A 133,299-nucleotide genomic window follows, 5' to 3' on the forward strand; every position below is an offset into this window, starting at 1 on the left:
CCGAGGAGTGGGAGCAGTGTTATCACAAGAGAAGGACGAGGTAGAATTTCCAGTAATGTATTTAAGTAAGAAACTTACCCCTAGAGAGCAGAAGTATTCAACTATTGAGAAGGAGGCTTTTGCGGTTAAATGGGCTATACAGGCTTTAAGGTATTACTTGTTAGGAGCACCCTTTACACTCATCACAGACCATGCCCCATTACAATGGTTAAACAGGATGAAGGATGTGAATCCCAGGTTGACCAGGTGGTACCTAAGTTTACAACCATTTACCTTCACAGTGAAATATCGTAAGGGAAGTGCCCATGCTAATGCGGATTACTTTTCCCGACAGGGAGAGATGCTACAGCAAACCGAAGAGAGGACGGCCCACTCCTCAGGGGGGGCGTGTGAGCGAAGGAAGGAAAGTGAGCCGTCCTCACGAGTGTCAACAGAAGAAGGAGGCGGAGGATGCGCTGTGGGAGAATTGATAAAACTAGATGAGGAAGAAGGGGGCGTCAATAAAGCCATAGAGGTGTTCCTAGCGGAGAGGACGAGAGACTGGGGGGAGGAGTCGAGCGAGTGGAGATGGGATGAGGTTATAAAGGAGGGGAAGGAAGAAAGGGGGACAGACAGAGAAAAGGAGGAAAAGGGCACCCAAACGAGAGAGACAGGAGCAGAGAGGGAAAGAATCGCGACTCTGGTTAAGAACTTTCCTAACCTGATGAAAGAAGACGGCTTGCTGCCTCTGCCTAAAGAGTTGAGTCAGGCGGGAGTCCGTGAGTCCAAAGAGGGATGGAAACCGGGAGGGGGTATGGCTTTTCGCCCTACGATGGACAAGGCAACCCCTGGTGGTGTCAGCCCTTACCTACCCAGGTTGGAGGGGTCGACCGTGGTCCATCCCTGTTGCAGGACTACCTGCTCAGTTCTGACTGCGTCGGTCGCGAACCCGAACGCAACCGTTCGTTTTGGGGTGAGGAAACAATGAAACATAAAGATGTGGCGCCTGGGACTAAACCCAAGAAGTATAACTTGTTAACAGACGAAGAGTTGCCGGACCCATTCGGTCCAGAGTTATCTGATGTTAAAGTTAATAAAACCAATCCGTTTTTGACTGTTACATCGACTCCGGCTATTATTCCCGCCGATTCCCTTGGTCCGCCCTCTTCAGGAAAAGAACCCAATCACACCTACATATCTTGCAGTTAGTATGTTTTATCTTTGAGTAACAATCGCAAAGCAAAATCCACTAACTGCAAGATATGTAGGTGATGAAAATCACATACTACATCAGATGTCTTTTACTATGTGGGGGAGCACCTCTGCAATCAACATAATAAATGCATCATCTCCTTTGATCTTCAGTTTGCCCAACAGTAGGGCCAGCACTACTCTGCCACCTCCTTGGCCTTGTCTACTAATTTTAAGAAAGCATTGGCTGTAACACTCGCATCTGACAAAGCGTACCTCTCCCTGATTTCATTTTCTCTTTGAAATCCCCCGCGTGGTGCTTTGATGGAATGCCGTTTGCTCCCAAGCCTGCCACCCGGGAGCAAAGCCACTCATGATTTCTGTACCTTGAGCTGCAGCCATCACCGGGATTCATCCTTTGAAAAGGCTTCACAGCGGTACCGATCCCTCTGTCTTGTCTGAGTTCAAAGAGTGGGCAGCATTACAACATTTAAATGCTGTCTCGTTGCAGCTATCCATCCACCATGGGGAGAGAAAGGTTTGGAGTTCCCAGCTCACGCCGGGGGCAGTTTGCCGAGGGAAGGAACCATATGCTTCCTGTGTGTGCTTTTTGGATAAGAGAGCTAAAAATACCATTGCATATGAGATGCCATTTTTAAAAAATAGGGTTATGCAACCAAATTTAGCAGATGCATCTGTGACACATCTGGGTTCTTCTGAGGAATGGAAAACAAGATTCACTCTCCCTTCAAAGGCACAGCTGCTCTGTCTCGTCCTGCTCGAATAGGACTGGATGCTTAATCTCTGTTACTACCTATTGTTTCCTCTAAGTTGGCTATCAGCATTCCCCCATTGCATATAAGCCCGCATCAGGGAGTTTAGCCAAGGTTAGATCTCACTCCAAACACTGTGAGTTGGATAGGCAGTACTGGGATGGCCCAGTGCATCCCTGTATAATTAATAATTACACACCATTAAAAGCAAAGTGTGCTTTAAAGCACTCTCTGGGCGGTTAACAATTTAATCATGCAGGCTACACATTGTCCCACCAATTAGCTGGGTACCCAATTTACCAACCTAACAAAGATGGAAGTCAGCCTCGAGCCGGCTACCTGAGCTCATTGGAATCAAACTCAGGTTGTGAGCACAGCCTTAACTGCAGTACTGCAATTTAACCCCAGGACTACAAAACTCCTATCATAAGTTGCCTTTCCATTTTTTAATTAATTATGTTTCCATAATAGTTTTTTAATAGCCACACATTTATTTATTAACTTAAAATATTTCAATAGTTCCTGTATCAACATTCATGATTACAAAACTCATTGAATGAATCACTAGGGGGTGTCATTTTCCCCCCCTACTCCAAATCCCAGAATTCTCAGAGAATTCCCCAAGTAGAATTCTGGGATTTCCAGCCCACAAACATACATCTACAGATGACTTTCGCTCACCTGAAGAAAGGCTGAGGCCTTTTCTAGGTCTTCTTTTGACCCTGTTTCCTGCTGCAAAGCTTCCTGGGAAGGGTATTCTCATTGCCCTTTTTGAACTATAGAGGGCCCTTCCTGAAGAACTGCAATCCCCAGGAAGCATTGCAGCAGGAAATAAGGCCTAGAAAGAGGCGACATCCTTTTTCTAGTTGAGTGAAATGCCTGGGAATTCTTGGAGAATTCTGAAATATGGACTCCAGCAAAAACAACAGATGGCACATCCCTATTAACAACTGAAAGACAGCACGGAATTCCACCTCAAAATGGCTTGCTTAAGGAGAGGTTCAAGCAGTGGTTCTCTGCCTTGGGTCACCCAGGTGTTCTTGGACTGCAACTCCGAGAAGCCTTCACCACCAGCTTTGCTGGCCAGGGTTTCTGGGAGTTGCAGTCCAAGAACACCTAGGTGACCCGAGGTTAAGAACCACTGTGTGAAAGCTACCAAACGCTGGTACTACTAACACCAAGCAGGAGTCACTTCCATAAATCGAGCTATTGAGTTTGACCGATGAAGCATGCAGCCTCCAGCAGATTCCAACTAGAGCAGTCCAGACCTTCACAAGAAGACGGTTTCTCCACACCTGCACTGCCCCCCCTCCAAAAATGCTCGGCGAGTCTTTTTTCCTTAGAGGAACAAATTGCAGTGTGATCAAAACAACCCAGATAGACTGAAGTAAACCTGAAGGGTTTGTGTGCGAGTAGACCACCTGAAGGGAACTTATGAAGCATCACCGTTCTGGTGAAAGCCACTATACGAATTCTGGACCTGGGACATCTGGCTAGCATTGAATTATCAAGAGAGGCTGCAGGAAGGCAGCTCTCTCCACTAAAGAGGTGGGCGGATGGTCGAAACCTTTCCTTGGTTCACTGGGCGAGGTGGCTGTTATCCTCTGCGGCTCAAAGGGCTTTCTTTGTTTTCGCTCTCAGCCATTCATCCGGCGTGATGACTCTTCTGTTTGCTCCGTTTTGGCCCCGGGACCAGCCAGATCATCGGGAAGATAATCAAAACCGGGTTGCTTTGTTTGGGAAGCCTCGTCGCCTCAAATCAACATCAAGCCAGCCAGGAACAGCTCAGCAATGCGCAGACCGGATCATCCGCTAGCAGCTCGTGAACATCAGCTCTCTGAAGGTGCTTGGATGAAACTGTGGTGGAGTGACACCGGTTCTTATTTATCACTCGGAGGCTGCTGGAGTTGTCTTCAACTTCGTTTTCTTGAACATTCTGTGAACACAGAGGAGCGCATCAGCTTGGTGCCCCTTTAACAGTCAGAGGTCTGTCCGAAGCGATCCTGGGAAGGTAATGTGCTTAGGATTTTCTGCTACAGAGCTCTACTGCATTGCTCTGAATTATAATGCTAAATTACTTTGTAACACTTTATAGCTCCACGGGACTATTTGTTTCTTTAGATATCTACGGATGGACCCTGCGAACACAATTTCACAAATTCTCGTCTTATTCACAGTTATAGAGCAGACAACGCAGGCAATTATCATAGCAATTTGGGCGCCCAAGTCCTCAGCAACACCACAACTACGGAAGTTGATTGTAAAACTGCAAAGTCCAAATGTCGCTTTTGAACTCACAAAAATTTTGAAATCACAGAAAATTTCAGATAAAAATCCATGACATCTTCGTCAACTTGGTTGGGTACCCATAACATAGAAGAATCTGCTCCACGTGTACAATCTTCAAAACCCTAGGATAAAATATTGATTCAATTGTGTATACATGAAATTTAGCACTAGAGAGGGGTATAACCTTCGGTTCAGAGGTTCGTGCCAGCTTGTTGGTGCGGCACGTTCCCTTCTCCCAACCCACCCCCAGCCAGCTCCCTCACTCACCAGCCGGCACGCACCGCTCTTCTCCTCCCATTTGCACAATTGTCCAGTCATGGCAGGAGCACAGACTTCCCTTCTCTGCCTCCCCCAGCAGCTGTCCAGTCAAAAGGCAGCACTGCAGAAATCCCTGCCCCGCCTCCTTGTCTCAGTGGGCAGCTGCTGGAGGAGGTGGAGAAGGGAAGTCCCTGCTCCTGCTGAGACTGGATGATTGCACAAAGAGAAGAGCAGCACATGGCAGCTGGTGAGTGTGGGAGCCGGCCAGGGTGAGTGAAGGAAGGGAAACCGCAGCACCGTATGCGCCACACCAGCAAGCCAGCACAAACCTTTGAACCAAGGTTCATGCCCATTTCTATTCACTATGTGGATTCACTCCTCCAACATCAGCATATAAGAATTAGACCAAGTTGGCAAGGCCTTTAGCACTCCAGTTGGCAACAGCAGCTCCCTCTTCTTCAGATCTCCAGCTCTTTCCGGTTCAAATCTCTTACAGCCCTGCTCTCTTTTTTTGGTCTCATCCCTTTCAACTGAATCAATACTTCTTAAGGGTTATAGCTTATCAATGTTAAAACCCCAACGTTCCTTGGGATGGCATCAAGAGTAAGAGATACTGTATATATTATACTATCCCTCCAATAATACTGTTTTTTTTTAAGTAATACTGTTGACCTTGTTGGTCAGGAGAATCCAAGAGGCGGAGTCCAAAAAAAAAGAAACTTTTCCTGACTTTTCCTCCAACCTCTGGTGCCCAGAAAACGAGCGAGTCCAATGAATTACTGAGCAATCACGTCGATTTTTATGAAACAGGCCGTTTTCAATCCGATATAACCTTTCCGCCTCCCTTGGATGTATTTTAGTCTGAGGATGTGATTTCTCCTGGGGCTGGGAATCTCCTTATATGATAAAATGAACATCTGGTGAGAATCAGATCAAATGGAAACTAAGCCCTAAATAAGCTAGGAGCTGAAATCACATCCATCTGCTGACAGGAGGACAATGGTTGTAGCAGTGAAGTGATAGTCTCCATAGGTCAGGAAGGGGTATGAAACTCCCCTCCCTCTTAAGTGGGACCAGTAAAAAGGAAAAATAATCCTGCATCTTCTTTTTCTGGGGTGTGTGTGTGTGCCTCACTCCCATTTTCAAAGAGACAGCATCTGAATGCTATCTCTCCCCACCCTCTCTCTCTACAATATATTTTTCTAAGCCTCTGTATCTTAGATGGATGCTCAGTGTGGTGTAGCAAATAGAGTGAGGGGCCAGGACTCACAAGACCTGGGTTCAAATTCCCGCTCAGCTGCAGAAACCCTCGGAGGCTGGGGGGGAATGAAACAGGTAAAACCACTCCTTAAATACCTCACCTGCCTTAAAATCAATGTTAGGCAAGTTGTTTCCAACCTGATATATGTGACACATACATTTATTTATTTTATTTATTTAAAATGCTTTTACCCCTCTCCTGTGTCCCCACCAAATGCACCGGTGAAGGTGATGGGAACCAAGAGAAAGGCCTCTCCTGATTATCTGAATACACATATCTTAGATGACTGCATATTATTAATATAATCATATATGATGCATATCTTTGGCCCTAAAAAGCACCTCTCAGAATGGCTAACATGATATATGGAAATATATATATATAACTTAATTAAATGAGCCACATATCTCAGGAAATGAGTATAGAAAATTAGTTTTTCTGTGTTTATTAGGAAGCAGTTACTTGTTTGGACAGCAATTTCCAGAATTCTCCAGCCAACATGTTCAGTGAATTATCTTGGTTGAGGAAGCCTTGATTTAACTGTCTGAAATGTTTAATATGGTGTCTGTCTGTCTGTCTGTCTGTGTCTGCGTGTCTCTGTGTGAAATTTTCCAACAACAAATTATTGCAGCCTCTACACGTTGGCACCTTTGGTCAAAGTTTGTGTCAGCCCCATCCTATTCACAGCTCTGTTAAATAATGTCTGAAGGATGCAAATAAACCTCAAGGGAAATGTGAATTATCTCAAATTCATTCACTGTGAAGTTGCACTGGGGAATTCACACATCTTGGGGTCTCTCCGCAGTAACTGGCAATGCAGGGGGAGAGAGGAAAACCTTGTTTGCAGCTCTACTTACAGCCCAGCAGGTGGTGAAGTTAAAAGAGAACTGCTAAGAAGCTTTAAACAATGTCTCTCCTTAGCTTTGCAGTCCAGTGGTTCCCAACCTTGGGTCCCCTGGTATTCCTGGTCTACAGTTCCCAGAAATCCCGGCTAGTAGAGGTTGTGGTGAAGAATTCTGGGAGCTTTCGTCCAAGAGCATCTGGGGACACATGGCTGCGAACCACTCCTGTAAACTGATTTCTTTGTTATAAAGAGAGGCTTTCCTTGCCCTTGACTAAAGAAAGAAAGAAAGAAAGAAAGAAAGAAAGAAAGAAAGAAAGAAAGAAAGAAAGAAAGAAAGACAGACAGATAGATAGATAGATAGATAGATAGATAGATAGATAGATAGATAGATAGATAGATAGATAGATAGATAGATAGATAGATAGATAGATAGATAGATAGATAGATAGATAGATAGATAAAGGAAGGAAGGAAGGAAGGAAGGAAGGAAGGAAGGAAGGAAGGAAGGAAGGAAGGAAGGAAGGAAGGAAGGAAGGAAGGAAGGAAGGGAGGGAGGGAGGGAGGGAGGGAGGGAGGAAGGAGCTGATGATGGATAGAAGGAAGGAAGGAAGGAGGGAAGGAAGGGAGGGAGGGAGGGAAGGAAGGAAGGAAGGAAGGAGGGAGGGAGGGAGGGAGGGAAGGAAGGAAGGAAGGAAGGAAGGAAGGAGGGAGGGAGGGAGGGAGGGAGGGAGAGAGAGAGAGAGAGAAAGAAAGAAAGAAAGAAAGAAAGAAAGAAAGAAAGAAAGAAAGAAAGAAAGAGGGAAAGGGAAAGGGAAAGGGAAAGGGAAAGGGAAAGGGAAAGGGAAAGGGAAACGAAATGAAGAGCTTGCCAGTGGCCTTTGCTCTCTGTTCTCTGAGTGTGTGCTGATATGATGGCATTTCTTGATCAGTTCAAGCCATTGCATGCCTGACATGATGTGAATGGATCTCGTTTTTAGATGCCTCTGTGGACAGAGGAGAAAAACTACAGATGGGTGAGGGAGGGCTGATTCGCATTTCCCTTTGTGTCATGAGGCCAATGGAAAAATGAGGATCAGCCTACCTCAACCCCGCTGTATTTCCCACATTTCTTTCAGTGTAGTCACACCCTGAGACTTAAATAAATAATGATGTCAGTAGATCAGGTGCCTCGGGATGTCCAACCCACCGTAAGGCGGATGGGGTGCTCTTTGCAAGCATGTCTTTGGCTTTGTAGATGGCTTTTTTTTTTCCATATTAGAACTTCCCATCTGGCATCCGTATGCAGTCAGACAAGCATGACGAGTGACTCATGTGCGCTTCACTGTTGTTGTTGCTGCTGCTGCTCCTGCTAAACTGTTTTCTTTCTAAATGAAGCCCAGCTTGTGTTTTGAAATTTTGCTGGACTTTTGCAAAATGATGGCAATACGATGCAGGCATTTTATGATGGTAGGATGTGTGGGTGTCTCTCCTGGCATGGTCTCTGCATCCCAACCTCCCAAAATTGACTACAGAATTGCAGACATCTGGGGGATAAGATAGGTTCCAATATTAATTACAACTGAACTGAAAGCAAAATATGAAGGAGTATGAAGTGAGAGCTGGACCATAAAGAAGGCTGACCGCCGAAGCATTGATGCCTTTGAATTGTGGTGCTGGAGGAGGCTCTTCAGAGTCCCCTGGACTGCAAGGAGAACAAATCTATCGATTTTTGAAGGAAATCAACCCTGAGTGCTCACTACAGTAGAAGGACAGATCCTGAAGCAGAGGCTCCAATACTTTGGCCATCTGATGAGAAGAGAAGACTCCCTGGAAAAGACCCTGATGTTGGGAAAGTGTGAAGGCAGGAGAAGGGGACAACAGAGGACAAGATGGTTGAATTGTGCTATGCCTCATCTCACCAAGCCGTGTGGGGTCGGGCTGCAGTTAACCTACAGCTTGTGAGCCCATGATTTGAGGATTGTTTCTTTTCTTGGGACCCCTTTTCCGCAAGGCACCAGTCAGGAGAGAGAAAAGAAGGAAGATGCAGTCAAGAGAGCAGGAGCAAATAAATACTGACGTTTAATTCCCATCCCTCTGCTTCGTTTGGTACACTGAACCCTCACTCCTGTAAACTTCCCAAGAGGTTTCAGGCTTCCCTTTGACAACCCTCAGTTGAAAGCCCCCCCCCCGGGGGGGCTTCGTTCCCACCCGCTCACCACCAATTAATGCTTGTTTGTACAAATATAATTGGTTACCAGATCTCAGCTCTCTGCGTTGGATGTAACATGGTTTCGCTTGTGATTTATCCCCGGAAGGTAAATACAGGTATCCTTTGCACCTCGGATTGGTGAGAAATATCTCTGCAGCAGTGAAAGCAATAAGAAGCTAATTCCAAGGAATATGCATTCTGTGTATGTGTCTCCGAGATAGACCAAATTATCTGTTTGCCTAAGTACATCTCCCCACCCCTGCTAATTGTTCTTAAGGGAACTCTGGTGCTTCTTCTCTCTATCCCCGGCTTCTGGGATCCCAACCAGAAGAGAAATGACTTTACAACTTTACAAACTATCCTGAGATGAAGCCTAGTTTTTCTAAGACGACAGTGTATGGAGAAAAAGTTTTGCAGAGAGTCCGAAAGAAGGCAAGAAAGTGCAGTAGGACCCCCTGATATGATCCACTGATTCACTTATCCTAAAAAGGCTGAAACTATGAAAATATTCAAAGAAAAATCCTAGAAATCTATATTTGTAATGATGAAGTTACCAGAACTGTCCACTAGAAGGGGCCAGAGACCCTGCTATGTATAGTGTTCACTATAATCCACGTTTTCCAGCATCCGTAAGGGGGGGATATAACAAAAATAAAATGATTGGCTACGACATTTACCACCAAAACACTGAACGCAATGAGCATGAAATGGGCTGCTTTCTTCCTCTTTCTGTTAAGTAAAAGAATTCAGGGTTGAAGCTATAGAGACGGAGTAATAAAAGATCATTCTTGTAATACTAACAGTGAACTTGCAGGGAGCTGAAACAGCTTCCCAGAATTAGAAGCTGTCAGTGATTCTAACCTGTTTCAATGTTGGTGCTATTTAAAGATAATATCTTAAAAGCACTTTTGCTAGAAATTACTTGACGCTGCTGTTGGCACTGGTAGAAGCTTGTCCCACGGACCAACCACGAGATCCACTTTGGTGGCAACGTGGAAGTTATTTTTAGAAAATGCTGTTATTGTTGGAATTTAGAAACCTTCATATGATGCTTAAGGGGTTTTGGCTGGGGGAGGGGGGACATTTCTGGACTGAGGTGACGTGTCAATCAATTCATCAGCAACCAATCGTTCTCTTCAGATTTTGGAGACCTGTCTCTCTCTACTTAAGAGTTCTTTCCCTGCTCTTTGTCAATCAGACAGAATCAGTATGTATTCAGTCATGTAGTTAAGTCAGTAAGCAGACTATGAGTCAGTATGAGCTCTGTTCCTGTAACTAGGCATTTTCTACAATATGCTGGGGGAGGTGTTGTTGTTAGTCTGTTAAACTGTGAGTAAAATCAACCTTTTTATTCTTTCTCTTACCAGTGTCTCTGAATGAGTTATTGAGACAGTAAGTGCCAGCTGAGGAGGACAAACCAATAAGAGATGGTCTGCTAAGCGGAGACTTGAAGTTAATACTGCTCTGTAGGTCCCTGAACTTTTTCTGCTGCATAGCTAGAGGTTTTTAAACCACAAAATTTAATGCTTTGCAAGGAATGATTCCATTTGCGTCACAGTTTCCAATCTAGATGATAGTGAAACATCCTATTAAAAATTTTGCAATGTGCTTCCACTTTGAGATGACTAGTACGGAAGCAGAAGAGAACTTGGAAATTTTATTTTATTTTTCTGGACAACCCCAGCCAGCATGGCTTGTGGCTAGGAGATGTTGTCTGAAAAGGAAATTTCCATGGATTCCGTCACGTTGAGTCTGTAACCTGCAACCCCACCAAACACACCTGTGAAGGTGGGACAAAGTAAAAGGCCTCTCCTGAATATCTCAAAAGGCTCAACAAGGGAAATAAGGTAGCTTGGACCTGAAGCCATTTTGGGTTTTATAGGTTATTGCAAACAGTTTTCTCTCCTGCTTTAAATATTACCCTTTGGATCATAGAACGAAGCAAAATCAAGACAGAGCTTCTGCCTTTTTGCCTGTGTCTCGCATACTCACAACTATAGGCACGCAACCTGTGCATTTTCCATCTCCATGCAAAGAAAGAAAGAAAGAAAGAAAGAAAAATTTCAAAGTTTGTGAAGCTCAGATCTGACTGTGTGAGCAGTGATGGATGCTGGAGGAGGCTGAAAGGATAATTTTGGCATGAGAAGCGGGCGTAGGAAACAATGTTTTTTCCCCAAGACTAAGTAGGTAAGAGCAGAGAGATGGATGGCCGCATGCTGAGCTGGTAAGAGTTGTGGAGCAGCTGGAGGCAAGGAGAGGGGAAGAAAACCCGTGGGCTCAGGTGTGAACTGGGGAAGAGCAGACAGCAAGAGCCACGGATTAGTGCAAGACTGACTTCACATCACACGTGGCTGATTATCCTCCGTAAACTGGACTTGGACGAATGCATTTTGATACAGGGATGTGCAGATCTCTGTGTGTGTTGATTACGATTCCCAGAATTCCCTGTGCTGCTAGGGAATTCTGGGAGACGTAGTCCAAAATCACAAGGTGCAATAGGGGACAAGCTCAAGTCCTAGCATTTTCAGCTATGAATTCTGAAGAACCTGACCTTTAAAACTTCACGATGATGACGAATCCACTCTGGATTTTATTTGGAACTCTACAGGGGCTGTCCTAAGGCTTTCGCTGTTCAAACTGCCATTTTAGGATGTTAAAGCATCCTAAAATCCTGGCCAGCACAGCTAGCGGTGAAGGCTTCTGGGAGTTGTAGTCCAAGAACATCTGGGGACCCAAGGTAGGGAGCCACTGCCTTACTGGACACCAATAGGATTCCAAGCTAACAACTAGAGGAAGATACACGACATGCCGGTGTGGTGGAGTGGCTAAGGTGACAGACTGGGCCTCAGGACAGCGGAGTTCAAATCTCTACTGTGCCACGAAGACACGTCAGAGGACTGGAATAAATATCATCACTCGTTAAATACCTCACTTACTTTGAAAGACCTATTAAAGTGGATATAAGTCCATTCTTGATGGCACCTCATAGATGAAGATGGGGTTGTCCTCCTTATCAGGTAGAAAGAAAATTAACAAAAATTGTTAATTTAAAAAAAAATTAACAAAAATTAAAGAAGACAAAAACGTTAGGGCATCTTAAAAACTAACTCCTCTATTTGGACGTGAGCTTTTGTGAACAAGTCCACTTTTTCCTCGTCCGCAACAGCTCACACTAAAACACAGCAAGCGAAGCAGTGACTCCTATGGGAGAATTTCGCTGGATGATGTTTGGTCCCTGCTTCGCAAACGATTTTCGCTAGTTGACAATTTTGACAGCTCCTTCCACGCTTGCAAAACAGGTGTTTTCGGGCCTAAGCTGCGCAAGACAGCGATTTAAACAGCTGATCGGCGGTTTGCAAAGCGGCTTTCCTAGGGCTGATCTTCACTAGACAACAATGATTCTCCCCATTGGAACACATTAAACAGGTTTCAATGCGTTCCAATGGGGAAATGCTTTTCGCTAGACAATGATTTTGCTAAACAGCGATTTCAGTGGAACGGATTATCGTCGTCTAGCGAGGCACCACTGTATGAGGTAGCCAGAATGTCAGAGCAACTTTGAGTTCCCAGATGTCAATGGGAATTGTAAAGCACTTGCCTGTGTGGGAAGATGGAGAGAAAGAGAGAGAATAGCAGTCTGTTCTCCGGGACACCTACAGACCGATGTGCCCCTGAGTGAGGCAGGTGAGTGACACATGTCTCTCTGTGTAGATCCCGAAACATTTTAAAGCTTCAGTCAGACCGATGACAATTCAATAATGCACGCAGTCTAATCCTGTGCCGAGCGTGGGAAAGTTAATTTATGGACCGTAACTACCAGCTGCCGCCCCCCTGGCTGGAGGATAATGAGCATTGTAGTCCAGAAAGTTACCTTTCTTAACTTCGGAGAGGTGCATGGACTCCCAAGGAAACCCCATCTACCTTAGCCAGGTAGGCCTCCCTTTAGCCACGCTGGCTGGAGGATCCCGGGATTTTTGCAGTCCAAAAAGTAGCTTGTTCGGGTTCTGAACTTCAGTTGATTAATCGTCAGCCTTTTCCTGGTTTATCAATCAATTTCATACAAAATCAGGCAAAAACAAAGGGAAATAATAAAATATTATTGTTTTCTAATAATATTTTGCATGCAACCGAGCCTCCAGCCACCATGACTCCGGAGTTCTCGGCCACAGAAGCTGCTATTCGGTGCACGATTTTTGGCTAGCAGGCTCGGATGGAAGCCTTCTCAAGCCATCCTCCCGGTCTCTCTCCTTTCTCCTTGGGTTTCGGTAAGGAACCCGAGTCTATATGCTAAAAGCGAGAGAGATGCGCCCACTCACTCTGAGTAACCGCTGTCAAATTGGATCCTGCCACACTGAGGCAAGAAATAACAGATCTTCCAATCAAGTTGCCCTGGACTTCACTCAGTCTTTGCTTATTTGCCGGATTGTGAACTTTCCTCCTTCATCTCCAAATTCCTGGGGTTGTTAACATTACAGAACCATGGTTTCACGGCGGTCTCTTCCCTTACCGGCTGAAAAATTCAGGCCAAATCAGTGGGATGGTGGAATGGCCAGAGTCACAGGGTCAGAAGGTTAAGGTGTTTTGATCAGCAAGACAGAGGCACCATTGGCCCCTCCCTCGTGTATCAGCTTGCCGATTCTCTTCCATTTTCCCCCCTCCCAATCTTTGCAGTGTCGGGAGGGGGGAAATGGTAGGACAGATTTTCTTAGCAACACTATGTATCTGTGTGTGAGATAATCACTCCTGGAATGCAGAATATTTTGTCCTGAACGGGCAATTAAGATCCATTACGTTTCCAAAAGACCAGCTCCTGGCTGAGATGCAAACTTCAGGGAATGGTCTATTGATGCGGAATAACACAATTGCCTGCATTTTTTAAAATTTTCCTTGGACGGAGAGAATGGTATTCTTCCCGGAGTTGAAAGTTTGATTTCCCCACTTTGCTTCCTGAGAGAAAAGAAAGATGGTTCAGCTTTGGGCAAATCGCACTCTTCCGGAATCACACCAGAAGCAGGGGCTGCTGAACCACTTCTGGGGACCTGGTGCCTAGAAAACTTTAGGAAGGATCGCCATCAGCGGGAAATGACATGACAGCACATAAGCAGTGTTATTGTTTGTTTCTTCGTTCCTTCCTTTGTTCCTTCACTCTCTTGCTCGCTCGTTCGTTCACTCGCTCAACCTTTCTCTTTCTGAAGGACTCAAGGCGGCTTACATCATTAAAAGACAGCATTTGAAGCTAACAAGAGTCTGTATACAAATACCGAAAATAATCCAACGCATACCATGCTAAACAAACCATAAACCAAAGCAACACCAAACCACATGCAAGCAGTAAGATTCAACCATCTGTTTAAAAACCACCTTCAGACAGCCAGTCACAAAGGGAAAGCCTGCCCTGAAGAGAAAGGTCTTTGCCTGCTTGGGGAAGGAGAGTTGAGATGGGGCCGGCCTGGCCTCTAGTGGCAGGGAGTTCCAGAGTCTAAAGAAGCAGCCATAGAGAAGGCCCTCTCCTGTGTCCCCACCGAATGCACCGAAGGCGGTCAGAACGTGAGAAAGGCCTCTCCTGCTGATCTTAACATCTGGGCAGGTTCATCAAGGGAGATACCATCTTTGAGATCGCTTGGACCCAAGCCGTTTTGAGCTTTCTGGGTGATGTGTTTACGAATGTATTGTGAGTGGCAGGTCCTACGGAGGTGAAGGAGAGTATCTAAGAAGAGCAAGTAGCCAGAGAGGAGCAATCTTTGGTCATCAACCCAACGCTCCCAAGCTGTATCGGCATTTCTCTCATCATCCACTCAACCAGAGCGCCTCGACCAATCGGTCTGATTTCCAGCTCTGGCAGCTAAGAGGGAGAAACACTTTTGGAAGAGCTGTTGCGTGTGTATGTTCCCTGCCCAACTGGGTTTCCTACCGGCATTTCATCCGGCGAGGTAAAGAAGCGTAGAGTCCCTCTTCCATTTTTGCATAACCGCACAGAATGGAATGACTCACACAGCACAATGGAGCTTCAGACTTACATAATGTTGTGAGTTTTTTTAAAAGGTTTTTTTAAAAAAAGAACCTGTCGCCAAAATAAGTCTTACAACGCCACCAACTCAATTCCAGGCAGGAAAGGTTTGCTTGAGCAAGACAAGCTGAAGGGATAGTGCAGCAGAAAAAAAAACCAGTCCTTAATGTATGGGACAAATTTTGGTAGGGAGGAAAAAGCGGGAAAGCTCTGTGGTTGGACACAGCTCTCGGGTGTGCAACCACAACCCACCCTCATACCTGAGGTATGTGACACTAACCCTTCAGGAAAAAATGTTGCTTACATCATCTTGGCCCCTTCCACCCTTTTCCTTAGTAGCTTTGATTGGAATGTTTTTATTCCCTTGTTTTTTATTTATATTATGTGCGTTTAAATCTAGCCTTTTCCTTCGCCAAGCTCAAGGCGTAAGCCCTCCTGATTTTCTTTTTCCCTGTTTTTATCCTGGCCTAGGATGTGCTATGTATGGTTGGAGAAGATCCTTTTCAGATCTTAAGAATACCACCACCATCGTGGCCACATTGTGGGGGTCGTGGTTGCGCGTTTGTGGTGTGTTGCCAGTTTGTCCTGAAATCACGGAGACCCCATGAACCAGTGATCTCCAAAATGTCTTGTCTCCCTTTTTTCCCATGGCGACTTCCAACTTTGCACTTCATAAGGTAGAGTTGTACCAAGACAAGACTGATGTGGGACATTCACTATCTGCATATCCTGGTTCGCCGACTTCTTCCGAGCAATGTCTTCGCCTGAGATGGATCAAAAATCCGAAAGAAATCTACCCTCCGAGACTTTCTCAGTCTGGCTGCAAAGAAAGATGCCTCTCTGAGCCAGCCCATCGTCTCCAGAGCGTCCAAAAACTCCACAACGCCTACAAGTAGCTTTGCGCTTGGTGGAAACAGAGCCAATGCAAAAGTCACATTTGGCAAAACAGCATCAACAAGCAGATTCCCAGCCAGGGCATTGTTCCAAGGGGGAGATGTTTATAAAGAACCACCGGGCCATGTGTTAAAACTGGCGCCTTTCTCACTCAGATCTGATGGCGCTGGGGGGGGGGAAGGATGCTGGCCTCCCAGTCCTAGGGGCACAAAGCCCCTATCTTTCCACCTCTCTGGTTTCAGAAGGCATGCAGGATTGATTAATTGATCTCCTAGGAAGATCTTCTGCCAAAGGAGGTGTTCGGCAAAGTATAGGAATCTTAGAATAATGGAATCGGAAGGGGTCTACGAGGCCATCAAGGCCAACTCGCTGCTCAAGGCAGGGAGCTAAATAAAAAAAAATCTTAAATTCCTCCAGCGTTGGAGTGCTCGCTACTTCCTAAGGTCATGGATTGCATGATCGTACTACTCTAAGAGTTAAGAAGTTTTTCCTGATCTTCTGCCTAAATCTGACTTCCTGTAGCTTGAGCCCATTATGATGTGTCTTGCACTCTGGGCTGATTGAGAGCAGATCCTGCCTTTCCTCTGTAAGACTACCTTTCAGGTATTTGAAAAGTGCTCTCCTATCTCCTCTTAGTCTTCTTTTCTCCAGGTTAAATATGCCCAGTTCTTTGAGGGGTTTTTCCTCCTCGGGCTTGGTTTCCCATCCCTGATCATCCGTACTGGCCTCCTCTGAACTAGCACCAGTTTGTCAGCATCCTTTATTTTATTTGTTTGTTTGTTTGTTTGTTTATATCCCGCTCATTGAGACCGAAGTCTACTCTGGGCGGCTAAGAACAATATTAACACAATATTAATACAGTAGAAGATGGCGAAATAAGTTAGGTATCAACAGGAGAGAAGGTTGGCTCTTAAAAACACCCAGCGAGGGAACCAGACAAATTTCTGGGGGGGGGGGGTGCTACTTCACTAGCGTTCTCCTGGACATTTGCTCGATCTCCTTTTGCACGCATGGTGGGGCGTAAATTGCATGCACAAACTTGCTGCGTTGATTGAATTTCTCCACAGTCACAGAAAATTTGTCCTGTATCCAATGAGCGGCATATTATTTGATGGTTTTAAAAATTTTCCTACTTTTTTTCAAAGACTATGAAGTGACTTCCAGATGGTCCAGCTAGGGAGTCTTGTCCTGTCTGGAGACACTCTTAAGGGTAATGATGTATTGTGTGAAACGCTTTTCTTTGGCCTAGATTGAATCAGCTGCTGGTCAAACGTGCACATGGTCTGCATAATTACAATGGCAAAATTCAACAGAGTAGAACTCAGTGTCTGGAATGGATAACTTTTTGCAGAGCTGTGATTTTTTTAAATATAATGTGTACACGGTCACTTTAGAACAATGCATTGTGCTTATGCATGTATAGTGGCCAGTAATTATTACTGCATCTGCATCTTGTATGTCCCTTAAAGATTATGCTGTAATAAGGTTGCTGAAAAGCAAATTTTTAAACTCAAGAGAATTGCAATTTTTTTCGAATGTGGTCTGGCTTAGAGTTGTTATTTCAGTAAAATAACCTACCAGGGCTAATGAGCTTTTCTGTTTTCGCGAACACGTAAAAGGCACCCCCACCGTCTCTTCTAGTATATTTCAAGAAAAATAATAAAATACATTGGACTTTGGTGCATAAGCAGAGTGCAACAGTAGCTTTGCTTCCCCCACACCCTCGAGGACCCAGGAGGCTAAAATGTTCATAACAAGTTTGCAATCACGTTTGAGCTCCGCTCTTCTTGATTTAGAAATTAAGCAGTGTCATCTTTAGCCCCAAATGGCATCTCACATAAACTCAAGGAGTCTCCCATCAGTAGTGACTTCTGTCCAGGAATATATGTGACATCCACAGCTTATGGACTAGAAGTTTGAAAAGAAATAAAAATCTCCAAGCTTATGCATATTTAGAGAGAAGGGGGTAATTATTCTCCCGCTGAAACTATTAACTATTTTATTTTTCCCCATCTTGAACCATATTACTATTGTTGCTTTTTATTTTATTATACTGTTTTCATTCCATTTTTATTGTTAGCCGCTCAGAGTAGACTTGTGTCTAGATGGGCGGGGTATAAATTCAATAGATAGATAGATAGATAGATAGATAGATAGATAGATAGATAGATAGATAGATAGATAGATAAATAAATAAATAAATAAATAAATAAATAAATAAATAAATAAATAAATACTAGCCTTAGGGTTCTTCCACTGACAGATTGATCATAATAGAATATTGTCTGTTGAATATTGCTTTCATGCTGTCCATAAGTAAGACATGAACGCATTAGCCTGAGGCATGACTTTTTAAAAGAGCACAATATGCATAAAATACAGTATAGGGGTCATCACACCCAGCAAAAGGTATCTCTAAGACCTAGTTACAGAGAGTTACAGACAACCAGCCTTGGAAACTCAGCAAATAAAAGATCCATCTCATACTTAGCATTCAAGGTACACTGCTTTGACTTATGGAGGCTTTATTTAGCTTGTCATGGCTAGTCTCCTTTGACAGCCTAGCAAAACATTCCCTTAGTTCTTGAAAGACAAAACAAACATTTGTTTCCTTTTAAGAAAAACATCGAAGCTAGAAGCTGCCAACCCACTGAGCTTGGAAAAATTAAATTTCTGGCTGAGACTCCCAGAAAAACCCAGCCAATATAGCTAGTAGCTGCGCTGGCTAGGGATTCGGGTAACGTAGTCCACCAATAAAGCTTATCAAGCACTGCTGGATCCAGAGGAACCCAAAAAACCAGCATTTAATTTTTTTTATAGGATTTATTTACGTGAACGTCACAGACAACCCTCATTCCATATAAGGTAGAGCTACAGCATCACTGTGCTTGTGTGGGAAGTTAGAATCATGGTCCTATGGTAACTGCACTCTCTGGATTCACAGTTCTGCTGGCTTGTGGTCAAATGAGTTTAGTGGTGCAAATGTGTCCATTATGCGGATTTTAAATTTATCAGGAATGTTTTTTTAATTATATTTTGGCCCCTGATTCTTTTAGTGTTCTTTTTCCGCGTTGTTCTACTATGAACAGTTCATGATCAGTCCCAAAAATCTTCTCCTGGTCTTGTTTTGGCAGAGAGAATAGAGTTTCTCCATCTCCCGTTTCCAATCATGTCATCTATTTGCTTTCTATATTGACCATCTGTTGATGTCCATATGTTCTGCCATCTGTTTGGTTGCTTGAAGCATGCATTTGCCCTAAACAGATTGTTGGCTTCGCAGAACTCTGCGAGTCTTTCTCTAGACCACATTTTGCATTTGGTTCGGTTTCGTTTCCTACTTTTGTGTTGCAGTCTCCTGCGCTTACAGGCATGTCCTGTTTTCATGTGTGGTCAGTTTCGTCCTGGATGCTTCCATAAAAGCTTTCAAATTGCCTGCTGATAAATTCGAAAACAACAGATTTCACTTGTTGTTTGATTTGTACTAGGAAGGCATTGGGGGGAGTTGATGGGGAAGTTCTCCCCCCCCATAACCTTCACATATCTCTGTGTGCATCCAACAGTCTCCCACATAGACACACACCCACACCCTAGCAACTGGTAGGCGCTGGTACACAGCTACCAAAACTGTCGGTCTCAATATCTGGGCAAACCATGGGTTTGCAGGAAAACTTGGGTGTGTATGTGTGGAAATCCTAAATCTTTTTAAAGGGGAGGACAAACAGGCTTCCACAGACCAATGGGGTGGGAGCATTTTGACGGATGGGGGGGACTAGTGCAAATGCAATATTAGGTGGGTGGATGTGTGTATATTCTGGAATTCTGGTCAGAAACACTTCACACTGCAATAATCTGTTACAGCGTCCTCCCACTCATTAGTGACCGATCTTAGAATTGCCGTCAATGTATACATGCCCTGGCTCACAGTCCCAGTTATCGTGTCCTAGGTATGGGGCTGCTAACCCCCAACCCGAAATGTTCCATCCAGGAAAACTTTGTCATCGTTGTTATGTGCCGTCAAGTCAGAACTGACTCAAAGTGACCCTGACAGGACTTCTAAGGTAAGTGAGATATTTAAGGAGTGATTTTACTGGTTCCGAACACATATAGTGAGCTTCCATGGCTGAGCGGGGATTCGAACGCAGGCCCCTTGAGTCCTAGTCAGTCATTCTATCGACCACACCACACCGGATATCATAGGGGAATTTTAGCCTTTAATATACGGATAAGGTTACCCGGTGTGGTGCAATGGATAGAGTGACAGACGAAGGCCCTGGAGAACAGAGTTCGAATCCCCGCTCAGCCACTTGGAGTGTGGTGCTGGTAAAACCACTCCTTAAATATCTTATTCGCCTTTAAAGCCTGATTAGAGCCACTATAGGCCACTTTTGACTTGACTGCAGGTAACATGAATAAATATATATAAAGATCTAATTCGCATCATTCCATATTGTTGGACTCGAGAACCTCTCCTGGCTTCTTATGTCGTGAAAAGCTGAGCCCAAAAGTCGAGTGGGCCACCTCAACTGACAAGTGGTAATTTTATTTTTTTAAGGCAAACCAGAGCAGCCACTAATCATTTTAAGACCCCGGGGTAAAATGATACCATTTCCCCTTTGAGGAAGGGCCTCTAAAAACAGGTGTCGCTTTGTGTTTTTTGGACTACAACTCCCAGAATTCCCCCAGCAGCGGTCTTTGGACTGCAACTCCCAGAACTCCCCAGGCAGCAGAGGAATTCTGGGAGTTGTAGTAAAACAAATCCCATTAAACGTGCACCTGTTTAAGAGTGGATGCGAGAAAAAAAAGAAGCAGGAAAAAAAATTCGTGGCGTGCGCCCCTCCCTCAAGCAAGAGAAAGTTAATTTCTTTTAATTGGGGGGGAGGGAGGGATGGAGAGATCTAAGAGGTGATGCCTTCCTTCCCCCCCCCCCTTACATCCAGCAGTAGATACATCTTGAGATTTGGGTGCCACCTCCCCATTTTTTTTTTTTTTTGGCATTTCCCAAATATTGTCTCGCGGTCGTCGGAACCCGATCCCGTTTGCTCGGCTAGATTTCTGCTTGCAGGGAAGGCGCCGTGCGGCGGAGGGGAGCCCTCCCCTCAAACACGACCCCCCCGCTCTCCCGAAGTCCTTCGTGTCCTCTTGAACGTGCGAACCCGCCGACCCGACCCTCCGTGTCCGGCCGGCGAGGGCGGGGAGGGAAGAGTTAAAAGAAGCAAAAAAAGGGGGGAGGGGGCGATTCTCCCCCTCCCCTCCCCTCCCCTCCCCTTCCCCCCCCAATTGATCTTGCCGCCTGATAGGCTGGGGCTCCTGACAAGGGGGCGTGGCCCGGAGGCTTGGCTCCCGTTTGCCGCAAGAAAAGGGGGCAAAGACGCGTGTCGGCGAGGGCGCGCGTGGGGATCGGGTGACGCCGGCGGGGATGCGAGGCGCAGCCCGGGCTGCTGGTCCCGGGGGTCGGTCGCCCGGCTGCCCCCTTTCCCCCCCCAAAAAAAACCCATCTCCCCCCCACCTATTCTTCCTCCTCCCTGCCAGGCATGAGGAGCCCGCCCTGGGTTGGCTTGTAGACGCGTGAAAAAAACCCCTCCTGCTCGGCTCCGAATCCCGATTCGCTCCGTTTTGCCTTGCCCCCCCCCCAAAAAAACAAGAGTGGATTAAAAGCACCGCCAACACCCTTGCACCGGACGCCTCTCCGGGGAGGGGGCTGAAGCTGCGCGATCCGGGGATCCGTCGCTGCCTTTCCCGCAAAGAGTAAGGAGGGGGAGGGGATGGGATGGGAGGGGGAGGGGATGGGAGGGGGAGGGTGCCCCCCCTCTGACCCAGGAGGAATCGGGGGTGAGGGTGGGGGGGACCCCGACGCACCTTTGGGGGGGGTCGTGGCGACCGCCTGGCCAGCATTTCTGCCCGGGTTGGGCACCGGGAGGGTCGGGTCGGGTCAGGGGGGGGGGAGCGCGCCCCCATCCATCCCTTTTTGCCATTCACATGTGCTGCACGGGGGGGGAGGGAGCATGGATAACGGGGGAGGGGGCATGAAGGTGGGGGTTGTCGTCTCCGCGGCCCCTTGACGTGCCCGCTGTTTGCATTCGCGCCCGCATCGTCCGCGTCGCCCTCAAACCGCCCCCCCCGCCGCCGCCGCCGCCGCCGCCGCTTCCATCTCCAACACCTCGTACGTGAGAATGCGCCTTCTTTTCTGGGCGATCGGAGGAAGTGCGCTGGGGAGGAGTCAGGGGTCGTGGGCAGGCAGGCATGGTGGAAAAACACACACACACACAACAACCCATGTCTCGCTGGATACCCGGGGGGGGGGGGAGAAAGACTCTATTCCCCGCCTCCCCTCTCTCGTGTAGTGTGGTATATGATGGGCGGGGGGGGGTAGAACCCATCCCCCATAGGTGAAGGAGGGGTGTGGGAATACGTGTGTACGCGCGCGTGTATGTGTGTGTGTGTGTAAGGGAAAGCCGTCCAGTTCCTCTAGGGGATTTTGGGGGGGGGGGGAGTTTAGTGGCAGGGTTGGATGGTTCTCTCCCCTCCTTTTAGGAAGGTGGGGTTTTTTTCGGGTGGGGGGGGAGAGAGAAGATGATGTCATCAGTGGGGCATCATCCAGCGCGGTGAGGTGAGGTGGTGCTTGGTGGTTAAAGGGGGGAGAGAGAGAGAGAGGAGAAGGCTGCAAATTATGTCATCTGGCTTTCAGAGGGAGGATGCTGGGGGGGGCGGCCATTTCTTGGGGAGGGGGGTCCCCATGTCTCTCTCCCTCTCTCTCTCACACACACACATATATAAAATGGGGGTGAGCCCCCAAAAAACAACCGACAGTGGGCTTGGCAGGTACGGAAACAAGCTCCGTACAGTATTTATTTATTTATTTATTTATTTATGTATTTATTTATTTATTTATTTATTTATAGAAACATGTTGGCCTCCGTGTCTGTCACTGTGCAGAAGGAAGGTACACAAACAGCCCCTTTCTGGATGTGACCTCTTATGCCGTGGCTTAGACAAATCGGCGCTTCCCTTCTGGGGCTCTGGAGTTCTTTCCCCCCCCTTTAAAAAAATAGGATGATTTTGGTGGGTTGTGGTGTTTTGGTTTTTTTTGGGGTTTTTTTTGGTTGCCTGTAGCCTGTCAGTGTTTTCTCTCCCCCCCTTTGGCATCACAGGGTGTCTATGTATGTGTGTTTGTTGGGGTGGGGGTCGTGGGGCCCCCGATCCTTCTGCTCTGCCTTGGCCTCCTCTGGGGGGGGGTGCTGTCGATGCCTGGTTTTGAAGGGCTGGATGGAACCACGGATGCTCAGGGCTCGCCCTGGCCTTTCCCTCCATCCCCATTGTTAACTGGTCCATCGTTTCGGATCCAGTTGTTGTGACAGGTTCCACCTATTTTTGGGGGGGTAGGTGGGGGGAAAAGAAAGGGATCCGGCCTGTCATAGTCGATCACCTTTTTCCCCCTCCACCTGTATGTCTGTCTAGCTTTCTTAAAACACAGTAAGAGTGAAGAAGTGTGTAGGTCCTGTATGTGTGTGCATGTCGGAATATTCCCCCCCCTGCCCTACCCTTCTTGGATTGCCAGCTACCACCACCCTCTTTCACTTGGGGGGGGGGGAGAGAGCAGCCGAATAGCACCCAGCGCCTGCCAGCAGGACAAGGCCTAAATGCAGCTGGAAAATCAAGGTGCGAGTGGAAATGGAGGGCGGGGGGGGGGGGAGATTGTGTGTGTGTGAGAGAGAGAGATGCTTGATGTGCAGGAAGAATTTCCCCCAGATCATCTTCGCCGTTGTCCCAGTGGATAACTGGGTCACCGTGCCTAGAATTGCATATCTCTGTATTTCCCGAAGCCTGATGCCTCATCTCAGCTGCTTTAGCAAGGTTAGGAAAAAATTTAAAAAATAAAATAAAATAAATGCCAGCTCCCCAGAAAAAAAAAATTTGAGCTGATAGCTGCAGTGCAGCAAAGAGAGGCAAGCTCTCTCTCTCTTTCTCTCTCTCTCACTCACAGACAGACAGACACACAGACAGACAGACAGATACACACACACACACACACAGAACGCTCTCACATTCCCGCTGCCCCCTTGCTAGTGGGCACTCATGCTGTCATGCTGGCTTGCGCATGATGTAAGCACATTGGCTAAGGCAAGGGCAGGCGTGAACACACACACACACACACACACACACACACTAACACACACACACACACACACACAGCATGCCAGCAAACGCATACACATTTCTCTGTCCCATTTTTTCTTTTTTCTTTTTGCCCAGGAGCAAAAGCAATGCACGAGGTGGAACCGAATGGCCATCTGTAGCAAGAGGCTGCGGTGGCTTTATTCCCACCCACCCCCTCCGAGCCCGATTACTACCAGGAAGACTCTGGGCCTCCCGTTGGCTAAAGCCGCTTCCCATCCGAGCAGCCCGCGCGTGGCTTTGCTGCTCGTGGAGGTGCTCGTAGAAGGAGAGCCCCCCCCCAACCACCCCGCTCAGGCCTCCGAAAAAGGCCGCCTTCTTGTTGCTGAATTTCGTCAGCACGTGCTTGTTTGAGAGCGGGGGGGGGGGGGAGAGACAGCTTCTTCCTTCTCCAGACTGTGATGGAGGCTGCTGGGGAAGAAGGGTGGACCCTGCTCCAAAATCTTGCTGTGCAGGTCCTCCCTCCAAGACAGCCCCCCAGCCTCCCCACATAGTTGATTTTTTATGCATACACCGTTTTATGCAATGATCTTTATGCATACATCGTTTTGGGCAGTTTTCACCTCTACAGACATGTCTTTTGCAAAGCTAACAGCTCTTCATCACTGCTTTAAGGCCAAAAGCCTTTGCTATGACCACAGGGACAGCGGATACTGATGGTGTGCAGGCTTGTCTTTTTGGAAAACCTCGCCCTGCTGCCTGGGGGATTCTGGGAGTGGTAGTCCACAAAGGGACGGATCTGCGTATGTCTGTCCATAAGAATGCGTGGCTGCTGAGAAGATCATCTCGCATACACCCCGATGGGTCCTATGAGGAATGTGGCTAAATGGCATGGGAGCAAGGAAGTCTCTGGGGGGGGTGGCAGATGGTGGCGCGGTCCTTGATAACACAGTGGTCTTGGTGTTGCAACGTGGAACGCTGGCCATGTGCAATAGGACGTGGGTGTCACTGCACTGGATCTCGTGACTCCAGTTGCTTGTTCAGGGAGTTCTACGCTTCCCGGGATCTGATGAAGGCCTCACGACCATCCCTTATGTGGGATGAAAATTCTGGGGTCTCTCCTCTGCCGAGGGAGACAGCCATAATGGCTAGAGGCCACCATTTACAACCCTGTTCCATATATTCAAATTCTTTTGGTCTTCTAATCCGTGGTACAAACGGTTCCCGAAGGGGTTGGCCACCTTCTCTTTCCTGCTTAAAATGTCTACCTGCAAACGCCACTGTGTGGTTCGGTGGTTTTGAGGCTAGCCGCTAGATCGTACGGGAACGATGGTAGCCCACGTGCCACGTGAATCTCTCGATATCCGCGAACCCGGCCCTTTTTGTAATTAGAAAACACAGGTCTCTATTAAAAACGTTTGTTCTGGAGGGGAGTTTGGACAGTATCTTTTCCAAGAGACCTTCAGCTCATCTCTCGACAGTGAGATCGAGAAAGGGAGAAGCCATCATAATACGGAGGGGCTTAGTATAATTTCATCTATTGGAGTGTCACAGGTCGCTTTGCAAAATACATGCCACAGAGGGGGTCCGTGGAAGGTGCAGGCTGTTAGTTAACCTGTTGAGTTTCATAACTTTCCCTTTTTTGCAATTTTTAAAATTGGAGGCCGATATTCAGTAAACGAGCAGAATGAGGTAAGGGAAATGACAAGGTAATTGTATAGAAAACCGTTCTTTAAGCATATCTAATTATCCATACAAGATCAAATCGTATTAGTCTCAAACTGAAGAAAGCTAGGAGGGCCAAGCCATTAAGTCTCTCTTCTGACGATCAATCCAAAGAGTGCAGCTTTCTTGAGAAAGATCAAATAGGAAACAAGAAACAAGTTAAGAAATAACTTCATGCATAAGCACAAACTCCAAAACATTTTGGCTCCATTGATCAACTGGACGGATGTGTGTCGATCACAATTCATATGCTAGCAGCCCATGGAGAGCAATCAACACGTAGGAGGAGACTGTTGTGCGTATTTTGGTTTACATGCCTTAGTTACATCCCGGCTGGATTTCTGTAACATGCTGTACGTTGGGCTGCCTTGGGAAGGTGTCAGGGAAACTTCGGCGTGTCCAAAACGCAGCAGCCAGATTGTTAACTGGGAGGCTGGTCACCGGGATGACACAAAGTATTAAGACCCTCAGGGGGAGGCCTTTTTCTTGGTCCCACCACTTTCACAGGTGCACTCGATGGGGGACATGAGAAAGGGCTTTCTCTGTGGCTGCTCCCAGACTTTGGAACTCCCTGCCACTGGAGGCCCACCTGGCCCCCTCTTTGCTGCCCTTCCCCAAGCAGGCAAAGACCTTTCTCTTCGGGCAAACTTTCCCTTAGCTGCCTGGATGGAGTTCTTAAATGGATGGTTGTGCCTTATTGCTTTGAATGTCTTTTTGGGTTTTTAGTGTGGTATATTTGAGCCATTTTATTATTTGTATATTTACTGCTTTTAGCTTTAAAATGGTCTTTTAATGATGTAAGCTGTCTTGGGGTCCTTCTTAAGGAGAAAGTCAGGGTAAAAATATTTTAAATAACTAAATTTTGGGGTATTTGATTTGGAATATTTCCTACACCTTCCCCCTTCTGCTAAGAAAATGAGCTACTGCAGCTTGGGAAAGGCAGGGATACTGAGAACTTCATTTCAGTTAGTTTTTAGTAATTACCGCACCTTGCAAACATCTTTATTCCTGGAGGTGGAATATGTGGCAATTTTTTTTTTTTAAATTCAGGCATTAGAGAATCCACAACAGATTCTGTCTTCCAACCAGTCTTCACTTGAAACCCTGTGGATTTAACCACGTTGGTAACTGAATTTAGATTGTCAAGTCTCTTTGGAGAAGCTCCTGAATTTTAACAGCAGGCAGATCTGCAACCTGGTCCTCTCCATGCTGGGAATAATTGTTGAATTCAGCTGGTTCAAGGGGGGTGGAATTTGATTTCTGTTCCTTGTTAAAAAATGTAGAACATGTCTTGATTTTTCAATCAGAAAAGCTCGATTTTTTTTAAAATGAACTGAATGTGAGACCAAGAAAGATGGAAAATAAGAACATTTGTGGTTCCAGTCTCTGGTGGCTGAAATCCTGTTGCTTAGTGTAGTAAGTTACACTAGAGTAAGCCCATTCAGTCGGGGAGGGGGTGAGTCAACTGATTCAAACAGGCACACTCTAGTTGCAGCTACCTGCGCTAAACTAGAGTAGGCCCATTTGAATCAACAGAACCTAAGGAACAGTTGACTTGTCCAAATCCCACTGATTCAATGAGTCTACTCTAGTGCAACTTATGATACAAAGCAACAGGTTTCTGGCCAGGATCTGGTAGAGGTAGACAGATCTGTGCTAATTGATGTTTCCTCCCAAAAATGCCCCTTCTAGCTTATCCAGTTCAAAGGACTGTGTATCACATGACATTAAGGATCCACTTTTAAGGAACACTTTATGTTTGAAACCCACCTGCCAGCAACAGTAAATTAAGAGGGAGAGAGTTCAATTCATTGTGTGGGAAAGAGGCTTCCATATAGTAAATGGAACGTAGTCTGCCCCTCTCTCTAGACTCGATGAAAACTGGAAAGGTTCAGGATGAGAGGAAAGCGTTGCTGTTTTTATTTTCATTTTTGAATCGAGACCGTTACTGTGGGTATCGAGGCTGGCGTGTCTGTTGAGATAGGGTGGTGCTGGCCAGGAAAAGTGACTTTCCCATAATCTCTCGAGACTGAAGGACGCCATTGCATTGGCTAGGAAAAGTGATGTAAGCCAAGGGCTGGTGACAATGACTTGATGGGTCCAGAAGCCCTGTTCCTGCTAAAAAAATAATAAAACTTAAAAAAAAGAAAAGAAAAAGGAGAGTAATATTTCTGATCGTGTTCAGGGAGTGTGATTCTCTCTTGAAAGAAAAAGATCTTGAAATTGCCCTAGATCACAAGCTGAACATGAGCCAACAGTGGGATGTGGCTGCAAAAAAGGCCGATGCTATTTTAGGCTGTATTCATTGAAGTATTGTTTCCAAATCCCGCAAGGTGCTAGTCCCCCTCTATTCAGCACTGGTTAGGCCTCACCTTGAATTTTGTGTCCCCTTCCGGACACCACCCTTCAAGAAGGATGTAACAAATTGGAAGAAGTTCAGAGGAGGGCGACAAGGAGGATCACTGGGCTGGAAACCAAGCCTTATGAAGAAAGGCTGAAAGAATTGGCCATGTTTAAGCCTTGATGCTAGGAAAGTGTGACGGCAAGAGGAGAAGGGGACGACCGAGGATGAGATGGCTGGACAGTGTCTGCGAAGCAACCAACATGAATTTGACCCAACTCCGGGAGGCAGTGGAAGACAGGAGGGCCTGGCATGCTCTGGTCCATGCGGTCATGAAGAGTCAGACACGACTAAACGACGATGAAGCCTTGGGAAAAGAAGAATGAGGGGTGATAGGACAGCACTTTTCAAATATTTGAAAGGCTGACATAGAGGAGAGGGGCAAGATCTGTTCTCAATCATTCCAGAGTTCAGGACATGCAACAATGGGCTCAAGTTACCGGACACCAGATTTTGGTTGAATATCAGGAAAAACTTCCTAACTGTTAGAGTGGTACAACAACGGAAACCAATGCCCTTGGGAGGTGGTGAGTGCTCCAGCACTGGAGGCTTTTGAGAGAAACCATGTCTCTGACCTGCTTTGACTTGCATTCCTGCCTTGAGCAGGGGGTTGGACTAGATGGCCTTTTAGGCCCCTTCTAACTTCACTATTCTGTGATCCTCTGCAAAAGGGATTTAATAGACCAGAAATATGTCCCCTTTTGCTTCTGGCTTCTATATCGCTGCTGTGTTACTCTTCGTTTAATCAAAACTGTGGCTACGAAAAATTCTAAACCCTCTAAAGGCTAAAATGCTTATGAGTCAAAACAGAAGTTTGCCCAGTGTAATTGCACTTCGTTCTCCTTGCTGGCTTGTTCTCCGTTTACACGAGAGTAGCGCTGTGATTCCCCCATGTCGCACTCCATGCAACGAGCTGCGTCGAACTAAGTGAGGGTTACTTTTGGAAGACTGTTGTGTTGCTTTCTTTAAACTATCTTCTGTAATCCATCCTCCGGTAGCTGAGTGAGATTACTGCGATACATGGTAGGTGGGGATGTCTTTGAAGGAATTACTTTTAAATAAACAAAGGGTCTTGTGTCTTTAAAGACTAACAGGTTTGATTTGACATAAACTCTTGTGGTCTGTAGGCTACTGCTTCAGATGGCTACAACCTATGAAAGCTTACATTAAATGTAACTTGTCTCCCCTTATGATGCTCTGGTCCTTTTGCTACAGTAACCTGAAAAAGTAACTATGTGAAGCAGGCTGTGGTGGATGATACAGAGTAGATCCTCTTCAGAAATACAATTTATTGATCTGTAAGGACTGTTAATCTGTTTGGATTCTTCCTATGGTCAGGAAGGGGTTGGACTGGATGGCCTCACTGGGTCCCTTCTAACTCCACGATTCTAAGGCGCTACAAGATATTTTGTTGGTTTTGTTTGTCGGTTCTGTGACAGCCGACCAAAACAGCCACAATAGTAGAATATACCAGATGGGTGGGATATAAATCGAATGAATGAATGAATGAATGAATGAATGAATGAATAAATAAATAAATAAATAAATAAATAAATAAATAAATAAATAAATAAATATTTTACATTTTAAAAAGGAAACTGAGCTACATAGGCTAGTGGTCTGAGTGATTTACAAAGCCCCTTCTTATGCAGGAAGCTAGAGCTTTCCAGTTCAAGCCAAAGCTAAAAAGTTGACAAATGGTGACCCTTTTCCAGGGTTTTCCAGATAGAGAATACAGTGTATTACAGTGGACCCTTGACTTACAGACGGCTTGACTTACAGACTTTTTGAGTTACAGACTTCTCTGGCCGCAAAATTTAGGTTTGACTTGCAGCCTGAGAATTGACTTACAGACCAGAAAAAAAACCAAAATGGAACAAAAACGGCCTGTTACGGGATTAATCGGTTTTCAATGCACTGTAGGTCAATGGAGACTTGACCTACAGACTTTTTGACTTGAGAACCGCCTTCGAATACGGATTAAGTTCTCAAGTCAAGACCCCACTGTACTCAAAAGGGATTTACCATTCCCTTCCACTAGGGGCGCTGTGGGACGGTGCAGCTTGGCCCAGCGGGGAATCAAACTCCCAACCTCTGGCTTTGCACCCCAAGACCAACACTACTGAGCTATACATATACATTAGAGGTGCACTAGGTTGTGTTTTTGGATTACAATTCCCAGAATTCTGCCAAGGAAATTCTGAGAGTTGTAGTCCAAAAAAAAAAAAAAACACAAAAAAAACAAAAGCCCACAGAGCTGCACACACCTGTATATTCACACCTGCTAAGCAAAGTATAGTGCCTTGGTTTATCGAAGGGACACCTTTTCTTGTTTGGTTTTCAGTAAAATTGAACTTCTAGCAGAAAGAAAGTAAGAGAGAAAGAGAAAGAAAGAAAGAGAGAGAGAAAGAAAGAGAGAGAGAGAGAGAAAGAGAGAAAGAAAGAAAGAAAGAAAGAAAGAGGGAGAGAGAAAGAAAGAAAGGGAGAGAGAAAAAGGAAGGAAGGAATAGGGAAAGGGAGAGAGAGGAAGGAAGGAAGGAAGGAAGGAAGGAAGGAAGGAAGGAAGGAAGGAAGGAAGGAAGGAAGGAAGGAAGGAAGGAAGGAAGGAAGGAAGGAAGGAAGGAAGGAAGGAAGGAAGGAAGGAAGGAAAAAGAAAGAAAGGGGGAGAAAGAGAGAAAGAAAGAAAGAAAGAAAGAAAGAAAGAAAGAAAGAAAGAAAGAAAGAAAGAAAGAAAGAAAAGGATGGATGGATGGATGGATGGATGGATGGATGGATGGATGGATGGATGGATGGATGGATGGATGGATGGATGGATTTCCAGTAGATGTGAGACCTCCAGTGAATCACCACTGCCACCACAAATTGAGTTTCCGTAACTGAGTGAGAATTTGAACCCAAGTCTCCTGAGTCCAGCCTGGTAATTTATCCAATATACCACACTAGTTCTCAATTTCTGTCTTATTGGGATTCCCCCCCCTCCCCCAACCCTCTCTTCAAGACCAGTTCAAAGTTGTTCATGGACGAAACAGCACATTGTGGTGGAGAAAACAGACTCAACAAAGGTGTACAAAAAAGAGAGGTAGATTTGCCTCTGCCATTATGAGTCATGCTGTCGAGTGAATACAGCATTTAATCAGCCCGTCACGGCAACCTGCGATACCTCTGGACTTATTTGTACTGTAAGAGAGGGTTCCCCTCCCAGCCAAAATCTTTCTTTAAAACCCAAAATCTTCTCTTTTCTTTGCGTTTAACCTCTTTTTGAAGTTCTGCATCCACATTTGCAGAAAATAATAGGTTAAGCCAGATCTTGGTTTTAGATTAAATTTTATTTTCCTGCTTGCAATCTTTTACGGACGCAACTCACCCCATGGGGAAGGAAGAGCTGCCAGCCAAACCGATGTGCTTTCTGGTGGGGCTCTCCTCCAAAAGTTAAGCCCAGTGATTCCTTGATAGCGAATTAACTCAGTTAATTTGATTTAATTAATTAAATTGGGGGGTCTGGAAGAAGGAATGCGGCTGGTCCCAGAAAGGGGTCCTTCTCTCTCTCCCCCCCCCCCCCCCAATCTTCTTTCTTGCCTTGCTTGATTGGAGTTTGCTATAGGCAGGGAATACGGAGGACTTAAAGAAGCTTTCAGTGTGGAATTTTAGCAGCAGATTAAAAGATTATTAAGAAGCCAGCCTGGATTTTGTGCCATACTTCCAGTCAAGGCTATTTAGAGAAGGATTTTTTTGGTCATCTTGCGATGTCCAGGCTGACCTTAATGGCCGCTTGAAAGCGAACGTGACAACGAGAATCCGGAAGGAGGGACGAAATCCTGTGCTTTTGGGAAACAGGCGGGAGTTAGACTCTCTGATGCCCGTTTGCCCAGGGGCCTGACAGGCAGCCATTCAAGAGGTGCAGCTCTTCCAAAGTCAACGTGCGCTGGTCAAGAGAGGGTGGAGCTTCAGCTTGGGGGGTAAAAAGGAAGGGGACGGATGCATGAGAGTCATAGGTCTCTGCCTGGGTTGCTCAGTGGGTTATGTCTCTGGCTGCAGAGCCAGAGGTTGGGAGTTTGATTCCCCCACGGGGCCTCCTGCGAGGAGACCCAGCCCGGGTGGGCTTGGGCGAAAGTTGCACAATAGTGCAGAAAGTAGCACCCCCAGAAGAAGGTAAAGGGGAAACCGCTTCTGAATATTCTTTACCTGGAAAACTTTGAAGACGGTCAGCGTAAGTTAGAATCAACTTGACGACATGCAATTATTATTATTATTACTAAACTTTAGGGATCTGGAAATTGGACAGCTTTGAAATCTAGCCAGGCATGTGTGTATTTTTGCACCATATCCCAATCAAGCTTCCCTCTTCTCGTTTTTTCCCCCTGCATGTGAGACCCTGTGTGTTAAATCACCTGACACTGTTGCTGATGGCAGGAAACATGGAAGGCTACCCTGACCCGTCGTCTTAAGTGTTTGGATTATTTTGTACGAACCGGCAGAACACTTCAGCTGGGCTGGGCTTTTGGCTGCTGAATGAATGGAATGGAGAGCACTTTTAGGAAAAAAGGATAAACCCTTCCCCCTTGCTTTTTTATTAATATATAAAATGAGTTTTAGTAAATAAATGAGATACTTCTTTCTTCCTGCATGATCTCTGATCTCTAAATTATTATATCATGCAGGAAGAAAGAAGTATCTCATTTATTTACTAAAACTCATTTCACTTTGGTCCTGCTAGTTCGGGCTAAATAGGAGTTGGAATGCCTTCTACTCCTGGTTCAGTACATTTACACTCAGTATTCATTGTTTCTGTAAAAGTTAAGTTAGTGCCCTCCTTGAAGAATTCCCAAAATGACTTGTCTCTGATATGGAAGAGTAAAGCAGTTCAGCTCACCACTAACAAGGATGCTCAGAGGGAAAGGGCTTCAGTGGGACCCTAGTTTCTGGCAAACAAACAGGGCAAAAGCACAAAGCTAAATCATGTGCACCTCTATCTAAATCTGTGGGTCAAGCTTGACATTAATGGCAATCATTCATGTAAATCAAGCTGATGTTCACCTTCCAGTGTCCAATCACAAAGCAAAGCGAGTTAAATATGAAATGTGTAGTTGCACAGAAAATCATGTAGTGTGATAAATGGATGCTTTTTGCCATTTGAAAGAGCATCTCTTCTAAAAACATGCTATGTATTCTATCTAGCTGATCCCACAATTCCTCTCTTGCAATACTGAAGCTTCTGTTAGTGGAATCATGGCTAAACATTTCCAAACCAGAATACACCTTAGTTCTAAGAATATGTTGAAGGGCATGCCAAGTCTTGAGGCCACTGCTTACAGAAAATATATATTGGATATGAAAAATTAAACTTGTCATGTGATCTCTTAGTAGGAATAAAATACTGTCTTGTGCAATACTTTTATTATGTTCTCTAATTTCATAAACATAGCAAGCCTTTGAGTTCTGTCGAATTCTTCAGCAATGAGGTTAAATGTACGAGACTGTAGAAGCAAAAACTCCTAAGATTGGCTGGATATGGCTCCACATGTTCGGTTAGACTGGGCGCTTCTTGTTTCTTCCCTAGGCTCCTATGGCTTTTACTATCAAGTCTGATGAGGAGTTCTGCAGAACTCAGAAGCTTGCTACATTGGCATCGTTTTGATGAACCCATTAAAGGCACGACACAGCTCTGCTCACCGGCCTCTCGCTTCAACCATCCATTTCTGGCTGACACACGCGGCGGCGACTTACACGTCTTCTGCAGTTCGGTGATGATTAAAAGGGAGGATATGCATCACCCAAAGGGATGATAAAATAAGATGCTGGCTTGCATAAAATAACATTTGCTATTTTTGATGCAAAAATGCAAAATTAGAACTAGTTTGCAGTGCATCTCACTCAAATGGGGAATACCAGCTAATCTGTTTGCCCACTTGGTCTGTTTCCAATGCTGGCGGGCAACTTAAAAGTCCCCAGTCTACCTTTCTTTCTGGATCTTTATCTTTGAATCAGACTCGGACCGGGCCAAGAGAGGACTGTCCGCCCTAAAAATGTTGGAGAGTTTCAAATTTCTAGTAAAATTCCCTTCTGCTACATAGTAGACACGCAGAGATCCACAGATGTGGTGACTTTGCTGGGTTTTGGGGTTTACTTTTCTCTCCCCCCCCCCTTTCAGGCTGCCTCATCCCTGCTCTGGGAAGCTCACGCTGCCCGAAAAGATGGGAACAGAGGAGACGCTGGCGAAGGGTGTGAACGCGGGTGCTCGTGTGTGGCTATCCTGGCGCCTGTGCCGTGGCAAGCAAGGCTTTGTGAAGGAAAGAAAGCAAGGGAAGAAAAATAGAGATGTCGTCGGGCAGATGGCCAGTGAGGCTGTGGATGACAACCCGGGGCAGTTTCGCTGCTTACGATTAGATTTTGGGGACTCTGGCCTCTGAACGACAGGGAAAAGCTTCCAGCTTGTCTCTGTCAGGGCTCTGTGGCTTGTGTGTGGTTATACCTAGAACAGGCAGATGGGACAGGGTGTACCTGGGCCAGCTGGCCGGCCTCTGCTGAAGGGAAAGACACTTAGGCTGGGATCCGTGCAGTTGGCGCAGAAGGTAAAGTCAAGCTGGGGAAAGTAAACTGTTTTGGACTACAACCCCCAGAACCCCCCAGGCTTTATAGTCCAATAAACTGATTTTTGTATTCGCGAAGGCTTTCGCCGCCAGGATCTAATGGCTGGAAAAAAACTGATTTTTTTTCACACTCTGGCTCCGTGGACTAGAAAAGAAGGTCCAGTTACCTTTGGGGGTTACAATTCCTGGAATATGCCAGCCGGCATTCTGAGAGTTGCGATTGCGGTGTTTCCAAGTCATGAGCAAAGGTGACCTCGTGGGTTTCATCTCATCCCTCTAGTTTTTGACTCGGAGGTTTTCTGTGGGTCTGACGCTCTTGAGGCTGGACCTTGCCAAGACTTTAACCACGGACAGTCGAGAGAAGATGATGTGTTTCGTGTGAACTGGGGAAGCCCAAGACTCAAAATGAGGTCTCTCTTTCCCCTCTGCTAGACAAGAAAAGAGAGTGGGTCAAGCCCACCTGTATCGCAGGGCGCTAGTCCCTATTGAATGCGGAAAGCGGATGTTGGTAAAGAGCTAGAAAACTAGCTCTATGGAGGATGTTGCACCCATTTCACCTGCAGAAGAGAGGTTTGAGAAGTGATGGGGTAGCCGTGGTCAAGTATCCAAGAGGCCTATCTGTTGTGTGGAAGATGGAGCCTGCTTGTTTTCTTCCGCTCTGGAATGAGAGGGTTCAGTGACACAGGTAGGGAGATTCTGACTCGACATGCGAAATAACCTTTTCATGTAAGAGCTGTTCGACTGTGGAAACCAGTTGCCTCCGAAGGCGGTGGAGTCTCTCCGTTGGAAATTTAGAACGAGGGATTGGACGGCCATCCGTCAGGGGTGCCTTGGCTGGGAGTTCCCTGCTTTGGCGGAGGATCCGCGTCGGCGATTCTTCCACTGTCCGTCTGGGGTTTGCTTTTGCCAGCACTGTGGATTCTGAGAACTGTAGTTCGAAGCGCAACCCTGCATATCTCAAATAATGAGCCGCTGCTTGTATGCGTTGTTGTTGAGCACGTGGCGCGTAGCTGCTGTAGGACAAGTTATATAAGCTGTGGCACACCAATGAGCAGGAGTTTGACACGGCGGTCTACATGCCAGCATAACTAACGAATAGGATTCTGGCCAAGGTAGTTCGAACTGTATCTGTGATGTATCGGGCTTCCCATTCATCCTGATTCCCATGGTATATTTAAAGAAGGCAGTCTTCAAAGGCAGTCATTACCTTGTTCATCTTGGTGGGGACACGGGAGAAGGCCTTCTCTGTGGCTGCTCCTTTAGACTCTGGAACTCCCTCCCACTGGAGGTCACCCTATCTTGGCTGTCCTTCCGCAAGCAGACAAACTTTCCCTGAGTGATTGGCTGCCTGAGTCGGGGTTTTTTAATGGATTTTTGTGCCTTGCTTTGAATGTGTTTTTGATTATGCTTATGTTGACCATTTATAGGGTAATATGAGTTAGATCCTTTTTGTATTTATTTATTTATTTGTTTGTTTGTTTGTTTGTTTGTTTGTTTAATTCAATTTTTACCCCACCCCTCTAGACAACGTCTCATGTTGTTAGCTTTATATATTGTCTTTGAACATTGTAAACTGCCTTGGGACCTTTTTTTAGGGAGGAAGCTGGGGTAAAAAATATTTTAAATAAATAATTAGTAGAGCAATTTTAAAAAGTGGAAATGTCAAAAGGTCTTGTGAGCAGGGACGTAGTAGGAATTTGGAACTTCAGCTGGACAACCTGGCCAGCTGTCCTGCTCTCTGTAAGGAGAGTCTTTAAAAAAAAGGCAAGCAGCAGGATTGATCCATATCAAGAAATGAGCTTCGGTTCCAAAGAGAAACAGGTCTTTTGTAAAGCCAACGGTGCTTAATGGCTGATTCAAGACCAAATGGCTTTCAAACACTGCATGGCAGCGCTGGAAGCTTGCAACATTGTACTGTGCCTTGGAAAAATCCCATTTCCTGCCCAGCAACTGTGACGATGGTAACTACGTAAATTTAGAGGAACAGAGGATCTCACCGTTGGTGCAAATCAGAAAGCCCCTGTGTCCGCCCCACCGCGGCTTGTGGCCTGTTTGCTTTCAGCTTCTTTAGGACTAGCATTTTAAGAGACCAGATCTCCAGGGTTTGGCTGAGATTTGTGTGCACAAAAACCCTCTTGTGGTGTAATAACGCTGAAAGGCACCACGTGGTTCTCCGTTGCTTTTGGTGCAGCCGGCTTAGACGGTGCCCTCTTTCAAAATGGCTTCTCCTCTGTAGAGGAGAGGAATTCCTTCAAGCAGGCCTGGAAACAGGGTAGAAGGATATTTGCTTAATTGCCTTCTACTCAGAATCCTCCTGGGGTGGCCGCATGAGCTGCTAGTCCATTAAATGACCCCCTCAATGCTGTGCACTTTCTTACGGATCACAGACCAGCCTCTTTCCACCACTGCGTTGATTTGCAGCTTCCGCTGAGAATCTGCAGGCTGGGAGTGGTGTTTATGGGATGCCTGTACAACCCTTGGATGATGCCGTGATGCCCAACACCGCCCTTCTGTTCTCCAGGAGCGGATTTTGGAGGGGGCGAAGCCATGCATGCTCACTGCCTACCGATTCATGCGCCCCTTTCTTTTATCTGTGCAAAGCCTGTTCCTTGAGCCAGCTCAAAACGCCTCAAAGTTTTGGTGTGTCCTTTTGCTCCGCTTTCAGGGACAAGGAGCCCACGTGGCTTAATTTGTGGCCAGTTTATGGCTTTGGTGTAGTCTCTCTCTCTCTCTCTCTCTCTCTCTCTCTCTCAGTCTCTGTTATTTGCACCGTCTGTTCTCCAGAGCAAAGAAGGCCACGGGCCGTTCAGGTTTTGCTTAGTCTAGTCAAAGTCCAACTGCCGGGTCTGATGCTGAACATCTTCAGAAAACATGGTGCCCAGAATCGAAAGAGCTTCCTGGACAGATACTGTATGTGGGGAGGTTCTCTCTAGAAGGCTCCAATAAACAAGGTATTTTATTTTATTTGTTCATTCGACTCATACGCCGTCCACACTCTGCAAGAGTCTCCTGCCATGATGTTTATATTGTCATGATGTCAGTTTGAAGATATTTTACTTCTGGAGTCTTAGCTGGTCCTGTGGCATCATTTAAGGAGAATAGTCTTCTGTTTGAAAAGGAAGGAGGATTTTTTTTAGTGCTGCCCACCAGAATGTGTTTGTTGGTCTGTCTGTCTATTTATTTAACTTGTATATTGCACCGATTAGCGATATAAACACTACTCGGGGGGCCGTTTGCATCCCAAGTGAAACAAAGGTAATATAAAGCCAATAATGTAGGAAAAGATAAACACCGCCTATAATCCATAAGGTAAAGGTAAAGGTCCCCTTTGACATTTAGTCCAGTCGTGTCCGACTCTAAGGAGCGGTGCTCATCCCCGTTTCCAAGCCGTAGAGTCAGCGTTTTGTGCAAAGACAGTTTCCATGGTGGTCACGTGGCCAGTGCGACTAGACACGGAGTGCCATTACCTTCCCACCGAGGTGGTCCCTATTTATGGACTCTCATTTACATTCTTTCGAATGGCTAGGCTGGCAGGAGCTGGGACAAGTGGCGGGCGCTCACTCTGTTGCGTGGATTCGATCTTATGACCGCTGGTCTTCTGATCTTGCAGCGCAGAGGCTTCTGCGGTTTAACCCGCAGTGCCACCACGTCCATAAAGCAGCCATCAAATAAATCAATTAAAAAAAGCCAATGGGTGGCCAACAGCCAACCTAAAAATAGTTCCGTTTTCATTCATTACATTAAGAGAGGATGCTCTCTAGGGCTTCAGGAAACAGCCTTGTTTTGAGCATCCGTGTGAAGGAGGAGGCCAGACAGAGCCCGCCCCCCGTTGTGGAATGGGGCCACAACGGAGAAGGCCATATTTCTGGTTGATGCCTTCCTGGCTGCCTCAGTGTGGCAGTAGCATTGCGTGAGAGGACCACCATGCCAACATCTACTCCATGCCAGGTGACGGTGGCATGGGTAGATGTTTTTAGGGATCAGGGTTAAAGACAAAAAATCCTAAGGATGAGGATGGAGGCTCCTAGCGGTTGTTCATCCAGAGTGAACAGTGCAGGGGTGGCAGCTTCAGGGGTCACACAAGTCACTTTGTCACGATCTTCTGGGTAAAGTCTAAGAATCGTTTCCAGTTCTGCATCTCTCCCTATAAATTGGCATATGCCGTTTTGTGCAAATCAGAGCTCTCTCTGGTCCTCCATTGTCTTGATACGTATGCGGTCGCCCTCCTTTCCTTACGGCTCACACCCTCCTCTTCACATTCAACTCTTAAGGTTTAAAATCTGTAGACATGGCTCGGTGAAAATTCCCTTGAGGAAAATGAGGTTGGATTTCTTCTTAATTTGTTCCCCTTTTATCTAGCATAGGGAACGGGGGCTTGTCTAGAACGTCTAAAACAGTATTTCCTAACCTTTTTTCAAGTCATGACTCCCTTTTTATAATATCCAAGTGTCCCCTGCCACATTTGCAGTGACCGCCCACTCTGTGACGGGACTGGCAGATACGTCTTGTCAATCAACGGCCACACCCATCACCTTAAGTGTGTCATTGGTCCTCTCTTCCTTCCAGGAAAATTCCCAGACATAATCCTTTGCAAAGCTGCCCTGTAGCTATATTGAAATAAATTAGTGTTGAAAACTATCATGGTGAAATTTCCTACAGAAGTCGTGGCAACTAAAAATAACCGCGATAACCTCCCAGAGAGCACTTTGTAATCCCCTTGAGGGTCGTGACCCACAGATTGGGACCCTGTGGTCTAAAGCGATGTAGAGAGCTTACAACAGAGGTGAGATTTGAACTCAAATCTTCTCTGTCCTGTCGCTGCCATGTTGCACTCTCTCAAGACTTTGAATACGGCTCGTATTCGGAACTGTGCTATGGCATGCGGCCCCGACTGTTGACAGAATCATTTCATATGAGTTGATCTTGTTTGCTCATTAGCTGATTGTAGCAATTTGGAATAAATTACATGATGATGACAGAAAGTTCAAGCAAATCTCTGGTGGCCGATGACTCATGTGTGAATGAAAAGATGGAAAAGTCTGGCTGCCTTTGGAAACAAAACAAACAAAACAAGCCATAATAGCATCTGTGGAACTCGTACATGCAAAAGGGGTGTATGTGGGGAATCTTGGTCTCCTAGAATTTGAAATTTGACACCAGAAATAGATGCATCAAGGTATTGATGGGGTGTGCACTGCTGTTGTAAAATCGGCCACAGGGCCAGCTGACGTGACCAACACTTGCTCCGGTGCTTCATCCGTCAACTGCCGTTGGCCACGGCAAGGAGGCCAAACTTTATAGGAACACCGATGGGCTAAAATTCCATTTAAGCAGATTAGAGGTTGGAACTCCAAAAGTACAGAGGTTCAGCACCATGGACAGCAGTTTTAAAGTTCAGACTGCAAGCTTTGGTCTCCTGGAGAACATCCACCCTTCTTAGTACCCTTGCCGTTCACTGTGTGCGTACATTGCGTATATTGCCCGGCGAGCTTCTCGAGTGAGGGCCCTGCGCCACTCCCGAATGGGCCCTCTCTCTTGTAACTACTGACCTTATTTCCTTTGGTGTGCACATCCTTTAAAAAAAGCCTTTGACCATTATGTTAGGATCCAGTTAGATCCATACCAGACGTGGGGGGGAGGCTTTGTTTTCCCCACAGTGAAGATACTTAAAATTCCAACCTCTGAGGATATTGTTGATATTTTTAAAGGGGGGAGGAGTTGATCGAAAGGAGTGTTTTTAAACGAAGATTCCAAAAAAAAATAGCCTTCTAAGTTTTTCGTCTCTGAACATGAAATGGGAGCCCGAGAGTCTGGTCTCTGGGTGTCTGTGTGGATTTTGTTGTATGTATATACTAGGTATAGAATTACAATGACAATACAGTGGACCCTTGACTTACAGACGGCTCCACTTACAGACTTTTCGAGTTACAGACTTCTCTGGCTGCAAAATTTAGGTTCGACTTGCAGCCGGAGAATCGACCTACAGAGCAGAAAAAAACAAAATGGAACAAAAATGGAACAAAAATGGCCAGTTACGGGATTAATCAGTTTTCAATGCATTGTAGGTCAATGGAGACTTGACCTACAGACTTTTCGACCTGCAGCCACCGTTCCAATACGGATTAATTCCGTAAACTGAGGGTCCACTGTAAATTATTTAAATTTGAAGAGGTGTACTGAGGGGCTTTTCAGGACAAGCCTTTTTAGCATCGATTTATTGGGGAAGGGGGGGGGAGTGCTGAGCCTTGAAACTTGATGTGTGAGAACCGACACTGGGTTTAAGCTGAAAACAGCATCCAGGAAGTGCAGTTGGGGGGGTGCTATGTTGATGTCTGTGGCCAGCGTGCGTTTTTAATGCTTCCCCAAACCTTTTTCCGTCTTTGTTTTGTCTGCTCTGCTCTCCTCCTGCTGTCACTGACACCGTTCTAGCTTACCAGGATTTCGCAGCGCCCGGTTCCGTTTGCATCCGTCCGTGTTCAAAATTATAAAGAACTATGTGTGAACTAAGTTGCTATCAGTAAAATCTCTCAGGGAGAAGGATACTGAATAATGCCATTCTTATTTAAAGCCCTTCCTTTCTCTAGGGCTCCGATTGTGTTCTTAGCATTTTGCCAAAAAGCAGAGATGAAAGCAGAACAGGGCAAGAAGTCAAAAGACCACCCTTTATAGTGGTAACCAGTTCCTAGTCTTTTCTCTTTCTCTTTGCATAAGTGAGAAAATGGCACTCCTTGTGGGTTGATGGGGGTGAAAAGGTAGGGTGATGAAAATGAAGCAATGCTCTTCTTGAGGACTACACTCAATTTTAAGGGCAGAGATGGGCCTTACAGATAATCTGTCATTAGAACAGGAATTCCTTAATGGCTGGCAGCGTCTGAGTGTGCAGCAGGACCTTTTCTCACCTCTAATGGGCAAATTGGTTTGCTTCATGGGCGTGATTGGTCTTCAGCACCTCAGCAAGGGATTCCTTTAAAGTCACGCACGAAGGTCTGCTGGAATCACATCTCTCCAACAATGAACACGCTTTGAGTTCTAATCACGGGCCATATGTTGCCAACATTTCTCCCCAGAGGGATCCTAAAACAAACTTTTCTCCTTTCCCCCACTGCCAAATTGGGATCCACAGCAGTGGTTGGTCTATTGAAACGTTCTTGATTGTTGTGGGAGTGCAGTTCTGGAAACTTCTACAGCTACGCCCATGAGGAAGGGTTTGGCATTGTGAATTCGTGGGGGTGAAATTCGTCATTGTGAATTCATGGGGGTTAAATTTGTCATTGTGAATTTGTGGGGGTGAAGTTCATTATCGTGAATTCACGGGGTGAAATTCATCATCATGAATTCGTGTGGGTGAAATTCATCATTGTGAATTTGCAGGGGTGAAATTCATCATCGTGAATTCACGGGGAGAAATTCATCATCATGAATTTGTGTGGGTGAAATTCATCATTGTGAATTCGCAGGGGTGAAATTTGTCATTGTGAATTTGCGCGGGTGAAATTCGTCATTGTGAATTTGCGAGGTAAAATTTGTCATCATGAATTCACGGGTGTGAAATTCGTCGTTGTGAATTCGTTTTCCTCAGGAACGTATCAGTCTGTGAGAGGAGGCATCTGCAGTGCAGGAACTGACAGAATTTGGCCCTCCAGATGTGGTTGTGTGGCAACTCCCACCAGTCAGTGGTGAGAAATGCCGGGAGGTGCAACCCCAAGATATCTGTAGGGCCACCATTTTGCTCACTTTTGCTCCAGAGTGGAATATGTGAGGACCAAGAGGTTTTATTGGTGGAAACCTTTATTTTATTTCATATACTTCCATTGAAGTGGATTGCAGTCCATCAGGCATTTACGCCTCATAAATTATGCCCAGTAAAACTTTAAGGTATCCTAAGAAACTGGGAAGAAACCACAGGAAACTAACACAGTTGCCCCTCTGGAAATTATGGAATGGGAGGTGGAGGGAACCACATTTTCAGGGATAATTCGAGGAGAGACTGGAACAACTGAAATGAAACGGAACAATAGCATTGCAGTTAAGCCTTCCGTTTCTCTCCCAATTCCCCCCATCCTTCATTTTAAATTAAAGTAGGACCCTCTTCTCTTCAGGATCAGTATCCACTGATTCATTTTTCCGTGGGTCTGAAAAGATTAAAAATATTAAAAGAAAATTCCTAGAAAAATATAATTCTAAATATGTAGTTACCAGAATGAGCCACGAGAGGGAGACAGAGACCAATCTATGTATAGCATGCACTATTAAAATTTGCTATAATGTGCATTTTGAGTATCCACAGGGAGAGAGGGCATGGAATCAATTGCATGCAGATAGAGAGGTCTTGTTGTAACTTTTAAAATGTCCATGATGCAACCAACCTCACCCTAAAGTTGCTCCCAGAAGGAGAGTTCCTAGCACTGCTGGTCAAGAGGCATTTTATGGCTTTTCCTCTTGTTCTCCATAACAATGTGAACTGCCTGGGATCTGAGCTGATTCATGTCAAGACGTATCCTTGAACAATAATATCTGTACTAATGCATTAGTGGGAAGGCAAAGGCGTTCCGTGTCTAGTCGCGCTGCTTGCAGAAACTGTCTACGGACAAACGCTGGCTCTATAGCTTGGAGATGGGGATGAGCACCGCGCCCTAGAGTTGGACATGACTGGACTAAATGTCAAGGGGAACCTTTACCTTTAATGCATCAAAGCATTAAGAAGGTCTGGTTTCTTGATCTTAAAATATTAAGGCCTAAATCCCCGTCTCAATAGGGTTCGCCTCCATTCTGATTCACCAGCAGTAGATTCAGTAGGTTGACTCTAGCTCAGCCTATCGAGTTGATTAAGGCCTTCGAAATGGCGGTTGCCAGTTGACTCCTCTATTAATTCATCACTTGTTAAACTTTTAAAGCATTCCTTTGAATGGCAGAGAAGGGTTATTTTAAACGATCGCAGCAAGAAGCGGCGAAACAGCACAGTTTGGGGGTTTTAAAGAACTGAAACAGCCAATTTCAGATCTGCTGCAGAAAAAAATGTAATGGTTAGAGAAAGCAATTTAATTTTTACCTGCTTCTTTGCAAACTCCAGCTCAAGGATGGCGGGGGGAGGGGGAGAGGGAGACGAGATGCACTTTGGGACTCCTTCTTTACAGAACTGTTGCATGCATGTCCAGAGTGCTGGGGTCATGCATGTGGATTTTCCAAGAAGCCTCGGTCTAAAGGGGAGAAACGGAGGCTCGTGTCTCATCCACGACGACGGCTATTTTGAATCTGCCTTCCATGGCGAGTTTACCCCTCAACGGCGCCTGTCGGCATCTGACTTCACCTCCCACGCACTTCTGAAATGGCAGCTTAGCTGAAGGTTAAAAAGTGATGCAGGAGCGCGCTGGGAATATGAACTCCATTTCTACCAGACAGCTTGAGTGGAAAAAAATTATTTACAGAGCCGCTTGAAGAGGCCTGGGTTATGAGTCATATCATCATCATCATCATCTTAGAACTGCAGAACTGGAAGGGACTCTACGGACCATTCCAGTCTAGCCCCTGTTGAGGAGGTACTGTGGGGGGAATCGAACTCCCAACCTTCTGGCTCTGCAAACAGATGCCAAAACACTGAGCTATCCAGCCATACTGAGGCTTATAGGTTTGTATTTTATCCCCTCCCGGAAAGGGAAAATAACCTAAAGGACAGACAATGGTTAAAAGAGAGGAAACCAGGAGTCCAGGAATCCTCGTCCCCCATCCGTTCTGCTTAGCAGTTGGGTTTTGTCTGGATCATGGGGTCCAGTCCTGAGTGGCGCATTTTAAGAAAGACACTGTGCCCCTGATGCATGAAGGAGGGTGACCAAAGAGGGCAAGAAGATCAGAGGCAAAATGCTGCGAGGTGCCGCTGCAAGAATTGGGTGTATTGAATTTGGGGGGGGGGGAATGCTGGCTTCTCTGATGCTCCTGGCAGCTCTTCCCATCTGCTCTGAAAGTTGCCTCTATTGGGACTCAAGGATGATGGGAATGGTACTTCCACGGCATCTGGAAACAGTGGGCCACCTCAGAAAGTGCAAGACCTTGAACTGGGCCCTAGGGGTTTCTCCCTCCTCCATTTTTATTTTTTTTTTTACAACAGGAGGGTCCGTGCGCTGCCACCTCAGTTTATACGAAGGTAGGATAGTGGTTCCATTCCCTCTATGGGTGGCCTGTAACCTCCACAATCATCAGAGAGAGAGAGAGAGAGACTGGGAGGGAAGGAGGGATTAGTCGATGGATGGATGGATGGATGGATGGATGGATGGATGGATGGATGGATGGATGGATGGATGGATTAGTCAGTGGATGGATGGATGGATGGATGGATGGATGGATGGATGGATGGATGGATGGATGGATGGATGGATGGATGGATGGATGGATGGATGGATGGATGGATGGATGGATGGATGGATGGATGTTTTAATCAGTGGATGGATGGATGGATTAGTCAGTGGATGGATGGATGGATGGATGGATGGATGGATGGATGGATGGATGGATGGATGGATGGATGGATGGATGGATGGATGGATGGATGGATTAATCAATGGATAGATGGATGGATGGATGGATTAGTCAGTGGATAGATGGATGGATGGATGGATTAGTCAGTGGATGGATGCATGGATGGATGGATGGATGGATGGATGGATGGATGGATGGATGGATGGATTAGTCGATGGATGGATGGATGGATTAGTCAGTGGATAGATGGATAGATAGATGGATAGCTAGATGGATGGATGGATGAATTAGTCAGTGGATAGACAGATGGATGGATGGATGGGGGCATTTCAGGAGCATAAAGGAATTGACCCTTGTTCTGGGTTTGAAGTTCTGGAAAGCTCCATGATATACCCCCCCTATTCCACCTTTTTAGAGGCTTTCTGCCAACTCCTCGCTCGGTTGATGCCAAACGACTTTATTTCTTTTTAGCATACTGCTTCCCTCCAGCAGAAAAGGGGGTTATCTTTGTAAGTGAAAATAAAAATAACTTTGCTATTTTTGTCTCAGCTGGGGGGGGGAGAGAAATAATGAGGATTGTGTCATCCATTTTGGAGAGAACATGATAACCATTCTGTTCCCATGTGTTCCTCAACAGAGAGCAGCTGCAGAAGAGCTGAGGGTGTGCTGTTACGAAAGCGATATGGAATAGGCTGCTGAGTTTTATCTGCTTTTTCAGAGTGGAAGTGTTTCTGTGGATGTGAAGAGTCGAAAGTCAGGGGCTCTTGCTGTTCTGTCTGTTATAGATAACCTGCTGTTGGAAGAGAGAATTTCCTGAAGAGCTGAAAGCATTTGATTGCGCAAGTGGAAGCTGTTCTCACCTCCTGTACTTTGCACATTGCCTTACTTGGTTTTCTGGTTGGTCACCTGGAGATAAGTACGGGCTTTGTTTGTAAGTCGTCCTGTGTCAGAGAGAGAGTTTGAAAAATGGCATTCAGACGGATGCACAACTCAACTAGGTTCCACATAAACCCTAAAGTGGGTTATATTTATGACCCTGCCACCATTTCTCTTTCACACAACGAAGGATAAAAATAGTTGCCAATCAAAGCAGTACGCGTGTGAGAATGTGTTCTGTGAGTTCACTTTTTGTTCTCATCTGTCTGTCTGTCTCTCTCTCTCTGTAACATGATCTGCAGTCTGTAATGTGAAGTTATTCACAGCATCACAATACGTAATTTGAAAGCCTGGCACGGTTGTGCTCTTAGTTACTGTCGTTACTTTCCGGCCAAAGGCATCGGTGTTTCGTGGCCACGACGCTTCGTGGTGTAATGACCCAAAATGCATACAGAAACTTGAGAAGGATGAAAAAATAAATCTCATCCTGAATCCCAGGGCAGGGCGGGAGACCTCTTTTCATTTCAGGAGAGATAGCCTGGCTGAGATATTTGGCAAAACCCGTTCTGCTCCTCTGCTTAGTTAAGCAAGTTTGGAAACACAAGTCTTGGATGTGTCTCTCATTAGGTCTCTGGCTGTGGAGCCAGAGGTTGGGGGTTCAATTCCCCATCTGGGCCTCCTTGGCAGGGGGTGGACTAGATGACCCCACAGGGTCCCTTCCAGCTCTGCAGTTCTAAGTAAGTCCTGGGATATCACACTTTCTGCTGGTGATCCAAACTCTGTCGACCATCAATAAATGTACTCAGAAGCCACAAGTTCTCTGAGTTGTACTTGCTTTGTTGCTGATGTCCCCCCCCTCCATTTACGTGATATAAGGCTGTTCAGAGTTCAGTCAGTGAGAAAAATCTGTGACTTTGAGGATTATTTTTTTTCCATCTCCCTATTTCGATTTTTTTTTTTTTTGCATCCACGTGGGGGGAGGGAGAGGCTTGAAACCAATCCCCTATGGATAAAGTAATTTGTTTCCATTACGCTTTATAGGTTTAACAAGTACATATTTGAAAAAATAACTCATCCTATAACTTTTGGCATTGTTGATTGCTCTCTATTACTTTTCATTATTCTTTGACGTTTGTGGGGAAAGAACCCATCGTCTTGAGATGAGATCGGGATAAAACTTGAACAGTTATTGACAACTGCTTTTAAACTGATTTCAAAGCATATCTGCCCCCATTTCTACTTGCTATATCACTTCTAAAATGTAATCTCATTATCCCCTTGCGATAGATACATAAATTTACTTATAACTTGTTACTTCCAAGTACTGTGTAAAGGTGACTAAAAGTTACAATTAAACTTCAAAATATCCAAAAATCTCTCTCTCATTAGGTATAGTTGCACTAGTGCATAGTTATGATGACTTGGTTATCAAAAAGAGGAATTAAATCCGGCCTCTGGAACTCCCTCCCACTGGAGGCCAGGCTGGGCCCTTCTTTGCTTTCCTTCACAAGCAGGCAAAGACTTTTTTTCTACAGGCAAGCTTTTCCTCCGTGACCGGCTGCCTGAGTGGAGTTTTTAAATGGATTGTTGTGTCTTACTGCTTTGAATGAGTTTTTTTTGGTATGGCTTTTGTTTGCCATCTTTTTCCGTGTGGTATTTGTTTGATCCTTTTTAGTATTTGTATACATATTGATTTTAGCTTTAAATACGGTATTTAAAAGATATAAGCCGCCTTGGCTCCGTTTTTTACAGAGAAAGGTGGGGTAAGAATCATTTAAATAAATAAAATTGCAAGTAACTGGCTATTTCCAAGCCGTGAAAGTATATGATATTGAAGGCAAAGCCTGAGTTTCTAGAAAGGGGAAAGACCAATGAAAAGACAGAAAGTATGGTAATTGTCGCATGACCGTTGGAAGAGTCGTCTGCGAATTCCTTGGCAGAACCCACGTTTGCCGCACAGAAGGCCCCAGATTTGGTCCTGTCTTTCTCCAGTTCGAAAGATCAGGTGGCCAGAGGTGGAGAACATCTGGCTGAACCCATAGAGACCGACTAGCTAAGTCAGTACCTATTTACAGAGGGCCCATGCGTCTATCAAAAGGGACGTGCTGGCGCTGCGGGTTAAACCACAGAAGCCTCTGTGCTGCAAGGTCGGAAGACCAGCCATCATAAGATCGAATCCACACAACAGAGGGAGCTCCTGTCGCTTGTCCCAGCTCCTGCCAACCTAGCAGTTCGAAAGCATGTAAAAATGTGAGTAGATAAATAGTTACCACCTCGGTGGGAAGGTAACGGCGTTCCTTGTCTAGTCGCACTGGCCACATGACCACGGAAACTGTCTTCGGACAAACGCTGGCTCTACGGCCTGGAGACAGGGATGAGCACCGCCCCCTGGAGTCGAACACGACTGGACTCAATTTCAAAGGGAACCTTTACCGTACCTATGCGTCTATCAATCTTAATGCTGTGTCTTTGCTGCCTGTCATCCTGTCTTCACGAACTGATGTGTGGATGAGGCATGAAGGGAGGGAAAGGCTTCTCTCCCCCAACCTATATGAATGGAACAGAAGCTGCCGGGAGGGACTCGAGAGTTCAAAAGTTTGTGGCTGCAGCCGGTAATGCCGACTGGGAAGGGATTTTCCCGTCCACGCTACGCTCTGCGCGGCAGACTCCGTGATGACTTATTCATGCATCGAGAGGGCTTGAGAAAAGACAGCCAGGCGCCGGGTGATGGGGGAGGGCGAGCAGAAAACAGCTCAGCCAGATGTTGCTAAGGGTATGTGTGTGGGTATGTATGTCACACATATACCTGCATCAGAAAGCCTGCAAGAAATCTCCTTTTGCTTTGCCCAAAACCCACCCCGGTCACCCACCGTGCCTTTTCTGGCCCCACTCATGATAGCACTGTACCGTGTTTCCCCGAAAATAAGACAGGGTCTTATATTCATTTTTGCTCCCCCAAAAACGCATTAGGGCTTATTTTCAGGGGATGTTTTATTTTTTCATGTACAACCATCTACATTTATTCAAATAGTCATGTCATCTTCTGGTTGCTGTGCAAGGGTGGCAGGCAGGGTTTCACTTAATGGGGGCTTATTTTTGGGGTAGGGCATCCTGGAAAATCATACTAGGACTTATTTTCAGGTTAGGTCTTATTTTCGGAGAAACAGGGTAGCTTTTGAGCCAAGCATGTGCATTGATCTGGTAGCGCAATTAATCAATTACACGACAAAACCAATTAGGGATTGCTGATGGTGGGGAGATGGCCGACGTCTACTGCAAAAGCGTTTTCCTGCCTGTCTAGCTCCTTCCGTTGTATTGACAATCACTGGCAAGAATCATAGAAGGGAAGGGAGGGGAAAGAGGACTCACAGCATGGTGATTTGTCTCCAGTTTCCTGAGTATTATTGGTATGCACAGGGTTCCCTCTGAGATGGCGCCTTTTATCAGCAAGATGTTTCATAGAAACGAAATCCAAGGAAACTGCCAAATTTTGTGCCGCTTAATGCCCTGTCTTATGAATCCTGTTTTGTTTTGGCAATTGTGACAATCCTGCCCTGTGTGATGTGTCTTTTGCCGTTTTTTGAGATGGATCCAGAGCAGGAAATGTGACATCCTGCACAGGAGCTGTCGCAATCCAGCACAGATTGGCATCTCTCTCAGGGATTTGGACTAAAGATCCCATAATTCTCCATTTTGGTTTTACCTGTTTGGGAGTTTTACAGTCACTTTACAGGTACCTAAATGTCGCTCACCTGGGAGAAAGGCCTTGACTGAAAGTCTTTGAAGCTTAGCTAGGCCTAAGTTCGCCCCAACTTCCTGTTCATGCCCTGGTGAAAGATGGAAGCTTTATTTCTGAACAGGAAGCTAGGCCTAGCTAAACCTCAAAGATTCCAGTTTAGGTCTTTTCTCCCAGGAGAGCCACATTTTGGTGTCGGTAAGGTGTCTGTCTGTCTAGTGGAACTCCTGGGATACAGAACAATTAGATTTGTAGTTGAAGAGATTTAAAAAAATCGCATTCCCCAGTGGGTAAATAGATGATTCATTGGACAGAAGAGTGCTTCTTGTCTTTTCAAAAATACCTGTGTAGATTGCTAATCTTGGGCTGTTCTTTCCTACTTCTCTCTTTGAGGCCACTTCCTGTTTCTACTGAGCCGCTTCGTTCTGTCCATGTTTCTAAACCGAATCTACCTCGCAAGGTGGATGTGAAGATAAAAATAAATGGGGAAGAGATAATACATAGTGTTTCCTCTCTGCGGCAAAGAGAGCAGTTTATGAAATAACCTAAATTAATTAGATCAGAGGTAGATTACAGCTCCGGGAACCTCATACATATTCTGGATTTTGCAGTCAAGGAAAGTGAATTTTCCGGTCTCTGCATTAGACCATAACCGAAGCAGCCACCTATGGTACATCGTTCACTCTACTGCTGCTGGCACCAAGTTCCTTCTTATTTTTATCTTCACATCCAATTTGTGAGTCAAATTAGGTTGAGAAATGGCGACGAGAACAAAGTGGACTAGTATACATAACGTCTCGGGGCAGAAACCAGGCATAGTTGACAACTGGAGGAGACTGTAAATGAAGCTCTGCTTAAGCCTGGAAGGCCAGTAACAAAGTAACTGTATAGCAAAAAGAAATGTGAGAAAAACTCCCACTGTGCACTGAGACTCTTTCAGCAGTTAAGGAATTCCCTCTTCTAATGACGGCTTATTTGTAATGTCTGTTTCTGTCCTCAGTGAAAATTTAATCCATACTCTGGCACTCATGATTTTATAGTGAATTTTCAACCCAGATGTACTGCAAATGAGGAATTTGCTTGTAAATATATACCTCATCTCTTTCCCCCTTCTCAGGTGACCAGATACAAAGGAGTGGAGGTTTTCATCAGAGTGTGCTGATGAAATTTCCATTTCTATGCCAAGAAAGAAAAAATGAAAGAGCTTCGTGGCCACTTTTGCACCCGGTCACCATTCACACAGAGTAAAGGAGAACTTGATATGCGAATTCAGACATTTAGAACAAAGCGAGTTATAAGAGGTTCCCCCGACACACATACACACTCCTTAAAAGACAAAAATGGATGTGGAGGGAGAGCAGCCGGAGAAGTAGCAATAAGTTTTTACTTTCCAAAAGCCATTATTTTTAAAAAAATGAAGCAGTTCCATTTTATATCCTTCTGTGGTATTTTTATCTTTGCCGTTGTGATTTATTTGTTTGTTTTATTCCTAGTTTGTCTTTCTCCCAATGAAGGGGACCCAAGGTGGCTCATAATATTAAAAGGAGGAGAATTTAACACATAATGAGATAAAGATTTTTTTAAAAAATTCTGGTCTGCTTTTCTCTCAAGTGGGAAAGAACTCATGGGTCTTGGGGAAACTCAATGTAGCTCAGGAGTGGTGCATCGGCCTTGCACTCAAATGGCCTCGCTTCGCTGCCCAGTATTTCCAGTTTAAAAAAGGGACTGGTTGCAGTGGATGGGGAGGGAAGGCTGATTTGTTGCCTGTAATTTTGGAGAGATCATCACAACTACTTAGCTGATTGGGACAGACCAATAGAAACCCTCCGGATATTATTGAGCTCCGCCGTCTGGATTGTGGGAACTGCAGTCAACAAAATCGGGAAGAGCATAAGCTCTGCCCTTACAAGGATGCCTTTTTAAGACCTGCGTTCGAATCCCCGCTCATCCACACATAAAACAGGTGATCCCTTAAATGTCCCATTTAACCTTCAGTCCCTGTTACAGTTCCTGTAAGTCAAGTTCTGAAGTGATGGCGCATATCTCAATGTGGCACAATTTGTGCTGGGGCGAATCAGTTTGGCGGTTCGTGTTGGTTCGTTGACCAGCCCAATAGGAGTTTGGCGGTTCCCAGCCCCGCCTCTTCCAGAGCGCACCCAATCAGAGGCAGCGCCGGGAGGAGGCGGGGCAAGGAAGCCAGGCAGAGACCATGCAATGGATAGGGATTGCCTCCATGTTTTTCAGCCTCTGTGCAGGGGGTTGGAACCGATCTCCCGCAGATACTGTGGTCCTTCTATATTTCCCGTTGGGTGTCTTTTGGCCGCTGGCGGTTTTGCAGCCAGCCTACCTCAGAGCCACGTTGTGATGATAAAGCTGGATGGAGGACAGACATGCAAGCCAGTTGAAGTTCATTGAAGGGTGGTTGGGTGTAAATATAAATAAGAATAATTGCAGTATTCTTATTCTAATTCCCCTCCCACTCCCACCAAAAGCTGGGCAATGTCATGCCTATTCTGACTAGATGCCGCAGCTCCAAACGAAGATGTTATGTGGCATCCAAATTAGTCTAGAAGATTCCTTCCTGTTTCTACGTTGACCGATGAGCTGCAGCAACCTGTTCTTCTCATTTCTCATTATCAGTCTGAAGTATTCTAGGTTTCTGAATTTTGTGTGTTTTGTCATTTCTTCATCTTTATTCATTCGCCTTAGTACTTCTTTGTTGGTCACCCTCTCAGTCCCAGAAATTCTTAGCATCATTAGATAAATCCACATTTCAAAAGCTTTTGCATCCTCTTCCCCCCCCTCCCCAGCGAGTAGCTATTTAAAAGTCCACAGATCCATGCTGCACGGCAGAACAAAGAATACATCTATGTTCTGACTTTTTTTTTTTTTTTGCACGGCTGTGCTTCTTGCTATTCCTTCAACCTGTAAAGTTCAGTGGTTTAGGTGTCGGCTTGGGAGTTCGATTCCCCGCTGGGCCTCCCTGGAAGGGGTCTGGACGCAATCATCCGGCGAATGCCATTTTTTAATAAACAGAGATTAAAAACACCAGTAGCCTTCCGGCCGTGCCTTCCAGTGCATCAGCTATTGCACGGGTTATTCCAATTTGCCCAGGGAAAAACATGCCAGGGAAGGGTTAATGGAACTGGCTTTTCTTGGCAGCCAAGCACTTCCTGGTATCCGCCAATCCGAGGGAACAAAGGTTCAGCTTTTTTTCCTTTCCACTCCAGCCACAGGTGAGGGAAATGCTCCATCCAGGTATTCAGTTCTTGTTTTTTTCCCCTCAAGGGATCCCTACAGGTGGGGTAGCCACAAAAGCCCCAAAAAGATCAAGATCTGGTGGAAAGATGAGAACATGATCCGCTGGAACATGGAGGTAAATGTCCCAAGGAAATGCTGATTGTACGTCAGAAACCACTTCTTTTTCGCCTTTTTAAATTTTATTATTTTTTGGGCTGGGTAACGTGAAACTTTGCTCCTCTTGAAAAAGGAGGTTCTTTCCCAGCCTGGTTTCAAGACAGCCTGGAGGTGGACAGCCAGACACAGGTTGGAAAAGGGGAAGTCCTTCCTCGCCGAAAGGACGGCTCTGGACAGGTGGAGGGCTGGCGTCTTGGTCACCTGGTCATCAGGCTTGGGGAAAGTGACTTTTTTGGGGAGGGCTGCCCCTCCCAGAATCCGTAGGCAGCCTGGCCAAGCTGGTTTGAAAAGGATTTTTGAAAGCTGACAAATTCAAAAAAAAAAAAAAAAAAAGTAACTTTTCCAAGCACTGCCTGCCATTGCATTGGAAAAGTGGCTAGAAATCAGCCACCCTTCCCGACAGATCTGTCTGCTGTCTTGGTTTTTCCTGCTGGCGTTGCAATACCTGGCTATAATATGTTTTATTTTTGTCTATCAATTTAGAACCCCATAGAGCTGTACTTTCGGCTATACCGAGGTACAAAAGGTTCAACCACAGAATTTTAGAGCTGGAAGTAAACTCATCCCGCTTTCTGCTTCTGAGGCAGGACTTTTTGCGGCGAATGCAAAAAAAAGTGAAAGGACGGAATTTTAGAACCAAAGCGACAGGTTGCATTTAAAGTAATCTAAAATTACCGTTCTCAGAACGAGCCACGACCCTTTCTGAGCATCCTCACGGGATGGGGTGGGTGGGAGAGTGGGAAACAGAGTGGGACCCTGGCAGGTGGAAAGTGGGGTTAATCCTTTCCGCTTCCAATGTCATAGCTCTGTATCCGCCTTAAGCACCTGTTTGCCCTCACAGTGTTGCTGCTAGCAACAAACCTTGTCTGCACAGGTTGCAGTTAACATTTGTGTGTGTGTGTGTGTGTGTGTGTGTGTGTGTGTGTGTGTGTGTGTGAGAGAGAGAGAGAGAGAGAGAGAGAGAGAGAGAGAGAGAGAGAATCATTCTTCCTCTGGTTGTGCCTTTGCTTTGCCATTCCTAATGTGTTTTAAGTCTGGCTCCCCACCTCCTGTCTATACCAGGAGTAATGGCCTCCATCTGGCTAACAGAGCCAGTTCTGTGTCTTTGAAAGCCTGCCGAGCTATTAGAACTGAGGAAGGGCCAATGTTTGCCATCGTATTATTTCCACTGACCTGCCAAATTTCTGTTTGCTGGAAGAGCAAACTTATCTTCCATTCTAGCCCTAAGTATGTATCTGGTTTCTGCATAAAAGGTAAAGGTAAAGATTCCCCTTGACAATTTTTGTCCAGTCGTGTTTGACTCTAGGGGACGATGCTCATCCCCGTTTCCAAGCCATAGAGCCAGCGTTTGTCCGAAGACAATCTTCCGTGGTCACATGGCCAGTGCGACTTGGACACAGAACGCTGTTACCTTCCCACCGAGGTGGTCTCTATTAATCTACTCGCATTTGCATGCTTTCGAACTGCTAGGTTGGCGGGAGCTGGGACAAGCGACGGGTGCTCACTCCGTCGCGTGGATTCGATCTTACGACTGCTTGGTCTTCTGACCCTGAAGCACAGACTTCTGCGGTTTAGCCCACAGGGCCACCACGTCCCTCGTTTCTGCATACTGGGGTTTATAAAAATCAATGCATCCATATTTGTTTTTCTATGTTAGTCTCTTTCAGTTTAGCGGAGGGTGATGTTGTTATGGGCCATCAAGGAACCTCCGACGTATGTCAGCCCAATGAATGAGCAATCTCCAAAATGTCATATCTTTCAGCTGGCCTGCTTAGTGCTTGTAGACCCAATCCTGTGGCTTCCTTAAGGGAATCGGCCCATCTTTTATTTTGGTCTTCCTCTTTTCCCGTGGCCTTCCTCCTTTCCTGGCATGATGATCATTTCCTCCTGCCTTCTTAGGAGATGTCCAAAGTACGACAGCCTCTATTTAAGCATGTTTGCCTCCAGAGAGAGATCAGGCTTGATCTGATCTAGGATCCCCTTGTTTGTCTTTCTGGCAGTCCCGGGGGATCTGCAAAGCTCTCTTCCAGCACCACATTCCAAATGAATCCGTTTTTTTTTTCCTTGTTCGCTTTCTTTGCTGTCCACTCTCTGTGTTAATCGGCTCATCAGTATAAGAATGCCTTTGTCACCACCCAGCTATTGTTTGTTAATTATCCCTGTTAAGGCACTGACTCTTGCTTTTAGTAAATCTCCTAACCCAGATGTATAAATAATCGGTTTGGGGAGGCGACAGTATGCCCCTGATGAAGTGGGAGGCAGCCTAGAAAAAGCTGGTGCCGGATAAAACTTGTTTTAAGGTACAAGAAGAGTTTTAAAGTGTTCCTTTTTCAGACTTAATCCTCCCAGAATATCCCAGCTGGAAAAGAAACAGAGCACCAGGTTGTGATTATAACTTTTCAAAGGGTAAACATACAGGTCTAAAGGCTAAATAGTGTCTGTTGCTCTAGAAAAAAAATCATTGTTTTGGATTGGACCTTATACTGTATACAACACAGCCACATCCCTTGCATATTCCCATTAGGGAAAGTTGGAACAAAATGGTAAACAGTGCTCAGAAGCAGCGGCTGATGGTTTGTGAACAAAACAGACATTCTACCTATTTACTTGCAGGAGTGAAACAGGAAAAAAAAAAAGAGGGTGAGAAGATCCAGAATAGGAGGACTCAAAATTTGGCTCTTCTTCCTTTTCCTTACTCGTATCAGAGCACTGCACAATTTAAAATGATGGATGTGTTGCGTACTATAGGTAAAATTAAAAAAAAGATTAAAATGTTAAAATAATTAGACTATTTTTGACCAGAAGGAGTTACTTCAATAGCATGATTTGAGCTAGTTCCTTGTTCTGTAGGTATGGTGGGGCATCAGTGGCATGGGCATAAATACTGCATGGATTGAATTTTTCTACAGTCATAGAAAGTTTGTCCTGAATCCAAGTAGCCCCGTTTTACCTTGATTCTTCTTTGATCTTCCTACTTTGCTTCGAAGTCTGTTTTCTAGATGGTCCAGCTCAGGTCTTGTCCGGATGGGACATGACTCATGTTCTCATGCATACCCCTGGCATCTCTAATCACGATTTCAGTGAAGAGCTTAGAAGGCTATTGTATACCAGCATCAGACCATGACTGCTTCAGGTTTAGCATAGTTGACAATGGCTGGCAGCTGCAGGATTTTCCAAGAGGAACGTTCTGCAAATGGTAGAACATGCCCTTTGTACAACAGAAGCTACCCGTTAAATCCTCCTTTGCAGACCCCCCTTGCTTTTTTTATCCCTATTCTGAAAAGTTGGAATGTGTCTCTTAAGCCTTAGGTACTGGCAGTGACAGATTGTACTTATTTAGGCTCCATGATCACTGCAGAGGGTGATGCCTGCTTCTTGGGAGGAAAGCAGTGACAAACCTAGACAGCATCTTAAAAAGCAGAGACATCACCTTGCCAAGAAAGGTCCGCACAGTCAAAGCTATGGTTTTTCCTGTAGTGATGTATGGAAGTGAGAGCTGGACCATAAAGAAGGCTGATTGCCAAAGAATTGGTGATTTGAATTGGGGTGCTGGAGGAGGCTCTTGAGAATCCCCTGGACCGCAAGGAGAACAAACCGATCCATTCTGAAGGAAATCAAGCCTGAGTGCTCACTGGAAGGACAGATCCTGAAGCTGAGGCTCCAATCCTTTGGCCATCTCATGAGAAGAGAAGACTCTCTGGAAAAGCCCCTGATGTTGGGAAAGTGAGGAGGCAAGAGGAGAAGGGGACGACTGAGGATGAGATGGTTGGACAGGGTCATCGAAGTGACCAACATGACTTTGACCCAACTCAGGGAGGCGGTGGAAGACAGGAGGACCTGGTATGCTCTGGTCCATGGGGTCATGAAGAGTCGGACACGACTAAACGACTAAACAATGACAACTGGCAGTTAAGAGCTTTAAGATGAAATACACCGGTATTCGTGGTCATCCTCTTTTGCCCCACCTACTATAGGAAGAGCCTGGGAAATGAAACACTTTGTATGTGAAAAACTCTGGAAAGGGTTGCCGTAAGACAGAATTGACCCGACAGTGTTCTGTTTTTAGTAACTGGCTGGTGGCTTGGCGCGCGCGCGCGCACACACACACACACACACACACACACACACCAGAAGAGAATGGTAAACATGTAAATACTCTTATAGCTAGAAAACTCTGGAAAGGGATGCTATAAATTAGGATCAACTTGACAGCCCATAATTATTTTTAATCTTTTGAAAGCAGCTCTTGAAAACCTGTCTGGAACAGAATTTAGCCCTTGGTTTCCTACAGTCTTGGTGCAGAGGCTAGTCTCAAACCGATCTCTGTGCATTTGCACAAATTGTATTTGCCGGTCGGAGGGGAGTAATACTGTCGTCAAACTTTTTCCTTGGGGAGAAGCTTCTTGGTATCCCGATCATTGGAGCTCCGGTTTTCCGCAGAGGAGAGCGGGTTGATCGGTTTATTCCTGTTATAATGTAGTACAGTGGGGTCTTGACTTGAGAACTTAATCCGTATTGGAAGGCGGTTCTCAAGTCAAAAAGTTCTCAGGTCAAATCTGCATTTCCCATAGGAATGCATTGAAAACCATTTGATCCGTATCTGCTCTTTTCCGTCCATAGAAATTAATGGGAAGCTGCTATTCCGCCTTCGACCACTAGAGGGGCATATTTTGTTTCTTTTTTTCTTAGGTCAAGAAGTTTCAGGGAAGGCAGGGAAAATACAGTCCAGGCAGGACAGTACCAGGCAGTCCAAAGACTGTCTCCCAATCCACTCTCTAAACGCTGGGAGGAGTGAGGAAGCAGACAGGCACCCTTTTCACTGGCCAGCAGTGAACTGAAAGTTCACATTTTGCACTTTCCCTGCCTCCCACGTGGTTTTTTTTTCAGTTCTTAACTCAAATCTAAGTACTTAAGTCAAGTCAATATTTTCCTATGAGAGCGGTTCTTAAGTCAAAATGTTCTTAACTCGAGCCGTTCTTAAGTCAAGACCCCACTGTAATACATTTCATCGAGGTGCGCGCACCGTAATCTTATTATTTCTCTGCGTGACTGAACACCATCTGAAATGTTTAGATACACAAAAGCAGAGTTTACCTCTCGACCTGGGGTGGGAAAAAGGGGAGTAACGAAGGGCATGATCATACTCAGGTCGCCCCTTGGATTTCTATGGCAGCTAATACCTGAAATAACAGGGTGAGCAAGAGCTTTTAATTAACCACTCTGAAGGCTGTGAATTCTTGGTCTCCAGCTATTTTTCAAGGCTTTGTACTGCCCGGATCTGGCTTAGCCCTCGCGAATGAACAACTAGCACACACCCAAACACACACACACACACACACACACACACACACACGTTACCACTCTTCTCGGTGGCATTCCGGGAGGCAGGGGGTGGGGGCCGTATTGCTGCCCTTGAAATTCTTCACACCAGGTTAATAACAAATCTGCTAGGCATTTTGTGCCGCACAGGAAGGAAATCTTAAGGCTTTTTAAGTAGGTATGTTTTGCAAATTAAGTGCTCTCTATTGCCAAGACTTGAGATGCCCTGGGTGGGCTTTTTCCCTTTCTGCTGATGTGCCTGTAACTTTTATAACTCCACCACCTTTTTTCCCCCCAGCTTCCCTAGCTGTTAGTTCGTCATTGCACTCTTGAGATGGCAAAATACCTCTCTTGCTCTGCACGAGATCTGCTAGCCGACAAATGCTTCTTCTACCGTATTTTTCCATGTATAAGATGATACTTTTGTCTAAAATCTTTAGACTAAAAATTGAGGGTCATCTTATACATGGAAGTAAGGTAAGGAGAGAACAAACATAAGTGGAGGGGAATGCAGGGATCAAAGTGATCCTGCAGGGCTTTGATCCCTGCTTTCCCCTCCACTTGCTAAGCCCCACTTAGACTTCTTAATTTTGGGTTAGAAAAGTGGGGGTGTCTTATACATGGGGGTGTCTTATACATGGAAAAATATGGTAGTTTCGACAGAATTCCCCCCAGCCAGCATCCTGAAATCTCTTGGTGGCTGTATTCTTCAGAAACTGAAGTTGAATGCCCAGAATTGAATCCAGACAGTCTTGGGGTCAAACTAGACAAGTGGCAAAATAAATGCCATTGGTCAGTAGCATTTTTTTAAAAATCCCTCCCATGGTGTGATATCTGAAAAAAAAATACAAAGCTGGGCAGTCAGACTTGCAAATGAAGCCTGTGTTTACCTTCTGTGGACCAATCGGAAAACAATGCTTGCTGTACGGCCGATACAGAGAAAAAGTTTTAAACGCGCATTGGCCGAAATCCTGTTGCTTAGCGCAAATTACAACTAGAGTAGGCCCATTGATCGATGGAAGCTACAGTACTCCAAACTAGGCAGAGGCTTTTTGCTGCCCTGAAGCACAAAACCCCACAACTACCCTCTCCGTCCTTGGCAGTACACATAGAGTAATCATAAATGGAGTAATTAACAAATTGGCTGCCTTTTTGGTGACATTCTGAATGGCAGCGACAGGTTGACCTAACGACAGGACTGGCTTGGTAGATGACTCGGATTGGCAGGTTTTGGGGACTAATTAAAAACAAGATACTGGAATTCAGAAGCCTGCTGCTCATCATCCTAGTGAAGATAATTAAGAGCTAGATAAACCAGTGGTCGGCTTCAGTCCTGCAAAGGGCACCCGTCTCTCTTCCTTTCCAACCCTTCTTTTCTTTTATCCCTTGTTCCCCAGCATATACTGTATACTTCCTTCCCTCTCTGTTCTGTCTTCCATCTATTGTTCCCTTCATTATCTATTTTAGAGTGTACGCACCTTAGAAATGGAGATCTATATGTTTTGCTTTTACCACTCTAAGGGTATGGTTACACTACTACTACTACTACTACTACTATTTGTTGTTATTGTTGCTGCTGCTGCTGCTGTTATTAGTTTCATTTATATGCCGCATTTCTCCCAACAAGGGATCCAAAGCAGCTCACAACATTAAAATTGGCACAATTAAAAACACAAAATAAGTTAAATATTAAAAGATAAATTAAACAATATATAATTATATAATATAACAATATAACTATAAAAATGAATCGGGAGAAGGAGCGAGGTTTTTGGAGTTGGCTTGGAGTCATGTGGTAGCCATGTGGTTTTTCGGTCAGCGTCTGCATTCCTTGGGAAAACTATTAATCCGTTTTTAAACAGTGTTCTATATTGGTTGAGGGGGCCTCCATGGGCTCTTATATTTGTTGTATCATGCTGATTGCCTCTCAAAGCCGCTAATTGTTACTGTGGTGTTATTTTTAATATTTATTTATTATTTCATGCCATCTGGCGTAGTGCTAACTCAATATGACAGAGGGGAAAAATCAACATACCCTGTTTCCCTGAAAATACGACCTAACCTGAAAATAAGTTCTAGTATGATTTTTCAGGACGCTCGTAATATAAGCCTTATTGCAAAAATAAGCCCCAATTCAGTGAAACCCCGCCCTCTACCCTTGTGCAGCAACCAGAAGATAACACGAATGTATTTGAATAAATGTAAATTGTTGTACATGGGAAAAAATAAAATATCCCCTGAAAATAAGCCCTAATGCGATTTTTGGAGCAAAAATTAATATAAGACCCTGTCTTATTTTTGGGGAAACAGGGTAGATTTCCTTGCAGCCAGACACATGTAAGACAGACAGAGAGAGAGAGAGAGAGAGAGAGAGAGAGAGAGAGAGATTGAAGGAGGGAGGGAGCAAGAGAGCAGGTTGAAACTGACTAAAGACATTGACTAGATCAGCCTTTTTAGGCTTGCAAAGGAGGGGGCGGAGAAGGAGAAGAGCGGGGGCTGGTGAGCACACCAGTATGTGGCGAACCCCAAAGACACAATTTACGTTGAGAGAGGCATTCACATATGCCAAAGTGATTAAAAATAAATCGAAATAAATAACTCTCTTACAGCCAAGTAAAATACCTCACTTGCCATTAAAAAAAGTGTTTCCCAGGCCAAAAACGCACCCTTGCTTCCATAAGCATTGTGTAGTCACCTTTTAAAAAATTGATTTTAAAAATGCAAAACCCGATTCAAATACATGTAGCTGCAGTCTAAGACAGGTGAAACCAGTGGCTGTAAAACATCAGAACTGCCCCGCATTTGGGCTGAAATGCAAACTCCAGATTTACTTCACCATCAATAGGAAAAACTTGGTTGTATATTTGAAATTGCTAACAGTCTGCCCAGAAATCTGGAAACACCAGCCACCTGCTCTGATTTATCTATTTACTCAAAATATTTACATCCCACCTTTCTATTTGAAACTTCCAAGGCAGCTAACATTAGAAAAAATAAGAACAAGTGATTAAACATAATGTGTTAACTCTAATATGCCAGGCTAAAAGGGAACAAGTAAAATCCCTGTTTGCCTTGAATGGAATTAAAGCCGCTCAGAGTGGTTGCATAGACCAGATGGGCGAGATATAAATCAAATAAATAAATCAAATAAATAAATCAAATAAATCAAATTACTACTACTACTACTACTACTACTACTACTACTACTACTAATACTAATACTAATACTAATACTAATACTAATACTAATACTACACAAACAACAACAACTACTACTACTACTATTATTATTGTTATTATTGTTATTATTGTTATTATTGTTATTATTATTATTATTATTATTATTATTATTATTATTATTATTATTATTATTATTATTATTATTATTATTATTATTATTATTATTATTTCCTGACCCCAAGTGAATTCCATTTTGTCGAGAATTAGCAGTAAGGGGTAGGTGTGTCCTTAAAATTAGAGTCTGGGTTGTACTTTTGGAAAATATAAAAATTCTAGTCTCTGCCCTAAGCAGAGTACTTCACTTCTGCATTTCATCTTCACAGTTCCCTGTGAAAATGGCACAGGACATTACTCAGCCTTGGGGACCCGAAGGTCCATACACGTTTGCACGCCTCCGTCTCCTCCAGGCAAGAAAACAGCAAGAACAAATGTTCTGTTTGGTCAGCTCAATCATCTTCCTTACTGGGTGTCTGAAGCCACTTCTTCTCTCCCCCCCCCCCCCCCCCCAAATAACTGCAGGGAGTCGGTTGCAAGCTTCGGCTCCTTCTAGTGGCCAGTTCTGGTAACTTAATCTTTAGTAATATATTTCCAGGATTTTTCTTTTGATCTTTTTAATATTTTCAGACCGTGGTTAAGGGAATCAGTGAATAACGATCCCACAGATATGGGGATCCTTCTGTATAGAAGCCAACTGAAGGCAATTAGACCAGTATTTTCTTTGTGCTGCATTTTTCACTGTCCTTTTGATATTTGTTGCGTCACAAAGAGACCTGATCTTTTGTCATGAGCGTATGGTATGTTTTGTTTGGCTGGCAGGGTCTGTGATTTTATTTTATTTTTATTTTTTAATTTTTTGTAGCATTTAGTGTCTCATTATTTTGTCTTGCTTTTAGCTTATGTGATCACTTGTATCAGTCCTCTGGGGGCAGTTGCTGTTTGATGATATTGTATTCACAAAGGCTTTCATGGCTGGGATCTGATGGTTGTTGTGGGTTTTTCGGGCTGTTTTGGCCATGTTCCGAAAGTTATTCTTCCTAATGTTTCACCAGTCTCTGTGGCCGGCGTCTTCAGAGGACAGCACTCTGTGCTCTGGTGTAGTTGGCTTGGGAGTGAAGTATTTATGGCTGTGAGATAGGCTTTTGTCCTTTTCAGGAGATAGGGTGGTCAGCGTGTTTTTGTTGTGGATGTATTGTCTCCCACTTATCACAACAATACACCCACAACAAAAACACACTGATCACCCTATCTCCTATTTATTGGAATGTTTATTTATTTAAGTATCGAACACCACCCATGTACGACCAAAATCGTGCTGCTCGGATCCATGCGATTCAAGGGAGAACTGGATGGCTGAGCAGATCTGCGGTGGGGGGGGGGAGATTTAATCTCATCCTTGTTCCAGATCAGGATACCTTGAAGAGTAACAGCCAAAGTTGCAGCAGTTAATAAAACGCAAGCTTATGGGGCAGCAGTATATACAATTCTTCGGAGTCAGCCCTATTGAATCCATTGGGGTTCGGTTGTGTTTCGACATGCACAAGATGGTTTTTACCATGCAGAGGATGCCGAATGACTCCTCTGGGTTGGCAGGAAACCCCCCCCTTTCTTCCCAAGAGCTGTGGGTGGTGAGCAGTGCCTGTTGCTCCTGGAAAGATGGACGGACTGGACTGCCGATTATTCCCAAAGAAGGTCCCTCGTCTGTGCATGTCATGTTTATTTCTTCAGCCACTTGCTCGGAGCAGCTTTCGTCTTTTCATCGGCTCTCGTCTTTTGTCCTGTGATTACTTATGCAAACGGGTGTTGCCGTGTTCCCACCCCACCCACCCCCATAATGGGGATGTTGTTTTGGAAAACAGAACAGCCTACAATTATCGTATTATTGGGACAAAAGACGGGGGGGGGGAGGGAAGGGGAGAGACTGTGTGCTGTTTTTCTCCTGTTTTGCTTTTCTGCTGAAATCAGAGGGGTTTGTTGATCTCCTCCTTACCTAGCTGTTCCTCCTTTGGAAACAGGATTTTATATTTTATAGTTCTGTATGATGCGTGTCTCCTTGAAAACTGGAAGTTTAACGGCAATCCTGCGGTAATATGGCATTATCTCTGTAGTTACACTCAGAGCTTTACAATTTTCCTTTTTCGGGACTCTCAGGAGCCCTGGGAGAGATAATTGCTGGGGGATAATGAGAGGAGAGCACAAAAAAACAGTCTGAAGGTCAACCTCAAAAAAAGTAAGATCATAGCCACTGGTCCCGTCACCTCCTGGCAGATAGAAGGGGAAGATATGGAGGCAGTGACAGATTTTGCTTTCTTGGGCTCCATGATCACTGCAGATGGAGACAACAGCCACGAAATTAAAAGACGGCTGCTTCTTAGGAGGAAAGCGATGACAAACCTAGACAGCATCTTAAAAAGCAGAGACATCACCTTGCCAACAAAATTCCGCATAATCAACGCTATGGTTTTTCCTGCAGTGATGTATGGAAGCGAGAGCTGGGCCGTAAAAAAAAGCTGACTGAAGAATTGATGCTTTTGAATTGTTAGGTGCTGGAGGAGACTCTTGAGAGTCCCCTGGACTCCAAGGAGATCAAACCTATCCGTTCTGAAGGAAATCAACCCTGAGTGCTCACTAGGAGGACAGATCCTGAAGCTGAGGCTCCAATACTTTGGCCATCTCAGGAGAAGAGGAGACTCCCTGGAAAAGCCCCTGATGTTGGGAAAGTGTGAAGGCAAGAGAAGAAGGGGACGACAGAGGATGATGAGATGGCTGGACAGGGTCACCAAAGCTACCAACGTGAATTTGACCCAACTCTGGGCGGCAGTGGAAACAGGAGGGCCTGGCGTGCTCTGGTCCATGGGGTCATAAAGAGTTGGACACAACTTTACAACTAAACAAAAACAGTGGGAGATGTTGTCCACAAAGACTGAACTTCTTGGACTGTTCAAGAGTATGGATTAAAGCAACATCCCTCCAACACCAATGTCAAGAAACATAACATTTTGGAAATGTTGGAGCCATGTGGCGGGAGAGAGTCTCACACCAGGATTTTATTTAGCCTTTAAAAAATTTGAAATTTTGAGGTAGAAATCATTCAGTCGTTTCTTATCGTGCCTAAACCTGTTTTATTGCCTTAAATCATATAATAGGCATTATTTGTTGCTTAGTATATAAAATTGTAGTGTTTTAAATTCAGAGGGATGCCACAAATCCTTACTCAAAAGAAAGACCTTTCAGATCTAGTAAACCGATGCCTGAACCATCCCTACAAAACTTTAGTCCCTCAAAACTTTACAGATCTCCTGGGGGAAAAATCAGAAGCCTGTGTTCATCCCAGCTGGTGTTTAGCCCAAGAAAGGGTTAAGTCCAGAATGAAACCAGATCATTACTGACAATCCTATCAAAATGCCTATGAGTATCAAAGTATAAGTGTTTCTACTGTTGTAGTAATTCCAGGCATGAATAGTTTGTTCAGTTTTCCAATGTTTCACCCCTTTCTCTCTCTGTCCTCTTCTAAAAAAAAAAGGTCCACTGTCATGTCAGGCTATCCATATCCCCCTTGGAAAAAATAATAATAAAACAGACAGGGCAAGGGTGGGTGAACCTCAATGCAATGCGGCCTTAAATTCCACCCTTGCCCCCCCCAAATTTTTTTGGAGCCTAGACTCTTTTAAGGCAGGCATCAGAGTTGGAGCTGAAGGCAAGCCAGCCTTATTTAAATATAAATTTAAATACCACGTAACTTTACATTAATATATTTTTTAACAAGTCAGACCTGGAATCGATGCAGATTGGCAACGTGACCGAGCCCTAATGCTAAGCAAAACTGAAGGCAGCAGGAAAACAGGAAGAACCCAGTGTGGGATGAATTAACTCCATAAAGAAAGCCACGGGCTTGAGTTTGCAGGAGATGAGCAGGGACAGGCCATTTTGGCAACTGCCCATCCACAAGCTTAGCAGAAGTTAGAGGAAACCTGATGGCACATCACAGACGCTACAACTTTGATTGCTTTTTCTGGAGTAGTGACGTCTCTTTAATTCAGCTGGCTAATGCTGTACATAATAAAGATATACTGTACAGTATAAACGTCCCGGAAGGGGGGGGGAGAGAAAGGATTTGTAAGGAAGGGCTCCTTTTACTATAACCCTGCAAAATCAAAAAGGTTTCTTTCACTCTCCTCTGAACATGAAGGTGGGGTGGGATTAAACGAACAAATAACTCCAATATGAATCTCAATCAGCATCAAAGGTGGGGAAAAAAATTATTTGCCTTCCTTTTTTTTATGGCTGCATGAAATCTCTCAATGCGCGCTTTCAGCTGCAGAAACCAAGTGGCTTTGGAGCAATGAGGGAGGAGCTGGTTAAATATTGACTTGTTGGCTTAGTTATGTTTTGTAGATTAAATTCTGCCCGTGTTCGGCCAAAGACAACAAAAGCATTCTGGATGGGGGGTGGGGGTTTTTTGTAAATCAGGATGGAAAAAAACCTCTTCCTTGCAAAAAGCATCGAGGAAATGGGCTTCCAGGCCAAAAGAGCTGTCTGGAAATGTCACTTCAAATCTGTTCCGCTGTGATGGTGAAATAGTATCACGAATGCAGAATCGAAATAATGCAATGGCTTCTTTTTTTAAAAAATTAATAAAGCCAAGAAAATTTTTCTAAAAAAGCTTGTCCGTGTGATTTGATGGAAGAATCTCTTTTTTCCTGCATACCTTAGAAAGTACAGTAAAAGGTTGGTCTTTCAGTAATGAGGAAGCACCTGTGAATCATTTCCCAGGATGCTTCGCCAAAGTACGTAGTTCTTTACCATCCTCCCCCCAATCTCTGTTTCTCAGTTTATGTGCAAGAAATGACCGTAACGTTTCCGGTTCCTGCGCCTGTTTCTAAGATGTGTCATTATAGCGAGTGGGGGATGTCAGAGGAAGATGTTGCATGGATAGGAGAAGCAGCAAAAGGCTCCTCTTGACGTTGTGATGTGCGGGTCCTGCTACTGGCCTGGTTGCGTTGTGAACTGAGGGGGTGAGATCTCTCAAGCCCCTGTTTCCATTATTCTGGCAGCAGAATAAGACTTACGACGATGGTGATCATACCGTATTTTTCACACCATAAGACGCACTTTTTTCCCACAAAACGGGGGTGGAAAGTCTGTGCGTCTTATGGAGCGAAGAAAACAGATTATATTTTCCTGTTTTCTTCTCCTAAAAAATTGGTGCGTCTTATGGAAAGGTGCGTCTTACGGAGCGAAAAATACGGTAATAACAACAACAATAAATTGTTGTTTCTGTTGTGAGCCTGCCTTAATTGTTGCACGCGTACAACAGGAGTGAAGTCACAGGTCACAAAGTGGATACATTGGTTCTTTCCCTCTTTTTTTGGTGGCAACTACAGATAGCTGATAGGAAATACATCCAGCCAAATTATATGGCCCTCCCACCCACCTCCAGATGTTATGCATTCATTCGGTTGGATCATGTAGACAATATTGTGTTCGGTGGCATCACGGTGGGATTTGCGTTCCCCTCTGCTGACCAAAATGAAAAAATTGCCTGCAAAAGCTTCCTGTGGCTTTCCTGTTCTTTGCTCTAATAATAGGATCGACAGAAATTTTTACTTTTATGTTTCAGCGTTATTAGGAAGAATTTATTTTCGCATGATACATGCGTCCCTGCCGTACCTGAGGCTGCAACTAAAGTGGCAAGATGAATCAGAGTAATTCGGATTTGCTGCAGTTTGAGTCACAGCTTACCTTCCATTTTAATTCACAGTTAGTGATCACACAGAGGGTGCAGATTGATTTGGAGTCAGTGTCTACACATGGATATGGTGTCATCCGCATTTCAGCTGATAGTCTTCCTTCCTTCCTTCCTCTGTTCCCACCTCTGCCAATCTTTTATGGTTCACCACCAAGCCCATCTAGACCAAAGTCTACTCTGGGTGACTAACAATAAAAAAATGGAATAAAAACAATATAAGCGCACTTATTTTTTTTATTTAAGCACATTTTTTAATAAGCACACTTTAAGCACACTTTTTTTTTGCTTTTCTTGATCCTTTTGACCCTCAGCCAACATAAACGTGCAGCCTGAGGGGATGATGGCCTATTGCAGACCACGTTGAAGAAGGCTGTGTTGTGTGTTAAAAGCTTCTTTGTATGATTTGGTGTTGTTGGTGTTCCTGTGTATCACCGGGAAAGTTCCATGTCATGGTGACGGTGCCATAAGCTTTGTGGCCGGGATGTATCCAGAAGCGTCTCCTAGGAGGAAAACCTAAGAATGTCATAGTGTGTGTGACGCATGAGAGTGGCAAAATGCAATTTTATAAGTAAATATATATGTGCATGTTATTGAAAAGTAGCTTCAAAATGAGGGGCCTTGTTTTAACCTATTTTATCTTCTCCCATTCCATTTTTTAGCACCCATAACCAGGCCCGGTGAATGAACAGGGAACGTTTGGAACCGTAGGAGGGGCTGTGTCGCAGCCGGCGTTTTGTACCTGCACCGGCTATTTCAAGTAAATAAAACCACTATCCTGTCTTGTGTGCGAGGGAGGGCTAAAGACACCCTGGCCGAACCTGCAGGAAGGGTGGAAGCCACCGAACACCGGTTGAAAATTCTGTAATATTCAGATTCAACCCCTTCTAGAACTTCATGAGCTGCCCCACTTCTTGATGTGTCTGCGTGTAAAGAAATCATTGAGTATGAAGGAAGAAACTTCTAATTCCTCCACGGAGCTTCTTCCCATCAAAAGGACCAGAACAGAGTCAGGTTTGGCTGGATCCCGATGACATGGCCAGCTATGGGTTTTTGCTTTATTTACTTCAGGACCCCTCCCTCCATTTGTGAGTCCCCAATAGAGTAGACCCACTGAATTGGTGGAACTTGCAGATGTGTCGATTGAACCAAGTTCCCCTTGGTCCTGCTTCCGTTGGGGCTAGAAATTGGCTTTAAAGCCCTATGGCGCAGAATGTGGGTCTGTTACCCCACGCCTCTATAGTCGTAGCGTTGAGCCCTTCCCTATTTTGCCAGATGGCTCTCGTGAGATGCTACAAATCCTTTTGCCCCCTGGTCTGTAGTTTATTTATTTAATTTATTTAATTTATATGCCGCCCACACTACCCAAAGGTCTGTAGCTGATAGCCCTCCCTCTTCCAAAGGATCAGGAACGGTACTCAGAAGCTTGTCCAGAACCCCAGAGCCCTATACAGATAATCTCCTCCCACTGATTCACATGATTGAAATAGTTGGGGGGGGGGGAGAACATGGGAATAGAAAAATCACCCAATGGTTTCGAGGGTGTGGGAGTGGTGTTTTAGCCGCCCAGAGTGGTAGAACATACCAGATGGGCGGGGTATAAATCAAATAAATAACAAATAATAATAATAGAATGTTCCTCCCCCCCAATTTTTTTCTTTTTCTGACTTTTTAAAAACTTTTTATTTACTTTCAAAAACAACTCAACTGAGAAAACTATACTTTAAGCAATGCCTAATAACAAAAAACAAAGTACAATCATAACTCAGATTCACAGTGTAGCCCGCCAGCCTGGGGATTAACCACCCACCCACCTAATTTTTAATTATCAACTTATTTTGTTTTCATTTATGGAGTGTGTATCTCTCCCGAAATAGAATGATTCTTGTGTCGGGGATATAACCTGTATGTTTACAAAATGCATATGTTAAAAAAATCATTCAAAATGTCATGAAATCTATTTTCGTTCCATATTCCTTTTTTTTAACTTTTAATTCACCAGTTAGTTTACCTTTAACAGCCAAATTCCACATTTTATTGTACCAGTCCTTCATATTTTGCAGAGTATTAAGCACAAACAGCCTCCTTAGGTTCTTTCACGCTGTTTGCACCGGGTAAAACTGGGGTGGTAAAGGGGAGACATTTCACTGAGTAGACCCAGCATGAGACAGAACAGGACCGCGAAACAGAGCCCTCAGCCAGCAAGTATTTGCGGGCATGTTGAAGCTATATGGGCTAGGTTGCCTGTCCCACAACTGCCCTCCACCAAGCTACCTGACTATCCTCAGGTCTAGTGGAAGATTCTAACTCAGTGCTTCGCAACTTTGGGTCTCCAGATTTTCTTGGACTTCAACTCCCAGAAACCCTGGCCACTGTAGCGAGGGGTGAAGGCCTCTGGGAGTTTTAGTCCAAGAATCATTATTCTAGCCCTTTTTAGGTATTGATTGTGCAGCTCAGCATTCTGGAGAGGGAGGATTGCTAACCCCACCTCTTTCAATCATTGCTTTCTTCATGCTTTCAGCATTGGCCAGAATCCAGTTGAATAACTGTGTAGACATTACGCCTGTTGGCATAAATTTCAGCAACTAATTGCCATAACTGGAGAAGTCAGTGGCCTGAATCTTGTTGCGTAGTTATCCCAGCAGAAGGGAAATGATGTAACTCAGAAGTCCCCAACCACTGGTCCGCGGCCTGTGCTAGTCCATGGCCTGAGCTGAACTGGGCCGCGGAGACAGACCTCCCGTGTCCCCCTCCCTGCATGCACCCACCCTGCATAGCTGATTTGCACATGTGCGCATGCTCCAGTGCACCCGTGCAAATGCTGCGCTGCCATTTGCACATGTGCATGAGTGTGCATGAGCACAGTGCCGCCGTTTGCGCATGTGCACGCACTCGTTCACGAGAGAGAGAGAGCACTTGTTGGCTCATGCACATGAGTGTGGGGGATGCCCCGTCTTCCCCAGCTGGTCTGTGGGGTGAAAAAGGTTGGGGGACCCCTGATGTAACTCACAGAGGCAAATTGCTGCCAATTAATGAGTCTCTGCTTGGATTCCTTATTCAATGGCTTGGCACATGACCAGGAATCCAAGAGGGGACTCATTAATTAGCAGCAATTTGCCACTGCGGGTTAAGTCATTTCCCTTTTGCTGGGATAACTATGCAACAGGATTTGGGCCCTTATCTGTATTTCTTGTTGCATGTCTTGCCACACCATTGGTATGCTGCTGATTTCTTAGCTAGTGACGGTTTGCTGCTACGATTCACACTGATGGACCGACGGTGGCAGGCCCTCAAGTCTTAAGAGATTCTTGCCTCCATGTAGGTTCTCCATGAGATCAAAATCTGTGAGAAAGCAGCCTACACACAACGTCTTCTCTTCAGATTCCACCATGAAAGTGTGAAGAAAGGAGAACCAGAGCCAGGCCAGGTGGCGCATTCTTCCTGTAAGCATGTTCACAACACAAAATTGAGTAGAACCAGCAGAGCTTCCATCACGACACCACAGCAGGAATAAGATGCAACGGCCAATCTAGAACGGGGGGGTGATGGCAAGGGGTGGCACCATCTTTATTGCTTCAGGCAAGAAAAGGGTTTCAGCCAGCCCTGGGGAGAGGATGATGTTTTGAAGAGAACGCAATAGGAAATTCTGAGGAGAATCTCTTCTGAGAAGTTTTGCCTCAGTTAATACCTTGGTTCAGTAATCAATCCTAATGGGGACTACGTATAGCCAAGAAATCAGAGGAAGACTGAGATTTTGGAAGGGTAGCAAAGGAAGGAATTAGAAAAGAATCTCAAGTCTAAGGATGTGTCACAAGAGACCAGGATCATCCACACTCTTGTATTGCCAATCACTACGTGTGGATGCGAAAGCTGAAATAGCAAAGAAAGAAAACATAATTAATTCACTTAAAGTGTGGTGCTGGGGGACAGCTTTGCAGATACCCTAGACTGCCAGAAAGCCAGAAAAGGGGGTCCTGGAGCAAATCAAGCCTGAACTCTCTCTGGAGGCAGAAATGCTGAAACGGAGGCTGTCCTGTTTTGGGCACCTCGTGAGGAAGCAGGATTTGCTGGGAAAGGCAATCATGCTAGGAAAAGTGGAAGGCAGCAGGAAAAGAGGAAGACGGGATACAAGGTGGACAGACTCCCTAAAGGAAGTCACAGGGTTGAGTTTGCAAGACCAGAGCAGGGCAGCTGAGGGGAGGACACGCTGGAGGTGGCTCATTCATGGGGTCGCCATTAGTCCGAAGAAGCAACTTGACGGCACATAACAACACAAGTACCAAATGAAATAGTATTGTATTTGTTAGGTCATACTGCTGCGTAAAAGAAAAGTGGTTCCACGATAGGAGGCAGAACCAAGCCAGATTTTACTCCTATACAACCCTGAAAGAATTTTCTGTAATATTAAAGTTAGCTTCTGGATGTCCTTGTTTATGGGTGAATAATGGGTAAGGTTTGCTTAATATCTTCAGAGAGTAAGGGGTAATTTGGAGAAGGTGGACTTAAGTTGCACGAATGACTCAGACTTAATTCACAACCTGGGACCCCATCCCACCCCTCCCCTCAATTTCTTCTGGGACTTGGTGCCCAAGACTCGAACCCAGGCCTTGGACTCAGACCCCAAGATTTGCCAACCTTCCTGCTTATTTCATTTTTAAGTTCCTATGTGGCTTTCCTCTCTTAAAAAAAAAAGCAGAGGGACAGACAATAGGGGAAAAAATTGGTGGGAACGCTGCCCCATAACAATGGACGCCTGCAAATTCGGCAGTAGCATTATTCAGGAAAAGCCCCATTTAGATGTGCCTTTAGAATTTTTTTTTTTAAGTATTTTCTGAGAATTTTCAACCGAACACAGTGCATTTCCACAGTGCTTGGAAAAGTTCCTTTTCTGGACGACAGAATCCCGGCGCCACTGCGGCCCTTCAGAGATATAGTCCCAAAAAAAGTGGGGGTATTCTTCACCTCTCTTCTGCTACAACCCTAGAGTACAGCCCCCACGTCCATCAGCCTCATTATCTTGGCTTGGACATGGCCGGACTACGGTGTGGTTCCCGTGCGTGAGACTCCCCCCGCTGAGGTAAAAAAAAGTTTTTATAAACGGAATTTCCCACCACGCCGAAGTAGGATCCAATCTGTTGAAGGCTTCCTGTGGCTTCTCACGGATTAACACGCTCAGCGCGCGGGAATGCGTATGCTGCTCTTTGCAAGCTCATGAACTTAACAAGGATTATTTTGAGAATGTTCTGTTGTTCTCACTGTTTTGATTAACATTTCCCCCTCCTGCCTGGCGTGCGGAGAAACCGCATACGCAGCTCCCCTGTCTAAATCCCTAATGGACCACCATCCGTGGGAAGGATTGCTTCCAAGAACGAGGAAGAAATGAAACCCCAAAACAACCTTCAGAACATGGCCAAAGAGCCCGAAAAACCCACAACGACCCAAAAGAATTGGTTGGGTTGTGGGGTGGGGGAAGAATGTTTTTTTTTTAAAAAAAAAAGTTTATCCTCTTTCAAAGTGCCCAGGAACGATAAAGGAGCCACGTTGGATTTCCTCTTCTTCTCATTTTGCTACAGGGTGCACCCGGCAGGTTTTAACACCACGAAGAAGGAAGAATGATGATGTGCAATCACGGCAACAGTCTTAGGAAGGGTCTAAGTTAGGGCTGAAACAGAGAATCAGGCAGGAGGCTACAGGAACGTCTCTTGATAGCAAGTTCAACTGTGGGGTGGCTGTAAAAAAGGCCCTGCTAATTCTACTTTTAAAAAAAAGGAACGGAAACATATTAGTACCATCACATTCCCCCTAATATTAGTGTTCTATCTAGTCGCAGCTGCTTTGATGCACCGGGCTGTACAGTAAGACCCCCATATCCACAAGAGATTGGTTTTAAGCCAATGGATGCAGAAAAACGTGGATTATAGTGAACCTTACTGTAATAGTGAACTACATAACATGGTCTCTGACTCTCTCTAGTGGCCAGTTCTGGTAACTCCATCTTTAGAAATATATATTTCTATGATTTTTCTTTCAATATTTTTAATATTTTCGGACTGTGGATAAGTGAATCAGCGGATACTGGTTCCACGGATAAGGGGGTCGTACTTTACATATTGTATGCCAGCTGCATATGCGTTTGAGCTGTTATGATAAGAATTTGAGGCTCGGCAAAGCTTGTGACTATTTGCTGGCGCATACACACTTGCTCTCTGTAACTGTTTGTGTTGTGGCATGACACTGGTATGTGGATGTGTGTGTTGTGAGGATAAGCAGGAGGATGTCAATAGTTGTGTTCTACTGCACATGTGACATTATAATTCCTTTCCTGCCAGTAAATTACGTAGTTTTGTGCCAAGCTAGCCATTGTACTCTCCCCTGTTGTTTCTGTGTGGTGGTTAGTTGCCTTACGCTGACTTTTGACTGACCCATTCCCCCCCCCAAGCTGCAGCTCCCATTATAAAGGGCCCCGATTCATGCCACATTCGTCCTGACCTCTCCTGGCACAGTCAGATATGCCCCTGAATAGAGAGGCAGAGGGGTCTTGATTTGGAGGCTGTCATCTGCGCCAAGAAATACTTCCAGAGCAGAAAGAAAGGAGGCAAATGGGGGCATAGTAACAGCATTACAAAATTACAAATATTGTGGAGTTGGAAGGGACCCGGAAGGCCATCTAGTCCAACCCCCTGTTGGTCCAGGAATCCACAGCTAAACTGATGGCCATTCAGCCTCTGTCCAGGCAGTCTGTCCTCCTAGTGAGCAGTTCTTATTGTCCAGAAAATCCCCCTAATGCTTAGCAGAAAATCACCTTTCTTACAGTACAGTACATGTTGACTCCATTTGTTTGGGTCTTATCTTAATAACAGAGTGATTTCCCCATCCTCTTGCAGATTATTTTTGTCCTTTGTTTCCAGAGCTTTGATTTTGCACCCCCCCTCCCCGTTTTCCGGACTACAACTACTGGGATCCCCCATCCAACTTGGCCACTGAGTGTCGTTCAAAAAAAATAAAAGAGGAGCTTCCGAATTGTGTTTGATCCCCAGCTCTAGCAGCCGATTCCCTCTGTCTCCTTGGCTTTTGTTTCTGCTTTGACACCGAACGATCAGGAACCTGCCGGATCGTCTTCATGCATCTTTCTGCCTTTTTCTCTCTCTTCCAGTGCCACGGACTCGTGCCTCGGCCTCCGTGTCTTGCCATGGCCAAACTAGAGACCCTCTCGGTCCTCAGTGACCCCAGCTATCACGGCCAGGAGGCCTTCCGTCCCTTCGACCCCAGGCTCGCCGAACCCGCCTCCCAGGGCACCATGGGAAGCGTCGGCAGCGGCGTGGCCAACGAACAAGAATTTGCCATGAAGAGTGTCGGCACCCGGACTCAGAACAGCAGACGGCCGGACGATGGGTCCCGGAATAGTTACTCAACGAGGGAGCTCTCCAACCGCTATTCCGGGGAGGAGAAGGCCTACAAGTCTGAAAAAATCGCCAACTCCATCTTCATCAACGGGGACCTGCGGAAGAGCGAGAAAGTGAAAATGGACCTCTGTGGGAACGTGGCAGCGAATAACGAAAAGAATATGCCGCCCCCTCCCCAGTACAGAGAACCCAGTAACCCACCAAAGATATTGCCTGTCTCTGGGAAGCTAGACCAGGTGAGGTTCCATTTAACTTCTCAAAAGACGGCAACCCTCGTGTGTTGGGTAGGAAGCGTGGCGTCTACCGAGCAACTGTGGGCCTCACCCGGCATGCATGTGACGGGGCAGAGAGAAGGGGCTTCCTTCAAAGAACTTACGCTTGGGGTTCACAGATGACGGTCTTCCTCCAACTCCCAGTTTTAACACCTTGCAGGCTGTCTTTTCTCACAACCAACCTCTGCTCTACCTCCCTGGTGGTTTCCGACCCGTGAAGGTTTGTTCTGGAACTGGAAGGGAGGAAAGGATAGGAAAAATTGAGCCTCTCACCCCTGTGGGTTCATTCCGGGTTCGCCTGTGGTACTCGGCCACAAAAGGTGTGGAGAACAAACTTAGATAAGTTCAAATGGGTATTTTAAAAAAACGCATTGAGGCAGAAATGGGAGAGAACTGGATTTTAGCTAAAGGTGAGAAGATACCTCTGAACCGTGGGTCTTCTCGGAAGATGACAGGCTGTCCTTTGCTCCTGAGACCGCACCAGACCATCGTGCCTACACCCAGAAGGAGCCAAAGACCATCTGCCGGCCATTAAGAGCCTCGTGGCGCAGTGGTTAAAACGCTGTACTGCAGCTAAAACTGTGCTCACGACCTGGGGTTCAAATCCCAGGTAGCCGGCTCAAGGTTGACTCAGCCTTCCATCCTTCCGAGGTCGGTAAAATGAGTACCCAGCTTGCTGGGGGGGCAATGTGTAGCCTTTATAATTAAAATTGTAAACCGCCCGGAGAGTGCTTGTAGCGCTATGGGGCGGTATATAAGTCCAATAAATAAATAAGCAGAGGTTGGGCCGCTGTCCTTTGGACAGACCATCGTGGCAAGACTTCAGATCCTGTGTTGATTGTGAAGGTTACACCGCATAAGCTCTAATGTTCCCCCGACTCTGTGGAACTGAGTGCTGGTTTTCGTGCCCTGCTTGCCAGCTCACCTGTGGTCCCTAGCTGAGTGCTCTTTCAAGCAGGATGCAGGATTTTTTTTGGGGGGGGGGAGGCTTTTGCTGTCATCTGCAAAATATATGTTGATCAGATGGAAAGCAAGTGTGTTGACGGTACTCGTTTCCAAAAGCATCCATCCAACCCTGCAGTATTCCTAGGCATTTTTTCACCCCTACCAGCTCCTTCAAAGCTGGGAATCCCCTCTCCACCTTTTCCCTAAGACAGCCGTGGAAACAGGGTGTTCCTTCCCCCCCCCCCCGCCAACCTCCATGGTCGGGTGTCACCGCGGATCTGCTCTTAACTAGCTGTAAATGGAACCCAGTGCAGGTTCTGGAAATAAATGACGGGTCTAACCCATGCAGACTGTTTCTGAGAGTCCAGGGGTTTCAAACCACAGGCGCCCGAGCTAAAACTGCCCTTTCTAAGGTCCCTCTTGGGGTTCCCAGTGGGTTACGCTGCTTCCCCGAGGCTATTAATATTTGGTGGTTCTCCTGCAAAAAACAAAAGCAAGCTGTGTGGTCCTTACACAACACAAACGCTAGGGCAGAGGATCCCTTTATTGGACCACTAAACAATTTTTAAAAAACCCAACTCGCTATATATTTTCAGGTCAAATGCTAGCTTTTTGCTTGCTTGCTTGTTTAATTGTGGTCCAGTAAAGGGATCCCCTGCCTTGCTTTATATGGTGGTGGTTTCCTAGTTGTTTGTTTGTTTTGTCTTAATTGTTCATGGTTGAAATGCGTGTATTCGGGCTTAGATATTGGTAGTAGGAGTTTCCAGCTATAAAATGCCTTTGGCCTCTGGAGGATGGCCCTTGAGAATTTCCATGGAAGTGGATTTGGCCGAGAGATGGACACAAACCTCGGTTCGGAGATTTGTGCCGATTCATGCGCCTGGCATCCCAAGTGTCATGTGTTCTCTACCGCCACCTCCTAGCTGGATTCGCCCACTGACCAGTGGGTGAGCGTTCCTTTCCTTTTTCTCTTCGACTGTTCAGCCAGTCCCCGGCAGGAGCACGGGCTTCCATGCCCCGCCTCCTTGGCTGATCGCCCACTCAGAGAAGGAGGTGGGACAGACAAGCCCGTGCTCCTGCCGGGGACTGGCTGAACTGCTGAAGAGGAGGTGGGAGAAGGGGAACTTTTCTAACCAGTACGATCCTCCAAACCGAGGTTCGCGCCCATCTCTAATTTGACCCTCAAGCTGAAAAAGTTCCCCTTCCTTTCTGTATTCCAACCCCCAATCCCCAGCTACACCAAATCCCAAGCAGAGGGCAGCTTGGCATGATCAGAAAGCTTATTTAACCCACCGTGTTTCATTCGCTCTCCTCCCTGTCTTCTTCCTTCTCGACAGAGCAACGAGCCCTTAGTTAGACCGTCAGCCTTTAAGCCTGTTGTCCCCAAGAACTTTCACTCCATGCAGAATCTGTGCCCGCCGCAGAACAATGGGATCTCGGAGAATCGAAAGACCTTAAACCACACCAACAGCAATAGCCCTTCCACGGTCAAAAGCGGCCTCGAGAAGCCCAGCCTTAACAGGACTACCAACCAGGCAGGTGGACTCTCAGATTCGGGCCGCAACTCTTTGACCAGCTTGCCCACCTACGGCACAGGCTACAGCCAGCACGTTGGCCCGATGAGCGCCTCCACCAGCCACATCAACCGCATCGGGACGACCTATGGGGACAAAAACCTTGTGGGATACAATGGGATATCTACCTCGGACAGCGGCCGATCTTCCAGCAAGAGCACCTCTTCGTTCAGCCGGCTCAACCATCTCAACGAGACCATGCCTTTCCACTCTCCTTCCACCGACGACGTCATCCAGGATTTGGAGGACAGGCTGTGGGAGAAAGAACAGGAGGTCCTCCAGATGAGGAGGAACCTGGATAAGAGCGAGGCGGCCATCTACCAGGTCTTCGAGGAGAAACAAAAGATCTGGGAGCGCGAGATGGACGATCTGCGGCAAAATTACGCCAACAAACTGCAGCAGGTCTCCAAGAAGGCCCAACGAGCCCAACAGGCCCTGCAGCTCCAGATCTTCAAGCTTCAGCAAGAGAAGAAGAAGCTCCAGGATGACGTCGGGCAACTCCTTCAGCAGCGGGAAGAGCTGGAGAAGAAGTTTGTGGCTTTCAAGAAAGAGCAAGCCGAGTTCCTTCCCAAGATTGAGGAGACCAAATGGGAGGTGAGTGCTGAACGGCGTTAAGAATCCTGAGAGGCAGAGGTGGCCCTTCAGAGCTTGTCAAGGTGGGGCGGTCCGTGGTCCAAGGAGGGAGTCAACGGGAACGGTTGAGGGAGGCTCCTTCCACTCGGTCCACCAGCTGCTGGTGGATGTTGCTGAACTATATCTTGCACAATCGCTCACCGTTGGCTTTGCTTCCTAGACAGGCCAACTACATTCGGAGGGCCACATATTACCCACCTTGCAGGCAAGGTATTGAGTTTTCAGTTTCGGGTTGAATTCCTCTGGCTGCACAGCAGAAGCGCAGGGATTCAGAGAGCAGAATAGTTTCTGGTTTCCCAGATTGCTCCATCCCTTTTTTCCCCCCTCATCAATGGGCACTTACAGTCTGAATAACTCACTCTGAGACATTAGTAGGAGAAAATTAAAAAAAAGTTTTATTACTTGCAATTGAAGAGAGCAGACAAACATGGCTGCCTTCAATAGACTTCAACAGAGTCTTGAGAGGGAAAGAGAACACTCGGTAGAGAGGCGGGTCTCTCTTGGAATTCTGAGGCGGGATTGGTTAGTGCTAGGTAGATAGACAGCCGGTGCAGCCCAGAAAGGTCCCTCTTAGTCAAACTATAGGCAGTGTGTGGGGTTGTACAACAGGTATGTACCCAGTATGACAGAAGAAACACTAGTGAATTTATGGTAGGGCCCAAGGGTGGAACATCAGATTTGAAAATGTTCTCAAATGATCTAATTGTGTGTTCATCAGAATATGGTTTTCTAGCTCCTAGACTCATGTGGGTGCTTAGGCAGAGGTCTGAGTAATTAGCACAGGCTCAAAGTGCATGTTTTATCATATAGGTTACTCAGTACATGTGGACCTGCTCAGTTAGAACAAGGGGCTGCAATGGTAGGAAATAGAGAAACCCAACTGGCTGTTTCCAAAGCATTGTAATAAGCAATGGCCCATAACGGCAACCCCATGAAACCCCATCGTGGCAACACTGGGTCTGCCTTTTCTAGGGCTCTGATTCTGGGATGGGCAGAGTGCAGCTGTTCAGATGCTGTTGGACTACAGGTCCCAACATTCCTCATGGCTGGGTATGATGGAAGCTATAGTCCAATAATATTGTTCACTCTGCTCTATTTAGATAAAGCTGTTATGGATTGTATATGTGACTCCTAATAGAGGCATGGGCTTAACTGTCGATGGGGTGGGCCTCTGCTAGTCCTCCAAACTGTGTTGCGCTCTGTTTTTAACAAGCACATATATATACATTTTCGCTTTCTTCCTAGTGTGGCATGAAATCATCGTAGTCTAATACTGCTTCTGACACGCTACGGCCTCCACTCCCTGGCAAAGGGGGGGCCAAAACTCAGAATCAACTCGACAGCATGTAATTAACTGACTGATGAACTAACCAATTAATTAATTTGCATGGCAGCAGGAATTGTACCCATTTGTTCCTTGATTCATGCAACTTGTGGCGCAGTGGTTCAACGGCTGCCCTGCAGCCCAAACTGTGCTCCCGACCCGGGATTCAATCCCAGGTAGCCGGCTCGAGGTTCACTCAGCCTTCCATCCTTCCGAGGTTGGTAAAATGAGTGCCCAGTTTACTGCGGGGTGGCGGCAGTGTGTAGCCTGCATAATTAACTTGTAAAAACGCCCAGAGAGTGCTTGAAGCTTGATGGAGCGGTATATAAGCAACACGCTTTTTGCTTTTTTGTTTATAACTCAGCTATGCGCTGCTGCACAGCCCATGTCTAGCCCATCAGCCTAATGGTACAAACCATACAAGAGAGTTGTGTGTTAGTGTACCGACTAGAGATGGGGACGAGCATGTTACTTCTGGGAAACCATGCTACCAGTCTTTTTGGTGATACGGTTCATTGGTTCCCAGAGATGTGGTCCTCCAATCCGAGCCTGAATCATTGGGCGTATTGTCTTTTAGTCTTAAAATCTTAACACAAGGATGTCAGATTTCGTGATCCATAGGGTCCTTTCCAATTTGGCAGTTCTAAGAATCTAAGGTCTAAGGTGCTGCAAGAAGGTGGCAGTGGGAAACAGTCTCAGATCAACATTCTGCCTTGGGCCTCTCGGTGCATTTTTAAAAACTCTTCCACCAATGCTTCTAATTTTTAAAAGTCTCTGCCACCAGGTAGCGGCAATTGCAATTTTTGAAACGGTACCAAACTTAATTCCCTCAAGTGTGAGGACTCTCACTGATTATGGTAGGAAATGTCTCGCTGTCTTGCAAAGCAAGGAGAGAGAGAGAGAGAAATATAGCCTCATGGTTTTCACTTTGCTTGCACAAGAATCGAGAAAGCACATATTTGCATTGTTAGGATGACCTCTGTTTTTCAGAGCTGGCTTACATGTGAGTCCCCCGATTCCCCATTGTGGGAATGTATGTATTTGAATACAACGTTGTGTGGGAAAACGGGAGAAAGGAGAAGACTTTGAGGTTATTAGAAGCAGACGGAGCCAGATGGCTTGTAAGAGAGGTGAAGAAAGGAGGCGAAGGAGTCCCATAATAGGTGTGGTCCTTCGCTTTGTTGAAAAATGCAGTGTATCACCCGAGATGGTCGCTATCAGAGGCAATCTGTGGCCCTGCTTTTTCCTTTCCCTCTTTCTGCTCCTTTTCACAGGAAAGCTAGTCCTGCAGACTGCTTTGACCTGCGATATCTGCTGGTCAAGAAGAGTCTCTTTTCTTTCCTCATAATTTCAACCTGCATAGAATGTGGGTTTAAATATGTGTTTGCTCTTTTTAGAATATCACAGTGTAAACAGTGAATCAACCCTGATAGGCAAGGAATGCTTTTCATCGCAGCTGTAAAAAATGTGTTGCCTCTCTGGACTCGGAGATAAGACTCCCCATGAAGAGTATGTACTGTGTAGGGGGGTGTCCAGGAGAGGAACTCTCCGAGCTTCTGTGTTTATATCATGCCATGGAACCAGTGAAGCATCTCCTTAGAAGCAGTGCCTCCACAAAAGGGAAAGATGGTGCTTGTCCTCACGAGAGTTTCCTTCAACTTTCATTTGGTGAAGTCATTTCTAATCTGCGTTTTATCTGCTGAGTGATGTCAGACATGCAAGCACGTCACATAAAAAATGCTGCATAAAAATGCACATTGCATAAAAAAATGCTTGAAAGATGTGCATGCCTGGAGGGATAACGATAGAAGGGGGATAGAAATAGGCAGGTGCTTTAAGCCAGGGGTGGGCAATTAATTTCTATAGGGGGGGCACATTTAAAATCTGAACTGTGTTCGGGGGCTAAACCTTCCTTAAAAATAAAAGATAAGGAACTGATCAACTTTAGGCAAAAAGCTATAAATGGTTTTGATGTTCAACTTGTTCATTGAGAGAAATCCAGTCTGTCTTGGGCTTGAACAAGTGTTTGAACACCGGACTGGAGCGACAAGCAGCGGGCTGGACGGGAGCAGCTCGCGGGCCGTATGTGGCCCTCGGGCCGCACTTTGCCCAGGTCTGCTTTAAGCTATGATCTGGCCCAGAAGCTGCTCTAGAGCAAGAGCTGCTTGAGCTGTTGTCTCATGACCGTACCTTTTCTTCTAGGTGTGCCAAAAGGCAGGCGAGATCTCTCTGCTGAAGCAGCAGCTGAAGGACTCCCAAGCGGACGTCTCCCAAAAGCTCAGCGAGATCGTTGGGTTGCGCACCCAGCTCAAGGAAGGCAAAAGCTTCCTACGGGAGAAGGAGGAGCAGATCTTGACTCTGAAGGATTCCTGTAGCACCAAAAGCGTCGGCCTGGAGGTCTGCGAGAAGGAACTCCAGCGGAAGATGAGCGAGGTGCAGATGTTGAGGGAGAAACTCAGTCAGTGTGAGCTGGAGGTCTCCAACCTGAAGCAAACCTTGGCGAGCTTGGGAGGCCACCACGGCCACTTCAATAACGAGGCTGCGGAGAAAATTGCCAGAGACCCCTTGGCTTGCGAGAGCGACGAGGCCAAGATGAAGCGGCAGAGCGAGGAACATCTCGGCGCCCTGAAGAAGGAGGTGGAAAGGCTCCAGGCGGAGCTGAAGGCAGAGCGCCAGCAGCGAGAGCAGCAGGTGGCGGACTTTGAGGGGGAGCGACGCACTTGGCAGGAGGAGAAGGAGAAGGTCATCAAATACCAGAAGCAGCTTCAGCTGAACTATGTGGAGATGTACCAGAAAAATCAGGTTCTGGAGCACAAAGTCAACGAAATGACCAGCAAAGTGACCAGCCCACCACACAGCGACGAGAAGAAAACATGGACTCCCTCCAGGCTGGAGAGGATAGAGTCAACGGAGATCTAAAGAAAGGACCGTGTCATTCAAAGTATGTTTCTTCCCCTCCCCTCCTAATTACTGTGCATGCACTTCAGCCGGTGATCTTCCTTAGGAGACTATGCTATCTAACCAGCAGTGTGTGCGCCTGCACCAACCTTCTCCAACATGCTGTGGTGCTCTAGGGGTTACTCAAAGGAAAAATATATATATCTATCTATCCACAGGTGTGCTTTTTGCGATCTATGGAGGACCTGACATTGGGTTTTGTGTATGAGTGGAGATGTGTGGATTTTTAGGGGGTAGGGGGTGTTCCAGATTTTTTTTAATTGTTGTTTTAATTTTTATGAGCTCACTGTTGACAAAGGCACATGGCTAAGTATTCCATTGCCAGAATTTCTCTTCACGCTCTTCTGAGGCCGTCGAGGTTTGAAAGCAACTAGAAATCTTTTTACAAGAGTGTTGTCGTTTTGTTTTTTAGCCGTAGTGGCCAGTCAGGGTTCAACTCTTGCGGTCATGTTACGCGCAGGTCGGCTGTTTCTGAAAACGTATTTGCAGGGCGGTTCTCGTTTCATAGTCGAAGAGTCTCGGGGCACTTGAAAAGGCGATCAAAAGTTTGTTGGTGTAAGCTGCTAGGGATTCCAGCCCATTTCTTCAGCTGTATAGACTGCAACCCACACAGGCAGACTTTAATACACACGAAGGTGTCACAAATGTCATAGGAATGCAAGACGTTCCACTACAGTAAATGGCCTGGAAGCCACAAAAACTTATATCAGTAAAATGAGTTAGCCTTTAAGCTGCCATGAGATTCTGTGTTTTTTTCTGCCACAGACTCACATACTAACCCTGAGTTAGAAGCGCCCCTTTCCCCGGATCAACCCTGGATACCTTAGTCTGTGAAGCAGTTAGCGCCGATAGTACCTTGGAGAAATGCCGATCCATGAGAGAAGCCGGGACAAGTTGAACCGACTTGGATAAGCGAGTAGAACCGGGCAGGACAGATCCTGTTCTGCTCAAGGTGGCAAGGTTTTCTTCCCCTCTCTTAGAAGTCTGAGGAAGTGGACTTTTGTCCACAAAAGCTCACGTTAAAATACAGCAGTTAGTCTTTAAGCCATTAGCAGCCACAACATTTTTTTATCTTCCTTATTTTTTAATGTTTCCTTTCGTTTTGGCCCATTAGGTCTTAGAAGTGACAATCTGTCGTCAAAAGTGGAATTCCTTTCATAAGCAAGAGTTTGTCTGGTTATCCTGTGGTGAGCTCGGCTCGCTTTGGTTTTGCAATTGGTCACTTGGAGGTAAACACAGACTTCATTTGCAAGTCTGACTGCTCGGGCACCGGGCTTTGAAGGAATTCTACACCTTGAGGGAAAACATAAAAGCAAAAAATAGGTGCATAATCGGACCCAGATTGGCTTAAGAGAGGAGGAGCTTTCTCATACAAGATGGTTTTGGTGAAGCAACAGAAATGCAGGCAGACAGGAGCTGTTTACGTGTGGATATAGTTTCCGGATGAGTCACTTTAACCGGGTACACATATTTGTGATCAATTTTTTAAGCAATTGTTTTTCAATTCTTGAGACCGGGGTAGATTTTCCTTGGCAGGTTGTTTCCACTTTTCCCACACTCTTGAACTGAGTTTCTTATCTTATCTTGGTTGGTAAAAGGAATGCTGTGCAAGACAGATAAGAAACTATTATTCATGGACGTGGGATGCAACTCAAATTCCATGCCCTAAAGAGGAAACCAGGAACTAAGGCTAGGCTGGCATTTCAGGAAGATTTTAGCACTGATGTGATAATTGGAACGATAGCGGCATTCTTCTACTAACAAGGCTGCCAAATTAGTGTTGGGGAAATGGGAAAATTATATAGCCGGGCCTCCGGAAGTTCGGTGCAAATCTGCACTGCAAAGTTAATTCCATTCCAAGCTCATGCAAATGTCTGACTTCCCAGATAAGCAAGGGGAACCCATGAACACCGCCTGCAAGGCCTGTCATATCACAGTCCATATCAGATCATGGAAGTAATTACTTACAGTTACTTGTAACTGATTCCCTTGTCCAGCAATAACGTAATAACTACATTGCATTAACGTTGTAACTTAACAAAGAATCACTTCACTCCTTTTGCAGTGTGATAGTAATTTATAAAAGTTACTCCTTTAGTTACAGGGATTTGAAACCAAGGAGGAATATTGCATTACTGAAGTGCTACCTTGTGCTTAGTTATTGTTTGAGCCAACTATAAGAATTGGAGAAGAATTCAGACGTCAGGCATACATAGCTTGCGACTCTTAAAACGTCTGAGGTGTTATTTTTGATCAATGATATTTTGGTTGCCTTTAAGAAACTGGAAAGCAAAGAGATCCTCTAAAAATATCACCAAAGATTATAGTGGCACCTTAAAGTCTATCAGGTGTTATTTGTTGTAAGCTTTGGCCGACGGCAGGAATGGCACCGGATCACATGGACGGGAGTCCCTAGAAGTTATTATGCCAAATGAAACTTTTGGTGCAAACAGAATGAGATGATATCCCACTGGAAAACCTTAAATTCTGTCAAAATACATAGGTGGCTGTAACTCTTTTCAGGGGGCCTTGGAAAGATAACAATAGCAAACTTTCAAAGTAACTTTCTAAGTTCTGGTCTGTATACAGTAGTCTGATATTCCGGTTCTCGTGGTAGCCAACCAGCTGTGTCAAGGAAACTTACAAGCATCTGCTTTCATGGCCTCCTGAAATTGGGACCTTACTTCTAAATACAAAGGTCCCAATCCCTATTGCAAACAAATCCATCTCTATTCCATGAACTAGTCCAATTTTTTTTAAACCCCTATTTTTTAGCCAATAGCTGTTACCCCATTGCTTGACTGCGAATTCTGTTTGTGAATTCCATCAGTTTAGTTAGACGGGCGTCTCTTGTTTTATCTGCCTGCGTTCTGCTAGTGGCCACTTTTGTTGAGAACTCATCCTACATCCTGGACTTTAGTTGAGAGTATGAGAGAAAGGAGACACCATTTTCTCTAGGCTTTAGATGCAATAGTGTTTTCTAACACAGAAGGGACAGGATCTGATTGACAGTCACGAGCAGAGAGATCCACTGAATCAATGCGGCCTCGCTAAGTCTTGACTCCTAATACCATGACTCTCTACTCTGGATGGTTGAATTTACATCAGACTGCTCGGTACGTTCATGAAACAACCATGTCTAGGGTTTAAGGGGGAACCATAACAGCTTATAGTTGAAGCACAGATATTCTTGTGAATCTCTGACTGCAGAATGATGTTTTTTGTGGAAGATTGCAGGCTGCAGAGGCCCTTTGAACCACTTTCAGAATTCATTGTTTGCCTCCTGAATGTGAGATGGGCATTGCCTAAATTAGAGATGTTGCTTCTTAATTGGTGCTTCTTTTCAACATCTAAATAAATCGCCCAGAAGAGACTGTTCTCTAAATCGTCCTAACCTGTAATTAGTCATCAGAGAGAGAGAGAGAGAGAGGCAGGACCAGTTCTTTGTCCTTTTTAAGCCACAGAGGTTGATTCGGCAAATGACATCTTGCAAACCCAAGCAATTTGCTACCCTTTAATGGTGCCCAGAATTTATGATTTGACAGAGTAGCCTTCTTCTCTCTAATAGGAAGGGGCTGGCCATCATGAACAAGCAGTGCTAGCATCAAACTACAGGAGAATCACTGCTGTTATGTCTGTATGTGGAAGTGCTTATTAACTGAAATAGGAAGCAAATCATTTACTTATATGCTGCTACGTTATACAGAGACAAGTGTACTTGGATGTAAATAACTGTTCTGTATATGTATATATATGATTATTAAAACAAAACACGTGTACAGAGAAGGATTTTACAGTAAGAGCAGACCTTTACTGTCTAGAACCGAGTTCCTAGTAAGAAGAGAAAATCTTGGAGGCTTTTTCAAAGCCCCTCTGATCTCCTGTGGTGTCAAGGTCACTGTGTACCTATCTAAGGTTACCAGTGTTCCTGTTTTGGTGTGTGTTTTGTCTACCTGTTGATAAGTCTTGTAGGGGAACCTGAGGGTTTCGGCTATTTTGAAATGTTGGTGTATTGTTGCTTTGACTTGTGACTTGAAGCCAAGTTCACGTGAATTAGACCCTGTAAATCCCCCCCATTCCTACTTCAGAGGCACTTCCGCCTTAGAGTGATTCCCGACGAGAGTTAACCACTACCTACTGGTGTGTTGTTGACCGAAACAGCTAAGAAAAGTGACCTAAGAGGATCCACCAGTTTCCCCCCGTTGAAACAGCACTTTAAAATCTTTGCTTCCAATTCCTGGCCATTGTGACCAAAGAACTGACGGGAGGACTCTTTAGGACGGGTTCCGAACGCTATCTTTATTTTTTATGATGCTGCTGTGAAATGGGCAGATCAGAAACTTAAAAAAGCAAAACACTGTGGTAGAAGGAGCAGAGAGGCATGCGTTGTGTGGCACATGAGGTTTCTGGAAGGCCTTATTGATCCGTAGTATATCAGTTGACGTCTGCCGTGGAATCGACCATGGAATCAACCTGTCCAGGGAACTCCTTCGCTTGTTTGAATCTCCCCTTAATCAGCCTCTCGTGTTTCCCCAAATGTGGGCAGAGGCTGGCTGCACATTTTCAACCATTTCTCTTAGCATCTGCGAGGGCTCTTTGCTTGAAGCAAAAGCTCAGCTTCTCAGGTAACCAGATGCTGCACTGGATTCGTCCCGTCAGAATTCAGTGGTCCGTGATCACCAGCCACCCTTTGGAACGCTCAGCGTTTCTGATGTTGGACCAACGGGCGCATTGCACGGATGACCGATGGCTGTCTTGCCACATGCGCACGGCGTATTCTGGGCTTTGAGGTGCGTGGGGAAGAGTCAGCCCTTCTGCATAGGCGGTGTGTGAATTTGTCCAAAGTGTAAAAAGCAGACCCTTCCTTGATTAAACAGCAGGGAGGAAACTCTTGAGTTTTTGGTGCTGCATGTATGCCACTGTTATAAAATTAAAAAAAAAAACAGTTTCTGGGAAAATAACCACTGTGATTTTGAATAAGATGGGCAGCAGGCCTTGTTAATACTTTATCCCAAGAGACCATCCTTCTCCTCCCATTGTTCTCTTGTAAACTGAGCTGCTCCGGATAGTGAAACTTTAAAACCAACCTTGAATTCAACTTTTTATTGTCTCAGAAGGGACAGAACTCCAGGTTTCCCCACAGAGGTGATTTACACAAGTTTGAGTCTCTTTGTTCCCCCACCCCTACCACCAGTCCCATCCCATAAAAAGAAACTGGGAGTAATTATAGGAGGCCGGCAAGCTTCACTCCCACGACCATCACATGGTTTGGAATGGGGTTCAACAAGGAGAAACCCTGGAGCCAAACACAGCTCACCGGGACACGATTTTTAGTTTCCCACTGGGAAGCAAAAAAATAAATAAAAATAAAATAAATGCTTACACACAGACAGCCCCTGGGTGGCCATAAAGCTTTTCCAGCAATCCTCTTTCTGGTCGAGAGGGGGGCTCACTAGCATCCCCTCTACCCCCAAACTCCCAGGATCCTTTCTTCAAAATGGTACCCCAATTAAACTAGTTGCTGATCAGCAGAACTGGAGGAAGGCAGATCCAATCCACTTAAGTGAGCTTTAGATTTCCATCCAAAGGCCTGCAGGTGTGTGTGTGTGTGTGGAGAACAGGAGATCAGAAGTGTTACCTCAGCAGGTTGAGTGGGATGTGTGGGTTATTATGCCACATGCAGAACGGCATCTGTGGGCTCCACTTCCTACGGCAAAGTTGCTCCAAGAAACATCACACGTGGGGGGGTAAAATATAACACCCATTAGCTGTCCTCCTGGTGCAATAACGTCTCACACCTGCTCGCTTGGGCCTCGCAGCAACTAAAATTACACATGCACAGCTGTCTAGGCAAACCACACATGTAGACGTTTCGAGAGGGCTCACAACCCAAAAATAAACCAGGGAAGTACCATGCCCTTTTTTTTGGCTTGCCCTCCATGAAATCTCGCCTGCCCGTATGTATACATCTTGTTGCCCATCCCGCTGACCTATACTGTTGACACCTGGCCGTGGCCAGTAACACGCCATGCATGCTGCAATGCCATAGTAGGATCTATTGTGTGTATGCCACCTAAGGAAGGAAGGAGCAGGAAAAGCTGCCACATGTCATGGCTCATATATATATATATTTGCCAGCGTTCTGGGGAACGGAATTCCTGCCTTTTATGTTTGGAATACATGGAAGGGAAGGACTTTCCGATCTCAGAAGCTGAGCTGCTGCTATTACTGGCTTCCTCTGCCGTTCGTTCTCAAGCTCCGGCTGGCACAGAATGAAAATAAGCGAAGGAGCGGATCCTGCTCATTTCTGGTGTGTTTGTGTATGTGTTTCTTCTGTTCCAGGATGGAAAGGATGGGGCTGGAACGAATCCTGGTTGGTTGCCTGGGGCAGGGTTCCAAGCCACCTGCCAACAAAAATATTTTGCTCGTTAGCCACCACCCAGGCCAAAAAGCATCTGAGCAAAGACGTTCAGATGGCGCACCCACCCACCCACCCCAGGGATAAAAATATAATCAATCATTAAAGTAACGGGTGATCTCGACGCCTTGCATAATGGCCAAAAACCTGCCAGCTGAATCACATGCCTTGGTTTCTTGGTTATGTGGGCTACTAAGGAGGACGGAAGACTTTTTTCCCTGATTTCTGGGAAGTGGGGTGGTGAATCAGGCCTCTTCCAGACTGAAAATATCTTCTACTTTTTCTGTAGTTTGGTGCCAAACAAGATCGATGTCCCGGACTTCTCCAGGGGGGCGGTTCTACTACGACACTTAATGAAGCTTAAGCTTAGGGGCCCCAATCCTAGAGGAGCCCAAAAGGGACTTTAATCTATATTTTTTGTGGTGATCTGTGTCATGAAACAGCCCCATGGAAATAGACAGCAGTGCTTACCCAGACCTCGCTACTGGTTGAGAATGGGTCCCCATAATAGCTCAAACTTCAGGTGCCCCCCCCCAAAAAAGTGTGTTTGCTACTGGACTCCCTTCTGGAACAGTCCAGAATTTTGCATCTTTTCTGGAGTTTTTCTTTTTTAATTGCTAATCAAAAGTGCAAACCCTCTCCACAGATACAAACTGCAAATAAGGCAAGCCAAACTATTCCAGGTAGGAAGCGACGCTTAAGATCAACTGTGTTTTTGGGAAGAGAGAGAACTTTACATGGTTGGTAGAAAAATAACATTACGTAGTCTAGAAACCGGGGTTTGGGGGAGAACCAATGCTTTTCCTGGAAGAACTCAGTCATTCCAAAGGGAAATTGCAATTTACACATATTTGTAACGGAATCCTTCGGATACACCGATGCTAGCTCTTTTCTGCAGAAACAAAGTGAGATGTGATGGGATCAACCGATATGCATAACGTGGCAGTGTTTTAAACTAGCTGAAGGAGCTCAAAACAGTGCATGGTTTTACCAGCAATAATAACTGCCAATATACATATTCCACATTTTAATGACTGCTGTGTCTTTGAAACAAAACAAGCCCTGCACTGGCCCAGATCAGCAGTTTGGAAGCAAAACTGCCTTGATCATCTTTATTACGTATTTTTTAAAAGCTTCAACCTCTTAGTCTATCTGCTCTTACTGTGAATTTAAGCCAGAAGTGTACTAAATAAAAACTCTTAAATCTATTGTCAAGCGTTGACTGTTGATGGTTCTTTGAACTATGTCTGAGTTTTGCGAAAAAGAAAAAGGGGACCTCCATATATACACATACAGTACATGATAAAAATTGGGGGTGGGGGTGGGGGTGGAGAATTCAGCAAAATTAAATTTACTAAAATTTCAGGTGGCTCCTCTCCAGTTCTTGCATTCAAACATTGTTCAATCAACTTTGCCTTGCCGGTTATTATATTTAACAAACTGAAATAAAGTTTTTTTCTTTGTTTGTACAGCAGAAAGATCCGTTTTTAAATGATTGTTTAAACCTACGGCACATTTCAGTCTGCTGTTCTCTTGTTAATCTTCGTTGGGTTATAAAGATGATAACAGCTGATGCCTTTGGAGTCTTTTCTTAATAGTGTAAATATATATATCTATATAGAGGTCTGTGTATATATGTGTGTGTACATATATAAATATATATAAATACATTATACATGTCTCTGTCTGTCTGTATCTCCATCTGACTGCGAACGGTTTTTATTGGAGTGAAAATTTAAAGAGGGGTGGGGTGGGAAAAGAAAGGAGAAAGACACCCTCTGAAAATGTGATAGCTCTTGCTGTCTCTTTCCTCAAGAGGAACGAGTCTGGCTTTATTTTGATGGCTGGCACAATGGCTGTCATGGCAAAGGGTGTGGGCGTTCATGTGAAAGAGGATTAAGGTGCTGCAAGAAACTCTTGTGTGTGGGTGAAGACATCTTGGCATGCTCTGTGGAGAGAAGGTGGTGCACACATGCACATCCCCGTGGGCAATATCTGAGCAAGGCCACACGGTCCCACCTAGACAGCAGATGGGGGAAAGTTACTTTATTTGGATGACAGTGTCCAGAAGCCACCGGTCGGGTGGTGGGTTTCTAGGAATTGCCACCGAAGCAGATTTATCTACGTTCTGACTTGAATCTGTTCTTGTGGGAATAACATGGTGTGGGAGAAGCTGAAAAGCAACAGGAATGTCAGACTCCTACACAGACCAATTATTGAAAAAGCCATTTTCATTGAAAAGGAAGCCGGCGACCACGTTGCTGGGTGCTATGTCTCTGACAAAGGCCGCCAGCCGCCTGTTTCCGGCTCGACTCTTGGGGTCTTTCAGTCAAAGCGGCCTGAAACACGGACATTAACCAGGGACACGGATATTAACCATTCCTTCAATGTCTACCCTCATAGAAACAGCTTCGGGGAGACAATTCTGTCTATTAAACTCGTCTTCTCTGTTCGCTGTTGTCCTTTTGGTGCTCCCCCACACCCAAAGCAGCAATAATTTACATTTTTTTAAAAAAAATGTGCACCAGGTAATTATATAACATGGATCTCCCTCCTTCTTCCAGGGAGTTCAAAGTGATATATGCACAGCTGTCCTCTTTTCCACCAGTGAGTTTGGTGTCTCAATAGTGATTTGACGCTGGATCTCCAAGTCCCATCCCAACACGTTTACCACTATATACTACATTGGTTCTTGTTCACTCGTTTGTGTGGCCAATGTGGCAACTGACTTGGCCCCAGTTAAGCATTCTCAAGTGCCAGGCAACTTTTCCCCCCACTGGGAGAAGCAGTGGCAGCTCGCCCAGTATGGCGTGACCCTCCACTCCTGCCTGCCCAAAGTCAGACGGCAGCTGTATGTGTGAATGCCTCCCCGCTTTGGCGGGTGTTTGAATCTCCTTCTCTCTCTCTCTTTCTGAATATTCACTTTTAATGGGTCTTCTCATCCTGAGTGGGAAGTGGCCACCCGTCGAAATGGCTGTCCTTTCACACTTCAGTTGGCAGCTGAACTGGGTGGACCCTGGCGGGTGAAGCCGTCGGCAGCGTGGCTCTGATGAGGACAACAGACGAAGAATCGACTCTGGTCGCAATTGTTCCGGGAGCTTGTCGCAGCCTAATTAAGGCCTTTGCTGAACAGCTGATTTAATTAACAGATCTGCCCAGGCATTTCCACGGCACTTAGTCATGGTCATGTCTGAATGCTTTCGCAGAGCTGGGCTACAGGTTCGTAATCACTGCGAGCAATTTGGCCATCTTATTTTTGACAGAACCCAGCTGTAGCCTTGAGTGCTTCTAAAGTGAAATGGAAAAGCCGGGTTTAAATGTTTCGAACACAATTAAGCAGCCAATTATGGAAGTACAACACAACGGCCGGGACTTTATATACACCACAATGAACCTCAGCCACCAGGAATTTGTTGGGTTTCGAGAAATGCCCTTTAAATTTCTTTAGTAAAAAAGAGTCATTTGAATTGAGTCTGGGGCCTGGATGTAGAAAGGAATGTTTGCTGTAAGGAAGTTAACATTAAAAAATTATTTCAGTTGTGGTTACTTATTAGCTTGGCAACTGACTTGCCTTTTCCGGCCCAGGAGTTTTAAAAGTTTAAGCCAGTTTAAGAAATGTTTCAAAGGGATGCTTGAATTTCCCAGGCTGAGAAGCACGCTCCCCGCCCCCCACCAGTCCCGATAATAATTCAACCAAAGGTTGTTTACCGTCACCATCTTTCTGCACTGGCAAAAGTTTTGGTTGCTGAATTGTTTTGCCAACCATGGAATAATAAAGGCAGAACATCTTTGTACAAAATGGAGTTGCTAGGTCAGTAGCATTTCATTTCCTGAGATCTTAGGACCAAAATCTTGGGGGCAGGCCCTTATGAGGTCACAGGTATAGGTTCTTTAGCCATAATTACAAAATGCAGCAGGTCTGAAAGATGTAAATCGTACAGGCCCCTTAATAAACATAAAAGCTAATGTACATACTCCAGCAGCTAGGGTGCGCAACTTAAGGAAAGGACAAAGGTACTTCTAGGCATGTCTAAACAACTTGTACTAAAGAACGACTCTCAACAGCACCCTGTTTCCAAACCTTTAAGATAAAAAACCAGAGACCCATAGAATAACCCCCCAAAAAACTAAGCCCTTGCAATGCATGCAAAAAAAAAAGCAAGTGTCAGCTCTACAATGTGCCACCTCCTGCTTGCCAGCAGTGAGGGTTCATAAAATGAGAATCTGGGAAGAATCCTTGAACTTAATAACTTGCAAGTGATGAATTCCTTGAGATGAGGATATGAGAGAGTTTTCTCACTCGTCCTACCAGTATTCGGAAAAGGAATAGAAAGGGAAAGGAAATCACTGGCTACAAAGGTGGTGTGGACAAGAGGGATTTGGGTTTTGGGACCACGGGCTAAGCTTCCTGGAAGACAGACTGCTAGCAAGAGACGGCTTGCACCTCACGAGGACTTTGGGGAAAACGTGTTCGGCCACAACATGAAGAACTTCACCAGGAGGGCTTTAAGCTGAATTGGAAGGGAGAGGGAGACACAAGCACAGATAGATCAGGGGTGGGCAATTAATTTCTATATTAATTTTTATATTAATATATTAAATTAATATATTGTATGTATTAATATAAAATTAATTAATTAATATATAATTTATATATTAATTAATTAATTTTTATTTTTCATGTGGAAATAATTTCTATTTCCACATGAAAAATCTGAACTGTGTTCGGGGGCCGAACCAACTTTACTTAAAAATAAAATGAAACAGTGATGTTATGATTGTTTTTATTTTAAACTTGTTAATCTTCACAAATACTAAAGAGTTTTTTTTTGCGGTATGTTAAAGATAAGCAACTGATCAACTTTAGACAAAAAACTATAAATGGTTTTGATGTTCAAAACTGTCCACGGGCCGGACAGGAGCGGCTCGCGGGCTGGTATGTGCCCCACTTTGCCCAGGTCTGCGATAGATGAACCCTTTTGCACAATAAGAGGAATGGACCAAATAGTTCTCACGAGGAGTCAGTCATAACATTAACATGAATAATAACTGGATCTAAGCCTAAAAAAACATATTCTGGCACAAACTGCAGCATGTTTCAAAACACATGTTGCAATATATACTAGCACATACTGTTTTCCCACAAGCTTTTATCGGTGTTTTAATGTTGCAATTAAAATACTGATAAAAGCAATTATTGGAAAATTTCAACCTTTTCTTATCAGCCTGATGAAATATAAAGGTTTTCTGTCATTCCTCCCCAAAGGACAGCTATGTATTTCTTTTAAATATCTTTCCTCTGCACAATGCTCTCCTTAATGGAACCCCAGATTCTAATATAAATATAAATACAAGAGGATGCCAACCAACAATCTCTACACAGACTGTCGTGTGCCCTTCCTTTTAAAAAAAGCTTGAAAAAGTAGCTTTTTTGGACTATAACTCCCAGAGAGCTGTAGTCCCTCTCCCGAAAAAAGGAAAATATTGCAACCACAGTCATTTTTAGGAAGGAAATAGTAGAAGTAGTTACTTAAACACTGAGATCACTTCAGTGCAGAAGCAGAGGTTACAGATAAGCCATTGTCTTTATTGTTCCCTGACCAGACAGTAGATGTCATTGTGGCTATTCAGAAGAAAATTCCTTAACTGCTGAAATCAAGGCTGCTATCATAATTTCATTGTATGTGTATATACTTACAATGACAATTTTTTATTATTATTATTATTATTATTATTATTATTATTATTATTATTATTATTATCATCATCATCATCATCATCATCATCATCATCATCATCATCATTCCTTAATGGTAGTTTTAGAAGAAGTAGCCATATCAGTCTGTGCTAGCATATCAGGCAAAAATGATAGATAGATAGATAGATAGATAGATAGATAGATAGATAGATAGATAGATAGATAGATAGATAGATAGATAGATAGATAGATAGATAGATAGATAGATAGATAGATAGATAGATAGAGGGACGGACGGACGGACGGACGGACGGACGGAAAGACAGACAGACAGACAGACAGATAGATAGATAGATAGATAGATAGATAGATAGATAGATAGATAGATAGATAGATAGATAGATAGATAGATAGATAGATAGATAGATAGATAGATCTGCTATATTTTAATATGAGCTTTTGTGGAAGTCTCCACTTCCTCAGACAACATCACTTTAAAATATAGCCTTTTTGTCTTCATCTTAAAAGTTTTCTTTTGTTTTTGCCTGATATTCCCAATTTGCAAATCGGCTTCCTTTCCTGCACCCTCGGCCTTCAAGAGTCAAGCCTAGGATTCCTTTGAGTTCTCCAACATGGCACTCAGCTTGAATCATGTCTCTCCAACACTAACATGCTTCCAGTCCCAATTCCAGGTTAATTATAGCAGCCGTTTTGGCCCTCAAAACAAAACAAAACAAAAAAGGGGGGGCGGGTTTGGCTTCCTGAGGATGCTCTTTTCTCCTGAGCTCTAAAGTAGAAAGGCCAGCCAGCCAACCCAATTGGGAGCTTTCACTGTAACTCATGGATAGCTCAGTGGTTGAGGTCTCTGGCTGTGGAGCCAGAGGGTTGGGAGTTCGAATCCCCCCTGGGCCTCCTTGGCTGGACACTCCATGATCCAGAGAGTCCCTTCCAGCTCTGCACCTCTAAGATTATTAAACTCTTTATTGGGGTGGCATCCCTTAAGTGCACTTCTTCTGACATAACAACCCACCCAGGAGCCCTCCCTTTCAAGTGCCGGTGCGGTGGACAGAGGGATGGACTAGGACTCAGAAGACGTGGGTTCGAATCCCCCCTGCGGGCTATGAAAAGCCACTGGGCGGGCCTATTTACGAAATTTCCCTTGGCAACCGCCGCGTCGCGCGGCCCTAGCAACGGCGGCAGCGCCCTCTGGCGCCCATGCGGCGCCTCGGTGCCTCCCGCCCGGCCCGGCAGCAGAGCATGCGCAGAGCCAACACTCCTGGGCGGGGCGGCTGCTCACGAGCAGCATTTCCTCCGAGAGCGCCTGCGCCACAGCCAGTTTGTCCCCAACCGCTGGCCGTAGGCTCCTTCCGGGCCAGGGGCGCTGACGCGCGCGAGGCGCCACGTGACCGGAAGTCCCCTCGGTGCGGCGGAAAGGTGAGGCGTGCTGGGAGCAGCCGGAGCGGAGGTAGGAAGGAGCGGCCGAGAGGAACGCGGGGGAGGCTGCCCGCCCGGAGGGTTCTCGGTGGAGCGAGGCTCGGAGGCAGGGCGGCCCAAGCAGGGCCAAAGCCCCTTCCCCTCCTCACCCGAAGGGCTCAAGTCACCCCCCATGGGGGATGGGACGATGCACGGGGGGGGCATCCTCCTCCCTCCGCGCATGCGTCGCGGCCCGTCCCTTTAGCCCCCGCCCCCTTCCGTGACGTCATGCCCGGGGCCCGGAAGGCGGCGCTGGCCGGCTGGTTGGGGTCGTTTGCTTTTGGCTCCCGGGACTATAGCGTTGCCCCACCCCCACCCATCCCCAGGGGGCCCCTTGCGTCACTCGAGGGGGCGGGGCTGAAGGGCCTCAGCCCCGCCCAGCCTCCCCACCTGTCCCCCCCCCAAAACCTCCTTTCCCCCAGGGGTCCCGGTGTGGACCCTGCCTGTCAAGGCACGTACAGTAGGGGTTTAGTTGCCTGTTTGTTGCCTCCAGGGAAGGATAGTGCTCTTGAAGCGGTGGGGGGGGGAGAGTGTTTCTGTGAAGTCTTTAAATCGGGTCAAATATTGCAGTTGGTTTCTCCCCTCCCCATATATTTCTGAACTGCAACATCACCCCCAACCCGGGTGATCCCCAAACCAGGAATTAAAGGAGGTGCAGCCCATAATATTTGAAGGACGTCCGTCTGCCTGCCCTCCAGGGACCTTCATCTCCATGGGGTTGCTGGCATGGAAATTGCAGAGCCCTGTTTACCCCCCCCCCAATGATGTCCTTTCTGTTCCTCTAGGTAAGGGCTCTTGGCTTTGACCGGCAGCTCTCTTTTAGATCTCCCCGAGGAAACAGCCTTTTTTAGCCGCCCCGGGACATTGTCAGTCTTGCAAGTGGAGACCCCCATTGACAGGCGTTCTTTAGGGAATGTTGTCCCAGAATGACCTGTCCATGTTGTTGAGCAATGCGTGCAAGGAACTAGAACAATTCAGCATACGGTTGCAAGAATTTCAAACCAATAGGAACGTCTAGACCAGCTGAGGGTAGATTACCTGAGATCCCAGTCTAGTGGCTTTCTTACCATAGTGGAGTGAGGGGGTTGCCACCTGGGGCTGTGTACTTAATTATGGCATCTATTGTTAAAAGGATCTCAAGTATCAGGCGTGAGAGCAGCTGTGGAGGGTAGAGCATGAGACTTGGTATAAACTAGCTTCTTTATGAATTCCTAAATTTTTTTAAAGTTAAACTTCAAGCAGAAAATCAGCATTTCAGCTCAAGGTTTTCAGGTTGTGTCTTTGGGTGTAATTCTGGATTAATAACCTTTGAACTGCATAGTGGAAGGAACCCATCGAGTCCAGCCCCTCTTAAGGATGCACAGTGGAGAACTGAACTCCCAAATTCTGGCTCCAAGGCCAGAGGCCGATTGAATCTTAACAACTAGAGACACCATTGACAGGCAGGCATGTCATCTGCTCTACTGACACAGGGCTCAGGCAGTTGAAAAGGCCATAATATTTTGCAATAGATATGTCACTTTTGCTGGATAATTTTCCACCGGTAGGGTTTTTTGTTTTTGTTTTGTCTTGTCATGCATTTGCATGCGCACAGACCACACAGAGCCCAGAAATGGCAAAAAAAATTGCCATTAAAAAAACCAAGGGAGCAGTTTCTATGTGCACACACATACAAAGCCTTATATAGAAATATTTTTCTATTATCTCAAGACATTGTCAGTACTGTATATTGTTAATCCAAACCTGAAGAAAACACAAGTCATGGGCCAGGGTGTGGAGTCACCTCCCTCTATTACCATCTCCACACAAGAATTGGAGGTTGTTCATGACTTTGCGTACCTTGGCTCAACAATCTCTGACACTCTGTCCCTAGATGTTGAGCCGGATAAATGCATTGGCAAAGCAGCTACCATATTCTCTAGACTCACAAAGAGAATATGGCTTTATAAGAAGCTGACAGCATAAACCAAGATCCAGGTCTATAGAGCCTGTGTCCTGAGCATACTCCTGTACTGCAGTGAGTCCTGGACCCTTTGTGCATGGCAGGAGAGGAAGCTGAACATGTTCCATATGCATTGCCTCTGACACATTTTTGGTATCACCTGGCAGGACAAAGTTCCAAATAGAGTAGTCCCAGAACGAGCTGGAATTTTTAGCATTTGTACATTACTGAAACAGCAACGTCTACGTTGACTCGGGCATGTCGTGAGAATGGCAGAATGATCTTTAGCCAAAAGATCTCCTGTATGGAGAATTAGTGCAGGGAAATTGCCCCGGGGGAGACCACAGCTGCGATACAAGGATATCTGCAAGCGGGATCTGAAGGCCTTAGGAATGGACCTCAACAGATGGGAAACCTTGACATTTGAGCATTCAGCCTGGAGGCAGGCGGTGCATCACAGCCTTTCCCAATTTGAAGAGACCCTTGTCCAGCAGGCCGAGGCGAAGAGGTAGTACCGAAAGCAGCAAAATCAGGGAGCTGTACAGGTTGTATTTGTCTTCAGTCTGAAAGGGATTGTCACGCTTGAACTGGCCTTCTCAGGCACACTAGATGCTGTTGTTCCAAGTCCTCTCTACAGAGCATGTTACCATAGTCTCTCGAGACTGAAGGATGCTTAATCTAATCTAAATCTGTCAGTATATATTCATTTCTGTGTTGTAGTGCCAAGATAGTAGTATCAGTAATACTTCTGAGATGCATTTGATCTAGAAAAACTCACACAAAAGCTAACCAGCTAGACTTTAAAGTACCACAACATTTGGTGTTTTTTTCTCCTTCAAATTTAGCATCATGATGAAAAACACTGACATGAGTAGATCTTTGAAGTTCTAGAAGTTGTATATAAATCCTGCACTGCGTGTAAAGTAAGATATAATGTTTACAGCCTAGTAAAAATGAGATACATGAGAAAATACTGCTTTTTGGATAATTCCCCCCTCCCCCGGGGTGGAGAAATATTGCAGGGGAAGGGGGTCTGTGGAAGCCTGGCACTGCAGTGTGGCCCACAGGGTGCTCTGCGGATACCTGATACAGACATTTGGCATGTTATAGATGCAATACTCTGCAAAGCTCTGGATGCAGTCTGTTGTGCGATCATCTTTCACTGAAATGAATGCCCCAAGCTAAACATGACAATCCTTGAAAGCAAGCGGGAGAGATAAATGCATAAGACGCATGCCTGCAAAGGTAGGAGGAGTCGCATGCTGCCGTCGTGCTTTAAGCCATTGTATGCCTCTCTGAGTTACGGCGGTGGTGGTTTTTAAATCAAGCACATGGACCGGAAATGGTTCCCAGAACGCAACCTGTCTGTGGAATTCTGCAGCGCACCTCTATGAAGGAGGAAAAAACCCAAGCAGGATGGTCTTATTGCCACACACAGATGATGCTGCCTAGAGTGGTCTTAACCGACCAGATAGGTGGGATATAAATAAAATAAATACATAAATAAATAAAATTCTGCCACTGGCATCTCTGTTGGTTGAAGCCAGCAAGGCTGGTCTTCACTGTGCCACATGGCCTTGGCGGGATTGGAAGTGAACCAGTCGGCACGTCCTATACCCCAAGGCATAGTCATGTAGTGCAGAACTAGCTGCAAAGGCCAGTAGAAAGGCACTTCAGTAAATGTACAGATTTGTGGAGCTACACCCGAACCAGCTGCTTCCAGTCTCTGCCGGCCATTAACAAGCTTGGTTCAGCCGAGTGCCAGTAATGCCTTTGAAGGCTTCTTGATACGATTCTGTTGCTGATGCTTGATTGGCCAGCCGTGTGGGTGCCTAGATGGGAGACACCTCTGAGCAGCCCATAAGAACCTCTTTCTTGGGAGAGAAATGAACAGAAAATTACAGTGAATAAGGAAAGATGGCATGCTTGGGTGTCTTTTGTACATACAGTTAATTGCCAGGCTGCTTCTTCCCACTCCTGCTCTTTCTGAATTGATGCAGTGAATTGGCAGATCTTTCGTGACGTGTTTGTGTGCTGCAGCTTCTCTTTTCCATATGTGGGTTTCAGCAGCTTTAGAGGTCCAAGGATCAAATCCAGCTCATTTGGAAGCAGCAGTACTCTCCTACCTACCCCTGACAGAGCTGCAGGCCAAAGAAAGCGATTACCTTAGCAAAAGTTTTGCTGACAGTCTGTGCTCTCTCTCTCTCTCTCTCTCTGTGTACGTATAGATAAGAAAGAAAATTTCTTAATCTGTCTTCAAAGTGGTCATCTTATAGACTAGAGAGTCTCCCTTGAACCACCGTATATAGGCAGCCATTAGTTCTGCAGTTCTGCCTAACGGCGCGCGAAATTCTCAAATTTTATATCTGGTCTTAATATGGTAAATAGGAAAGGCAATGAGATTTGCACAAGCCGGGGTGTCAGGAAAGTTTTAAAGATCAGATCATACTTTTGCCCTATTAAAGAGCAGGCCGGGTAGGTGGGGCTCGTCAGCCATGGAAGGCAGCCCATCTAGGAGAAGGAAAACTCCAATTTCAAACCTCCACTGCCTTGTGGCTATATCCACTCATGGAAAAGGCTTCAGGAGTTAACCTCGAGGCAAAATCCGGAGCTGGAGTCCCGAAGGCAGCATGCGTCGTTCTGCCAACTCTTGCGACATTGCTGGAACCAGTTGTATTGGCTCTTGCCTTTCCATTGGACCATTTCAGCAATGTGGAGAGGGGGGATCTGCTGCTTGGGTAACAGCCTATCCTCCATATTACCTTACCCGGGCTTCATGCTCTGGAGAGGACACTCCTCAATTCAGAGCATGTTACCATAGTCTCTCGAGACTGAAGGATGCCTATGCTAGTTCTGCAGTATATGGGCTTTCCTGCTTATTTCTCCTGTGATTCAGCGTGTTTAGGAAGTCTGGTATGGTTATCCTCAAAAAAGGCTTAAAGCTCTTCTCAGATATGTTTTCTTTTTAAAAGGTGGCATCTTTATTTAGAAGGTTTAACCTGTGAAGGAATATGGACCTCGTCACTGCCTCCTGCCCGTATCTCACAGGCATGCCATGATGCACAATGCCCTTTGCTTCCCCCCCATAGATTGGAAATTAGGAGAGCTTCTCCCGATGAGGCTTTTTGTTCTCATAAGCAGTAGTAACTCTCCTTACTCAACGCCAGGTGGCATTAGCCGCCCCCTTTTCTTTTAGTGCAAAATCTGTTCCTAAAGGCAACATTTTTTATCCCGTGGCTCTGTTCAGAGATGTTTCTTGGAAGTATTAATGTATATGAATTTATTTGTTTGTTTATTTGATTTATATGCCGCCCATCTGGCAGCCATGGACACTCTGGGCAGTTTACAACAAGTAAACAAAACAACAAAGTAACATAACAGATAACGACATCAGTACATTAGGGGTGCAAATTAAAAACCATAAAGTGTAGTGAGAACAAAAATACAATCCATTAAATGCAGTTAAAAGTGTAAAAACATGGGACTTGGCCCTATGATGGAAGTTATATTATTGGGCACTGTTGTATCAAGATGATGTCTAAATAGCCAGCTTTTTAGTAGCTTTTTGACTGTGCCCAGTGAAGGGGCTAGGCGGACTTTGAGCGGAAGAGAGTTTCACAGCCTCAGTCTGTTGTTCTTCATCCATCCCAGCACCCCTTCCAGGCAGCGCTCAAGGGACGGGACGGCATCCACTGCAGGAGGGTGGAAGGAGAGATAGAGCTGAGCATCATCCACTTATGGGTGACACGAAGCTCCAAAGCTCCTGATGACCTCCCCCAGCGGCCTCATGTCAATATTAAATAACATTGGGGAGATGATTGACCCCCTGTGGGACCCCACAATTAAGAGTCCATGGAACAGACAACATCTCCCCCAGCTGAACTCTCTGGGGACGGTCCTCCAGGAAGGACCGGAGGCAAGCCAATGCCTGACCACCGATCCCCAACCACGAGAGCCTCCCCAGGAGGATACCGCGGTCGATGGTATCAAAGGCCGCTGAGAGGTCGAGGAGGACCAGCAGGGACATTTTGCCCCTGTCGACCTCCCTCAAGAGGTCATCTTGCAGGGCGACTAATGCCATGACACAACCTGAATCCGGACTGGGACGTATCAAGGAGATCCTGAAGCTGATCAGGCCCCACTCTCTTGACCAGATTGCCAATAAAAGGGATCTTGGCGGCTGGAGGATAGTTGTTGATCTCATCAGCCGCCAGATTGGCTTTTTTCCACATTTGCCTAATGAGTGACTCTTTGAGGGTGAGGGGGACCCTGCCCTCAAGGAGTGAGCCATTAATAGTAGCCTCCGCCCATTCAGTTGTTAGTGGCCTGGCCGCTTTCAAAAATGTATTCTTTGGTCATCAGCTGGCTGCCCTCTAGGCATTTCTGTGGAGTCATTGGCATATAAATTGGAAAGCCATATCAGCACCAAATGATGACTTATTACAAGGGGTACTTTCTGTTCATCCATTTTGCTGAGCACACAAGAAATCAGAAGAATTCAATATGCAATTGCAAAAATTTCAAGCCAATTATAGTATAGGAATGTCCAGACCAGGTGAGGGTAGATTATAGGACAACCTTGTATAGTGGTTTTCTTATCATTGTGAAAGGAGGGGTTGCCATATGGGGCTGTGCACTTCACATGGCTCCTACTGTTTAGAGGATCTTGAATAGGAGGCATGAGAGCAGCTGCGGAGGGTACAGCATCAGACTTGGTGTAAAACAGCTTCTTTATGAATGCCTAATTTTTTTTAAAAAGCTCAGCTTCAAGCAGAAATTTAGCATTTCACCCCAAGGTTTTCAGATTGGGTCTCTGGGCGTTGTTCTTGATTGTAGTCCCCTTTCTATCAGACACACGACAGCTGTCCACCTTTTCTTTAATTAATTAACTCTGCTGTTTGTCAATAGTAAGGATAATTCTGACTTCTGATTTATAGTCTGTAGTGGCATTGCTTAGAAATTACCTTCAGAATAAGACATAATTAAGCAGACCTTATGTGTGCAGGTGGTGGGATGTGTGCCAGGCAACATGAATGGACAAAGAGGGATAGTGTAGAGAAGGGGGCTTTGATCCTGATAACCTCTCAGCCCCACCCACTGGGAGTGCGCGCCTTGCCATCTGTATACCATCTGTGAACGTGGTCCTTGAGTCCAGTTTATCATCCCTCTTTGTTGACATACTCTTGCTGAATTTCTTGGTTAAATTCTTTTAGAACCAGCATGAATCTCATTACACTAGCTGCCATTATTATTTGCCATTACTTTGTTCCTGTGAGAGCATTGCCCAGACCTTACCTATTCACGAGGACCTTAAAAGACATGACATCAGTGTGTGTATGTGTGTGTCTGTCTATGTACATAAGTAAATGTTGCTTATCAGAACATATTTTGCTGTAGTGTAAAGAAAACGAAACGAGCACCCATCCTGACAGATGGAAGCCACTCATTCTTCATCTGCCCTTTTTTCAGTACCTGGGACCAGGACTCGCCTGATATGCGTGGCCATGGCTACGGGGATAATATACAGAAGATTTGCAGGGCAATCTTGCAGGGCAGCTGCATTTTCTACTACGACAAGGGCTTGGGGACAGAAGATGCTCTTTGGAAATGCAGAAGAGAGCCGGAGCGCCATCACAATGGGCAAAGGAGCTAAAGCTGCCATCAGCCTCGGACTGTGGGCGTCCCCAGAGTACAGCATGTCCATTAACCCCTCAGCCTACCAAATGGCCAAACGCTTACATCATGAAGACGCCTCAAGAAGTTTGCGGGATGGATCCCTTGAAGGTGACTCGTCGGCTGTCGGTCCCAAGCAAATCCGAAGTACTTACCACGTCAGCAGCACACAGAGGCTTTCCGGTGAAGAGGGTGTGCTGCTGGAAGATGATGAGGTGCTTTCTGGTGAGCATCCCCTGAAACGGGGCCCCATGAAAAATGATAGGCATGATTATGATGACGACGACGACGATGATATGGATACAGAGGTCTATGACTCTAAGGAGCATACCAGAATATTCCAGAAGCAAAGGCCTGAGTACAGATCTCTGTGTTACAACAGGGAGGAATTTTCTCAGTCCCTTTCCACAGAGGAGGGCGAAAGCATCCTACAGAAAGTCTCTTTGATTAAAAGTGGCCTCAAACCAGAAGCCATTGCTGAATATTTCTTCCGGCTAAGCTGTTTGCCTGCAGAGCAGCGCAAAGCTGTATTGTCCAATTTTAGGTTCGATATGCTGTGTAACTATGGTATTAAGAATGTTAAGATGTTTTCTACCGCTGACCTTATTACAATTTTGAAAGCCTTTGTCACCCTTAGGATTCCACCTTCCCACTTTATGTTGAAGAACTATGAGAAAGAATTTTGCTCCCGGGCCTGGGACATGAGCCTGAATCTAGTGCTTCTGGTGGCCGACTTGTGGTGTTACTTGGGCCGCAGCGTCCCTTGCTATTTGGAGATCATGTTGACCTATGTTAACCAGCATTGGAAAGAACTGACTTTGCCCCAGCTGGTCCAGCTCAGCTACATCATTGGTGAAGGGCGTAAAGCCCCTGAAGAGCTGATGAAGAAACTAGACCTCTTGATGTCAAGGTATTTGGACTCTCTCAGCCTAGAGGAAGTGGGTGTCATATGTTTGGGGTTCTTCAAATCAAAAAGTTGTCTTTCCGACGCAACTATGCAGAGAATCGGACTTAAAACGTGTGCCCACCTGGCAGACATCAGCAATTGTGCCTTGGTGAACATCCTCAAGATGTATCGCCTCACTTACCATGGCCACATCTATTTTTTGAAGCATCTCGGGCAATTGGTTCCTTCTCGGATGCAGACAATGACTGTTCAAAGTATCATGCACATAGCACTTGCTTGTTCAGCTTTGCATTACTTTGATAAAGGACTTATGGATAATATTGCCTATTCTGTGCCTCCGAAGGTAGCTTCTTGTCGATGCAAGGATGTTGCCAAATTATTGTGGTCTTTTGGAAACTTAAACTATGTGCCCCCTAATGCAGACGAGTTTTATACCAGACTCGAGGAACAGTTGCATGTAAAGTTTCATGAATTTCAAAAGTTCCCTGAGCATTTGGTGACTGCTTTGGTAGCTCTGGCATTAGTCAAGCGCTTCCATTACGACTTGATAGATTATGCTTTGAGTCCTAAGTTTATCGGTTTATGCAGAGAGGGTCAATATTACCCCGACCGAGACTTGTTAACTCTTGATGGCACAGTAGAGATTGAATGCCCTGATTACGCAGGTAATCGTCTTTCACCACAGTTTAGGCAAGAAGCGGTGAATAGGGTGTACAGCTATGCTAGGCAGGATTTCTGCATTAAGCCAGAAATCATTGCAGCTATGTCTGTACTGGAAGAGATGTTGGGGGGGCCACAGTATGTAAAAAAACATTTGATTTTGCCTCACAACAGAACAGTCGATCTGGAGGTTTGTTTAGACGCTAACCAGAACCCATTGCCATTTAATTCAGAAGCTGTTGTAGCAGAACCATTGACACTCACAGATCATGGAGTGTTCCTTACAAATGATTTAATGGATCAGCTTTTAAAGGGGAAGAGTAGGAGCCAGACCCTCTTGGTTGATGGGGGAAACAAGACTGAAAAGTGTGTCCAGAAAAGAGCCGTCCAACTGGATTTATCTCTCTCCACTGGGAATCATCGCTCATTTTCTGATGGAGTTCCCCTGACTGGTCTCCTCTTCGATGCTTTGACCAAGACGACTTCTAAAGATCCCGATCCTCAGCCGACTGAGCAGGTGCGTTCCGGGAGGAAACTAGCCATCCAGGTGTCCACCAGGAACCACTATGCCTTGAAGTCAAAACACTTGCTGGGGTTTCACAATATGAAAAGGAGGCAACTCCGTCAGATTGGATATGTGGTGATAGAAGTACCCTTCTGGGAATGGAGTCCGTTACTCAAACACAGCTATTCACACAAAAGGGAATATTTGTATCATAAGGTGTTTGGCTCTTCTAGTGAGAGGGAGCCTGAATGTCCTGCAAAATCAGAATTCTAAGAAATTGAGATAGTGTTGTCCTCAGTCTTGGGGGCAGTATCTGTGGTACAACATAGCCATGTGGTTTCCATTGAATTATCACTCACTTCTAAGCTGTTTTGTACTGATGATTGCAAAGCTATTTCTCAGTCTTCTTGAAAAGAGGACTGTACCCACCCACTATATTTCTTTCTTGTAAAGAGATTTCATTGTGATGTTTTCTGTAAATAAAATGTGTCTTCCAATATTAATTTTATATGCTACTGTTCTCTCTCTGCCCAAGGGGCACCTGACATAATTTGAAAGTTAGCCAGGTGGGGTAAGGCTATTAAGGGTATTTATGATAGGACTGTGGTTTGGCGGCAAGATTTGAGTTTAAACTCAAGTTTGGCTATACTATCAAGCAGGTCTACCTTTAAGGTTCAGTTCTCTTTCTCTAAAAATGGGAATTTGGGGCGGGGGGAATAACATAATATATTATATTTTAAATAAATAAATAAATAAAAACACATATTTCTTCATTTCAATTGGATTTTTAAAATGTAAACCCGATTTAAAATGTTTATTGTTAAAATGCATTTTTTAAGAGAAACAAGCCAAGTTTGAGGCTAGTTTTGATTTTAAACATTTTAAACATTTACTTCTCAAGATCTTGCTATGGAACAGAGATTATGTATTCTCATTCTATATTATGAGAAAAAAATTGGAACAAAATTATAAATAGGATCCAACAGTTCTTGGATTGGGGGCTTAATTCCATAGTTTCTGTATAGACTCTTGTGCTTAATCTTTCTGTCTCCCCAGTCTCTTTATCCAGTACTCAGTGAAGGCATCATGAACGCTTTATGCAGTTCCAAATTAGCTTTATGTTTTGTAGAATATATGTCCTGCTAACAGCAATGCATGCATGTGGGAAATGAGCAGACCTGAGCCACCCTTTCCCAGTCCTAACTGAAGTTTTCACAACCAAGCCAAGAATTATTTCTACCATAATTACAAAACTTTAGAAAAATATTAAATAGGCACATGGTCTCAAAATATAGAGAAAGAATTAATAATCTGCTTTCCCATCTGAGATATTTCAGCTATAATACATTTTAAATCAAAAGTATCCTCATATAGGACTTTTTTAAAATGCAGTTTAATAATATAATTTTTAAAGAAATGATTTAAATGTTTAAAGATGGTTTTTTTTTCCTTTTAAAAAAATGATTTGTATCAGCCCTTGGAAATAACCTGCTTTAGCTTCCTAGAGAGCTTTCTCTAGTCTTCTCAATCGTGATTCCTGTTTGGCAAGTACAGTATAAACCTCAAGCAACCGAGAAAGCCTTTGTAAACGAGAAGGATTCTTACCTCTGTGGCTGGCCATTGGAGAGAGGCGTGTTTACAGACGAGGGAGAAAACTAAATATCCTTGTAGCATGGAATAGTTTGCAGCTGCTTTGCAAGGCTGAAATCCTTTTCAGAAAAACAGAACAAGAGCTCAACAAACCCCCAAAGTATTGTGGCACCTTGTTGTTGTTGTGTAGTCGTTGTGTCTGACTCTTCGTGACCCATGGACCAGAGCACACCAGACCCTCCTGTCTTCCACTGCCTCCTGGAATTGGGTCAAATTCATGCTGGTAGCTTCGATGACACTGTCCATCCATCTCGTCCTCTGTCGTCCCCTTCTCCTCCTCTTGCCCTCACTCTTTCCCAACATCAGGGTCTTTTCCGGGGAGTCTTCTCTTCTCATGAGGTGGCCAACTTAAAGATGAACAAATTTATTTCCTCTTGACTTTTCGTAGACTGCAACCCCATAGTATGTTTTCTTCAGTTCTGATCTGTATTTTTGGTGGTGTTACTTGGAAGAACTGTCCTTTTTTGGAGACGCCCTCTAATAAGAGTCCAACAGGCAGCGAGCCTGCAGGTCCCATGAAGACCTTGCCGCCCATGAAGGACAGGGTCCCCCCCCTTTTTTTCTTTGTACAGGAAGTAGACCTGAGACAGGTCTGTGCCAGGCGAATGAAATATAGGTGCCTTTAGATGCACGGAGCGGTGTGTTTGCCGGGCAAGAATTCCAAGAATTTTGCCTGGATCTTGGGAGAATTCTGGGAGCTGAAATCGAAAACAAGCTGAAGCAGAATGACACACCCCTAGTTCAAGGCAGGGCATCCACTTCATGCTCACAACAGCCCTGTGAGGTAGCTTATATGCTGAAGAAAAGGGGAAGGAGAGTAACTGGTCGAAGATCACGCATGAGTTTCATAGCTGGGAGAGGGACACATCTGGCCCACCACCCTTAACCACGGCACCACGCTGGCATTTCTGTGTCTCCTGGTTGCTATTTAAACCACCTTTGATCTCATATCAAGTGCTTTCGTCTTTCACCCATCGCCTTTTACCCATCCAGTCATGCCTGGTTTCTGTAGGGACACTGGAGGGCAATGCACGGCCATTGAGAACCAGGTACTGTGTGAATAAAAGCACTGAGCTGAATTAAAAAAACCAGAAATTTCATGGCTTCACCTCATTTAGGAGTATATAATGTTGATTTCTCTGTGAATGTGAATGGCCCTTTTTCAACAGATACGTTCTTCCTTGGCCAGTATGACTCGTTATATATGCAGAGGAGGAAAGGGAAAGTTTGCATAACTTACCACAGCTCATCGCATCCGACAGAGTTGTGTCTCATTCATTAAACATGTCACACAATGCTTTGGAGGTATCTGTTGCTTCGAGATTTCTGTCTCCTGAAACCACAAATCGTTAACCATAAATGGTGGCAAATTTTGAGGAGGAAAGGATTTAGCCTCTCCTGCCCAAGACTCAGGGAGAGATCACAGACAGAGGAGTGTAGGTTTTCCTGATTTTTGTCATTTTCCCCTTTACCGAGCCTTTTTTGGGGGAGGGTGGGAGAGGCTTCACTTTAGGAAATCTGAAAAGTTTTAAAAAGTATTTTAGAAATCCACTTCCCCTTTGGAGCCTCTGCTCTGGAGCTATTTTTTTAGTTGCAGTAGTCATAGTATGCAAATTGAAATTCTGATTTATAAGGGGATTTTTTTTTTTAAAAAAGTGGCATGCCCCAATTCAAGAACTGTTGGATCCTATAGCTACAGGGGTGCTTGGAACCCTGATGTCTACCTTACAATGTAGTTATGAACCTCAGGGAGAAACACCATAGTGCTAAATCCTGCCCCTTGGAGAAAAGTGGGGCTGAAATCAGGTTGAAAAGAGGGACAAAAAAGACATGGAAACTCAGCAAAGAAGCAGTGAACTAAGTGGGATGAGCATTATGTTGTGTGGGTGGTGCAGAAAATACCAACAAATTGAGAGAACCTGGTATTTCTACAAGAGCGAAGTGCTTTGAACTGGGTAAGCCCCATAAAGAAGGGAGAAAAGGCATCAGCTGGTCAAGGGACAACCTTAGAGAATGACTCTGGTTAGCAAAAATACTCATTTATTGAAATCTGGCTGTTGGTTGTATACTGAAATGAGGTAGAGGAGAGCAACAGGAATTAGGGTTCTTCGGGGCAAAGAACCTGTTGGTATTTGCATAAAGTTTGCATAACTTACCACAGCTCATTGCATCTGACAGAGTTGTGTCTCATTCATGATGTTGGTCAGGTTGCCCAATTGTGCAACAGAAATGGACTCTGAAACCATCTCTATTTCAGTTGAATATCGGGAAAAACTTCCTAACTGTTAGAGCAGTACTGTATGACAATGGAGCCTGTGACCTCGAGAGGTGGGGAGTGTTCCGAGGCCTTCAAGAGAAAGACGACCACCTGCCAGATAGCCTTTGACTTGGTGGAGCCCTTCCGTGGAGAAAGCGTGGCTTTTAATTTAGGCATATGTGGAAGAGGAATGACTAGACAAAAGACTGCATTGAATCTAGCAACTTTGTCCACCTCCAGAACAATAAACTTCTCACCTCTGAGAATGAAGATACTTCTTCCGCCCGTTGAGGCTGGAATCGATTTATCCCTTCCGCAGGGTCACTGCTCAAAAACAGCAGTCAGGTTCACAAGCTAGGCCCATGGTTTTGACTTCTCATACCTGATTCCTTTCCTCCCTGGGCACTCAGTTCAAAGAAACGACGCCCCACTATTATGGAAATAAAAAGCCTGTTTTTTTCTCAACAAGGACATTTATGGACATCTTGATATATATACTTTTTTTTTCAATTGCAGAAAGCTGGTTTAAGAAATATGCTGCAATGCTTCTGGTTTGGTTTTGCTTTTCTTGTTGCTTGAAACAGATTAATACCAGCCACCTTTCTGACACCTTGCCAAAAGATCACAAACAGATAAACCTGTGTGGCAGGGTAGGATTGGTAAGAAACTGGGTCGCACTTGCAGATGGGCATGGTGGTTGAAAGCGAGTGAATTCCTGGGAATTGCTGTGAAAATTGAATTCCTGGGAATTGCTGTGTATCCCGCCTGGACAATCTGTGTGTGCCAGTAGTAGTTGATGTACCAGGCAAAACAGGACTGGGCATCCGGAAGAAAACAATATACAGTATTCATGAGTTTGACTCATAATAGCAGTAGGTCTTCTCTGCTCCTAGAGCCGGTGTGCCTCTCTGCATCAGGTATCATAATAATAAAACCCCCCAGAGTGAGCTTTTAATAAGACCTCCTGCCAATAAAGACGCCTGGAGGTGGGGAGCTCGTTGCCTTTATAACCAGCTTGTGGGTTTCCTGGAGATAACAGGCGGGTCGCTGTAAGAACAGAGTGCTGGACTGGAGAGGCCATTGGTTTGATCCGGCATGGCTCTTTATGCAACGCATGTTCTTCTGTTCACTTCATTTAAAAAAAGAAGAAGAAAAAAAAACATTTTGTGTTTTGTTTTGTTTTAGAGTTGAGCTGAAGATTGGGAAGGCGAGCTCCACTCCCAGACCCCAAAAATGGTGATCAATGTCTGCCTTCCACAATTCAAGCCGAGAATTCACTGCAACAAGGTATTTTGTCAGGGGGTATTGAAAGAAAGAAAGAAAGAAAAAAGAACAGAAGAGAAGTCAGAGATTCATTGTGGGAGAGCCAAGGGAAGCTTGCTCATGTAGAATGAAATTTGTGGTGCAAGTGTACAAGGGCTCCCTGCTGCTCATGCATTTTTCCCCCTAAGAAATGTGGCTCATGGCACCCATTGGAGGGACATCCGGCAATTCACATGGTGTGCAAAAAAAATTAAAACAGCTGCAGGAGGTTGCATTTTGTAATCTTGTAGGGCAGGAAGGACAACAAGGTTTGCTAGCTGGCCAGTTTTCTAGACCACTGGTTCTTAACCTTTGTTACTCAGGTATTTTTGAACTGCAACTCCCAGAAACCCCAGCCAGCATAGCTGATGGTGAAGGCTTCTGGGAATTGCAGTCCAAAAACATCTTCAGTAACAAAGGTTAAGAACCAGTGGTCTAGACCAGTGGTTCTTAACCTTGGGTTACTCAGGTGTTTTTGAACTGCAACTCCCAGAAACCCCAGCCAGCACAACTGGTGGTGAAGGCTTCTAGGAGTTGCAGTCCAAAAACACTTGAGTAACCCAAGGTTAAGAACCACTGGTCTAGACCCCTGCCGGCCTCTGATTTTGGAGAGCTGAAGAAAAGCCTTGTGGCTTCTCTTTGCAGTTGTCAATTCCCTGCGGTAGAGCCAACCTCTGGAGAAAGAGAACAGGACCCGAGCTGTAGTTGTCTTGTGTGGCCCTTCTAGCTGTTGGCGAGGCTAAAACCACACTACCTCCTTGTCACAGGTTGGTGACATCATAATGGAGACCAGAAACCAGGGTCCTCACCTAAGAGACCACCTGTCTTGCTACCTTCTAGCTGGCCAGTGGCGCTCTCGCTCTCTCAGCAGGCAAGCATTCTAGTATGGAAGGTATAATTCAAGCTAACTATATGTCCTTTATGACCATTCAGGGACAAAGCAGCTTTTAAAGACCTTAAGTCACGAGGCTGTATTAGCTATGGAACAGGTCAGCAAAAGGGAGCCTTTAGCCATTCACATATTTTGGACTACAGCTGCTAGAAGCACAGTATTGCTAATAGTTTCCCCGAAAATAAGACCTAGCCTGAAAATAAGCCCTAGGATGATTTTTCAGGATGATCGAAATATAAGTCCCCCCCCCACCAAATAAGCCCTAGTCAAGTGAAACCCCGCCCGCCACCCTTGTGCAGCAACCAGAAGAAGATGACACGACTGTATTTGAATAAATGTAGATGGTTGTACATGGGGGAAAAAAATAAAACATGCCCTGAAAATAAGCTGTTTGTATATAATATACTAATGTTCTAATTTTTGTCCAGCTACAATACAGGGTTTCCTGTGTTTGTTTATCTTGATCTTATCATGGGGCAGAGAGCTGTGTAAAGTCCTAATGTCACATCTTATAATTCCAAAATCCTGCTGAGGTTTCCCTCTGCTTTTGACTTTTCTTCCAGTCCTTTCTTTCTACCACCTTAAAGACTGGAACCTTTACCCTCTCCTGTGGCTGCGTTTATTCATCTCTTTTATGTACATTTCACCGAAAAGCAGACAACTTACCAAAGCAGCTTAGAAAATGGTTGGTTAACAGCCGTGGAGAAATACAGGCCTTCGTTAAGTCCTTTGTTCCCAAGTATTTCAATAGGAGAGCTTTTTATAGATGCACACTTTCAATCTCTTTTGAAATCCTTGTGGGTTCTTTAAGTATTTGGTAGTGGACAGGCTTCTTGCTTTCTTGTGAATCAGGTTCACCTTTGTTCATTAAAATAATAATCAAGAGTGCTGAGAAAAGTTTATTTTTTATCTGATTTTATTTTTCCACTTCCGTATTGTAGATCTCTACTGACGGTTATGAAGTAGAAAACCTGATCTCGGAAGACCCTGCCAAAAGAAATCGCGGGTTCCGCTGCGAATATTTCATCAAGCCCCCCGTCCACGTGACTCTTTCTTTCCCATTCAACGTTGAAATTAGTCGGGTTAATCTAGACATCTCCTCTGGCGGTTGCCACAATGTCATGGGACTAGATCTCTTCACCTCTACCTCGTCCAGTAAAGCCTCTTGGAGCGGCCCCGAGCCTCCGTTCTCAACCAGCCAGCCCGCCTTGGACAAAGAGGTGTTCACTCTGGTGGGCAAAGCTGTGCTGAAGAACCAAAGCAAAGTCACCTTCAGCCACCGAGGCTTCAAGCCGAGGCCTCCTTTCCACCATCCGATGGACTCTCTTTTCTCCTTTTCTGGCTCGGCATCCCTGGACTTGTGGAGTAAAGGCCCGACCTCTTTGAGTAGCGTTTCCCACTTGAAAATCTGCATCACCCACGTGGCTGGCGGGGGCCTCCCTTGCATTAAGAAAGTGGAGGTTTGGGGCCAACCGGCCAAATCCTGCTCTCGTGAGGTGGTGGACAGCGTCCTCAGAGTGGCTTCCGAGTCCTTGGCGCTAGGCTTTGGAGGGGGGCAGGCCGCCGGCCTCCCGTCTCCGATGGAGAGTGACCTTATCCCCTTCAGCAGCTCGGAGAGCCAGGAACAAAGGTTGATGGACGCCATTCCGGATGTCCCCGAAGAGTTCCTGGACCCCATCACGCTGGAGGTCATGACTGTCCCCGTGCTGCTGCCTTCGGGCAAGGTGATCGACCAAGAGACACTAGAGAAGTGCAACCGGAGCGAAGCCTCTTGGGGACGGGTGCCCAGTGATCCCTTCACTGGAGTGGCTTTCAGCCAGCACTCCCAGCCCGTTCCCCATCCCTCCCTCAAGGCCAGAATAGATCACTTCCTCCTTCAGCACAGCATCCCTGGCCTTCAGCTGGTAGGGAGAAATCGGGCTTCGGGGACCATGGTGGCCTCTTCCATCGCCATGTCTTCGCTGAAAAGGAAAATCGACCGGGTGGAACAGAACCCGGGCCGCCAGGGCAAGACCGAGCACTTCCATTTTACTCCCACAAACTTTGTCGTTGCCTCTGCCTTGGAGTCCCCTGCTAAAAAAATGAAAGTGGAGTGTGATTCCAACACCTCCCAAATGGACTGCTCAACAGGTATATCTGGACCCTTTCTCTCTCGATCCACGGGAGGAGGAGGAGGAGGCTGTCCGTTGAGGCAGCATCCGATTTGCTAGCATAGTTCCTTCTAAATACTTAAAATAGTCTTTGGATTATTAGTTGGGCAGATCCATGTTACACTTTGTGGAGAATACAGGGAGGATGTCAAGAAGTGGGGGGCTATTATTTTATCACTGCTGCTCGAGGTGACAGTAATTTGTGTTCTGTCTTGGTTTTGTGAGCTAATTTCCATTTGGATGGCGCGTTGTTCTTGACCTGATACACCCACGTCTTCTGTAGTTTTTGATGGTCATCACTTTGTGCCTTCTTTTGTATTCCATTTCATTTGATATTTCCAAGACCCGTTCATTTCTGCAAGTCTTCATAGAGCGATGTAGAATCTGGACTTCGGTTCTGATCCTAAAGTTGTGAGAATGCACCAGGAAGTGCATTGGAAATTATATTTAAATATGCATTCACAACATGTACATTTTAACACAAATCGTGTTACAACTTTATGCTTTGCAGACTTTCCATCGGCATCTGTTGGGGCCATGGTGAGATACAGGAAGCTGGACTAGATGGGCCTTTGGCCTGATCCAGCAGAGCTCTTCTTACGTTCTTATTTTATAGCAAATCATTCAAAAATTTAGACTTCCCAACACTTCTGTGCCCTTTTCATTTTCAGTACATCTTCTATGTGGTTGTATAACAAGGGCTTCCCACTTTTCACCAAGAAAGCCTTTCCTTGAAAGATAATGCTAGAGATTCTTAGATTGCATTGAGCTGATCACACTGCAGGCTTTGATGTCCCATCCCTTACTTCCTTTTTATGCCATAGGGCCTGAAAAAAAAAGCTGAAGCCCATCTTCCCTTGTAGCGTTCTGAGTGTTACAATTACATCTTCCCTTTTCCCCATACGGCCTTTGTTTGGAAAGGGTCTTGGCTCAGTGGCAGAGCATATGCTTTGCTTACCAAGGATCCCGGGTACAATTGCTCATTCCTCCACTGAGCACTAGAGAAAGGCGCTTGCATCTGAAGCTCCATAGAGCCGCTGTCACTTATTGTGTTGGACGGACCGATCTTCTCAGGCTACGGCAGCTTTCCATGTGCTTCTCAGCTGTGCAGAAAATACTCTATAGGGCCATCTCATCACTTCCTGATGAATTGCGAAGCTATTGGCTGGAGAGTCGCATGCCTCTTGGCAGGGGGCTGTTTCCCCTGGCGAACCTCCGTTAATGAGCATCTGGGTGGTTTCCTAATAGATGGTACCTTTCACGCTATGCTGTTCTCAGCCTGGAAGTTTAGTTCTTTAAGTTAATCGGTTATAGCTGTAGTTTCGAAACCAAAAAAGGAACTAGTTGTCCTTAGAATTGCTGCTTTTAAATAGTAGTTTTACTTTTTTTCATTCATAAGTAGCTAGATAATTATTTTTTAAATTTATTAACGAGCACCAGATGCTGCAGGCCTACCCTGTAAAGAAATTCATTGAGGCTGCACATACTCTGTAGTTAGGAAAGGATCTTAAAGCCCATTATTTCTACGCTGCAGATAAGGGAAGTTCTTGTTAGAACCATGAAGTCTTTTAGTGTGCTTAAAAGGGAATTGTGAACAGCTTTTCCTTGTCAGCCAGTTACTTCAAGATCTGACCCTGGTCTTACTGGGTTTGAGGCCTGTCTATTCCCATTAGACAATGTTTTTTAAAAAAATCCAGGTCAATGTTTTTAACATACATATTTTAGAAAACATCAGCCAATCTTCTGTTCAGGCTGGCAAAATGTGAAGTTACACTGGCGTAGTACATGCTGGATGTTACGCCCGGCAACAAGGAGTTGTGCAACTGGTTGCGTGTTTTAGCACAACCAACGGCACCAGGGGGTGCTGGTGGAGGTCCTTTGAGGGTTGTGCTTCTGCCTGGTTAGCAGTGAGACTGCTGCACATGTGTAGTTGTGCAATAGGAGTTTGGCCATTAAGAGATTTAGAAAACGAAGCACATTCAAAGTTTAGGAGGGGTATAGAAGTACACTGTTCCACCCTCGTGTTGATGCCAAACTTGCAGGTGTATGAAAGACTTTTTTTTATGTTTTATGTCACTTTGCCTAGATGTCCCATCCGGAGGCCCTTGTTGGGGGTTCCTCGGTGGTTCCGTTCCAGCTTGTAAGACCAAACATCCCCGTGGTCCTGCTCCACCAAGAAACCATGGCAGCATTCCTCGGTGTAATCCCAGGAACATACCCCGTTTCTCGTTAGGCTGTATTCCTAGCAACGGGTCTCCACTGTTTTGGCTGGAGAAACTGGGAGAGAGAGAGAGTCTGTTGAGGTGTGTGCCCTTGGCAGCTTAGATGGTCCCTCCCTTTTCAGCAGCAGTGAGTCTTGAGCAACAGGTGCTGACAGCGGGGGCCCGTTTGTCCGTTGTCTCGAACGACGTGGATGGTTGCATGTTGAAGAAGCAGGACATGAGTTGTGCAGAGCCCTCATTCTCATCCACCGAGGTTCACATATTTGGTTTGGATTGGTTGCCGGTGCTGAACCATGTACTTCCTTCTGAGGAGAAGGGAAAGCAGACGTTGATGGCTTTGATAAGCACAACACACCTGCATGGCTGAATAGCCAATGGGCTTGCTTCTTGATCCCTTGATGGGCACCCTGAAAGTCTGTTTCTAGGTTTCTGCCCTTTTCTTTGCAGACCCGGTTTCTCACGAGCAGAGGCTTTCGGAAAGCTTGGATAGCGCCTTGAACTCTGCCCTCAGCCATATGCCTTCCTTCACCACGACCTTGACTAAAGGCCAACAGCCACCCAACCACAGCAGCAGCTCCAGCAGTCTGTGGAACACAAGCAGCGCACACGGTAAAGGGGCCCCCAACATCAAGGGGGGGAAAGGCCCTGGGTGACTGCGGTGGGGGTTGCGTTTCCAAAAACTGTTAAGGAAATGATGGGTGCGTCTAGTGGAGAGGGACATCTCCCTTACCCACGGAGTCCTTTGAGAATGTGAATCCTGAAAATCAACTTGCCTGTGGACGATATAAACAATTGTCGACCCATCGCAATGGTCCCGTACTCAGCAAGCTAGTGGAGAGAGTAGGGGCTAATCAGCTCCAGGCACTCCTGGAGGAAACCGATGCTCTCGATCCCTTCCAGTCCGTCTTCAGGCCATGCTACGGCATGGAGATGGCATTGGTCACCCTACAAGATGACCTCTTGAGGGAGGTCGACGGGCAAAATGTCCCTGCTGGTCCTCCTCGACCTCTCAGCAGCCTTTGATACCATCGACCGCGGTATCCTCCTGGGGAGGCTCTCGGGGTTGAGGATCGGTGGTCAGGCTTTGGCTTGCCTCCGGTCCTTCCTGGAGGACCGTCCCCAGAGAGTTCAGCTGGGGGAGATGTTGTCTGTTCCATGGACTCTCAATTGTGGGGTCCCACAGGGGTCAATCATCTCCCCAATGCTATTTAATATCTACATGAGGCCGCTGGAGGGAGGTCATCAGGAGCTTTGGAGCTTCGTGTCACCCATAGGTGGATGACGCTCAGCTCCATCTCTCCTTCCACCCTCCCGCAGTGGATGCCATCCTGTCTCTTGAGCGCTGCCTTGATGCCGTGCTGGGATGGATGAGGGATAATAGACTGAGGCTGAACCAGGGCAAGACAGATCCTGCGTTTGGGGACCCGTCGTGTCTGGATTGGGTGCCTCCCTCTCCTTTGGCGGGGGGGGCTGCTTTCTCTGCTAAGGATGAGGATCGCAGCTTGGGTGTACTGCTGGACACTATCTACGGAATCTCAGGTAGCATCTGTGGTCCGTTCCGCCTACTTCCACCTAAGGCAAGAGACTACAGTAACGCTCTCTGTGAGGCTGTAACGTCAGCTTCAGGAGGTCCACAGCACGGCGGCCAGATTACTGAGTGGCATTCAGAAACATCAACCCATCTCTCCCACCCTGGCCACCCTGCACTGGTTACCCGTTTATTTCCTTGCTAGCGTCAAGGGGATGGTGTTCACTTACAAAGCCCTAAGTGGTTTAAAGCCTCGATACCTGACAGAACACCTCCTCCCAATGAGATCTGCCCATCCCATTCGATCTTCCCGGGCCGAGCGGTTGAGAGTTTTGACCCCGAGAGAAGCCCAGAAAGAGAGATCCAGAAACCGAGCCTTCTCGGCAGTTGCTCCTCAGCTCTGGAACAAGCTCCCGGCCGAAATCTGTCTGGCCCCTTCACTTGGGAATTTTTAAGCAACTGTTAAAAACGTGGCACCTTCCCAGACCTTACAACATCTTAATTACACCACCTAATTAACAGTGAGCGGTCTCAACATTTATACTATCAATCCTGCTGTCTTGCTCTATATTATATTAACTGTTTTATTTAAATTGTTGGTTGTTTTATCTTTATTTTGTATTATTAGGTTCATTGTTGATATAATGTATGTTTTATTTGTCTAACGTGTATACCGCCCAGAGTGGCCTAGTAGCCAGAGGGGTGGTATAGAAGCCGAATGAATGAATGAATGAATTAGTGAGTGAGTGAGTGAGTGAGTGAATGAATGAATGAGTGAATGAATGAATGAGTGAATGAATGAATGAATGAGTGAGTGAGTGAGTGAGTGAGTGAGTGAGTGAGTGAGTGAGTGAGTGAGTGAGTGAATGAATGAATGAGTGAATGAATGAGTTAGTGAATGAATTAGTGAATGAATGATAGATTTGCACTGGCAGAAATGCGGTATCACTTTATATATATATAACCACTTTGCACGCTTTTGCCACACACCTGGGAAGGGTCCAGTTCTTATCTTGGAGTGTGTGTGTCTTGATGCCTTAAATAGGTCAGCTTTTTTAAAAACGGTGCCTTGTAGACAAAGGAACCAGAAAAAAAAACCAGATCCTGGGGTGGATTGATCTCTCTTGGACAGGTGGAGCCGGTGACGGTGATTTCCAGACTCCGTGGCTGTGGCCTAACTTTTGTGCAGCCATGTTTCTTTATTTCCAACCCCCTACCTTTGCCCTCTTCATTTTGCTTGGTCAGGAGCAGACTTCCCAGGCAGCTGTCTGATAACATGGTCCCGTTGTCATGAGTTGAAGAACAGTAGCTCAGTGCTTAAAGGTCTCTTTCTCTCTCCCCTTCCCCCCCCCCGTTAGGGACCAAAATGGACCACCCTTTTCCTCCCCCACTTCTACAGAGTTCTTGTTTGTTTGTGTCCCAGATGCGTCTTCGCTTAAAATTTCAGCTGCTTCTTTGGGTTGGTACCCACCGACCACGGCCCTAAACGGCTGCCTTATTATTGTGGAAGCAATTATTGTTCAGCCTGTTCCCCTCTGTAGATCTGCCAGATGGATGACATTAAACCCGCACATTTGGAGCGTGTCAAGCAGCATCTGTGTGTTTTTGACTGTCTTCAAGAGTCGGAAGGCAGAAAATGGTGGTCTTGGAGATAGCGGTTGGCCAAGCCCATCTGTTTGGCTTTCTCATCCGTGACTGGAGTGCTAATTCTTTTCACACTGCAGAATCCAAGCATTTTTGCATTCTGAACTGGCTAGATATACAGTATTTAATTGTCTTTGCAGCTTCCCCCAGCCCTGAACTTTGGAGCAAGTAAGGATAGCAAAAAGCCTTGAAAATAGATTGGTTTAGCAAAGCACCCTCATCCTTTGGCAATTTAGCCCTAAGATTTTGCTGGAAAAGTCGGTTGCCCCGTTCTCCCAAAAATTTCGAACGACAGAGTCTACAGTGGGAGGGACAGCTGTAGTGGTTCAACGGTTGCTGTGAGAGGTTTGTGGGCCCCTTTTCCTTCTGCATACATGTTGTATTTATCTTGTATTTCTGCAGAGCACACCCGGAGCGGCACTGGTAGCACCCAAGGATGTTCCTCCTGTTCTCGAACCTTTTCTGTGTACTTCAAGGCAGAACCAGTATACCAGCTCCCTTGCGGCCACCTCGTGTGCCGCGCTTGCCTGGCTGAGAAGCAGAAATCTTTATCGCTACTGTGCATGAATTGTCAAAGGTTGGTCGCCACACAGGACATCACGAGGGTCCATTTCTGACATGCCTTCTCCTGACTCAGCTCCTGGAGATGATGGGCGGTTGAAGAAACTCATGAGCTGGTGGGGGGGAACCAATGAGTAGGAGATACCGCATCTCACCCCCCCCTCCTTTGAGTCATGCAGAGAGGGGATGCTACGTAACCCTTGCAAAAACAGAGCTCTGTGCGGTTCTCAAGAGCACTTATTGCCCCGCAGGAGACTAGGTGGGGCTGGAGCATTGTACATGGTGCCAGAGCTATAAGTGAGCAAAGGATAATAAAGCCATATGCTTCTCTAACTTTTTTTGTTCCAGAAAATCTCATTTCATTTACAGAAGCAGCTGCCATGGGGACTACACAATGTTCTGTTTCATTTCTGCCCCCTTTTCAGACAGCTTCTTGGGTGTGGTCATGTAACACCTTGGATCCACCCTCCCAAAAGATCTGTTTGGTAAGAAAGGTTTTGGGTTGTAGTAAATAAAATACAGGAAAGTGTGTCTGCTGTGGATGGATTGACTCAGATAAGAAAGCTCTGGGCTTTTGCTTGTAAGATCTGAGCAGGAGCCATTAATGATCGGAACTTTTGGAGGTTGTTGACTTTAGAGGGTTGCCCTAAGTCAGAGCATGCAGCAACACCACTTGCCGTGGCACCTGTCTATTACGGGCATCGTCTGGGTGCCATTTCCCCCTCCCCCTGCCCCCAAAATGCAAAGAAAAAAAACGAAAACCTTCCAGCTTCTAGTAAGTAGGGTCACCGATTTCTGACGGTCACGTTAACTACCTGGCAATGAGAAACAGTGGGCAGTTGTTAAGCAGTACTGGTGCCAATTTTTCCTTGGCTGTGTAACCTGTATAAAAAGTCTCTCTGTGTTATCGGTTCACACACGATTGTGGTCATTCTTGATTTCTTCTCGGCAACAAGGTGGGAGGCATAGTCAGCTCTCCTCCTGTCTAGCAGAGTAAAATGCAAGCCTTAATAAAAAATTACGCTCAGAAATCACTGGCCTTGCTTTGGCTTAACAGCCGTTGTCTTTCTTTTTTGCTTGTGTGCCCGGTGCAAGGCTGTGTAACAGCAGAGGGGGGGAACTATTATGTGTCTCATTAAAAATTTCCAGTACAGGTCCACACACTACACATTCACCAAGATGGAGATGAACACATGGGGGTTCCTAGTAGTGTGGAAAGCCTCTGTATATGGAAGGAAGTCTAATCTTTCAACTTTCTGTGTGTGCGGAGAGCAATGGTGGGATGGATGTGCTTCTATCAGCATGGGTTCAAGAAAGTCATAATAAGGCTGTTCCCTTTCTCACCTGCTTCACAGACCCAAATAATAACTCACAGTGGTTTTCTGGTGGGTGGAATGGGGGTTGTTAATTGAGGAATAGACAGACCCCCTCCCTGAAAGGAGAGCTAAGAGGATTCCGTAGAAAAGTCCCAAGCAACTGCTGTGATAGATAACCATCAGCAGCAACTGCAATACAAGAAGTGGCCAGGAGTGCTGGGCCACCGTTAAGACTGACGAACAAATAGCTGCCAAAGAGTTTGTGGGAGTTGTGGCTAAAAAGCATATGTCTGCACACTTTTACTAATGAATTCTGTTTGGCATAAGCAGTACAGTCCACAAAGGTAAAAGGTAAAGGTTCCCCTTGACATTTTTAGTCCAGTCGTGTCTGACTCTAGGGGGCGGTGCTCATCCTGCTTTTCAAGCCATAGAGCCAGCGCCTGTCCGAAGACAGTTTCCATTATCACGTGGCCAGCATGACTAGGGAACGCCGTTTTACCTTCCCACCGAGATGGTACCTATTTATCTACTCGCATTTACATGCTTTTAAACTGCTAGGTTGGCGAGGAGCTGGGACAAAGCGATGGGAGCTCACTCCGTTGCGTGGATTCGATCTTACGACTGCTGGTCTTCTGACCCTGCAGCACACAAAGGCTTCTGCGGTTTAGCCCACAGTGCCACCACATCCCTACAGTTCACAAAGGCTTGTGACAAATAAAAACTGGCCGGTCTTAAAGGTGCCACAGGGATTCTTTGTCGCTCTGAGCCTAGGCCAGCTACCTCCCCGGGGGAAAAACAAATGTTTTTGCGAAAGAAGAGGGTTTTAGGGAGTGGAGCAGGAGCTGTAGCTTACAGCTGGAGACTGTGCCTTGCAGAGAGAAAGGCCAGTATTCAGTCTCCAGAGCCTACCAGCAAAGGTCCTTCTCTATAAGAGAAGCCTTATTGGCCAGAAAAAGACTAGACGGTGCCAGCTGAACAAATAAGCCAACCTGGCTCAGGGTGGTTGTTTTTTATCTGCCTGCTCATCCTGGTGGAGTTTTAGGTACAAGCTGCTTTAAGTGGGTACTTTACAGTAGGGTCTCTGTATCCACTGGGGATTGGTTCCAAACCCTTCCCCATGGAGACTGAAAAACGTGGATAGTAGCAAACACATAGCAAATGTGCTTTTAAAGTTAGATTTATGAATTCCTTCCTAGTATGAATCCTGCCATAGGTTGTCTGTGTTCCTTTGCTCCTGGATTGCTGAAAACTTGGCCTGGAACCCCAGAATGGATCTGCCAGAATTTAAACTGCTTTGGGTGATTTAGTTTCCGTGACTGCAGTTTAGTGAATTTGTTGTTTGTTGTTTAGTCGTTAAGTCATGTCTGACTCTTCATGACCCCATGGACCAGACAGAGCATGCCAGGCCCTCTTGTCTTCTACTGCCTCCCGGAGTTGGGTCAAATTCATGTTGGTTGCTTCGCAGACACTGTCCAGCCATCTCATCCTCGGTCGTCCCCCTTCTCCTCTTGCCTTCACACTTTCCTAACCTCAGGGTCTTTTCCAGGGAGTCTTCTCTTCTCATGAGGTGGCCAAAGTATTGGAGCCTCAACTTCTGGATCTGTCCTTCCAGTGATCACTCAGGGTTGATTTCCGTCAGAATGGATAGGTTTGTTCTCCTTGCACCACAATTCAAAAGCATCAATTCTTCGGCGGTTGACCTTCTTTAGGGTGCTCTTCTCTCAGCTGCCCAGAGGCATGTGAACAGGAGATGAGGATGTTTGAAGGAATTTGGGTATCTTGAGTGGGCAAAGGATGTTCGCTGGGAAGTGGCACCACCACCACTGTTGTTATTCTGAAAGTGTACGTGTAGGTGGAACCCGCTGGAGTCTTTCTGCCTTTCAGATAGATCTGGTAAAGCTCAGCAAAGTGATTCATTTGGCATATGCCTTTCTGCCCTTTTTGGTATTCATTAACGGTCAATGAGGCATAGCTTAACGACGTGCCCAGAGATGCCAATTCTCATTTACGAAGCTGTGCTAGATAGAACCAGATTCTCCCTAGTCTGGAGAGGAGATCATCCAAACTGGTACGAACTGTTGTGCCTTCATAGTGCAGATGCCTAGCTGGTTGGAGAGCTCATTGGGTGAGGTCTGTGACTGCTGAGCCAGATGTTGGGAGTTTGAACCCCCCACTGGTCTACCCAGAAGAGGAATCAGCCTCTGTGGCCTTGGGCCTACTGTGCAATCCCGTGGCACCCTCAGAAGAATGGAAGAGGAAATTCTGAGTACTCTAGGCCAGTGGTCTCCAACCTTGGGCCTCCAGATGTTCTTGGACTTCAACTCCCAGAAATCCTGGCCAGCAGAGGTGGTGAATGTTTCTGGGATTTGTAGTCCAAGAACATCTGGAGAACCCAAGGTTGGGGACCACTGCTCTAGACCAGCCATTCTCAACGGGGGGCCATGTGGCTCCGTGGGCACATTTGAAGGGGACCACAGACAAAATGTGAGAAGCTTCTGACAGTGGACCCTGGACCTAAGAAGAGCTCTTAAAAGGCTCGTGGCCAAAACAAAAGTTGGGAATGGCTTCTCTAGACCAAGAAAACCCAGACAAGAGTCATCCTAAGTCAGAATTGACTTGATGGCACATCATCATCATCAATGCAGGTGCCTGCCTGTTGGTCTCAACACAGTCTCTGTCTCTCAGAATCCAAGAGTAAATAGAGATTAGGCCATAACTAACTGACAAACTGGCCTAGCTAGATTAGAGTCATGGAGAAGTGGGGAAATTACAACACTGGGAAAACTCTTTAACACCCCCTGTGGCATTGTCCAAGATGCTAATGCTGGGCCCCTTCAGCCTTACTGCCCTTTTACCGTCTTCTCAGTTGTGCTTAATGGATGATGTTTGCCTGTAACTCTTGAGCAGGAACGTTGGCTGATTTCATTAAGCGATTCCAGGCTACGGGTGGGCCAATCTTCCTTAACTCGGAAAACATTTCGTTAACCTTCCTTGACATTACGGAGTGTTGCTGCATTTTTAATCTTTCATTGCAGCATTATGATGCTAGGCACACAGTCATTTGAGGGCAGATAATTCCTGCTAATGTAATTTTAAGATACAGTAATGTGGAGTCTGGCCTGGTCGTGTAATGCTTTCATTGAGTCTAGAAATGACACTTGGGAGGGCGGCTGGCTTTTAAAATAATGATAATAAAGTTCTCTATTCCTGTGTTGTTTACTGATTTCACTTGGTGACTAGTATCAGGTCAGATTCCAAAGCTGCTGGGAACCGAAGAGGCTCGGAAACTTGAGATGACAGCAGCTAAAGCTTCCTGAGGTTTATCGTCTTTCGCTTATATTAATTTTTTTTTAGTTGATCGAGTTAGTGTAACAGGAGAATTTATTGAAACGACCACAGAAGAGTCAAGTTCGTTAAACAAGCAGAAGGTGGCCCAATTACAAAAAAGCTAAACGGAAGTTTAAATTTGCAAGGCCCTTGTCAATCTTTCAGGGCAGTTTTGCTTTTCTTTCTTTCAATCTGTAATCTTCATATTTAACGCAGGGAGTCTATGAGAAAAAAGACAACAACCTGATACATCTGACAAAATCTGGGGAAGGTTGAGCTTCTTCCCTTGTCGCTCAAATTTTGAAGAATCCAGACATGAAGAAAAATTTCATGTTGCGTGAAATGGAGTCCAGCAAAATTATGACACAACACATCACTTAAGCGTAATGTTCTAAGAGTCCCAACAGAGTAAACTAAATTGTGCCCGTAACATTCTGAAGATACTGGTTGTGAGTGGGTTATTTGTTTTTGTTTTTATCTGTGATCAGTTTTCTTTTTAGGTGACCACCCCCTTGATTTGAGATCCTTAATCCTCTTTTTGCAGGGAGCTGCTCTTGATTTTTATCCTTTTAGCGTTGCTAAAATCAGACAAGCTCTGGGTTCCTGTCAGTTTTGGATTGCCAGGTGTAAACCAGTTATGGCAAAGAAAACTATCCTTTGGTTCATGATTTACAAAAAAAAAAAAAAGCCAAAGTTAGGCCATCGGAAGCTTATGCAGGGTGATTGATTATATGACAGCACACAGTACACAACCAAAAATGTCTGGATCTCATGGATTGATAGATGTCTTTATTTTCAGTCTCTTTCCAAATTGTCTCCAGCTGTGAAGGAACGGTAGACCCAAAGGAGAAAGAACGGAGTGAGCCGCCCCCTCTGCTAGCGACGTCTGAGCAGGAGAGAGAGATAGAAGGAGGGAAGATAAGAGAAAGGGAGGAGTTGAATGTGAAGGAAGGGAAAAGAAGGGAATCGAAGGGGAAAAAGGAGAAGATTGAAATCTGTCTAGTGGAAGAGAGGGAGAAGGGGAAGGATTAATTTTGCCCATGTGGGAGAAAGGGGAACGAAGTGGGAGGAGAGAGTTCAATATACCAAGGAGGGGAAGAAAGAAGGAAGGGGAGGAAAAGAAGGGAGAGAAGAGAGAATACGAATATGATAGAATGCACGGGTTGTTGGGAGGACTTCCCTAATTTGAAGGTAGGAGGGCTGCTACCTGACCCGGACGCGTCTAAAGATAAAGAGACATCGGCAGAAGCTCTAGAATGGATGGTTGTGGTCTTTCCATGGGGACAAAGTCCCTCAAGGAAAGTGATTCGGCCGGACCCTTCCTTCATCCACCGTCGGAGGGAGATTGGGCCAGACGCCCTTGTTGTGGGACAATAGGCACAGTTCGGAGTGCTCCGCTGAGGAAGCCCACCGTTCGGGAACGTTTTGGGCCAGCCCCTCCATGAATCCTGACCATTTCCAGACCGAGTTATCATCCTCACCATTTGGACAGTTACCCGATCTTAGTGGTTTTGAACCAATAGAAGGTGTTGTGGACTCCCCTAAGGTTAAACTAAATAAATCTGTTGACGTTCAAAAGGAGACTCCATTGTCATTTCCCGCCAGAAAGGAGGAACTGCTTCAAATCTTTAATGAACCCAATCCCAACAGTGTAGGGTTGACTTGTCGTTAAGCGGGCCTTATATGGGTGTTTTCAGCGGCCACTGCCAATTTCAGATCCTATCCTAGCCAAGAGGTTAGGGTGGGTACTGAGATTCATCATTTTACACTGACTTGCATTGGATCTCACTCACTCAGCTGGTACTTAATTTATCTTGCTTCTTAGGGAACTCTGCACAGTCTATTGAGACCTGCACAGCTCAGCATCATTTAATACCCTGTCCAAGTTTGGTTCCTTCATTGAAATAGCACCCATCTTGGCACAGAGCATTTGGCATCCTACCGGCTTATCCCCTTTACCTGGGAGAAGTATCCGTTTGCTCCAGTTTTCAGCTCAACACTACCATCAACATGCCCCCTTCGGACTGAAAGCTCATTTCTGTGCCCCATACAGGTATGGGCACCCCACTTGAGGTACCTTCTCCACTTCCACCCTCCCTGCCTTCAGCCTGGAAATGTCCCATGTGAGGAACAGCCGGCTGAAATGAATACAGGTGTATTTACAGTCACTTTTAGCGCCCCTTTTGAACATGAACGCCCTTGGATGTCTCTCCCTTGCGGTAGGAAGCAAACATTGGGAGGAAACTGGAAATAGCTGAGCTGTTTACAGCTTCAACTCCGGCTTTCTTGAGACAGAAATATAGTTTTTAGAGAAAGAGGTAGGATTTGCTTTTGCTATAGTTCAAAGAGAAGCATCCATCTGAGTGTTTTATCCTCGTTTTGCTTCATATCCGTTCCCAGGCTTCAAACTGGGAAGATTAATGGACTGCCATTCCCTGCCTCCCTCCTTCTAGCTGCTGCTTTGTTCTCTCCCTAATAAAATGTAAAATGATATAATTTGACCCTTCAGCCTCTCTCTGTTCAGCATCATTGCTCATATGTCTCCTTCTTAGGCAGACTCCCCATCCTTCAAGATGGGAGGGTGGCCTAGGTCTTTTGCTCTCTGCCATTGCTTTTGACAAGCGGAAAGTGATCCGTCCAGAGAGAGGTCATGTGTTCCTACTTGCACGTAGAACTTATGCCTGAGAAAGCACTGCTGCCATACAAATGCATCACATTCTATGTGCAGAAAGCAGAAGAGGGGCAGCCATTGACACAGGTAATACTTGAAAGCAGCAGAAATGATACTTGTCCTTTCAGTGGCTAGTATTCAACTATCCTTTGATGAAGACCCTGAGGACGAGCTGGCTCTGTGGAAAGATGCACAGTAGCGGGTGGCTTGCTTTAGATTTCTGTCCTTGAGCCAAATTGTAGTTCAAGAAATTCCCAAGTCTTCCGAACCAAGGAGACTGGGATCCGTTTCCTGATGGGGACCTAAGAGGCAAGCTGGAAGGAGAAGTCAAGATGAACAAAACAGGAGGGGGGGGAAAACTGGTTCAAAATGACTAAAAAATAAAAATGAAACCAAATGCTGCATAATTTGGGTAAGGGAAAAATCACAGGTGCCAATAAAGGTGGGAAACAGCTGGCAAGTAAACAGTAGAGAAAAAAGATAGATTATAAGAGTTCTCAAAGACCCTGAGTTATAAGCCTGCAGAAGACAAATACAATTTTTGACTGCCTCTAGAAGATCACGTCACTCACATCACATGTTAGTACATCTCTCCTGTTTTTTAGTACCTGCTGCTTTGGTCTCTTTAGATGTGATCCCAAGCTGGCATCCCCTGTTTTTGTTGGGATACCGAGCCATTCTGCCATGGTAGGCATTGTGAACCGAGAGATCAAGAGGATGCCAGGGCGGGCAAGGCGGCTCCAGAGCTCAACCGAAACAGTTGGTATTCTCAGGCATAATCACTCCACCAATTATACACCATATGTCGAAACTGCCACACAGCTAGTTACCATACGCTTTTTTCTCTCTCTCTCTATTTTGGATAAATGAAAAACAGGACAAAAAGAAATGTGCTAATCATGTTGGTCGCCTTTTCTTTTTCAGCGGGGTGCTTGTCCAGCTCGTCTGACCATTGACCCCCTATTAGAAGAGAGGCCAGATTTCTCTTTTGGGCACAGGAAATGCAAAATGAAATAAGAATAGAAATGCTGGCATGTGACAGCTGGCACATGACAGATGCATTTGGCTCCCCAAGAGTGGACGGAAGCGGCTCTAGTATCAGTGGGGCAGTAAATCGATTCCGTGTTTAAATCCGAACTTAGACATTCCAGGTGCTGACGATGTCCTAAGGTTAGGGTTCCCGGCCTTGTATGGGCTCTGTAAAGTTCAAACGAAAACCCAAAGTGGATTCACTGCCTTGCTGCCAGCGGGACCCCCATCCTTCCACTCCATGCGGGCCCTCGCTTATCACTTCTGCCTGCGCAACCTCAGAAAAAGTTATCAACTCTGAAGTACACAAGGCTGGAGATTCAACTAGTGCTCAGTGAGAGTGTGGCGACTGGCAGTAAGTAGCTGGGTCATCATGACACCATTTCACCTGAAATACACCGTGTTATATTCCGACCAGGGAGCAGACTACATTACAGCCATTTTGTTGAGAGTGTAAGCGCCATAAATCACCTCACGGAGAGTACAGGGACAATTTAAGGAATCATGCCATTAATTTCCCCATCTCCTTGTAAGTGGCTCTGATAGCAGCGTCTCAGGCTTCACCTATTCCATTCGTTCCGCCTGCCAAATCGACGCGGAGATAACATAATTTCATATTGCTTGGGTGGCTAAATGGTGCCAATTTAAACACTGTTTGTCAGGGGACGGCCTAGGTTTTTCCTGTAGCTCAAAAATGTTATTTTTTTTAGACTACAGCTCCCAGAATCCCCCAGCTGGCACACCAAGTATATGATTGTTCAAGGTTGTTTCTGGAACAATAACGCAATACCGTCTTCTAATGATGTGCTTCCTCTCTGTAACGCACAAAACAACTGCAATAAAATGTTGCAGGTTTGAGACAGGATTTGGAGAGGTTAAGTTTTGGATTGCCAACTCTCAGACTCCCACAGTCATCACAGAATACTCTACTCCGCCACCATAGACTCCCCGTGTGCTCCATTGCACAAGCCATTTCACTTTCCGAGACCTCCTTGCCTCCCTTGTGTAATGTGTTTCACGGACTTCTGTTGCGAGGCCAGTTGTGCAATGGTGCAATCCAGCTGAAGGTTGGAGCAAATTTGCACACAGAGATTTGTGCTACGGAATTGCTCCATAGATAACTGGCCTTCAAACCTCTGTTTAAAAACAAAACAAAACTCTCTTAAGCATGTTGAACTGGATAATCCTTCTTAAGCATAAATGCTCCTGCTTTGGCTATGCAGGTTTGAGAACCGGATCACTGTTGTTATTGTTTTGACTTATGTACCATGCCATAGTTTTGAAGCACTCTCTGGGTAATTTACAACATAATTATGCAAGGAATACATTCCCCCCCAGTGATCTGGGTACTCATTTTACCAACCTTGTAAGGAAGGAAGCCAAGTCAGCTTTGAGATTGCAACCTGTAGTGAGCAGAGGATTTACAGGTATTGCAATTTAACCACTGCACCACAGGGCTGGTAAAAAATCCCTGTGTAAAACTTTTTCTTCTTAAATGCTGCTAACATTATCTCTCATGCACTTGAAGACGGGGGCTGCAATTTATTGAAAGCGTACACTGCCTAAAACGTGTCAGTCTCTAAGCTGCTAAAAGGCTTCTCATGAAAAGCTCGTAGCCAGGATCCTGTTGCGGATTTATGCCAGCATAAGTGCAACTGCTTAAATCACCACAGCAAATCACACAAATTAATCATTTGCTGACTGGCAGGCAACGAGAATTGCAAGGGGATCCTTGTAATTAGCGGTAATGTGATGCCGTGCTTGGTGCCACTACACTTACACAAGCGTGCATCCAGAGTTGGATGCTGACTGGTATAATGTCACAAACGGAAAGGAGATATCTCTCATTAAGGATTCCCAGTGTGGTGTAGTGGATCGGGTGACGGACTAGGACTCTGGAGAACAGGGTTCAAATCTCCGCTGGGTCACGGAAACTCACTGAGGGAGTGGACCTGGTAAAACCTCTCCTTAAAGCCCTCTTAGGATCACTATATGTGGTGGTCCATAACGCACACACACACACAAGATTGAAATGTAATGTCATGTCAGGTAGCTATACCTTTGTCGCTGGGGTGGTGGTGGTGGGGAATGCAGTTATAAGTGTCGAGCACCATCCATGGTCTCATCCAGTGTTTTGTAGAAGGCCACCAAAGTGACCCCTAACCAGGAGATGCCCCCAAATTGAAATTCTAAACCATAAAGGTTGAAAAGCCGCAGGTACTTCTTGCTGCCCTCCATCCCTCCATGCTTGTGATTGCCCATCCAGGAAGAAAATGCTTCTTTCTGCCACCCATTCTTAACGAATTAAGAGTCCACAGGATGTGCACACTGTCTTCGGTTGCCATCTCCGGGCTCTGCATATCTCCGGTGACCTGTTCTCCCAAATTTCAGGTCCGATTTAAGCCCCCCTCGCCTCCATCACCAGTCGCTTGGTTTTGCCCCCTTGACCGGAGGGCCAATCCGGATGTGCTGCTGCATCATCATCGCCTGCCACTAAGTTGTTCAGCCCTTTTGCCCCCCCTCCCGCTTCTAATTTCCAGCTAATTAAACAACAAAGGTGACATAAACGATGCGAGGAGGCTGCTGTGCTTGATCTTCCCCGGGCAGACGTGAGCCCTCAAAGGGGTGCGCACTGACGTGCTTTGTCCCCGGCAAGATTCCCCTTTGCATATTAATTTCACGTTTCTGGGGTCACTTCCCGCTGGCGACAGGCCTGGGATGCGTCTTCCTCTGGGAATGGCACCGCGGGATGGTCTGGAGCATCCAACGAGAAGAGGACGGGGCGGTGGGGAGCGGAGATGGGCCTGAAAGCGAAAACACTGCAAGGCCATCTGAGGATAGGGGGAAAAATTGGGGGGGGGTGAGAAGGGGATTTGAGGGGAGCAGAGGCTTCCCAGCCCCTCCGCACACCTTCGTTCTTTGGCGGGAACTCCTCAGCAACTCAGAAAAGCAAAAGAAGGAAATGAAAGAAGGGTTTCAAGAAAAACAGAAGGCGATTTGGGGATGTTACGGCTCATCTCTTAGGCTTTGCTCCTCTCGTGGAATGTTTCACAGTTCCAGAGAAAAACCTTCCTGCAGAGACAGGAAACCTGTTGCCTTGTAGAAGTCACCACATCCCATCTCTCATCATCCCTGTACTGTGAGAGGTGATGGGAGTTGCAGTCCAAAAGCATCTAGAAAGGGCACTCTGCAAAACAACTTAATTTACCTGGTAGCTACGTTAGTTTTATAGATGCTGTGTGACTATGTCTGATAACTTTTCTGCAGCCCACGTAGCATCTGGCGCTCCTAATGGAGCAGCAATACCAAGTCCATCGCTATTGTTTTATTCCGTTCCAAACGACAGTGATCTATAACAATCAATAAACGTAAAAGCAGACTCCATTTTCAAGGCAGAACGGCCCTAAGCACCCTTCAAAGGATCGAGTGTTAGCAAGCTCATGCAAGAATACATATATATATATGCCCTTTGTGTGTGTTAGACTTTTAAAAAATTATTAAACATGTTCTGTTTACTTTTCCTATGAACAACTTAACACAAGATTGAGAAACGCAAGCTAAGCATTTCATCGGCCTTTCTCGCCAGTCCTCAGTTCCTCAATCAGGAAACAGGGCAAAGAGACGCTGTAAATAAATTCAAAGTAATGCGTCCTGTGGGGCAAATGATCCAAAAGGCAGACATCTTGACAGGGTCAGGAAAGAAATCCTGATCTCAGGCTCAATCATCATCATCATTGCATGCCATCAAGAACTGCTGGATAATTCAAGAGTTTTAGTTTGCCGGCTGCATAGCCAGAGGTTGGGAGCGGATTTCCTCACTGGGTCTCTCCTTGACAGGATTTGGACTGGATGGTTCTTATAGAGTCTCTTCCAACTCTGCAGTTCTAAGCTTATTACATCCATTTGGACTTATGACGACCCTTTTCAGCTTTTTCTAGGAAGATAATACTCAGAAGCAGCTGACCCTTCCCTTCCTCTCTAGGGGAAGCTCTGGGACTGCTGTGAAGCCGGCCCAAGGCCACCCAGGCTGGTTCTTCTCCCAGGAGGGACAGTGGGAGGAATCGAACTCCCAACCTCTGGCCTTGGAGCCAGAGACCCTAAACCGCCAAGCGATCCAGCCCAGTGAAAATATCGGCCCTGCTATGAAAAGGGGTGAATTCAATACTTCCCTTCTTATCTGAGGTAGAAAGTGGACTCCCCCCCCGACCATATTTGTCCCCCCAGCAACATGAGATCTGAGAAGGCTCCTGTGGACGTTATTCTTCCTCGCACAGATGGTGCGTGCACAAATATGCGCGGGGGATCTTTTTTTGGCCGGATGAAGTGGGGCTGGATGGTTGGACCTCCATCATCCTGTTGAGTCAGTGCGAGCTGCCATCTGCCCCCTGGAAGAATCATCCTCCCACAGATTCTGTGGTGGCACCAAGGTGTGGGCAGTGGCTAGGAAGGGGCCATCTCATGGGAAACGTCTCCTCTGAGTGCCGAGCCCCTCACGCCATCTTGTCAGAGAGAGAAAAAACATGTGCCTCCAGCCAGCAGAAGGATTTGCCGCCATGTTTCTCTCAGCAATTTTCTTTCTTTTTTTTAACCAGCAGAACAAAAGATTTACTGACCAAAATAATTTCCCTCAAGTCTGAAAACTAGGGGCTTGTGAGAGCATCTGAGTTCACTCCTGGGGGATTGTTCTGGAGAAAGAAAGATATGTATCTGAGGGGAATTTATACAAAACCAGGCTATGATGTCAGTAGAATTAGATTATCTCACCCCAAGAATGATCCCCCCAGATTATAACATCCGGTTGCAGCACGTTTGACCCATGGCAGACCCATAAATATTTGAGGGAAGTCTTTACCTAAATGATGGCCAGATGAAGGGGAAGCAACCAGACTACACATAGGGATTTTTATTTATTTATTTTTACAAAAATAGCATTTCCTGACAAGTTACAACTTCCAAGGAGCTGGCTGGATAGCTCAGTGGTTTAGATCATTGGTTCTTAACCTTGGGTTACTCAGGAGTTTTGGACTGCAACTCCCAGAAGCCTTCACCACCAAC

The 133,299-nt window shown here is 45.6% G+C and overlaps 3 protein-coding genes across 10 annotated transcripts; all 3 read left to right on the forward strand.

Annotated features, from left to right (window-relative positions):
* Positions 1-21,016: 21,016 nt before the first annotated feature.
* On the forward strand, positions 21,017-90,510 carry LZTS3 (leucine zipper tumor suppressor family member 3). 5 transcript variants are annotated; one of them, XM_073002125.2, is made up of 6 exons: positions 21,017-21,429; positions 67,973-68,070; positions 70,633-70,753; positions 74,464-74,949; positions 77,268-78,098; positions 81,664-90,510. In XM_073002125.2, exons 4-6 carry the CDS (start codon positions 74,500-74,502, stop codon positions 82,378-82,380), a joined length of 1,998 nt encoding a protein of 665 aa, XP_072858226.2. In that variant the 5' UTR covers positions 21,017-21,429; positions 67,973-68,070; positions 70,633-70,753; positions 74,464-74,499; the 3' UTR covers positions 82,381-90,510. The 5 variants fall into 5 exon arrangements, with proteins under 5 accessions (XP_072858226.2, XP_072858229.2, XP_078250579.1 ...); XM_073002124.2 differs by lacking the exon at positions 21,017-21,429 and adding an exon at positions 45,155-52,967; XM_073002128.2 differs by lacking the exon at positions 70,633-70,753.
* Positions 90,511-95,858: 5,348 nt separating this feature from the next.
* UBOX5 (U-box domain containing 5) lies at positions 95,859-120,955 on the forward strand. 4 transcript variants are annotated; one of them, XM_020815867.3, is made up of 5 exons: positions 95,859-95,969; positions 110,788-110,889; positions 112,738-113,926; positions 116,616-116,777; positions 119,743-120,955. In XM_020815867.3, exons 2-5 carry the CDS (start codon positions 110,836-110,838, stop codon positions 119,955-119,957), a joined length of 1,620 nt encoding a protein of 539 aa, XP_020671526.3. In that variant the 5' UTR covers positions 95,859-95,969; positions 110,788-110,835; the 3' UTR covers positions 119,958-120,955. The 4 variants fall into 4 exon arrangements, with proteins under 4 accessions (XP_020671526.3, XP_020671525.3, XP_072858224.2 ...); XM_020815866.3 differs by having other exon boundaries at positions 95,867-96,000; XM_073002123.2 differs by lacking the exon at positions 95,859-95,969 and adding an exon at positions 99,059-99,195.
* On the forward strand, positions 95,925-106,198 carry FASTKD5 (FAST kinase domains 5). Its single transcript, XM_020815863.3, has 2 exons — positions 95,925-96,000; positions 103,420-106,198. The coding sequence occupies exon 2, from the start codon at positions 103,455-103,457 to the stop codon at positions 105,966-105,968; it is 2,514 nt and encodes an 837-aa protein (XP_020671522.3). The 5' UTR covers positions 95,925-96,000; positions 103,420-103,454; the 3' UTR covers positions 105,969-106,198.
* Positions 120,956-133,299: the final 12,344 nt, after the last annotated feature.

This window comes from Pogona vitticeps, chromosome 5 (genome assembly GCF_051106095.1).
Source record: "Pogona vitticeps strain Pit_001003342236 chromosome 5, PviZW2.1, whole genome shotgun sequence".
NCBI classification, from domain to species: domain Eukaryota; kingdom Metazoa; phylum Chordata; class Lepidosauria; order Squamata; family Agamidae; genus Pogona; species Pogona vitticeps.

Bases quoted from the DNA above. Each gene is read 5' to 3' on its own strand.
- LZTS3 (XM_078394452.1), top strand. From the start codon at position 52,731: ATGGAACTGGCTTTTCTTGGCAGCCAAGCACTTCCTGGTATCCGCCAA. The intron at 52,968-74,463 runs GTAAATGTCCCA...TCTCTCTTCCAG, and splicing joins TGATCCGCTGGAACATGGAG to TGCCACGGACTCGTGCCTCG. The intron at 78,099-81,663 runs GTGAGTGCTGAA...CTTTTCTTCTAG, and splicing joins TTGAGGAGACCAAATGGGAG to GTGTGCCAAAAGGCAGGCGA.
- UBOX5 (XM_020815867.3), top strand. From the start codon at position 110,836: ATGGTGATCAATGTCTGCCTTCCACAATTCAAGCCGAGAATTCACTGC. The intron at 110,890-112,737 runs GTATTTTGTCAG...TCCGTATTGTAG, and splicing joins CGAGAATTCACTGCAACAAG to ATCTCTACTGACGGTTATGA. The intron at 113,927-116,615 runs GTATATCTGGAC...TTTTCTTTGCAG, and splicing joins CCAAATGGACTGCTCAACAG to ACCCGGTTTCTCACGAGCAG.
- FASTKD5 (XM_020815863.3), top strand. From the start codon at position 103,455: ATGGCTACGGGGATAATATACAGAAGATTTGCAGGGCAATCTTGCAGG.